Source organism: Lolium perenne, chromosome 7, assembly GCF_019359855.2.
Source record: "Lolium perenne isolate Kyuss_39 chromosome 7, Kyuss_2.0, whole genome shotgun sequence".
NCBI lineage: Eukaryota > Viridiplantae > Streptophyta > Magnoliopsida > Poales > Poaceae > Lolium > Lolium perenne.
This window is the reverse complement of record NC_067250.2, coordinates 8,154,381-8,298,559: the sequence shown is the minus strand read 5'-3', so window position 1 is coordinate 8,298,559 and position 144,179 is coordinate 8,154,381. Positions and strand designations below refer to the sequence as shown.

Here is a 144,179-nt window from a genome sequence, read left to right as displayed (position 1 = left end):
GAGTTATTCCTTCTCCCCCTTCAACGAGTCCCCAAAGTGTCAAAGATTCATAAATACTCTTAGGCATAAGGCAAAATTCAGACATAATATCACAATTGGCATGAAAAGTTTCACCACCAATAACAACTTTAATAGTAGGGTCCCATGTTGAAGGTTCAGAGTTCAATAAAACTTGATCAAGACGGTTACGAACATAACTATAATTTTCTTTCAACCAAGGTGCACTTGTCTCAAGAGTGTTTAATCTATTATAAATGCTAATAAGAGCTGAATCGAAGTTATTAGCTGAACTATGTGATGCAACCAAATTTTTTATGGCATTAAAAGCTTGATCACCGTTGCAATGAAGGAAATCTCCTCCCACTACAGCATCCAAGGCATATCTATAGCGAATCATAAGCCCAAAATAAAAGTTACTAAGGAGCAAACTTAGAGTCATTTGAGGTTCAGCTTTACGATAAGAATAAAAAATTCTGGACCAAGCATCTTTAAAACTCTCCTCATCCCCTTGTTTAAAAGTGAAGACTAATTCCTTAGGTGAAGAAGTAACAGGTGCAGAGCTAGACATGATAACAGAAGTAAAAATGCAAGTAACTAATTTTTTTTGTGTTTTCTAATATGGAGAACAAGACAGTAAATAAAGTAAAACTAGCAACTAATTTTTTGTGTTTTGATATAATGCAGCAAACAAAGCAGTAAATAAAATAAAGCAAAGCAAGACAAAAACAAAGTAAAGAGATTGGAAGTGGAGACTCCCCTTGCAGCGTGTCTTGATCTCCCCGGCAACGGCGCCAGAAATTTGCTTGATGCGTGTAGTTGACACGTCCGTTGGGAACCCCAAGAGGAAGGTGTGATGCGCACAGAGCAAGTTTCCTCGCAAGAAACCAAGGTTTAATCGAACCAGTAGGAGTCAAGAAGCACGTTGAAGGTTGATGGTGGTGGAATGTAGTGCGGCGCAACACCAGGGATTCCGGCGCCAACGTGGAACCTGCACAACACAATCACAGAACTTTGCCCCAACGTAACAGCGAGGTTGTCAATCTCACCGGCTTGCTGTAAACAAAGGATTAGATGTATAGTGTGGATGATGATGGTTGTTTGCAAAGAACAGTAAAGAACAATTGCAGTAGATTGTATTTCAGATGTAAAGAATAGGACTGGGGTCCACAGTTCACTAGCGGTGTCTCTCCCATAAGATAGCAGATGTTGGGTGAACAAATTACAGTTGGGCAATTGACAAATAAAGAAGGCATAACAATGCACATACATATATCATGATGAGTACTATGAGATTTAATCAGGGCATTACGACAAAGTATATAGACCGCCATCCAGCATGCATCTATGCCTAAAAAGTCCACCTTCAGGTTATCATCCGAACCCCCTCCAGTATTAAGTTGTAAACAACAGACAATTGCATTAAGTATGGTGCGTAATGTAATCAACACGAATATCCTTAGACAAAGCATCGATGTTTTATCCCTAGTAGCAACAAAGACATCCACAACCTTAGAACTTTCTCACATCGTCCCATATTTAATGGAGGCATGAACCCACTATCGAGCATAAATACTCCCTCTTGGAGTCACAAGTATCAACTTGGCCAGAGCCTCTACTAGCAACGGAGAGCATGCAAGAACATAAATAACATATATGATAGATTGATAATCAACTTGACATAGTATTCAATATTCATCGGATCCCAACAAACACAACATGAAGGATTACAAATAGATGATCTTGATCATGATAGGCAGCTCACAAGATCTAACATGATAGCACAATGAGGAGAAGACAACCATCTAGCTACTGCTATGGACCCATAGTCCAGGGGTGGACTACTCACACATCGATCCGGAGGCGATCATGGCGATGAAGAGACCTCCGGGAGATGATTCCCCTCTCCGGCAGGGTGCCGGAGGCGATCTCCTGAATCCCCCGAGATGGGATTTGCGGCGGCGGCGTCTCTGGAAGGTTTTCCGTATCGTGGCTCTCGGTACTGGGGGTTTCGTGACGAAGACCTTAAGTAGGCGGAAGGGCAGGTCAAGGGGCGTCACGAGGGGCCCACACAACAGGGCCGCGCGGCCAGGGTCCAGGCCGCGCCGCCCTAGTGTGTCGCCACCTCGTGGCCCCACTTCGTTTCCTCTCCGGTCTTCTGGAAGCTTCGTGCAAAAATAGGACCCTGGGCGTTGATTTCGTCCAATTCCGAGAATATTTCCTTACTAGGATTTCTGAAACCAAAAACAGCAGAAAACAACAACTGGCTCTTCGGCATCTCGTCAATAGGTTAGTGCCGGAAAATGCATAAATATGACATAAAGTGTGTATAAAACATGTGAGTATCATCATAAAAGTAGCATGGAACATAAGAAATTATAGATACGTTTGAGACGTATCAGTTGCTATGCATGTTCGTCTTGTCTGAAGTAAGGACGATTTATCATGATCAAATGGTTTGAGTATGCATATTGTTAGAGAAGAACATTGGGCCGCTAACCGAAGCCATGTATCATGGTGGAAGTTTCAGTTTGGACATTAATCCTCAATCTCTTATGAGAATATTATCTGTTGTTGAATGCTTATGCATTAAAGAGGAGTCCATTATCTGTTTTCTATGTTGTCCCGGTATGGATGTCCTTAGTTGAGATCTATCAAAAACGAGAAATCAAATGCTATCTATCTCCTTGGACCTTTGTACAGACGGCATAGAGGTACCCCTTTGTGACACTTGGTTGAAACATATGTTATGCAATGATAATCCATGTAAATCCAAGCTAATTAGGACAAGGTGCGAGCACTATTGGTATTCTATGCATGAGGCTTGCAACTTATAGGATGTCTTATGCATAACACATATGAATTATTACTGCCGTTGACAAAATTGTTTCTATGGTTTAAAAATAAAATCTCTAGCACAAAAATAGTAATCCATGCTTCCCTCTGCGAAGGGGCCATTCTTTTACTTTATGTTGAGTCAGTTTACCTACTTCTTTCTATCTTAGAAGCAAACACTTGTGTCAACTGTGTGCATTGATTCTTACATGTTTACTTATTGCACTTGTTATATTGCTTTATGTTGACAACTATCCATGAGATATACATGTTACAAGTTGAAAGCAATTGCTGAAACTTAATCATCCTTTGTGTTGCTTCAATACCTTCTACTCTGAATCTTATGCAAGACTTATTGATGCTTGTCTTGAAAGTACTATTCATGAAAAGTCTTTGCTATATGATTCAGTTGTTTAGTCATCATCTTTACCATTGCTTTGAATCACTTCATTCATCTCATATGCTTTACAATAGTATTGATCAAGATCATAGTAGCATGTCACTTTAGAAATTATCATTGTTATCGTTTACCTACTCGAGGGCGAGTAGGAACTAAGCTTGGGGATGCTTGATACGTCTCCAACGTATCTATAATTTCTTATGTTCCATGCTAGTTTTATGATAATACCTACATGTTTTGTTCATACTTTATGATATTTTTATGCGTTTTCTGGAACTAACCTATTAATTAGATGCCGAAGTGCCAGTTCCTGTTTTCTGCTGTTTTTGGTTTCAGAAATCCTACAAAGGAAATATTCTCGGAATTGGACGAAATCAACGCCCACGATCTTATATTTCACGGAAGCTTCCAGAGAGCCAGAGAGGGACCAGAGGGGAGCCCTGGGGGCCCCACCCCACATGGCGGCGCGGCCAAGGGGGGGTGCGCCAGCCTATGGGGGGGCCACCCCTGGCTCCTCCGAGGCCGCCCTTCCGCCTATATATTCTCTCCGCCTCGAAAACCCTAAAAACATAAGCCACGGGACGAGAAAAGTTACGCAGCCGCCGCCATCGCGAAGCCAAGTTCGGGGGACAGAAGTCTCTGTTCCGGCACGCCGCCGGGACGGGGAATTGCCCCCGGAAGGCATCTCCATCGACACCACCGCCATCTTCATCGCCATTGCTGTCTCCTATGATGAGGAGGGAGTAGTTCTCCCTCGAGGCTAAGGGTTCTACCGGTAGCTATGTGGTTAATCTCTCTCTCATGTACCTCAATACAATGATCTCATGAGCTGCCTTACATGATTGAGATCCATATGATGAGCTTTGTATCACTATTAATCTATGTGCTACTCTAGTGATGTTATTAAAGTAGTCTATTCCTCCTTCATGATGTAAAGGTGACGGTGTGTGCATCATGTAGTACTTGGCGTAGGTTATGATTGTAATCTCTTGTAAATTATGGAGTTAACTATTACTATGATAGTATTGATGTGATCTATTCCCCCTTTCATAGCTATTGGTGACGGTGTGTATGCTATGTTAGTACTCGGTCTAAATTGCAATGGTCTATTATGCACTCTAGAGGTTACTTAAATATGAATTCCGAATGTTGTGGAGCTTGTTAACTCCGGCTTGAGGGAGCTCTTGTAGCCCTACACAATGAATGGTGTTTGTTATCAAACAAGAGAGTGTATGTAGCACAAGTGAGGAGAAGTTATTTATTTGTTATGTGATCAATGTTGAGAGTGTCCACTAGTGAAAGTATGATCCCTAGGCCTTGTTTCCAAATACTGCAAACATCGCTTGTTTACTGTTTTACTGCATCTTTACTTCCTGCAATATTACCACCATCTATACCACCTGTGTTTTACTATCTCTTCGCCGAACTAGTGCACCTATACATCTGACAAGTGTATTTGGTGTGTTGGGGACACAAGATACTTATTGTATCTTAATTTCAGGGTTGCTTGACAGGAATATCTTTGACCTCTACCTCCCTGAGTTCGATAAACCTTGGGTGATTCACTTAAGGGAAACTTGCTACTGTTCTACAAACCTCTGCTCTTGGAGGCCCAACACTGTCTACAAGAATAGAAGCACACGTAGACATCACTTTGAAAGCTAAAAATGTTGCAAAATTGTTAGGGCAGATTGCCCCTCTAGCCACTTCCATGTCCAAATCAAGTAGGTTTGCAAATCTCCCACTGAATTGCCGCCTCCAGCAGCTCAATTTCCACCGCCACCGATAAGTTTGTTTCCATCGACGAACAGTTCCTCTCCGTTTCCCACCGGATCTCCGATAAATGAGCTCGACCGCCTTGATGAGCAAGTATGGATGGTCGAGGCCGTCTTCAGTAGGGTAGGTGGTTTAGATGCAACAGGGGTCATACACCCTAGGTAGGTGGTAGGAGAACATAAACTACAGAGGAGGAGAAGGGGGAAGGAACGTGGTAGCGACTGATGGCTCCTGAGTCGCTTGTGGCCTTGAAGATTATGTCACGGAAGGGAGTCGAGCGTGTTTAAATGAGCTTTTTGGGCTCTAGAGAAGTAGGACCGGACATATTTCAAATAAAGAAAATATATTAATATCAGGAAGATATCAAATACACCTAGCCTCCGCAACAACGCAATACCCTAATGATAGTATGGATCCACATGGCCAAAAAAGAGAAAAATAAACTAAGAAATAAAAGTTCCGCTACAGTATTTCGGCCCTAGCAACAACAATACATCCATCACCAAGACAACACATGAACTTCAGTCTCTCCAAAAGCGACGCCTTCAAAAAGGGAACAGTGTACAAGCACCGTTATCTCGCCCGATAAAAGATTTTAGGTTTTCACCCTGAAAGATCAGACTCGGAAATTCACCTGTGTGGAACCCCCATTTTCATACTTTTGCTGCGCAGCCCGGAACGCCAAGCAAGTCCCTCAACATTGCAGAGACTTGAACCTCAATTGCTAGTCCACGAAGCCACCCTTAATGATATTCTCCGCCTCTGACTTCACCATGGACCAAAAGATCACCTAATGGAAAGAAAGAACAGAGCTTCCAGCCGCTCCCTCCAGAACCAAACGGTCAGAATAAAAACAGGGTGCACACGATCGAATACCACCCGATCCAGCAAACTCCACTCAAGAGGTGCACTGTTACATTCGTCGACAGAGCCTTCCGAAACTCAATACTCCGGCCAGATCAAGAAGGAAGGGCCTCAGGCAGGTCTTCGTCTTCTCACAAGATACACCCTAGGACCGTCACCTTTATTCAGGTCGGGCCCCAACGCCGCCGACCATCCCAGGCTAACCGAGGTAACACCGGACACACTAGGCGTAGATCGCGAAGTCCGTAGACCACACGCCCATGCCCGCCCTGCAGTCCAGTCGGCCCTCCACCGTCGACAGCCGAGACCGCGGAGTGGGCAAGGAGAGGAACAACCTAGGGTTTACACCCAATCCAGCCTGTCCCAGCCCGCACCTCTGCCGCCGGCCTGGCACTGTCGAAGGCAACCACCACCACCACACCCGGCACCAGGACGCCACCGAGACCGATGTTCCTCATACGAGCCGCCCGTCGCCGCCCCAACAGCTCGTGAGGGGCCATCCCTGGCGCCCACCAACCCCATACCGCCTTTGTCGGCTAGGCCCGCCACCATCGCGGCTAGGGCCGGTGGAAGTGGTGTCAAGGAGGGTGATATCGGGGCCTTTGCTGGAGACGCGCAAGATCGCCCCAGAGTCGCCCTGGGGAGCGACTCAAGGGGAACGGTTAGGTCGAGGGCAATCAGGAAAATATGAATAAGGAGGAGATTTCTCCGCCGGGCATATAGAGGCATATATAGTATTTCTTTCTTACTTATATACGCGTGTTTGAATTGCTAATATATGTAGATTTTACTGATTAATACCCGACTAATTAAATCATTTAATCAGCTAAATTCCAATTAATCGGTGCACCCAAGTCGATTGAGAGTTAACGATTACCGATTTACTTACAATTGCTATGCACAAATAGCGTCCACGTGGTTTTTATAATATAGCGGTTTTAGAAAGCTAGACTTACATTTCAAAATGGGGTAATAATTTGTTTATGGACGGTTGTTACATCAGTTTCTTCCTTTGAAATAGTAGCATCTCTCGCTTGATGATTAATTAATAGTGCGAAATAAAACTCCAATATGCGATAGTTGAGACGTTATGTCAGAGGATCGACATCACCTAACCAAACCAGAAAGAATCAAAGACTAGACCTCAGCTTGGGATGAATTTCTTGATTTTAAGCAAACTATTTGTCGGCAGAAAAGTTGAGACTAGAGACAAAGAAGAAGAGAAAGAATACAATAAAAAAGTACCAGTAACCGTTCATTTTCAGATGGCGCCAAACTGGCATCTAGAGACAGCAGTGTGCGAAATGCGATGAATCCTTCCGACGAGCTTCTACAGTTGCATCAAATCAAGTTGAAATACTGCCAAAATGGCATCATGTTTTCTTTTGCATAATTGTGTCGATAGTAATTTAACTAATCTCTTTTTCTTATAATGTGTTCGCCATGTGGCTAGTGGGCTCTATTCTAATCGGCGTATATATTCCCCTTGTCCATCGCGCTTAAGCTCCCTCCTCATCGGCCTTTCCCTCGCCACTAAATATTTCCTCTTCTTCATTGTCCAGCCATCCATCCCCAGCTTCTTCTTCTTCTCCGATCCGCCATTGCATCGATACCAGAGCTCGAGCGCAGAAGCTTTTGCGCTTTGCACACGTCGCTTTAGTTTCCCGCCATTGTTGTTCTTGCCTTGGCTTGCCGGGCTCGAGGAACCAAGTCGCCTTTACAGCTCCAAAGCGCGCCAATTAGGAGCTAGGCAGCATGCTGGGAGCGAACCTGAAGGCGAGGAAAAGCGCCGCGGTCGTGGAGCTAGGATCGCTGTCGATGAAGAAGAATAACCACCCTCCTCCGGTACCGCCGCCAGCGGCGGGGAAGGCGGCGGTGTTGCCGGCGGTGGGGAAGGTGGCGGCGGAGGAGGTGTGGGAGGTCCGGCCCGGCGGCATGCTGGTGCAGAAGAGGGTTGCCGGCGACGACGAGGCTGTGCTGGAGGACGTGAAGCCGGTGCGGACCATCCGGGTCAAGGCGAAGCGCAGCGGCGTGACCCACGAGATCTACATCAGCCAGGAGGCGACGTTCGGCGAGCTGAGGAAGCTGGTGGCGGAGCGCGCCGGGGCGCACCCGGAGGACCATAAGGTGCTGTACAAGGGCAAGGAGCAGGACCCCAAGGCGTTCCTCGACATGGCCGGCGTCAAGGACCGCTCCAAGATCGCCGTCGTCGACGACCCCGAGGCCCGCGCTCGGCGCCTCATCGAGGAGCGCCGCCAGGGACACCTCCAGAAGGCCGGCAAGGCCGTCGCGGCCGTCGCCGCCGAGGTCGACAAGATCGCGCCCAAGGTACCACGCACTTACTGCATTGCCAGCCGTGCCGTTCGCCATCCATTAATGAACAGAGCATACAGGAGGAGATGAGTTGACCGGCGATTTTTTCTTTTCTTGGCAGGTGTCGGTGCTGGAGGCGTCGGTGCGGAAGGGGGAGAAAGTGGCGGAGAAGGACGTAGCGACGGTGACGGAGATGCTCATGAATGAGCTGCTCAAGCTCGACGCGGTGGACGCCGGCGGCGACGTGAAGGCGCAGAGGCGGGTCCAGGTGAAGCGGGTGCAGAAGTACGTGGAGACGCTCGACGCCGTGATGGCCAAGAACGCCACCATCCAGCGCAAGTCCGGCGCGAAGAAGCAGGTAGAGCAGCCGGCACCACCGGCAAGGCAGCAGCAGCAGCTACCGCAGTCGCAGCGCCACCGCCAGCACCCGCAGCCGCAGCTGCCGCAGCAGCAGCAGGCGCAAACGACGCGGTGGGAGATGTTTGACCTGCTGTCGTCGCTGCCGACCACGTCGCCGGCCTCCTCAACCACCACCAGCAGCTCAAGCGCGTCGTCCGTCGGCCCGCCGCCGCCCACGAACAAGCTCGACTGGATGCTCTGAGGATCGACCACCACCGCAATCCAAAGCAAATGCAACAGAGGCTTGTGTGCCAAGAATTGCACCCATGTCTCGGCAGAACCCAAGCGGCTCGATGATCAAATTGGGTCAAGCCAAGTATACTCCATGTGCTTAGTCCGGTTGGCCACACATTACCGCCAGTTCAGTCCTAGTTCACCATGTCAGAGATGTGAAAGTATTTTTCATCTTCTTTTTTCCATTCTTCTTCCTCGCCGTCAGCAAATGTTTGATATAAATTCTTTTGTGTGCATACTGTGAGAAAGAAAGAGCTAGAAAGAGAGTCAGTCAGGTCAGGTTGATCAATTAGGGATCAATCAAGCAACAAGTGTATTCGGTTTGGAGGAATAAGTCGAAATTCAGAGTTGTGTCCATGGCTACTTGCATGCACTGAAACCAAAACACACATGAATGTTCTTCAGTTCTTGATAGGGTACTGACGAGGACTGTATAAGAGTACGGATTGTTGTGGATGCAGAGTTTTCCTCTTTTTTTTTCGATGTGTTTTTGCTGTCGCTGCTGTTGCAGTTGTGGTTGTTGTTCGTGTGTTGGTTGGCGCCTATCTGTCAGGTTTTGATTCCTTTCCAGAGCTGAATAATGGAGGGTTGGTGTGCAGTTAAATTCTTTATTGTCGTGGCACATTTAGGAGCCTCTGTCCCATTGCAATATTGCATCCATTCCAACCATCCAATAAACAAAAAACGAATCAACCTAACATGTTCCTCTTAGGCAAAAGAATCTGAAGAAGAGGAAGAAACTTCTGAAGATGCTTAGCTTGTTTGGTGCCATGACAATGTGCTAAAAGTGAGCAGGAATCCTGAGGGAATTTCAGTGCAAGCTCTAGCTACTTAGCATATGTACTCTGATGAATGAAACGAGGTCGTTGCCGTTGCAGTGTCAGTGTGATGAGAGCTTAATTATTTGCATGTTTGTGTATGTACATGTGTTGTAGTACCAGTATTATTCTGGTGGTTGAGTGGGTGATCATGGGATCGATGTGCTTCTCCCCCTCTCTCTCCACTCTCCCTGTCAGCTTTGCTGGCAAGAGAGAGATGTCTTCTAATTGTCACCCATTAGAGCATCCCCACTCGTTGGCGCTCCCCATGCTCAAATCCGGACGAAACAACCGCCGGATTGGACGAAATTAAGTCGTGGGGAGTACCGTATTTCCAGTCGTCCACCCGGAGTTCGGCGGACGTAGTTTAAATTCAAACAAAGCGCCGTCCCGCGCTACAAGTACGGCCAGTTGATCGGCAAAAGGAGCAAAAGGATCAGCCACAGATCGGTGATCGGAGGGAAATTACACGGAGACAGGCTCGTCGGCAGTCCCGGCCGGCACGGCGGTGTCCGACGGACCAGTTTCCTCACACGCCGTGGCCGAAGCGGCAGCGGCGGCCGACGAGGAAGCCGGGCAAAGCGGGACGTCGGCGCACTCAGCCGACGAGGTAGATGGTGAGGAAGCCGAGGTAGGAGCCGGCGGAGACGACGAAGGACTGGCCGGAGTGGCTCGGAGGATGTCGCTGCGGTGGCCCTGGTACCAATTCCTCGTCTCCTCGTCCATCAGTTCCATGTCGCCGCCGCCCATCAGGAACGCCAAGTCTGTGTTCCTCTTCTTCGCCGCCGTCGTCGTCTTCAGCAGGGCGATCCAGACGCCTTGGTTGGCGAGCATCTCCCGCCACGTGCCGTCGAACTTGTCGTTCCTCCCGTCGGCGTGCGACCTCAAGTCGGCCCAGCACTTGTCGATCGACGCCTGCACCCTGTCGGCGGGATTGTCCGTCCGTTTGAGCTCTTTGAGCTTCTTCTGGCCGAGTTCAGGGCGCCCTTCCGCCGCGCAAGCCGCCGGAGCATCGGGGTTGTACTGCTCGGTCTTGCTCTTCGAGAGGGTCGTGCGAGTTTCCTTCCACTTCTCGCAGTTCTCGAGGCGGGCGTAGATGTTGAGGAACTTGAACTGCAGGCCGGTGTCGTCCGTGTACATGTCCAAAGCTCGGCGCAGCTGGGAAAAAAAAAGCACGGCGATACGGGTCAGCTAACGACGATGTACCTCGGTGATGCAGGGTCGACGGAGCATACCTTTTGCTCCAAGTCCTGGTCGCTGATCGGCCGTTTGTCGACCTGCTCCTGTATGCCGTGCCATTTGTTGCACGCCGTCTGCATGATCCCCCAATGGGTGGCCATTGCCTTGTCTCCCCGGTACACGTTCATGTTCGTCTTGTTGAAGTAGGGATCGACGAGTTTGCGTTCCTCGTACGTCTGCCTCACTCGAAGCCAGTATGTGTCGAAGGACTGATTGGCCCCGATTATGCCGTTCGTGGACACGGTCATCCAAGCTTCGGCGAGGCACTCCTCTTCCTTCGGCGTCCATTTGATACGCGGTTCGGCAGGCGGCGAGTCCTTCTTCCTCTTCTTCTTCCCCTTCGACAGGTTGGCGGCGGCTTGTGTTGGCTCTTCTTCTTCCTCGTCTTCTTCTTCGACGGCTTGGCTTCCGTCGGCAACATCCTCCCGATGCTCGTTGCGCGCCGCCACAGCTGCCATCGCCCTCGCCTCCTCTTGCGTGAAGAACCCCGGGCACGCAGCGGCGGCGGCCATGAAGAACCCCGGGCTCGCAGCGGCGGCCATGGAGCCGGAGGTGATCATCTCGTGGATCTCTTCTTCGTTCGGCGCCGCCATCGCACCGAACGGGAGCGGCCCTCGTCGCAGGGCCGGCGAGGTGCCCTCGAACTGGCCGCCGCCGCCGACGTCAAGCTCGGGCAGCGACGGCGTGGACTTGGACGGTTGGACGTAGGCGCCCTCTTGGAACACGGCAGTCGGCGACGACGAGTACTGATACGTCTCCAACGTATCTATAATTTCTGATGTTCCATGCTTGTTTTATGACAATACCGACATGTTTTGTTCACACTTTATGTCATTATTATGCGTTTTCCGGAACTAACCTATTGACGAGATGCCGAAAGGCCAGTTGTTGTTTTCTGCTGTTTTTGGTTCCAGAAAGGCTGTTCGGGCAATATTCACGGAATTGGACGAAATCAACGCCAAACCTCCTATTTTTCCCGGAAGGCTCCAGAACACCGAAGGAGAGTCGGAGGAGAGCCAGGGGGGCCCCACACCATAGGGCCGCGCGGGCCAGACCCTGGCCGCGCCGGCCTAGGGTGAGGCCACCCTGTCAGCCCTCCTGCGCCGCCTCTTCGCCTATAAAACCCCTTTCGACCTAAAAACGCAGTACCAATTGACGAAACTCCGCAAAGACTCAGGCGCCACCACCGTCGCGAAACTCCAATTCGGGGGACAGAACTCTCTGTTCCGGCACCCTGCCGGGACGGGGAATTGCCCCCAGAGCCATCTCCACCGCCGTCTTCACCGCCATCTTCACCGCCATCGCTGCCTCCATGATGAGGAGGGAGTAATCCACCCCCGAGGCTGAGGGCTCCGCTGTAGCTATGTGGTTCATCTCTCTCCCATGTACCTCAATACAATAATCTCATGAGCTGCTTTACATGAATGAGATTCATATGAGTTTTGTATCACTACTATTCTATGTGCTACTCTAGTGATGTTATTAAAGTAGTTTTATTCCTCCTGCACGGTGTAATGGTGACAGTGTGTGCATCCGTGTTAGTACTTGGCATAGGCTATGATTGTAATCTCTTGTAGATTATGAAGTTAACTATTGCTATGATAGTATTGATGTGATCTATGCCTCCTTCATAGTGTGATGGTGACAGTGTGCATGCTATGTTAGTTCTTGGTGTAATTGTGTTGATCTATCTTACACTCTAAGGTTATTTAAATATGAACATTGAATATTGTGGAGCTTGTTAACTCCGGCATTGAGGGTTCGTGTAATCCTACACATTTAGCGGTGTTCATCATCCAACAAAAGAGTGTAGAGTAGTCCTATTATGTGATCATTGTTGAGAGTGTCCACTAGTGAAAGCAAGATCCCTGGGCCTTGCTTCCAAGCATCGAATCTCCGTTTGTTTACTGTTTTACTGCGTTACTACTGCTGCGTTACTACTGCTTGTTTACTGTCCTGGGCAAAGCACTTTTCTGGTGCCGTTGCCACTGCTCATATATATTCATACCACCTGTATTTCACTATCTCTTCGCCAAACTAGTGCACCTATTAGGTGTGTTGGGGACACAAGAGACTTCTTGCTTTGTGGTTGCATGGTTGCATGAGAGGGATATCTTTGACCTCTTCCTCCCTGAGATCGATAAACCTTGGGTGATCCACTTAAGGGAAACTTCCTGCTGTTCTACAAACCTCTGCTCTTGGAGGCCCAACACTGTCTACAAGAATAGAAGCTCCAGTAGACATCAAGCACTTTTCTGGCGCCGTTGCCGGGGAGGAAAGGTAAAATGCACTCATACTCCGGTTCCAGGTAACAGTACTTTTCTGGCGCCGTTGTGTTTGTGCTCGAAGCTATTTCCTTTAGATCCTGCAATTGCATCTTTTTGTTTCTTGTTTTACACTAGTTAGGCATAATGGAATATAACTATGAGCTTCTTAATTTATTTCCTATGCTAAGACATGAATTGTGTGATGCGAAAATTAAAGAACCTATGGAACCTCATTTGCATGCTAGTAGCAATATTATTGGTATGAACGCAATCACTGCTAATGCTATGAATAAGTCTAAGCTTGGGGAAGCTAGTTTCTGTGATCTTTTTGGCTTCCCATCTTTAGGGGAGAAAATTTGTTCTGATAATGCTTTATCTCCCATATGCGATAACTCTAATTGTTGTGGATATACTTCATAGGTATACCATCGACATGGTCCGATTCCGGCAAGCCCGGGTGGCCCACAGATGGTGGTGATGGCATATGGCCCACCGGGCGGCCCAGTTGTTGTTGATCAAGATGGAAGATGTCCAACCCAGGAACAAGGAGCCGGATCTGAACCGCCCTAAGAAGGTAGCCGGATCCGAACCGCCCTACGAAGGTAGCCGGATCCGAACCGCCCTACAGAGGTACCCGGATCCTAACCGCCCTAGGAAGGTAGCCGGATCCGAACCGCCTTACAGAGGTACCCGGATCCGAACCGACCTACAGAGGTACCCGGATCCGAAGAGGTCTATGCCAGGAGTCAGATCCGTGAAGGCCCATGAAGGAAGCCGGATCCGTGGAGGCCCATAAGGAACCCGGATCCAGTACGACGTAGATGGAAGGCGGATCCTTGACGTACACGGCAAGACATTGTACCGTAGTTAGGCAACCTGTAATCCGGCTAGGACTCTCCATGTAAACCCTAGATCCGTGCGCCTATATAAGCCGGATCCCGGGAGCCCTGAGGGGGGATCTCGAGCTAGAGGCGAGACAACCACAACTCATTGTAACAACGCGAAAGCGCCCAGATAATTCCAGACAAGCAGCAGTAGGCCCTGTCATCGTGCAGGTGTTCCGAAGCTGGGTAACTCGCGTACCACCGTCCCGTGTGCACTCCGCCCTATGGCCCCTACTTCTTCTCCCCCTCGTGAGGATCCCTCCTCCGAGGTACCGTCGATTAGGCAACGACAGTTGGCGCCCACCGTGGGGCCAGCGGCGTCTGGAGGCCGGAACCGGGAGGGTTCCACATCATCATCTGCGGAACCGTCGATTTCGACGGAAACACATCGGTAAGTTCCGCACGGACCGCCATCGAGCCGGAGACGAGCTTCGTGGAGATCTGATCCGAGCAGGATCCGCCCGTGGCTGGAACCGCTCTATATCAGGAATTTCCGATGCATGGACCGCTTGTGAGCAGGATACGTCCGCGGAAAAGAATTTGAGCCGGAACCTCCTAAGGATGGATCCGCCTTATAAGTTTTGAAAATCCGTCTTGCAAGCCCAGCGGCAGCGCAGATTTGGAGCTCTAAATCTTCGTGTATCCACATCGGAGCTGACTCATATGTTCAACGGAGAAACGATCGATCTTGTGCGCGTGTACCAGGCTAGGCCGGATCCATCTGGCCAAATACATGCTGCGTGTACGAGTACCAAGCACCACATCGATGATCAATTTGGAGTCTCTAAAAGAAAAAGGGGAAATCATCTTTCGTACTACATCACGTGAAGATCCAGTCTGAAGAGTACACGTACATGCTCCGCAAAATCCATGCAAGCACATGTGCTTCCGACATGGCTACTCCTGCACATAAAGCAAAGAACAATTAAGATTCCGCTATGGCTGGCTATGCCGCCCCGGTGTGTTTTGATTCCGCCATGGTATGACGTTGGTCTGTTTCCGACTCTGTCTAGCTGGCTTTGCCGCTGCGGATTGTTTTGATTCCGCTTGAGCTGGCTTTGCCGCCGCATTTGTTTCCGACCACGTATTGACCGGCTCTGCCGCCGCGGTTCGGTTAGAATCAGTTGCATGACATACATGACATGGACAGAGGCGGAAGGCGTATCCCAAGGCGGAAACGAGCGGGCTTGGTCACTTTTTGCTGGAGCACGTCGCATGAATAAAAAGACAACTACAGCGATTCCACATAGCGGAGAAGCTATGCATGTAATTTGCATCTTCACGTCAAGTGGTTATTGACTGAATAGTGCCTATGCATGCAATTTGCACGCTAGCCGCAATCCATACATGCAAGATGACATTCGATTGATTCCGGCTCCTTGCTATGGCAACAGCTAGCTACAGTCGACCTGTGTATGTTTTCTTGAGAAGAGAAAATGATTGAATGAAGCGGAAAAAGTTGAGGCTTCAACATATGGATCATTGCGTGCATGAATTTCTCGGCCAGGATGTCATACTTTCCGACCGATCGAAGATTCAACGTGTGAGGATTCTGGGTAAAGCAGCTCCGGATCATTACAACTACGCCGATTTTTTCGGCTTTACTTCGCGATGAGATGTCACGGCCAGATTCCAGGACTGTTATGTCCGCACATTTGCTGTGACCGGTTTCATTCCAAGCTTCCGACGTGGAGCTACATTTAAACAGCTAAGTCCCTATTTATATTTAATATTTTAAAATTTTATGATCATGAGATTAAGATTGGTTCACTCATACCCTGAGTCTTTTACCGCTTTCACTGTTGGTCATATCTTTCCCACGATTTGCCTCGCGCTCGTGAGAAACTTTGTACTGTTTTTGCCGCTTAAGGCTCCAGTACGCTGCAAAAATTCCGCTTTCGGGCGTTAGCTTAAGTTTTCTGGCCTACACGTTTTCTGTTGTTTTATGTGTGTATTCCTTAGTAGTGACATCTCGGTACTTAAAACCGGCCTCTGTTTCTGAGGTTCTTGATTGTTTCGCTATTAAGCGCTATCGCCTCAGCAGATGTTCTGTGTTTAAAGTTTGCCGTCTCGCGAAAAGTCAAGCATATAAACCAGAAGAACGGATAAACCAGCACTTGCTTAAAATATATAAATTACATTAACTGTTCAAGATAGTCGAGTTTTTTCCGCCTTGACAGTTTTATGTTATTCAACTGCTGCATAGTTTCAGCTTCAAAACATTTGTTCAAAGGCCGTTTTTGTTCCGCCTTACATTTGTTTGTTGAACATGGTCAAAGAAACAATTTAATACAAATGTGTTTTTGTGTTTATATATCAGGTACATGATGCTTGGACCTTCAACAGTCCTCGAACTAAGGTGTTTTCAAGCAGACCTAGCAATCGCGAGAAGCCCAGGGGAAGCTAGCCGGATCCATATGAGATAAGGTTAGGCGGATCCGTAGCATGCACAGCTGGAAAAGCAACTTGAGTCTTGATTCCGCTATGCTTAGCCGGAACCAACCATCGGGGGCTGCGATTTTGATCTTAAGTGAAAAGTGTGTTTTCTTTCGAGTATTAGTGCTGGAAATTTCCGCCTAGATGCTTGGGATTTACACTATTCCTTGGTCACATATAAAGATAAAGCTACTCTAAGAGCTCCAAGCCGGATTTTCAAGTAAATTCACCTTGGCGCTCGGGGGCTACATCGATGAAGTTCTCTTTGGAGCAACTAACCGAAAAATTTCCACCTTGACGCTTGGGGGCTAAGTTTCTGAGCATCGAGTCTCCTTGGAGCAAGCCGACTCAACGCTCGGGGGCTACATACATATGGTTATGTCAAGAAAAATTTCAAAGATGACGAAAATCTGGCTAACTAGTCGGATCCGCACCTAATTTTTTGGTAGCCAGATCCGCACCTAATTTTTGGTAGTCGGATCCGCACCTTAATTTTTGGTAGTCGGATCCGCACCTCAATTTTCGGTAGCCGGATCCGCACCTAATTTTTTGTTAGTCGGATCCGCACCTATATTTTTGAGTAGTTGGATCCACACCTCTATTTTGGCTAGTCAGATCCGAACCTACATTTGGCTAGTCGGATCCATACCGAAGATTACGTTGGATGGTGTCTCTGAAGAATCTGACCATTGGATCATGAAGTTTCCAGCCAATACTTGGTTGGAGATATGAAGTTTGGAGTCCTTCAAGATTCTCTATTATTCGTTCCAGCCAAAGGATGAAGATACATGCGCAAGCTGAGCTGGACGGAAGGACGGTGAATCTTGGAGAACTCCGGGGGCTACTGTTGTGGATATACTTCATAGGTATACCATCGACATGGTCCGATTCCGGCAAGCCCGGGTGGCCCACAGATGGTGGTGATGGCATATGGCCCACCGGGCGGCCCAGTTGTTGTTGATCAAGATGGAAGATGTCCAACCCAGGAACAAGGAGCCGGATCTGAACCGCCCTAAGAAGGTAGCCGGATCCGAACCGCCCTACGAAGGTAGCCGGATCCGAACCGCCCTACAGAGGTACCCGGATCCTAACCGCCCTAGGAAGGTAGCCGGATCCGAACCGCCTTACAGAGGTACCCGGATCCGAACCGACCTACAGAGGTACCCGGATCCGAAGAGGTCTATGCCAGGAGTCAGATCCGTGAAGGCCCATGAAGGAAGCCGGATCCGTGGAGGCCCATAAGGAACCCGGATCCAGTACGACGTAGATGGAAGGCGGATCCTTGACGTACACGGCAAGACATTGTACCGTAGTTAGGCAACCTATAATCCGGCTAGGACTCTCCATGTAAACCCTAGATCCGTGCGCCTATATAAGCCGGATCCCGGGAGCCCTGAGGGGGGATCTCGAGCTAGAGGCGAGACAACCACAACTCATTGTAACAACGCGAAAGCGCCCAAATAATTCCAGACAAGCAGCAGTAGGCCCTGTCATCGTGCAGGTGTTCCGAAGCTGGGTAACTCGCGTACCACCGTCCCGTGTGCACTCCGCCCTATGGCCCCTACTTCTTCTCCCCCTCATGAGGATCCCTCCTCCGAGATACCGTCGATTAGGCAACGACACTAATGATGCTTCTGATATTTTGAATCCACCTGCTGAAAGTATTCCGTATAAAATACCTATGAAAATTATTGAACGCGTTATGGATAACCGCTATAAAGGGGATGGAACTATCCATCATGGAGATCATTTACTGTTTTTGCATGAATTATGCGGGTTATTCAAGTGTGCAGGTATCTCTATGGATGAAGTGAAGAAGAAGCTATTCTCCGTTTCGCTGTCTGGTAAAGCGGCGCATTGGTATAAATTGTTGGAGAATAGCCATTCTCTTGGTTGAGAGGAAATTGTACCTCTCTTTTATTCTAAATTTTATCCTCCTCATGAAGTGCATATTGATAGGAATTATATTTATAACTTTTATCCTCGTGATGGAGAGAGTATTTCTCAAGCGTGGGGGAGATTAAAGTCACTAATGCTCAAATGTCCCATTCATGAGCTTCCCCGTAATGTTATTGTTAACAATTTTTATGCGAGGCTTTCAGGACAACACAAGGACTATCTGGACGCATGTTCGGAGGGATCTTTCACAAGCAAGGAGGTTGAAGCTAGGTGGGATCTTCTCGATCGGATTGAGGACAACGCTGAAGGATGGGAGAACGACAAAGGTAAAGAGTCAGGTATAAATTATGATTATGAATGCATTGAAGCTTTTATGGATACCGATAAATTTCGAAATATGAGTGCTACTTATGGTCTTGACTCTCAAGTTGCTGCAAATCTTTATAAAGCCTTTGCTTCTCATTTTGAATTGCCTAAAAAGAATTTTGATAAGTATCATGAACCTTTTAAAGATGCTTGCATGAAGAATGAAATTGTTGTTAATTATTGCAATAAGCATGCTCAAACTCCTAAGAATGCTATTTCCTATAAGCATGTTAATTTTTGTGGAATACATAGACCTTGTGGAATTAATCAAATCAAATATGAATATTGTATCCATCATGCTAATGAAAAAACTAGAAAGTGGTTTAGGGCTCTAGATGATCTTGGTAAAAAAGTTTGTGCCCTCTATCCTTTTATTTGTGAAGTTTGCCATGAAGTGGGTCATTTTAATTTTCAATGCTCCTACAATGATAATTTGAACCCAATGAGTGCTGCAAATTTGTATTGTGATGATGAAATTACTCCTAATCAGCATGATGAACTTACTTTATTTTTGGGGTGTGAAGAACTGTCGAGAAAAATCTCTTTGTTACATATGAGTGATCTTGATATTGATGATGTCCTGCATGGGTGTTTTTCTTATTGCATTGATAATAGCCATACAAATGCTAACATACAAAATATTTTAGAAGATGACACCCTGCCAAAATATGATAGGACCGCTGTGTGTTTTCAACTAATTAATGAAAAGGAGGGATCCTCCCAAGTTTCTTGTATTGTTTCTGAAAGTAAATCAGGTTATGCGGACAAGCCACCCTTCAAGCCTCTTCCTCCTAAAGAAGGGAACAAGAAGAAGAAGAAAAAGCGAACGAAGAAGAAGAAGAAGGAGAATAAAAAGAAAGAGGTAACGGCGTATCCCCGCGTGAATGAGATAACGCTAGGTAACCGTAAGTATGTTGCTCCTAATGATTATTGTGATAATGAATCTGAATACGATGATCTTCCTATGCCCTTTACATACATTAGCAATCATGATTTGAATGAGCACACTACTTTTGATATTGCAAATCTCTGGGAAACTAATTCTGAAAATGATGATGATAATAATTGCCATAGTGTCAGTGCTATCCATGCTTCCTCCCATAATGATATAGAAAGCTCAAAGCTTGGGGAAGATGTGTTTGAAAATCCTTTAGCTACTGGTCATTATGTTCTTGATACATCTCCTTCTAATAACAATGATGGTGTGGACACAGATAAACCGACTGTGAAAGATAACTATTCTATTTCTTATGATGACACTGTGCCTCCGACCTTTGATGATTATTATAAAGAATGCTATGATATAGGTTATAACTATCCTTATGAAACTTGTCATAGTCATGATTGGATTACCAAAAACAATTCTTTTAATATGCAACTTGTTTACCATGTTCAAATTCTTGATAATAATCTTGCTCCAATTATTATTAATGAGAATAACTCTTCTTATGCCAAAATTAATGATACTTCTATGCATATGAACCATGATAAGAATGTTTTAAGTGATGGGTATATTGTGGATTTCATCAATGATGCTACTGAAAGTTATTATGAGAGAGGGAAATATGGTTATATGCACCTTAATAATATTAAGTTTCCCCTCTTTATGTTGAGAATCTTGAAGTTACTCGTGTTTTATCCTCTTATGCTTGTCACTTTGTTCTTCATGAATTCATTTGTGTACAAGACTCCTCTTCATAGGAAGCATGTTAGACTTAAATGTGTTTTGGATTTGCTTCTTGATGCTCTCTTTTTGCTCCAAATACTATTTTCTGCGAGTGCAACATTAAAACTGCTGAGCCCATCTTAATGGCTATAAAGAAAGAACTTCTTGGGAGATAACCCATGTGTTATTTTGCTACAGTACTTTGTTTTATATTTGTGTCTTGGAAGTTGTTACTACTGTAGCAACCTCTCCTTATCTTAGTTTTGTGTTTTGTTGTGCCAAGTAAAGTCGTTGATAGCAAGGTTGATACTAGATTTGGATTACTGCACAGAAACAGATTTCTTTGCTGTCACGAATCTGGGCAAAATTCTCTGTAGGTAACTCAGAAAATTATGCCAATTTACGTGAGTGATCCTCAGATATGTACGCAACTTTAATTCAATTTGAGCATTTTCATTTGAGCAAGTCTGGTGCCTCAATAAAATTCGTCTTTACAGACTGTTCTGTTTTGACAGATTCTGCCTTTTATTTCGCATTGCTTCTTTTGCTATGTGGGATGGATTTCTTTGTTCCATTAACTTCCAGTAGCTTTGGGCAATGTCCAGAAGTGTTAAGAATGATTGTGTCACCTCTGAACATGTGAGTTTTTGATTATGCACTAACCCTCTAATGAGTTTGTTTCGAGTTTGGTGTGGAGGAAGTTTTCAAGGGTCAAGAGAGGAGGATGATATACTATGATCAAGGAGAGTGAAAAGTCTAAGCTTGGGGATGCCCCGGTGGTTCATCCCTGCATATTTCAAGAAGACTCAAGCATCTAAGCTTGGGGATGCCCAAGGCATCCCCTTCTTCATCGACAAATTATCAGGTTCCTTCTCTTCAAACTATATTTTTATTCGGTCACATCTTATGTACTTTACTTGGAGCGTCTGTTTGTTTTTGTTTTTGTTTGAATAAATGCTTGTATGGGAGAGAGACACGCTCCGCTGGTTCGTATGAACACATGTGTTCTTAGCTTTTAATGTTCATGGCGAAGGTTGAAACTGCTTCGTTAATTGTTATATGGTTGGAAACGGAAAATGCTACATGTAGTAATTGGTATGATGTCTTGAATAACTTGATACTTGGCAATTGTTGTGCTCGTGTTTAAGCTCTTGCATCATATACTTTGCACCTATTAGTGAAGAAATACATAGAGCTTGTTAAAATTTGGTTTGCATGAGTGGTTTCTCTAGAGTCTAGATATTTTCTAGTGAGGTGTTTGAACAACAAGGAAGACGATGTATAGTCTTATAATGCTTGTAATATGTCTTTTATGTAAGTTTTGATGTACTAGTTCGTGCTTGTGTTTGCTTCAAACAACCTTGCTAGCCTAAAACCTTGTATCGAGAGGGAATACTTCTCATGCATCCAAATCCTTGAGCCAAACAACACTATGCCATTTGTGTCCACCATACCTACCTACTACATGGTATTTCCCGCCATTCCAAAGTAAATTGCTTGAGTGCTACCTTTAAACAATTCAAAATTTATCACCTCTGATTTGTGTCAATGTTTTATAGCTCATGAGGAAGTATGTGGTGTTTATCTTTCAATCTTGTTGGGCAACTTTCACCAATGGACTAGTGGCTTCATCCGCTTATCCAATAATCTTGCAAAAAGAGCTGGCAATGGGATTCCCAGTCCCAAATTAATTAACAAAAATAGACACTCCTCCATGGTATGTGATTGTTGGACGGCACCCGAAGGATTCGGTTAGCCATGGCTTGTGTAAGCAAAGGTTGGGAGGAGTGTCATCATAATAAAACTAAAATAAAAAGGCACTCCTTCATGGTATGAGATTGTTGGCAGGCACCCGAGGATTCGGTTAGCCATGGTTTGTGAAAGAAAGGTTGGAAGGAGTGCCACCCAAAAATAAAATAAAATGGGAGCCCCTCTTTGAAGGTTTGCCTGGCAAGGGGGTTAGAGTACCCGCTACCATTCGTTGACAACAACATACACCTCTCAAAACTTTATTTTTATGCTCTCTTTATGTTTTCAAAATAGAAGCTCTAGCACAAATATAGCAATCGATGCTTTCCTCTTTGAAGGACCATTCTTTTACTTTTATTGTTGAGTCAGTTCACCTATTTCTCTCCATCTCAAGAAGCAAACACTTGTGTGAACTGTGCATTGATTCCTACATATTTGCATATTGCATTTGTTATATTGCTTTGCATTGACAACTATCCATGAGATATACATGTTACAAGTTGAAAGCAACCGCTGAAACTTAATTTTCCATTGTGATGCTTCAATACCTTTACTAAGAATTTATTGCTTTATGAGTAACTCTTATGCAAGACTTATTGATGCTTGTCTTGAAAGTACTATTCATGAAAAGTCTTTGCTATATGATTCAATTGTTTACTCATTGCATTTACATTGTTTCGAATCGCTGCATTCATCTCATATGCTTTACAATAGTATGATTAAGATTATGTTGGTAGCATGTCACCTCAGAAATTATCTTTTATCGTTTACCTACTCGAGGACGAGTAGGAACTAAGCTTGGGGATGCTGATACGTCTCCAACGTATCTATAATTTCTGATGTTCCATGCTTGTTTTATGACAATACCGACATGTTTTGTTCACACTTTATGTCATTATTATGCGTTTTCCGGAACTAACCTATTGACGAGATGCCGAAAGGCCAGTTGTTGTTTTCTGCTGTTTTTGGTTCCAGAAAGGCTGTTCGGGCAATATTCTCGGAATTGGACGAAATCAACGCCAAACCTCCTATTTTTCCCGGAAGGCTCCAGAACACCGAAGGAGAGTCGGAGGAGAGCCAGGGGGCCCCACACCATAGGGCCGCGCGGGCCAGACCCTGGCCGCGCCGGCCTAGGGTGAGGCCACCCTGTCAGCCCTCCTGCGCCGCCTCTTCGCCTATAAAACCCCTTTCGACCTAAAAACGCAGTGCCAATTGATGAAACTCCAGAAAGACTCCAGGGCGCCGCCACCGTCGCGAAACTCCAATTCGGGGACAGAACTCTCGTTTCGACACCCTGCCGGACGGGGAATTGCCCCCGGAGCCATCTCCACCGCCGTCTTCACCGCCATCTTCACCGCCATCGCTGCCTCCATGATGAGGAGGGAGTAATCCACCCCCGAGGCTGAGGGCTCCGCTGTAGCTATGTGGTTCATCTCTCTCCCATGTACCTCAATACAATAATCTCATGAGCTGCTTTACATGATTGAGATTCATATGAGTTTTGTATCACTACTATTCTATGTGCTACTCTAGTGATGTTATTAAAGTAGTTTTATTCCTCCTGCACGGTGTAATGGTGACAGTGTGTGCATCCGTGTTAGTACTTGGCGTAGGCTATGATTGTAATCTCTTGTAGATTATGAAGTTAACTATTGCTATGATAGTATTGATGTGATCTATGCCTCCTTCATAGTGTGATGGTGACAGTGTGCATGCTATGTTAGTTCTTGGTGTAATTGTGTTGATCTATCTTACACTCTAAGGTTATTTAAATATGAACATTGAATATTGTGGAGCTTGTTAACTCCGGCATTGAGGGTTCGTGTAATCCTACACATTTAGCGGTGTTCATCATCCAACAAAAGAGTGTAGAGTAGTCCTATTATGTGATCATTGTTGAGAGTGTCCACTAGTGAAAGCAAGATCCCTGGGCCTTGCTTCCAAGCATCGAATCTCCGTTTGTTTACTATTTTACTGCGTTACTACTGCTGCATTACTACTGCTTGTTTACTGTCCTGGGCAAAGCACTTTTCTGGTGCAGTTGCCACTGCTCATATATATTCATACCACCTGTATTTCACTATCTCTTCGCCGAACTAGTGCACCTATTAGGTATGTTGGGGACACAAGAGACTTCTTACTTTGTGGTTGCAGGGTTGCATGAGAGGGATATCTTTGACCTCTTCCTCCCTGAGATCGATAAATCTTGGGTGATCCACTTAAGGGAAACTTGCTGCTGTTCTACAAACCTCTGCTCTTGGAGGCCCAACACTGTCTACAAGAATAGAAGCTCCAGTAGACATCAAGTACAGCGAAGGGGAGAAAGACAACGGGGAACTGGTTGTACCTTGCGTCGGCCATTGGCAGGGGAACATGCCGCCGCCGCCACCGCCGCTCATGGCCATGCTGATCATCCTCGCTTGTTCGTCCTGGGCCGCCGCCGCCCTCTTGGCGGCGGCTCTTTTCACCCTCTCCACCCTGCCGCTTGTTTCCACCTCGCGCCGTTTCTCGTCCGCCGCCCACTCGGCGTTCGACATGCCCGGCGGCTTCGTCTTCTTCGCCCGCATCTTCCTCGCCGGCGCCTTCGGCGGCATTGTGGTGGACGAGAAGACGAGGAGGAGAGTGGTGGTGGACGAGAAGACGCCGCCGGGAACTGGAGCTGGAAGACGAGGAGAATGGCCAAATTCGGCGGGAGAGAATGGGGATATGCAAGCAAATTGGAGGGAATGGAGATATGCAAGCAAATTGGAGGGAAAATTGACAGGATTTGGTTTTCCAGTCGCCGACTACGCGGGTCCACACGACGTTTCGCGCCAAAATCTTTCGTCCGGAGTCCCCGAGCGCGCCCCAGGGGACCGGGGATGGCGTGGGCTCGCCGGATGGATGAAGGGCCAAATCCGGACGAAAACGAGGAACCGGGGGCGCGACTGGGTCGATTTACGCCGTCCGGATGTAAAAAAGGCTCGCCGGGGGCCTGTTCGGGGGACGAGTGGAGATGCTCTTATATATACCAACAAGGGGTTCAACTTTTTTCTTCTTACTGGTTTTCTAATTAAAGTTTGTGACATACGAATGTACTGCTACTATTGAGCATGCACGGTTGGTGCTGAATAGAGAAGTTGAGGGTGTACGTAGAGAGCTCCTCTCACATGCTTATCAAGCCGTGGCTATACTTTCTATGAAGAGTGATACTTGATGAATGGCGTGTAGCATTGTTAAATGCAATGCTTTTACAAAGGAAATAGTGACAGAACGAACAAAAGGCAGGGATAATTGATGATTAGTTGTACACACAAAAAGTGTTCCTCGAGACCAGACAATCAGCTACAATTCCTCTTACGGAAAGATATGATTTATTGGTTATACATTCTAAGAAAGTGTTCCTCGGACGCCACCTCCTCCGTCCAACGGTGTTAAATGATTGACTTTTGATAAAGAGATTTTGGAGAAAAAATAATTCAATATTATAACAATATCCCTAAGATAGTTCCACGGTACCAAAAGATATTGCAATTTCTTTTAATAAATAAAACATTTCGTGGGTTATGTTATTTGGACGGGAGCTATAGCTATGTTGGACAACTCCCTCCTACCCGTTTGATATCACTTATTAAGAGGGATGATTTCAGCCATTCGACGTGTGCAATGAAAGTTCATTGGGCGTGACAATGAATCACAGAGCTTGCATATAAGCACCCATTTGTACTAAAAAAGACAAGTTGCATCTCACAAATCATAGCACAAGACAAAATTTAATTCATAGCCATGTTCCTTTTTCGAGGCAGATCGAACAATGCAAATAAGGAAATGCTATCGATATTATATGGGAAACGTTGGATGGTGTATGCTACCAGGATCCCACATTTGTAGCCATTAGCACTCTCAAACGTATGTAGTGGCTTGAGCGGCTGAGCCATGCTATCCTTATCCTCCCACGGTTGAGCCATCTGAATAGTCTGAAAGTCTTACATGAGGAGACGAGTATAAGCCATCAAGAGATTGTCGAAGTTGTGAAAGAGGAAATGTGGACACACAAGAAGATGCATCAAGCTCACTGAAAGAGGGATGCAAAGGTAAGAAATAAAATGTTGTGTAAAGACTAAAGACACTAACACAGACTATAACACCCTTATGATTTTTGGTTGTGTAGATGGTATTTCTATTTGTAGGTGGAATATATTTTGAAATTTATTTTTGCCCTTGAGATGGTGGTGGGTGGGTGGGGAGCGACTAGCGGGACAGTGCTCTCTCAGACACATGTGTTGGCGTGTCGCGAGGACCCCCATGGTTTTGAGGCAGGCATGATCTTACTAGGAAGCACACGCACAATGGGCGTCAAGAGAACGTGTAGGACTCAGTCCCGCACCTATTTTTGTTCAAAAAGTGTCTGATAACCTTTGTTTTTCTTTCCGTACGCTTGTTTGTGTTTTTATTTTTCTTGGAAAATTATGAGACATGTCAATTAAAAAGCAACATAACTAAAGAGAGTAGAACGTAGGGGCCACTCAAAAACATGCACTCCCAACTCAGTGAACATAAGGTCAACAAAAAACAAGCATTCATAGAAAAACACAAAACAGGACAACTAGATGTGGTGTGACGAGAGGTAGAACCTGCAAACGTAGTTCAGTCCAAAGCAGTGGTAAAACATTCAGTCCCAAGGTGCAACCAGAAGGTAGGACATACAAATGTAACACAACCTTAAGGAAGTCCAAACTATGTACAAGCATGATTTTTTTTTTTGTATCAAAACATATTTCATTGCATATAATTTTGTGGAACAATAAAAATAAATCATAATTTAGACACCCAACTTTAAAAATATTTTATATTTCGTAATATACAAAAATGGGTCTCAACCATGCCCTCCCAGGAGAAGCCTACCAGAGCGGAACAAGTGATACGTATAGAGGACTCGCTACAAAAGATTGGCTTCCACAGTAACCCACAACTTATTCCGTGTGGAGTCAACTTAAATGTGACATCTGAAGGAGGGTGTTCTTAATTCACAAAAAAAGATATTTGTTTTCAAGGGATGGCGCATTTTTTAAGTGGAATGTCCCATTTCTGTTTATTTAGGGGGTTCCTTTTCTGTTTTTTAGTTTTTTTTTTAGCAGCATCATAGCACTTTATTCATTCAGAATAGAGGATACAATGCGAAGACCATCAGGTGGTTGAACAAACCAAACCTGACGTCCCGAACTAAGAGAAACAACGGAACGAGCTAATCTATGAGCCTCAGTATTTGAAGCCCTATTCTCATGTCTAAACTCAACTACTGACATGGACCTAGCCGTAGCTTTCACCTCATCTATGATCATACTATAATTCCCATCATACTTATTCTTTAAATTGTTTACAACTGATAGACAGTCAGACGCTACTGTGATCCTGTCCACCAACAGATCCTGCGCCAAAGCTAGAGCCTCTCTGCACGCTAGAGCCTCCAAGGTTTCCGGATCCGTAATCCCGTCGATGGTCAGCGACGAAGCTCCTAGAAAGGTGCCCTCCGCATTGCGACAGATCGCTCCAACCGCCCCGCCTGGGGAGGACTTTCGCAGCGCCGCATCCACATTGATCTTTACACAACCTCTGTCCGGCGGAAGCCACCTAGGGTGAGCAGTTTTAGGGGCTGCTACCCGTCTCTCGGCCGGCTTCAGGGCCACCAGATCACGGAGATAATTCTCAACGAAAAGGTGGGTAGACAGAGGGCTTTGGAAAACCTCTTCATGAATCATTTTCCTCCTTGCATACCAGATTGCCCAGAGTGTTACCGCAACCCGGGCAAAATCATCAGCTGACAAGGATTCTGTCATCTCCGCCAGCCACAAGCGAGCTGATGGATTATCATGCATGCATACGTGTTCCGCGATGCTCTCATCGGCGAGTGCCCAAACACACCGGGCCACGGTGCAGTCAATCAGAGAGTGTCGCCAAGAGTCAGCAGCGCCGCACATTCCACATGCGCTAGTCTCTGCCATGTTCCTCCTGCAACGGATATCTCCTGTGGGTATCGATTGGTGCGCAGACGCCAAAGCAAGACGCGGATCTTCGGCGTAACTTTTGCAGCCCATAATCTGCGCCAAGCCTTGCTTTCTCCCGCAGAATCAGAAGGGGCCGACCGGCCCTCCAGCCAATCTTCTCGGCGCCTCTTGGTCTGAACCAGCAGCCTGTACATGGACCGGACAGTGAGAACTCCGTTCTTGTCATAGTGCTAGGCCCACCTATCGTCCATGGTTCGGGTGCTCAGAGGGATAGATCGGATCACCTCGACGTCCATCGGTAGAAACCACTCGGATAGAAGTTCAGTGTTCCACTTCGTCGTCGTGGTATCAATGAAATCCGACACCCGTGTAGGCGGGTCAACTTGCAGACACGCCAAAGGGCGTAGCATATGATCTCGGGGCAGCCAGTTTTGGTTCCAGGCGTGAGTGCCCTCGCCCGTCCCAATTCTCCGGATCAAGCCCTGCTTCATTGCATCTCGCCCTTCGACGAGTATACTTCTTAGATGTTGTTGGGTTATGATATGGCCCATGTTTTTAGGGTAATCAGACGACACTTGACACGGCCCAGTTGAGATCAACAGAATCTTAGCTACAGCTAGGCTGGCTGACGGAGTACCCAGCCAAAATAACCGGCCCATCTGAACTTTCTTCTCCCTCAGAACCTCTGAACCATTCCAAGCTGGGATCGATCGATGGAAACGCGGATCATGGTAGGCAGCGGATGAGATGGATCAAGTTGGACCTGGCCAAGTCCACGACCCGATCTTGGCTCTCACCATGCATGCCGAGCTCCTCCTCGTCTGGCTATCTAGCAACCCGCGCCGCTCCATCGCTCGCCGCCCTTTATATTCCCTCGGTCTGACCGCCGCCTGTTACCACTACTTCACCGTGCGCGCGCCGCGATCGAGGATTTGCTCAGGAGAGGAATCTTTACGACAATGGCCACCGAGGTGCTCGTCGGAGCCGAGCGCCGCGTCCTCATCAGCGGCTACGGCGCCCTCCCCGCGCCGCCGCCTCCCGATAGCCTGCTCGGCCGCCTCGACCAGATCGACCTACGGGTACGTATGATTGTTGTTTACACAATTGTCACACGTGTGCATTGTTGTCGTGTGATGCCCGACCGATCTTGATACGTTCTTGGTAACTGATTGCAGCTGAGGCAGCTGGAGGATCAGCGGTGGCCGTCGTCCGCCGCCGAGGACGTCGACGGTGGGGTCTGCTTCACCGCCACCGCCGACTCCGACTCCCGCAGCGGCGCGACGGCGCGGCACCAGCACAGCAAGTCCATGCCCTCGGCGCTCCAGCCGCAGGAGAAGCAGGCGCACGTCCTGAGGGGCACGCTCATGGACCGCCTCAACCTGCTCGAGTCGCGCATCAGGCAGCTCAGCTGCGAGCTGGACCTGGACGGTGGGAGCGGCAAGCCCGCGTCCCTCGCGCCGCCCGTGGAGGACCGCGCGTGGTCCGAGCCGCCTCTGCCGGAGCCGCGCGGCGACGTCACGGCGTCCATTCGCGCGCACGCCGCGGCGGGAGGCGCCGGGGCTAACTGGAGCGCCGTGCAGATCCTGCAGAGGGGCGCTCGCCAGCTCCACCGCAACAAACCCAACCACCCTGCCAAGGTACGTGAACTCCATCGCATGCATTCTCCAGTACTAACACCGAGAAGAATTGCTTAACGCATATATGCGACTTCTGCGATGGAATTGCAGGTGAAGAAGCTCAAGGAGACCAAGTGCGCGTGCGAGGAGGAGAAGAGGAAGGCGGAGCGAAGCAACAAGGCATCCGCTGGCCGAAGGTGGTTCCCCATCGGGTGCTAATTCGAACAAACTGTTATTCAGGAGCTAGGCTAGCTCTGCATGGTGGACGGATGAACTGGTCTTTGTTGGATCGGCTCTTAATTATTGATTAGAATCTATATGTGTTTCCGTATGTGTTGCTATAATATGTGTTCTCTTCTGTATTTGTTTGTTCTTTTTTGTTCTGAATATATATGTACTAGTCCCGTATGCCTATTGATTTGTAAGTGTGTGTTAGCACTTAGCACTAGTTTATTCAAAGGTGTATTATCACTGTGTAGCTCCTTTTGTGTTTGCCATATGATAAACTTAGATAAAGTGTTCTGTTACCCTGATAAATAATCAGGCATATTTATCTTTTTTTTTCGAAGGGCATGTGCCGAACTTCATTAAGATAGAAAAGGAAAATACATAGTTTGGTTTAAGCACAGCTGAGATAGCCGAAAGGTAAGGTTTAAGCCACAGACACAAAGCAATGCCCCACGCAGGGGTTTTAGCCTAAACAACTGACACACACAAGCACCCTGCAACATCTAAAAAGCAACAATATATCCAGCAACTCTCCAGGCTCGAATGTCTTCAGTAATCAGCTCGAAGATCTTGCTTGCTGTGCTAAAGACTTGCTGAAAGATGCGGCCGTTGCGCTCCTTCCAAAGACTCCAGTGTACAAGGATGACCACCATGTCAAAATCCCTCCGCAGATCTTTGGGAGCCTTCTTCCTCGCTCTCTGCCACCATTCTTTCGTGTTTGTGAAGTTGCTGCTGGGAGGAAAGTCCGCCTTTGTCCAATCTCTAAACTTGCGCCACACCTATGAGAGAACCGCCAATGCACAAATAAGTGAGTAAAGGTCTCGTCGGCGACGCTGCACAAAGGGCAGGTCGCATTGTGAAGCCAGCCGCGTTTCAAAAGGTAGCAGGCATATTTATTTCAATGTCGTTGTTCAAATCTAGCAGCCAAATATGTACGGCGATGATGAATCAGTTAGCGCGTGGGAAAATTAGCCACTGTATAGGAACGCATCCTCCGTCAGTCAGGGCGCCCACAAGCCCACAATTTATGCCAAATAGGGGAAATGGTGAATTTGAATTTTAACATTGGTTCCCTCCATTGTAGAGGGCATTGGCATAGCCAAATATTATGGTATGGGAGCAAGTAGCTGCTCCTGCAGCTAAATTTGTGTTCTCGCTAGCCTCTCTATTTATTATGGGCCATGAAAGAATATTAATTCTTTTAGCAATCTACACACTATGGTAAACTTAGTCATTTGACACTGTAGCTATTTTTTCATTACGTGGCACATTTAGCATTTGACAACACTATGAATGCTCTCATATACTCATCAGTACCCTTGATGACATGGCAGTCCACGAGTAATGTTTGAGTCAGCATATGCTTAGGTAACTCTCTATCCTAGCCCTCCATTGTTTTTTCTGATATGTGACCAAGATTATTATATGTTGCCGACTCAACACTTGTTTCCTATTGGCTCATATAAAGTTACAGTGGAACCCATTAAGATTTCTCTTCATCTCATATATATTTGGACGGACAAGATAGAAAGTTACCTACCTATATCTTAGACCAAATCCATATATGCTCGGCAGTCCACACTCCACACTCCACACTCCACGGTAGACGGTACACAACGAGGATTACATATTCATCACGATTACACGAGCATCCATCCATTCACAAGTTTAAATACAACGAGGTGATGTTTTTTATTTACTTAGAGTAATAAGCTGAATAGCATCGTGTGCACATCCAGCTAACTAACCGTGGAGCTGGTGACGGACCTCGCTGACGCTGCTCACGCTGCCGACCCCGACGGTGACCGGGGCCTGGACACCCACGTCTACGAGCGCGCTTGCCTGCTCCTGGTGGTGGCGGAGGACATCGTGGTTCCCGGTGGCGGTTACACCGGCGGCAGGCGCCGGGACTCCGGCGTGGTCGTGGACGTGGCCAGGGAGGGGGCCAGGGTTGAGGGCGGCAAACGAGATGTACCTCTTTCGGCCGGCAGCGCCGACGACACACAGCGCTAGAAGGAGGACGGTGGCGAGGCGAAGGGAGGAGGAGGAGGAGCGAACCACAGAGGTCGACATGACTGCCTCTATCGATTCGCGTGTGCAGCTCTGGGCAGGGGGCGGCCGTGCTCTCTGAGTCTCTGTAGTCTGTATTTGTAGGAGGGGTTGAGCCGTTGAGGAACCAAGGAGAAGATCAGCTCGATGGGGCTGCACAGTGCAGCAGCTTCATTGAAGATGGCACATGCAGCTGCAGGAAGCTCGCCGTCGTAGGTTCGGCGCGGCGCCGGATGATATCCACTAGCCAGGTTCGGCGGCCGGCACGCTGCAGCTACTTTTTTTTTTTTTTTTGAGAGTTGCACGCTGCAGCTACTTGTGTAGGAGCTTAATTCAATCATGCCAACATGAGGGACTTGCCCACCGCGGCGCCGCGGACAGACTGGGCCGGCCCATTAACAGGTATGGTTTTGTATTTTTTTATTTTAATCTAAAAAATATTAAATCTGTCTAAGAAAAATCAGAAAACACGAAAAAAATTCATGATAATAATTTTTTATCGTTAAAAAAATCATGACTATTCAACATGTCTAGAAAAATGTTCATGTGGTTAGAAAAAAGGTTCCTCACCTAAAAACAATGTTCAAGAGTGCAAAAAATTGTTCACCAGATCCAAATTAACAGTGCTATTGAGATTAACAAAAGCGTTCACAATTTCGATAACATGGGTAAAGAATGTTCGTGGGTTTTAAAAAAATGTTCATAGGTCAGAAAATTGTTCAATAGTAGAAAATATGTATTCATGTATTATCAAAGAAAAAAGAATTAGAAGTAAAAAAATATGAGAAATAAAAAATAAAAGTGAAAAAGAAACATAAACAGAAAAATAAAACAGAACGAACGGTGAGCTAGTCAATGCTACTACTCGTGACAAGTGAGATTAAGTGGCTGCAAAGATGAGTTCACAATGAATGGAATGTGACCTCAATACTGGGCTGATGAGTGGGCCTGGGCAGGGCTATACTCCTTCCGGCAAGTTTTTTCGAGCAAATATTTATCCGTAACTTCTGGCCTTGTTTTTCCGAGCAAATCTTTTTCCAGACTACCGTGGAGCCCAATGTAGCTTCGCATGAGGCATGGATCATTCTAAATGTGGCCCAATTAAAGCTACTGCATATGTTTAATAAATCTTTTAAATATATCTTATTTTCATTTTATTTATAAAATTCAGTTTAATGATGAAATATTTGTTACCGAATATTTCTAAAAGTCTCTTGAATATTTTTTAAACCCAGTGAAAATATTAATCAACTGAACGGAGTCCACGGAAAATTAGTGAGAGCGACAGAGATTGGAAAAGTAGTTGATATTCCCGTTTCAGTTTCTTGGGTGGAGTAGTAGATAGTGAAGGCAAATATAATTGTTGCTCTTAGATTAATTTGATCTCACGTTGGGATTATATAGTACAGGAGACTTAACTGCTAAGGTAAATAGATTACAAATAAGGTAGAACTCTTTGAATCGGTTTGCTCTAGACGTGTCCTAATCATACACGTCTAACACCTCCCCGCAGTCGGAGCGGGAGCACCGCGGCCGTTCAGGCTGGAGCGGAACTCGGTGAAGATAGTCGATGGCAACCCCTTGGTGAAGATATCAGCGTACTGCGAGGATGTGGGAACATGGAGAACACGAACATCTCCAAAGGCTACACGCTCTCGAACAAAATGAAGATCAATCTCCACATGCTTAGTGCGTTGATGTTGAACTGGATTCGTCGAAAGGTAGACGGCGGAGATGTTGTCGCAGTAGACCACAGTAGCTCACTGAAGTGGGCGACGGAGCTCAGAAAGGAGCTGACGTAACCAACATGCTTCAGCGACTGCATTAGCGACTCCACGATATTCTGCCTCCGCACTCGATCGGGAGACAGTTTGTTGGCGCTTAGATGACCAAGAGATCAGATTGTCACCAAGGAAAACCCCATACCCAGAAGTCGACTTGCGAGTATCGGGGCATCCAGCCCAATCGGCATCAGTATAAGCAGTAAGTGATGTTGGTGATGAGCGATGCAGCTACAGGCCATAGTCGACGGTGCCGCGAAGGTACCGGAGAATCCATTTGACCGCATTAAGATGCGGCTCTCGTGGGTCGTGCATGTACAAGCAGACCTGCTGAACGGCATAGGCGACATCCGGGCGGGTGAACGATAGATAATGGAGAGCACCCACCAAGCTCAGATAAGTGGATGGATCAGCGACGGGGGCGCCAGTAGCGCCAAGCTTGGACTGTGTGTCAACCGGAGTGGAGCATGGATTGCACTCAGTCATTCCTGCACGGTCGAGGACGTCGAGGATGTACTGCCGTTGAGAGAGGAACATGCCAGTAGTAGAGCGCGTAGCAGCAACACCAAGAAAATAGTGTAATGCTCCAAGGTCCTTGAGAGAGAACTCGCGCTCTAGAGCTGTGATGGTGTGTCGAAGGAGCTGCTCAGAAGAGGCTGTCAGCACAATATCATCAACATATAACAGCGGGTAAAGTGTCTCTGTGTTGCGTGTGTAGATAAACAGAGAGGGGTCTGCACGGGAGCCAACAAATCCAAGTCGTAGAAGATGGTCGGCGAAGCGGCTATACCAAGCTCGCGGTGCCTGCTTAAGCCCATAGAGAGACTTGTTGAGGCGGCATACATGGTCGGGCTGGGAAGCATCAACGAACCCTGACGGTTGTGCACAATAGACAGTCTCAGCGAGAGTACCATGGAGAAAGGCATTGTTGATGTCGAGCTGATGGACCGGCCAGTCTTGAGCGACGGCAATGTGTAGGGATTCGTAGCATAGAAAACAAAAAATTTCCTACCGCGAGAACGCAATCCAAGCCAAGATGCAATCTAGAAGATGGGAACAACGAGGGGATGAACGAGACTAACCCTTGAAGATTTCCAAAGCCTACGAGAGGAGGCTCTCGTTGCTGCGGTAGACGATCACTTGCCGCTTTCAAAAGCGCGTAGAAGATCTTGACGGTGCCACAATCGGGCAGCACCTCCGTACTCGGTCACACGTACGGTGTTGATGACGACGTCCTTTGATGCGTGCAATTAACACACGTCCGTTGGGAACCCCAAGAGGAAGGTGTGATGCAGACAGTAGCAAGTTTTCCCTCAGAAAGAAACCAAGGTTTATCGAACCAGGAGGAGCCAAGAAGCACGTTGAAGGTTGATGGTGGCGGAATGTAGTGCGGCGCAACACCAGGGATTCCGGCGCCAACGTGGAACCTGCACAACACAATCACAGAACTTTACCCCAACGTAACAGCGAGGTTGTCAATCTCACCGGCTTGCTGTAAACAAAGGATTAGATGTATAGTGTGGATGATGATGTTTGTTTGCGAAGAACAGTAAAGAACAATTGCAGTAGATTGTATTTCAGATGTAAAGAATAGACCGGGGTCCCCAGTTCACTAGCGGTGTCTCTCCCATAAGATAAATAGCATGTTGGGTGAACAAATTACAGTTGGGCAATTGACAAATAAAGAAGGCATAACAATGCACATACAAATATCAAGATGAGTACTATGAGATTTAATCAGGGCATTACGACAAAGTACATAGACCGCCATCCAAAGATGCATCTATGCCTAAAAAGTCCACTTTCGTGTTATCATCCGCACCCGTTCCGGTATTAAGGTGCAAGCACGAGACAATTGCAGTCAGTATGGTGCGTAATGTCATCAACTCAATTAGCCTTAGACAAAGCGTCGATGTGTGATCCCTAGTGGCAACAAAGACATCCACAACCTTAGAACTTTCTCTCACATCGTCCCATTTAATGGAGGCATGAACCCACTATCGAGCATAAATACTCCCTCTTGGAGTCACAAGTATCAACTTGGCCAGAGCCTCTATTAGCAACGGAGAGCATGCAAGAACATAAACAACACATATGATAGATTGATAATCAACTTGACATAGTATTCAATATCCATCGGATCCCAACAAACACAACATGTAGGATTACAAAGAAACGATCTTGATCATGATAGGCAGCTCACAAGATCGAGCATGATAGCACAATTAGGAGAAGACGACCATCTAGCTACTGCTATGGACCCATGGTCCAGGGGTGAACTACTCACACATCAATCCGGAGGCGATCATGGCGACGAAGAGACCTCCGGGAGATGATTCCCCTCTCCGGCAGGGTGCCGGAGGCGATCTCCTGAATCCCCCGAGATGGGATTGGCGGCGGCTGATAACCCACAAGTATAGGGGATCGCAGCAGTCTTCGCGGGTAGTAAAACCCTATTTATTGATTCGACACAAGGGGAGACAAAGAATACTTGAAAGCCTTAACAGCGGAGTTGTCAATTCAGCTGCACCTGGAAACAGACTTGCTCGCAAGAGTTTATCAAGAGTAGGGTCAGCTTTATAGCAGTAGCAGTAGTGAAATAACAACAGTAGAGTAACAGAGACAGCAGTAGTGATTATAGTAAACAGCAGGATTAAAATACTGTAGGCACGGGGACGGATAACGGGCGTTGCATGGATGAGAGAAACTCATGTAACAATCAAGCAGGGCATTTGCAGATAATAATAAAACGGTGTCTAAGTACAAAGCAATCAATAGGCATGTGTTCCAATTATAGTCGTACGTGCTCGCAATGAGAAACTTGCACAACATCTTTTGTCCTACCAGCCGGTGGCAGCCGGGCCTCAAGGGAATCTACTGGATATTAAGGCACTCCTTTTAATAGAGCACCGGAGCAAAGCATTAACACTCTGTGAACACATGTGATCCTCACATCACTACCATCCCCTCCGGTTGTCCCGATTTCTGTCACTTCGGGGCCATTGGTTCCGGACAGCGACATGTGTATACAACTTGCAGGTAAGACCATAAACAATGAATATCATGATGAAATAATAACATGTTCAGATCTGAGATCATGGCACTCGGGCCCTAGTGACAAGCATTAAGCATAACAAGTTGCAACAATATCATCAAAGTACCAATTACGGACACTAGGCACTATGCCCTAACAATCTTACACTATTGCATGACCAATCTCATCCAATCCCTACCATCCCCTTCAGCCTACAGCGGGGGAATTACTCACACATGGATGGGGGAAACATGGCTGGTCGATGGAGAGGCGTCGGTGGTGATGATGGCGATGATCTCCTCCAATTCCCCGTCCCGGCGGAGTGCCAGAACGGAGACTTCTGGCTCCTGAGACGGAGTTTCGCGATGTGGCGGCGTTCTGGAGGGTTTCTCGCGACTTCGACTTCTCTCCGTGCGTTTTTAGGTCGAGGCCGATAAGTAGTCCGAAGGAGGGCGTCGGAGGCCGGCCGAGGGGGCCACACGCTAGGGTCGCGCGCCCCCCTCCTGGGCCGCGCCGCCCTAGGGTGTGGGGCCCTCGGGCCTCCCCCTGACTTGCCCTTCTGGCTCCGTAAGTATTCTGGGAAAATAGGGCCTTCTGTATAAATTCCGAGGTTTTTCCTGAAAGTTGGATTTCTGCACAAAAACGAGACACCAGAACAGTTCTGCTGAAAACAGCGTTAGTCCGTGTTAGTTGCATCCAAAATACACAAATTAGAGGTAAAACAACAACAAAAGTGTTCGGGAAAGTAGATACGTTTTGGACGTATCAACTCCCCCAAGCTTAGCTTATTGCTTGTCCTCAAGCAATTCAGTTAACAACTGAGCGATAAAAGAACTTTCACGAACACATTTGTTCATATGATGTAAATATTCTCATGCTATGGCTAACACTTAGGCAGTTCATAATAAGACACATGCAGATAAGACCATCTAATAGCTATATCAATCATGGAAAGGTACCAACAATTAATAATAAGCATCATGAATCATGTATATAAGCAGGATTGCAATGTTCATAAAAGAGTATGATAGAGTGGTATCTCGCTTGCCCATATTTGATCAGCAAAACATAAATGCTCAGGCACCTCTGAAGTTCATAGAAAGACTAGAAATAGTGATTGTCAAAGATAAAAGCATCAAAGTTATACCACAATCAATCATATTTTGAGACAAGCATATTATACTAAGAATGACAGTTGTGCTCTCAAGAAAGTGCTCAAAGAAAGGATGGAGACACAACATAAAAGTATAAGATTGACCCTTCGCAGAGGGAAGCAGGGATTAACATGCGCTAGAGCTTTTCATTTGTAAAACAGGAGTAAAATTATTTTGAGAGGTGTTTGTTGTTGTCAACGAATGGTAATGGGTACACCAACTACCTCGCCAACCGGACTTTCAAGAGCGGCTCCCATGAAGGACGTTATCTCTACCAGCAAGGTAGATCATCCCTCTTCTCTTTTGTTTACACACGTATTTTAGTTTTATTATGGGTGACACTCCCCCCAACCTTTGCTCGCACAAGCCATGGCTAACCGAATCCTCGGGTGCCGTCCAACAATCACATACCATGGAGGAGTGTCTATTTGCAAAATTAAGTTGCTTACTGATGAATCAGAGCAAAACATGTGAAGAGAATTATTAGTGAAAGTTGATTAATCGGGGCTGGGAACCCCATTGCCAGCTCTTTTTGCAAAATTATTGGATAAGAGGATGTGCCACTAGTCCATATGAAAATCCGTCAAGAGTAAATGACAAGGTTGAAAGTTAAACACCACATACTTCCTCATGAGCTATGAAACATTAACACAAATTGCGAAGCATTTTGAAGGTTTAAAGGTAGCGCATGAGAATTTACTTGGAATGGTTTGAAATGCCATGCATAGGTATTTATGGTGGACACTCTGGGATAACTTGGTTTTCATGTGTTTGGAGGCACGAGCAGCGTTCCCGCTCAGTACAAGTGAAGGCTAGCAAAAGACTAGGGAGCGACAAATCAAGAGAGCAATAACTGTCATAATCATGCTTGCGGCAAAATAAATTAACTGAGGCATAAAAGTGATACAAGAACTCTGAAGCAATGTAAATCATCGAGGCTTAATTGACTTTTGTTCAGTCATATGCATGCGTGAGCATGTGCCAAGTTAATTCAACCGAATTATTCAGAGGAGGATACCACAATATCATACCTATCTATGAATAAAACAATGCAAGCAAACATCCATGACATGCTACTCATATTAATAAATTGGAGCTAAACATGAGAGATGATGAACTACTAGACTTTCTTAAATGACATATACCTCACATGAACCAACTAAGCATGCTCACATGGATGAGTATATGGACAAAAATGAAAACAAATAGAGTTCATACCAGCCTCTCACCACAATCAGATTGTCGTAGATCGTCATTATTGCTTTTTCACTTGTGTAGCTTGGATAATATGAAATGAAAACCACGCTCCAGCCACCGAAGACCATTGAACTCATAATGAACTTTACAAACCAAAGAAGAACAGCAAATATTTTTGGTGTTTTCGAATTTGGAAACAAGAACAAAAGGGAACAAGCAAACAAAGCAAAATCTTTTTGGGTTTTCTTATAGCAAACTAGCAATAGCAAATAAAGCGAAGCAAATGCAAGAAACCAAGATAAACAAGTGGTGAAGAGAAACCACATAAATATTTTTGGTCTTTTTGTGTTTTAAGAAGTAAACAAGCAAAAACAAGAAAATGAAAACTAAAAGAAACGCTGAAAAGCAAGATGGCAGAAATCTGCCAAAACCTGATAGCAGTACAGAAATTGATTTTTACAAAAATCTTCCGTTGCTCAGCTCGAAAAGTGTTCAACTAATGAAAGTTAGATAACAACCTGGGGAACATGCACAAAAATTGGCAGCTCAAAAATAACGTTCTGGCTGTGCGCACGAATTTTTTTGGTAACAGTCCAGAATCTGTTTTCAGGCAGCACTTCCCCAAATATCATCTCCCTCTCATTAGAAAACCACTCAAAGAAACTAAACAAGTATGTACAAGTATCCAGCAACCATAATATGCAAAGAATGAGTGATGCCGGTATACCTCCCCCCAAGCTTAGGCTTTTGACTCTTCTTGATCACATTATATCACCCTTCTCTCTTGACCCTTGAAAACTTCTGCCACACCAAACTTCTCATAAAACTTCATTCGAGGGGTTAGTACTAAAAAACTTTAATTCACTTTACTCCTGTAGTGACACATTGCAAGAACTCAATAAAACATTAGCTACAACTCTCCAAGTCTAGAAAGCCTCACTTAAAGTCTACAAGAGACAATGAAAAAAACAGAGACAGAATCTGTCAAAACAGAACAGCCAGTAAAGACGAATTTTTAAGAGGTACTTCCGTTGCTCAAATCAGAAAACTCATAACTAATGAAAGTTGCGTACATATCTGAGGATCACTCACGTAAATTGGCAGATTTTTCTGAGTTACCTACAGAGAACCCTACCCAGATTCGTGACAGCAAGAAATCTGTTTCTGTGCAGAAATCCAAATCTAGCATCAACCTTCTATTAGAGACTTTATGTGGCACAATAATGCAATAAAGTAAAGATACAAATGTATTGCTACAGTAAGTAAAACAAGTGGAGGAAGAAAGAGATGTTGTTTACCTCCTCTATGCATATAAAAAGTATTTGTTAACAAAGTTGATCAAGTCTTGCCACCAAATAAATTTTACATAGCATAAGAAGAAATAAACCTCAAATCAATCATGTTACCTTGAATTGTATTGATATGGATCCAATCACAAGAGTTTGATATTCTTCTTTAGGCTCATATATTGGACAATCAATAGTTCCCACTTTGATAGTTCTCACATTAGAAATAGTATTAACTCCACATACTTTATCAATCCTCTTGGGGAAATAGACGGTGTGCTCCCTATCATCAACATTGAAAGTAACATTTCCTTTATTGCAATCAATAACAGCCCCTGCGGTGTTAAGAAAAGGTCTCCCAAGAATAATAGACATATTATCATCTTCAGGCATTTCCAACACAACAAAATCAGTTAATATCAAGCAGTTATTAGTAACTTGAACAGGAACATCCTCACATATACCAACAGGAATAGCAGTAGATTTATCAGCCATTTGCAAAGATATATCAGTAGGTATCAACTTATCTAAGTAAAGTCTCTTATAAAGAGAAAAAGGCATAACACTAACACCGGCTCCCAAGTCACATAGAGCAGTTTTAACATAATTATTCTTAATTGAACAAGGAATAGTAGGTATACCTGGGTCGCCCAACTTCTTTGGAACTTTGCCATTGAAAGAGTAATTAGCAAGCATAGTGGAAATTTCCTCATTGGGGATTTTCCTTTTGTTAGTAACAATATCTTTCATATACTTTGAATAAGGAGGCAATTTAATAGCATCAGTCAAAGGGATTTGCAAGAATAAAGGTTTCATCCAATCACAAAATTTATTATAGTGTTCTTCTTCCTTTGATTTTAGTTTCTTAGCAGGAAAAGGCATTTGCTTTTGCACCCATGGTTCCCTTTCATTACCATGTTTATTAGCAATAAAATCTTCTTTAGTATACTTTTTATTTTTATCTTGCTTTTCAGGTTCATCTTCAACTTCTTCTTTATCAGAAACATCATTCTTATCATTACCATTATTATTATCATGTTCATTACCACTTTCAGTTTCAGCATCAGAAATAGAAATACTATTAGGATCATTAACAGGTTCAGAGGATTCTACAACATTTTTATGTTTCTTCTTCTTTTTCTTAGAAGGAGCACTAGGTTCAATGCGTTGAGAATCTTGTTCAATTCTTTTGGGATGCCCTTCAGGATATAGAGGATCCTGGGTAGAGACACCACCTCTAGTTGTTACTTCATAAGCATGTTTCTTTTTAGAATTATTTTGTAATAAGTCATTTTGCACTTTAGTGAGTTGATCAATTTGAGTTTGAACCATTTGAAAATGTTTAACAAGCATCTTAATATCATTGGAGGTTCTCTCCACAATATCATGCAAATTGCTAATAGCTTGAGAATTTTCCATTAGATGATTCTCTACTCTCATATTAAAATTTTCTTGCTTAACAATATAATTATCAAACTCATCTAAGCATTGCGCAGGAGGTTTTGAATACGGATAATCTTCTCTAGTAAAGCGCTGAAGGGAGTTTACCTCAATCATGGATGAAGGGGGAATTATCTCACATATATCTTCTATGGGAGGTAGATTCTTCACATCTTCAGATTTAATACCTTTCTCCTTGAGAGACTTCTTGGCTTCCCTCATATCTTCATCATTCAATTTAATTAAACCCCTCTTCTTCAATATTGGCGTTGGAGTTGGTTCAGGCGTAGTCCAATCATCATGATTCCGGCCTATTTTAGCCAATAATTCTTCAGCTTCGTCTGGAGTTCTTTTCCTGAAAACACAACCAGCACAACTATCCAGGTATGCCCTAGACTCAATGGTTAGTCCACTATAAAATATATCAAGTAGATCATTCTTTTCTAAATCATGTCCAGGTCGAGCTCTGATAAGAGAACAAAATCTTGCCCAAGCCTCAGGCAATTTCTCTTCATCTCCCTGGTCAAATCTATACATTTTCTGTAAAGCAACATGTTGAGCACTAGCAGGAAAGTATTTTCGAAAGAAAACATCACGCAAATCAGTTGGACTTTTAATAGAACCAGGAGGCAAATTATTATACCAAGTTTTAGCATCATCCTTTAATGAGAAAGGAAAAATTTTAGCGACAAAATAAGTACGCATCTTGATATCATCAGAAAACAAACTACTCATAGAAGAAAGTTCAATCATGTGTTCTACAGCACTTTCTTTTTCAGTACCACAAAAGGGTGCTTTCTCTACAATAGCTATATGAGATAGATCAAGAGAAAAATCATAATCTTTATCCTTAATGCATATAGGAGATGTGGCAAATTTAGGATCAGGAGATAACTTATGTCTAACAGTATATTGTGTGAGAAACTTTTTAATTTTACTTGCATCAGCAGTAGCATTGCATCTATTAATTAAATCATCATTAAGCTCCACATAATCTTCATCAGGATCATCACTAGAATAATCAAGTTCAGGTGAATTAACAGGTGTAGTAGCATCAGGAGTTTCAGTATTTTCAATTTGTCTAGACCTAGCAATTGTAGCATCTAGAAAGGATCCCAATGAACCACTATCATCAAGCACAGCAGAAACATTATCAATATCATAAGAGTTTTCAGATTCAGCAGAAGTACCAGCAAGTGAAGCTTGTGGCGGTGAAACAAGTTTATCAATCACAGATGGTGAATCAAGAGCAGCAGAGGTACTCAGAGTTGTACCTTTTCTTGTAGTGGATGGTAATATGGCGACTTTAGGATTGCGAGTTTTACCCATGATGGAGAATTTGCAGCGAACAATATCAATCCAAGTGAACTTCCAAATAAAGCTATGCTCCCCGGCAACGGCGCCAGAAAACGGTCTTGATAACCCACAAGTATAGGGGATTGCAGCAGTCTTCGCGGGTAGTAAAACCCAATTTATTGATTCGACACAAGGGGAGACAAAGAATACTTGAAAGCCTTAACAGCGGAGTTGTCAATTCAGCTGCACCTGGAAACAGACTTGCTCGCAAGAGTTTATCAGTAGTAACAGTTTTATAGCAGTAGCAGTAGTGAAATAACAGCAGCAGAGTAACAGAGACAGCAGTAGTGATTATAGTAAACAGCAGGATTAAAATACTGTAGGCACGGGGACGGATAACGGGCGTTGCATGGATGAGAGAAACTCATGTAACAATCAAGCAGGGCATTTGCAGATAATAATAAAACGGTGTCTAAGTACAAAGCAATCAATAGGCATGTGTTCCAATTATAGTCGTACGTGCTCGCAATGAGAAACTTGCACAACATCTTTTGTCCTACCAGCCGGTGGCAGCCGGGCCTCAAGGGAATCTACTGGATATTAAGGCACTCATTTTAATAGAGCACCGGAGCAAAGCATTAACACTCCGTGAACACATGTGATCCTCACATCACTACCATCCCCTCCGGTTGTCCCGATTTCTGTCATTTCGGGGCCATTGGTTCCGGACAGCGACATGTGTATACAACTTGCAGGTAAGACCATAAACAATGAATATCATGATGAAATAATAACATGTTCAGATCTGAGATCATGGCACTCGGGCCCTAGTGACAAGCATTAAGCATAACAAGTTGCAACAATATCATCAAAGTACCAATTACGGACACTAGGCACTATGCCCTAACAATCTTACACTATTACATGACCAATCTCATCCAATCCCTACCATCCCCTTCAGCCTACAGTGGGGGAATTACTCACACATGGATGGGGGAAACATGGCTGGTCGATGGAGAGGCGTCGGTGATGATGATGGCGATGATCTCCTCCAATTCCCCGTCCCGGTGGAGTGCCAGAACGGAGACTTCTGGCTCCTGAGACGGAGTTTCGCGATGTGGCGGCGTTCTGGAGGGTTTCTCGCGACTTCGACTTCTCTCCGTGTGTTTTTAGGTCGAGGCCGATAAGTAGTCCGAAGGAGGGCGTCGGAGGCCGGCCGAGGGGGCCACACGCTAGGGCCGCGCGCCCCCCTCCTGGGCCGCGCCGCCCTAGGGTGTGAGGCCCTCGGGCCTCCCCCTGACTTGCCCTTCTGGCTCCGTAAGTATTCTGGGAAAATAGGGCCTTCTGTATAAATTCCGAGGTTTTTCCTGAAAGTTGGATTTCTTCACAAAAACGAGACACCAGAACAGTTCTGCTGAAAACAGCGTTAGTCCGTGTTAGTTGCATCCAAAATACACAAATTAGAGGTAAAACAACAACAAAAGTGTTCGGGAAAGTAGATACGTTTTGGACGTATCAGCGGCTGCGTCTCTGGAAGGTTTTCCGTATTGTGGCTCTCGGTACTGGGGGTTTCGTGACATGGATATCCGGGCCTGGTACTCTAGGACAGCCATTGATATGATATTTGGGTCTAAGGTTGTACCAGTAGTTTATTATAATCTTGTTATTAGGAGATAATAATGTAGCCAGGTCATGCTGTGGGCCATCTAGGGTTTTAATAGAGTCCGTTTGACTTGGGCCTGTCCAAGTCGAACTAGGTTAGGCCCAATAAGGGGGCCGGCCGGCCACCTCTCCCTCTCATATAAGGAGATGGCACGGCTAGGGTTTAGAGTAGTCTAGATTGAAATCAGAATTATGTAGAACTTTGAGTTCATACTATCACCGTCCCTATGGGATCAGCGTGCGTGACGGCGTCTAGGACGTTCGTCCGGTTATCCAATAAAGATGTGAGCGTTCTTGAGTCTGTCAAGGGTATTCATATGTGCTTGAGTATCCTCGAATCTGTCGAGGAAGTTCAAGATCTATCGGTCCTATGGATCAACAACAAGGTGCACCATGAAAGGTCGGGCCAACATTCCCTTATCATGTGGTATCAGAGCGCTAGGTTGATCACGGTGCAGATTGGTTTGTTGCTCAGTTGTTTCTGCTCAATTGCTGTGGCTACCATTGGGTACGTCGCCGCCATGCTGTTGGTGAAGATCAAGGAGGAGTAAGTGGGCGGCAGATTCAAGTTCAAGAGGCCTTCGTTCATGCGGAGGTGGTGGCGGCAAGGGAGAGGAAGGAGAAGCGATACCGAAGTTCTGCCACGACAGGAGTTTGCAGGAATTCTCTGCCACGACAGGAAAAATCGTGAGGAAGAAGGTCAGATCCGTCAGGAGACCGGCACTGCCGGCCTTGACACCCCGGCACTGCCGGCCACACCGGCACTGCCGGCCTCAACACCCCGGCACTGCCGGCCTTCCCAAAATTTTGACAGTTTTCTCTGCCGCGGCAGGATTTATGCCAGTTTCTCTGCCGCGACAGGAATTTTCTGCCGTGAGTCTGTTTTTGGCTGTTTCCTGCTGCTGTTGTTGCTGCTGTTGCTTGTTCATCATGGAGTGTATGAAAAATTTTCTTCAAAGGAGGAAGACATTGGTGATCCAAGAGAGTGCGTACTCGGGTGTGTTCAGCTTATTTGGATCCATGGCGGACAGTTGTTTGTTCTGTTTGTTTTGGGTGATATGTATGGTGCACTTCAGTTGCATTTGGGAGGATACTTGTGTCTTCAATCAGGTTGATGGCGTCGAAGACCAAAGGGGCGCCAAGTTCAAGACAAGCTAGTCGAGAGGGAGGATGAGGTGTGGAAGACTGGCGAGGCTTGAGGATGAAGTTCGGTGATGTTCTTATCTGACGCTACCCTTTTTCTAGCAGACCCTCACGCGTTGGGGACAACGCTTCTTGAAGAAGGGGAGAGATGATATGGATATCCGGGCCTGGTACTCTAGGGCAGCCATTGATATGATATTTGGGTCTAAGGTTGTACCAGTAGTTTATTATAATCTTGTTATTAGGAGATAATAATGTAGCCAGGTCATGCTGTGGGCCATCTAGGGTTTTAATAGAGTCCGTTTGACTTGGGCCTGTCCAAGTCGAACTAGGTTAGGCCCAATAAGGGGGCCGGCCGGCCACCTCTCCCTCTCATATAAGGAGATGGCACGGCTAGGGTTTAGAGTAGTCTAGATTGAAATCAAAATTATGTAGAACTTTGAGTTCATACTATCACCGTCCCTATGGGATCAGCGTGCGTGACGGCGTCTAGGACGTTCGTCCGGTTATCCAATAAAGATGTGAGCGTTCTTGAGTCTGTCAAGGGTATTCATATGTGCTTGAGTATCCTCGAATCTGTCGAGGGAGTTCAAGATCTATCGGTCCTATGGATCAACAACAAGGTGCACCATGAAAGGTCGGGCCAACATTCCCTTATCATGTGGTATCAGAGCGCTAGGTTGATCACGGTGCAGATTGGTTTGTTGCTCAGTTGTTTCTGCTCAATTGCTGTGGCTACCATTGGGTACGTCGCCGCCATGCTGTTGGTGAAGATCAAGGAGGAGTAAGTGGGCGGCAGATTCAAGTTCAAGAGGCCTTCGTTCATGCGGAGGTGGTGGCGGCAAGGGAGAGGAAGGAGAAGCGATACCGAAGTTCTGCCACGACAGGAGTTTGCAGGAATTCTCTGCCACGACAGGAAAAATCGTGAGGAAGAAGGTCAGATCCGTCAGGAGACCGGCACTGCCGGCCTTGACACCCCGGCACTGCCGGCCACACCGGCACTGCCGGCCTCAACACCCCGGCACTGCCGGCCTTCCCAAAATTTTGACAGTTTTCTCTGCCGCGGCAGGATTTATGCCAGTTTCTCTGCCGCGACAGGAATTTTCTGCCGTGAGTCTGTTTTTGGCTGTTTCCTGCTGCTGTTGTTGCTGCTGTTGCTTGTTCATCATGGAGTGTATGAAAAATTTTCTTCAAAGGAGGAAGACATTGGTGATCCAAGAGAGTGCGTACTCGGGTGTGTTCAGCTTATTTGGATCCATGGCGGACAGTTGTTTGTTCTGTTTGTTTTGGGTGATATGTATGGTGCACTTCAGTTGCATTTGGGAGGATGCTTGTGTCTTCAATCAGGTTGATGGCGTCGAAGACCAAAGGGGCGCCAAGTTCAAGACAAGCTAGTCGAGAGGGAGGATGAGGTGTGGAAGACTGGCGAGGCTTGAGGATGAAGTTCGGTGATGTTCTTATCTGACGCTACCCTTTTTCTAGCAGACCCTCACGCGTTGGGGACAACGCTTCTTGAAGAAGGGGAGAGATGATATGGATATCCGGGCCTGGTACTCTAGGACAGCCATTGATATGATATTTGGGTCTAAGGTTGTACCAGTAGTTTATTATAATCTTGTTATTAGGAGATAATAATGTAGCCAGGTCATGCTGTGGGCCATCTAGGGTTTTAATAGAGTCCGTTTGACTTGGGCCTGTCCAAGTCGAACTAGGTTAGGCCCAATAAGGGGGCCGGCCGGCCACCTCTCCCTCTCATATAAGGAGATGGCACGGCTAGGGTTTAGAGTAGTCTAGATTGAAATCAGAATTATGTAGAACTTTGAGTTCATACTATCACCGTCCCTATGGGATCGGCGTGCGTGACGGCGTCTAGGACGTTCGTCCGGTTATCCAATAAAGATGTGAGCGTTCTTGAGTCTGTCAAGGGTATTCATATGTGCTTGAGTATCCTCGAATCTGTCGAGGGAGTTCAAGATCTATCGGTCCTATGGATCAACAACAAGGTGCACCGTGAAAGGTCGGGCCAACGTTCCCTTATCATTTCGCGACGGAGGCTTTAAGTAGGCGGAAGGGTAGGTCAGGAGGCGTCACGAGGGACCCACACAACAGGTCGGCGCGGCCAAGGGCCAGGCCGCGCCGCCCTAGCGTGTGGCCGCCTCGTGGCCCCACTTCTTATCCTCTTCGGTCTTCTGGAAGCTTCGTGTGAAAATAGGACCCTGGGCGTTTATTTCGTCCAATTCCGAGAATATTTCCTTACTAGGATTTCTGAAACCAAAAACAGCAGAAAACAGCAACTGGCTCTTCGGCATCTCGTCAATAGGTTAGTGCCAGAAAATGCATAATAACGACATATAATGTATATAAAACATGTGAGTATCATCATAAAAGTAGCATGGAACATAAGAAATTATAGATACGTTTGGGACGTATCAAGCATCCCCAAGCTTAGTTCCTACTCGCCCTCGAGTAGGTAAACGATAACAAAGATAATTTCTGAAGTGACATGCTATCATAATCTTGATCATACTATTGTAAAGCACATGAGATGAATGCAGCGATTCGAAGCAATGATGAAGATAATGAGTAAACAAATGAATCATATAGCAAAGACTTTTCATGAATAATACTTTCAAGACAAGCATCAATAAGACTTGCATAACAGTTAACTCATAAGCAATAAATTCTTAGTAGAAAGCTTTGAAACAACACAAAGGAAGATATAAGTTTCAGCGGTTGCTTTGAACTTCAACATATATATCTCATGGATAATTGTCAACATAAAGCAATATAACAAGTGCAATAAGTAAACATGTAAGAATCAATGCACACAGTTGATACAAGTGTTTGCTTCTGGGATAGAAAGAATAGGCAAACTAACTCAACAATAAAGTAGAAGATAGGCCCTTCGCAGAGGGAAGCATGGATTACTATTTTTGTGCTAGAGCTTTTCATTTTGAAAACAAGAAACAATTTTGTCAACGGTAGTAATAAAGCATATGAGTTATGTATAAGACATCTTATAAGTTGCAAGCCTCATGCATAGTATACTAATAGTGCTCGCACCTTGTCCTAATTAGCTTGGGTTAACACGGATTATCATTGCATAACATATGTTTCAACCAAGTGTCACAAAGGGGTACCTCTATGCCGCCTGTACAAGGGTCTAAGGAGAAAGCTCGCATTGGATTTCTCGCTTTTGATTATTCTCAACTTAGACATCCATACCGGGACAACATAGACAACAGATAATGGACTCCTCTTTTAATGCTTAAGCATTCAACAACAGATAATATTCTCATAAGAGATTGAGGTTTTATGTCCAAACTGAAACTTCCACCATGATTCATGGCTTTAGTTAGCGGCCCAATGTTCTTCTCTAACAATATGCATACTCAAACCATTTGATTGTGAAAACCGCCCTTACTTCAGACAAGACGAACATGCATAGCAACTCACATGATATTCAACAAAGGTAAAAGAGTTGATGGCGTCCCCAGGAAACATGGTTACCGCACAACAAGCAACTTATTAAGAAATAAGACACATAAGTACATATTCTTCACCACGATAGTTTTTAAGCTATTTTGTCCCATGAGCTATATATTGTAAAGGTAAAGAATGGAATTTTAAAGGTAGCACTCAAGTAATGTACTTTGGAATGGCGGAGAAATACCATGTGGTAGGTAGGTATGGTGGACACAAATGGCATGGTTATTGGCTCAAGGATTTGGATGCATGAGAAGAATTCCTCTCGATACAAGGCTAGGCTAGCAAGGTTGTTTGAAGCAAACTCAAGTATAAAAGGTGCAGCAAAGCTTACATATGAACATATTGTAGCTATTATAAGACTTTACATTGTCTCCTTGTTGTTCAAACACCTCAACCAGAAAATATCTAGACTCTAGAGATCAATCATGCAAACCAAATTTTAACATGCTCTATGTAGTTATTCATTAATGGGTACAAGGTACATGATGCAAGAGCTTAAACAAGATCTATATGAGCACAACAATTGCCAAGTATCACATTATTCAAGACATTATACCAATTACCACATGCGGCATTTTCCGTTTCCAACCATATATCAATGAATGAGGTAGTTCAACTTTCGCAATGAACATTAAAGATAAAGCTAAGAACACATGTGTTCATACGAAACAGCGGAGCGTAATATCTCCAATATAAAGGATTGTGGGATCCGACTTTATTCAAACAAAATAAAAACTAAAGCAAACAGACGCTCCAAGCAAAGCACATAAGATGTGACGGAATAAAAATATAGTTTCACTAGAGGAACCTGATAAGTTGTCGATGAAGAAGGGGATGCCTTGGTGTCGTTGCCTATTCGACGGTACCTCAGAGGAGGGATCCTCACGAGGGGGAGAAGAAGTAGGGGCCATAGGGCGGAGTGCACTCGGGACGGTGGTACGCGATTTACCCAGCTTCAGAACACCTGCACGAGGACAGGGCCTACTGCTGCTTGTCTGGAATTATCTGGGCACTTTCGCATTGTTACAATGAGTTGTGGTTGTGCCTCTAGGGCTCCCAGGATCCGGCTTATAAAGACACACGGATCTAGGGTTTACATGGAGAGTCCTAGCCGGATTACAAGTTTGCCTAACTACGGTACAATGTCTTGCCGTGTACGTCAAGGATCCATCCTTCCATCTATGTCGTACCGGATCCGGTCCCTACTGGGCCTTCATGGATCCGGGTTCCTCCAAAGGTCGGTCGGATCCGGCTCCCTGCTCCTGGGCCGGACATCTTCCGTCAAGATCAACAGCAACTGGGCCGCCCGATGGGCCACATGCCTCATCACCATCTGTGGGCCACCCGGGCTTGCCGGATCTAGGCACTGTCGATGGTACACCCATGAAGTATACCCACAACAGTAGCCCCCAGAGTTCTCTGAGTTTCGCCTGCTGTTTCCGACTCGCTAGTCCATCATGGTCTCCGGCTATACTGGTAACGCGGAGAAACTTGAAGAACTCCAACTTTACATTTTCTTCTTTTCCCAACTTTTAGTCGGAAAATGCTCCCATTCTGCGGGACTTCATCCATCGACGATTTGAAATACGTTTCCGGGTTACCCCCTGTTTGCGAATGAAAACCAACTTATTTTCACGCAATTACCCGGAATCTTAAAAGACTCAAAATGGTTCCGCCAATTCTGGCGCCATTTTCGCGCGATTTGTGCGGTAACTTATCTCTAGCCATTTTTACCGTTTGGGGTTTGGGACACGTGTCACGCATCCAACGGTGCGACGCTTGCGTTCCGACCACAGGATGCGGAGCACGAATCTCGTCCCTCCGGCCTATAAATATCTGCCGTCGACCCCTTAATCCTCATTCACCCCCCTTTCTACCTCTCTACGTAGCGCCGCCTCGAGCTTTCTCTCCGCCATGCCGGAATCTCGCCGGAGTCTCGCCGGAGCTGCTTCGCCGCCGCACGAAGTTCGTCCTGTTCTTAACTTCGGCGAGCCACCGCGCAGAAACCTCGTCGCCGGCGACTCCGGCCACCGCGGACTCCATCACGGTGAGTTTTCGAGCTTTACTCTCGCGCCGTAGTCAGTAGGGATGAACGTTAGGTTGACGACACTGGATCCGACTAAGGAATATTTCCGCCAATGTTTTTTCTTCAGATGTCTTCAACGACTCCGCCTCCAACCTCTGAACCAATCCTGGCAACCCCAATCTCCTCCGCCCCTCCACCCTTCGTCCCAGTCAGGCTGGATCCTTCAAAGGATTTCGGCAAGGAGGCTGAAGGGACTTCTGCTAACCCGGAGAAAACCTCCGGGGCGGATCAGGCGGAGCACAAGGCGGAAGAGATCATCGCCAAAAAATCGAAGGCTCGTCAACGAGACTCTGAAGCCAAGGGAAAATGGTGGCCCTGCACCACAACTGAGATGGAGCTGAAGAACCTCGAGGCGGAGGGCTTCCTGCAACCCGGAAGCTGGAGGTCAGTTCCGAACGCCTTAGCTCCAGCTCCGGAGGACAACGAGATAGTGCTGACGAAAGCACTGGTGGAGCGGGGCTTTTCATTTCCGCCTTCGGACTTCTTCCTGGAGATCCTGAAGGTCTATGGGCTCCAGCCCCATAACGTTTCTCTGAACAGCGTGCTTGCGATCAGCAATCACGTCACCCTCTGTGAGGGCCATCTCCGGGTAACTCCCGAGCTCTCCCTGTTCCAATATTACTTTACTGTCAAGAAGGAGAGGATCCGGCAGTCCACCGAGCTAGCAACATGCGGATCCATCACCTTCATGATCCGCCCAGGCCGCGTCTACCCCCACACCGATCGCCACGAATCCGCGCGGTACTGGTCTGGGGGCTTCTTCTACTTGAAGGACGTCTCCGACCCAGCGAGCACAAGGAAGTTGCCACCGTTCAAGAACTGCCCCGCCACTGAGCTTCCAGCATGGTCACACTGCCCCCACCTCTCCGACTCGCCCCAGCTCACACGCGCCGTCAGGCGGATCTGCAAGCTGACGGAAGAGGGGCTGACAGGGAAGGACTTGACCCTTTCCTGGTTCACCAAGCGGATCCAGCCGCTCCAACACAGGGACCAGCTGATGTTCCAGTACACAGGGCGCGATGACCCAATGCGCGCCACAAAAGACAATCTTTCCGCCGACGCCATCGACAAGAGGATCCGGGTCCTCATCAAGATTCCGCGTGAACTTCACGTTCACGTGTGCAACAAAGACATTCACATGAATGGCTCCGGAACCGCGGTACGCCGCCTTGACTTTAGTCCATTGTGTTTCTTCGCATTCAAATTTTTTGTCTAAGTGTTTAACTCTATGCATTAGCTCGAGGCGCTTGAAGAAAGTGAACTCGGAACTCTCCTCCGGATTCCTTCCACTGGCAACACAGATCCAGAAGCTGCATCAGAGGCGGAAGCTCACGAGGCTCCGCGCCCTTCTAAGAGGAAAAGAGCTGCCCCCTCCAGCCCTTCGGCCAAACGTGCCCGCGACGTGCTCAGCATCGTGGCAACTCGCAAGGCGGAGGCGGAGAAAAAGCGCCTCAAGCTCATCGATACCAGCAACCGATCCCAAACGGACATCCAGCAGTTCTTCAGACCTTCCGGGTAAGTGCAAAGTCTTCGAAGGAAAATTCTTCCGCTATCGTGAATCAGCACATACTTAATCGTAATGCTCTTTTCTTTTCGCAACAGAAGTTCCGAAAACCAGCCCCCCAAGGCCCCTAAAGCCCCCAAGAAGAAGACTAAGCCGTCTCCGGCTTCCATACCAGTCACACCAGAAGTCGGAATTCCACCCAAGGCTGCTTCAGCCGCCAAGCCTGATCCTAAGGACGTCATCAACGTTGATGACATCCCTGAAGATCCGATCGCCGAGACTGCACAAGGCGATTCCGGCAAGGGCGCCTCCTCGTCTGTTCCTCCGCCTGAGCAACCCACCGCTACTTCCGCCGAGCCTACGGCCGAACAATACGAGCAGAAAGTGCAGCTGATCCACGCCACTGGCGCATCCCAGACTCCGTCGCTGCAGAAGCTCCCCCTTTCTCAACGTCATGCGGAAATTTCAGCCATGATGGAGAAAGTATGGGGACCTGCGGATACAGAGATGAAGGAGCTCTCCGACCTCGAGAGCGAACTCAAGGTCTTCTTTGCTAAGCATAAGGAGGTGCGCCAGGTAACACTAGCCCCCAAGCATTGGTTCAGACATTTTTTCCGTGTAACATGTGTTACCCGATGCTTCACTCAACATTAATCTTAGACGGAAATTTGAAATTTTCTCGATCCAAAACTCTGAATTCCTCGCCAGCCCCCAGAATTTTGAATTTCCGGCTAAATCCTTTCTGCGTCTCAGAGCACGCGGAAGCTGCACGAAGATCTGCGCGTCCATGTGCTGGAGCAGATGACGGAAATAGAAGGGCTGCGCCAGACTGCTGAGAATAGTCGTCAGGCTGTGCTCCGCCTGGAGACCCGATTGAAGGGTGAGAAATCCGAATTGCTTAAATTCGTACTGTATGAGCAACCATAGTGTATAACTTGTGTGATGTTCTGCTTTCAGAAGAAACTGACAAGCGCCCCACCATCGATGCCTTATCCGCCAAGGTCCAAGTATTGGAGGCGGAGAATGAAACTCTGAAGAACTTCTTGAAAGAGTCCTCCGAGAAGGAAACTAAAGAAAAGAAGGAGCTCTCCGAGAAACATTCCCGCGAGATGGCGGAACTGGCTGACAAACTCCAGAAGAGCCAGCAAAGGGTGACCACCCTGGCGGCCAAGAACAAGAGCCAGGAGACGGAGGCGGAAGCAGTTGACAAGTTGATCTTCCGTAAGGGCCCTTTTTGTTATTGTCTTGACTCCGGCTTCCTCAAAATTTTCTCTGTCCGCGGAAGAAACTGATCTTTTTTACTTTGCAGCGAGCCTTGGCTTTGAGTGGACCAAAGATTCAACCCTCAAAAGGACTGAGGCATATGATGAAGCGCGGAGCTCAATCGAGGACCTCGTCGAAGCATGTCGCGGAATCGCCAAGTCCCTTAACCTGAAGAGAGCCAAGACAACGGTGATTGACCGCATGACGAAACTCATGCGGAACGTGCCGGAGCTTATCAAAGATTGGCAGGAATCTTCATCTCGTGGAGTCGCTGCCCTCGTGCTAGCCACCTGCAAGGCGCACTTCCCCACCATGAGATTTGCAGATGTCGCACGCGGAGTCCCCAAGGATACCGTCATGAGACATCTCCTCGCGGAAGCCATGGGATTTGATCGCCTTTTTGCTGGACGAGTTAACCACTCGTTCTGGTACAACAAATATGATCTTCCCAAGGGCTTCTCCGACCCGGAGGAGGGGGAAGAGGAAGCTGCCGAGGAGGGCGATGAGGAAGGCTCCGGATCAAGTGCTGACCACGACGAGGAAGGCTCCGACTTCGACGACGGTGGCTCAGGCGGTGGCTCGGATGATGGCTCCGCCTACATAGCTTCTGACGAAGAGCAGTCCTCCGAGAACCTGTGAAACAATGAGAATTGATGCATCACTTTTGACCCCGGAGTGGGTTTGTAATGAATAACTTAAATTTTTAAGTAGCTAGGGACGAAAACATGTTATGCGCGGGCGGAGAACACTTATCCTGCTATCCGTTTAGTATTATATGCATGTTTCATTTTTGTGTTGGAAAGCAAGTGCTGACTTCGTTGTTTTTCGGCTTGCCCGCTTGACCTTCCGCGAGCCGGAAGACCTTAGCCGGAAACACTCGCCAGCGGCGACGAAGCCCAATGGCAATCCGTCAATAACCGCGGAAACAAGCCCCCAAGCATAGGTGCCGGAAATCGCTGCTAGGAATCCACGAGTTCGCAACAGATAACAATTTAATCAGAAAACTTAAGCTTACGTCCTAAAGGACGATTTTTGAAAATCACGACTTTTATACACGCCTAGGCGGAAACATCCAGCTATGCGGTTTTAGTCGGAAAAAGCATACACGATCTAAAATGAATAAGTAAAGGAGGTAAAAGACTCAAAGAGTGAACCATAAGCTTTATTTCATTGATCATGTATAACTATTACAGAGTTTGTAACTCGGAAAAAATATGCTAAGTGTAGAAAGGACGTAGCTGTGCGATGTTCCAGGGGCGATCTGTCTCGTCGTAGATGTCATCCGGATCCTCACGCTTGCGTTTCCGGTGCCAATTAGCAGGTCTGTCCTTCAGCTCTCGGAAATCAACAAGGTAGTACGATCCGTTATGAAGCACTTTGCTAACGACGAAGGGACCTTCCCATGGAGACTGCAGCTTATGGTCTTTCACCTGCCGAAGGCGGAGGACCAGGTCTCCTGTCATGAAAGAGCGATTCCGAACTCGACGACTGTGATAACGTCGGAGCTTCTGCTGGTAAATGGCGGAGCGCTGGTCAGCTAAATTCCAAGCTTCCTCGATCAGGTCCACGGATAGCTGTCTGGCCTCGTCAGCTGTTTCTTCATTGAAGGCGGAAACTCGCGACGAATCGTGGATGATGTCGGAGGGAAGCACGGCTTCGGATCCGTATACCAGGAAAAATGGGGTAAACCCTGTTGACCTGTTAGGGGTAGTTCGCAAACTCCACAAGACAACTTCCAACTCGTCAGCCCAAGCTCCAGCTGCTCGTCGCAGCGGTTCTTCAAGGCGTGGCTTAATTCCTGATAATATTAGGCCGTTAGCCCTTTCAACTTGACCATTGGATTGTGGGTGAGCCACACATGCAAGGTCCAGTCGAATCCCTACTGTCTCACAATAATCCTTCAATTCTCCCTGTGCGAAGTTTGTGCCATTATCTGTGATTATGCTGTGTGGGATGCCGAATCTCATCACGAGGCTGCAGACGAATTTTAGTGCCGTAGCACCGTCGGCTTTTCTCACTGGCTTAGCCTCGATCCATTTGCTGAACTTGTCAACAGCGACCATGAGGTATTCAAAACCGCCAGGAGATGATCTTTTTAACTTACCAACCATATCGAGCCCCCAGACCGCAAACGGCCAGGTGATAGGTATGGTCTTCAGCTCTTGGGCTGGAGCGTTTGGTTGAGTAGCGTAGTACTGACAACCTCGGCAGGTCTTGACTATCTTATCAGCATCTTCTTTAGCTGTGAGCCAATAAAAGCCTAGCCGAAAAGCTTTTGCAACGAGTGACCTGGGAGCGGCATGATGCCCGCAATCCCCTGCATGGATCTCTCTGAGGATTTCAATGCCATCTTGATTAGAGACGCATTTCAGAAATACCCCTGTTGCGCTTTGTTTGTAGAGCTGTCCATCAACAATTGTGTCACTACAAAGGAAAACATTTTTTTGACAAATCACTTTCGTCATTTTAAGGCCAGTTTTCGTCAAGCATTACTTCGGGGTGACGAAATTTGATCGTCAAGGGGTTCGTCAAGGAAGCTCCGTCATAAAATATCGGGGGTGACGGTATGCATTTTTTCGTCAACGTCAAATGTTTGATGGTGACGATCTGCAAATTCGTCAACATCGAAGGTTTATTGTTGACAGAAAGGTTTGTCACGAAAAATTGCAAGTTTCGTCAATATCTAAATCTTGGGAAGTTTCTGATTGGTCCAAAAAAAGCATACGTGGCCTTACATGTGGGTCCCATTTGGCTTCTGACAACATGGTCCGACGGCGCTGACATGGTGGGACCCACAAAATATTATGACAAGCTGGACCCTCAATATTCTGACCGGTGGGATCCACAAAATTCAGACAAGTGGGACCAGGTAGTTGCCGACATATGGGTCCCAATAATGCTGAATGGTGGGACCCACAAATTCTGACAAGTGGGACCAGAAATTGGTGCCACGTGGTTTCATTTAATAGTGACGTTGTGACATTTTCCGTCACGTTTTGAATTTGACAAAATTTGAGAGTATTTGAATTATTTGTGAAATTTGGGAAACAAAAAAATGGCGAAATATGAAAAAATAGACAATAAATATCATGCATAAATGGTGGCACAAGAAGTATATATGTCTCTCACAGACCGAAAGATTCATAAGAAAAATTACAATTGGAACACAAAGAAATTAAAAGACCTATGATTAATAATGTTGTAGGACGGTGGTGCAATAGATCAGTTGCCCTGGAATTCAGACATGGATGGTGGCTGGGATGTCCTCAAGAGCAAATTAAGCACGTCATCCGTTTCTCTCTGCCTCTTTTCAAAAGCCAGAGTCTTTTCTTCTTGGGCTTTCTTCAGAGCTTCAAGTTCTTCCTGCTGCTTCTTCCTGATCTCTTCAAATTTGTGATCTTGTTCTTGCAGTCTTGCACTGCATCTCACCGTGGTACCTTTCAGCTGCCTGTATGGAGTTCTGCTCTTGTTCTGCCAGTCTTTGTTGTAGCTCTCGGATGCGTGTAGCTGAGACAGAAGACTTCCTGGAGCTTGTTGCGACGCCCAATCTTGGTAGGAATGTGCTGTTGCAGGTGGTGGATGGGCTTTTCTCGCTCAGAACTAGCTGAACAATTTGCAAATCAGTCAACTCAGGTTCATCTTCATTGCGTGGCGCCGTTTTTTGCCACCATTTTTATCTGCATAAAGATTACAATCATTGCATGGACAACATACAAAAGCTGGATTATATTATATTGTGCTAATATGAAATATTTCTTACATATGCACTTTTTGCTTCAGCACTCATAATGTTATCCTTGTTAGTGTGTGTGATTCTAAAAATTCAATTGGAGAGGTTTCTTCTTCCTGTTAGCTTGTATACCTTGAAAAAATGTAGAATGCACATTACCATTGTACACTGTGTATGATGAAGTATGAACTTGTATGGGGAAATTCAGAACACTTACTAGAAATTCCCAGGTGAGCAACATAGCTTCGAGATCCGGTGGTATGGAACTGTTTCACAACTTCTCTGTTCTTTCCATTTTTACACACACTACCTATGTTCAAGATACATGCATTTTATTTATCCAGATCAGAGAAATGTAAGAATTCAGTAGCTGTTATTGAAAGGAATAACGTTTATGTACCTGGTACTTCTCATCAAACCATCTCTTCACCAGTTCTTTCCAGCTATTCTCTTCTACATGATCTGGCTTCTTCAGATATGCTTGCTCCGGTGTGATATGATGAATTTTCGGACAAAACTCCTTTTTAAGCCTATATCGGAACTGCCGAATACTAACTTGCAGCATATCAGTGCACACATCTTGAGCCACCTCTTCATTTTTGTCCATACCGAACTTTCCCTGCAAAATAGTGATGCATTAATCAGTAGATTCTTAGATAGTTGATCATGTAGCATACTAATTAGGTTAACCAAGATTGTACAGGACTCACCGCTACTGTACTTATAGCATGAGGAATGACATGCTTGAGAGTTTCATCTTTCTTGTACTGTGTCCAGTGTGTTGCAAGCGGCATTTTGGCACGGATGTGAATACCAACCTCACTGCTCAGCTTTCTTGTTGGATATAATCCTTGGGTCTCGACACCAGCAGAGAATTCAATTGGCATCTTATTGCCACCATGTCTTCTTACGTACTCATGTAGTCCATGGCCCATGGTAGGTCTGCGTCCACCTCTCTTTCTCTTACTACCGCCAGATGTTGTCATTGTCTCTGAAATAAGAGATATGAAATGATTCTCTTTTGTATGAAAATATGCGGTACAGTGTTTAGTTTTTACAAACTTTCATACCTTGCGGCTGAAAGTTTACAATTTGATTGTCCTCGGAGATGAGTTGCTGCCTCGGATGTCATGATCTGGTTAGGTGAGGGTGCTCCTTCGGTGTTCGACCGGCGATGGCCGTCGGCTCATCGAGATGACCCGGCTTCGAGTTGATTGTTGCCATTGATCTTGTTGCAATGTTGGATGGTGCAACTTCAGGTCTGGATCGCTTCTTCTGTGCAACTGTTGCAGAAGAAGCAATTATCTGCAAGCAAAGTAGAGGCTACATTAGTAGGAAACATTTAGCATGTACGTATTTGCTATCATAGTTTAGACATAGTTCCACAGACCTGAGCTGAAGTTTTGCCGACAGTGCGCTGATCCTCTTCTGAATGAAGATCATCTTCAGCAGTAGCTATCTCTTCTGGATTCGGTTCGTACGAAGGGTCCTCTTCGACCTCCTTCTCTTCGCAGTCTGTGTCCTTTAGATTGTTACTAGTTCCTATTTGTATCCCACCATACACTAATGAACGTGCAAAACTAGAGAATTCCTGCTGATTTTTGTGGCCAGCTCCAAATCTGTCAGCCAAAACTTTTTCCATGCGTTGTACATTTTCTTGCATTTGTTTCTCCTTGACAAGCTCATATGCCGGCTTGACGGGGTTTTCTGTCTGCGCTGAAATAATCGGAAGAGCAGAGCGTGAACAAAACATAAGAGGGGGCCAATTCCATAGAAAACACCAAATAATTGTCTTTGCAAAATATTGTACAGCAGCAAATGATTGAAAACATAAGAGTCTACGTAAGATGTGTACGAACAAAACATAAGAGGGGGCATATGCCAGGCTAAGGGACATCATGTGCTTTTAGATATCTACTCGTAACAAATAATTTTCAGTGGGATGCAGCCAAGTCCCTCTACTTTTGTTTGAAGTCGTAATTAGGATGCACCATTTCTACCTGATTAATCCCTTGTCTCAGTTACTAATGCACATGCGCACCAAAAGCATCATTGAGGTTACAATATTAGAATCAGAAAAGAATTTAAAAGGAAGTATGTTTTGTGATCACCTAGATATGGGTCAATTGTTTTGTAGTTTGGTTGATAGCCTTTGGACCTGATCAACCTCCTAGATGTAGAGTTAATTGACACATTGATTTGGGAAACACGTGCAAACTAACTAGATCCATGGAAAACAGCAAACAATTGTTCTAGATCAAACTCTGGTTCCCTCTGAAACTGAGGAATAAAAGTCTGAAGCAATGTCGTTGTTCACTGTAGCTCGTCAGGCTGTTTTCGGCAACGGCTGGAATTAGTTCAGTTAAGTGTTTCGGCAAACAATTGTCTACGCAAAAGATTGTACATCAGCGGGATGGCAAAGATTGCATAGCATGGCATGATTGTCTCTGCAATAAAAACGATAAACCCTAGACGTATGATGTCGGGATTGGATCTATCAAATATGCAAGATCTAGATATAGGTCTAACGGGCGAGGTAGACATGTAAAACCGATCTCTCGATCTAACCATCCGAAAAACACAACAACAAGCCGATCACCGACAGATTTACCTCGGGGTTTCTTCGAGCTGGGCGTCTTCTTCGGCGTGTGTGCGCGATTTTCCTTCCCCACGACGTTTCGACGACTGCCGGCCATGGCGACCACCGGCCGGGGAGATAGATGCGAGATGGAAGAACGTCCGGCGAAGACACCGGATCGGGGTGAGCACGAGAGGATGAGGTCGGGGGGGTGGGGAGTTAAGATGCTCGTAAATCATGCGGGAGAGGCACGACGTATATAAGGGAGGGCGAAATATTTGATAGGTGGGGTGCGCGGGAGGAGTGGAGGGAACAAAAAATTTGGACGTTTTGGCAGCCGGCGTACTACAATTTTGGAGGGAACAAGTTTTTGCCGTGAAAGAAAAAATATTACTCTAAAAATGGAACTGTACATGTATATTTTAATTAAAAAATGACAGAAAACGAGTAAAACTCATAATAAATGCTAAATTCAATGTAAAATCATCAGTAACTAGTGGGACTGAGTAAATGTTGTGACATTCATGTGGAAAATTCAAATTTAAATTTTTCATGAGGTTTGGTGTAGTTTGATGTGAATTTACACAAGTGAGGGCATTTTCGGCATAACGGTCGAATCGTCGACCCCGGAAGTTGTAAAACCTTTTGCATGTGAGGTATATGTGAGAACACATCCCACATATACATGTTATTGTTCACACATGTGAGATTTTGTCTGAAAACACTTGTGGAACCTCATGTTGGTTGGGTCGATCCATGTGTGGACCCACATCGATCATGTCGGTGAAGGGCTCTTTTTCAAGCAAGCTGCACTTCAAAGACTCAGATTGAGCTGCAAATTTTTGTGAGTGGTCATGAAGGGTAGGTATGTGTGCCTGAGGAGTTTCAGATTTTTCTGACAATTTTAGGTGTTTGTTGATTTTTTATTAAAAAATGACAGAAAACGAGTAAAACTCATAATAAATGCTAAATTCAATGTAAAATCATCAGTAACTAGTGGGACTGAGTAAATGTTGTGACATTCATGTGGAAAATTCAAATTTAAATTTTTCATGAGGTTTGGTGTAGTTTGATGTGTTGAAGTGATGCCTACTTTGGTATAATTGTGCACTTCGTCCACAAATGAGCATTTGTTTTTTATGTATGTTGAAAAAATGACTAACATGCCATAATTGTTCTGACCTAACCTATAGTCCGAACAAAGGCATGTAGTCAACATTTTGTTGTACATTTGAAGTTGTAAATCATATGGTTTTAAATAATTTTGAAGTGCAACTTTATGATTCAATGTATTTTTCGGTTGTCTTGATGTTTTGCCATTGTGAACTTATTGACAGAGATTACATAATAGCAGTGGGCTCCATTTTTGCATGAGATACTTTGTGTTTGACTTTTGAACTTACAGGATAGCAACCACCATCTACCCCACAGCCTCATTAAATAGCGGTTGTAGGCAGTTACTACTACTTATTGTATTTATAATGCCCCTGGTTGGTTTTGCCTTCTGCCCTCCCTTGTTCATGCGGTGAAGCAAGTCTCCTTCATCTTCTTTCTCTCTCTTTTGTGCTGAAAAACTCTTTTCTCTCTGAAGATTTTCGTTTGTTTTGAGAGGTAGGAAAATATGTTTTTACATGTCACTACTTCACCTCACCTCCTTTTTCTCTGTTTGTTGAAAATCCTTTTTGTCCTCTGAATAATCTTGTTTGTTCAGATCTATGGATATATGTGTATGGTTTCAGATCTATGGATAGATTTCTATGAATATGCCCTACCTACCTGTATTTTTTACTAGCTTTGGTAATTGCTAAATATACACAGGATGAACTGTGTTGTTTGTGGTTCGATGGGCAATCATTGTCAGCAGAGGCGGGAGACTCTCAGTTCATTTCGTTGTTATCTTGGAAGCAGATTTGATGACTTTATGGTATATATCCTTTTTTAGAATGTATCTTTTTTGTTGACAGATTCTAGACTATATCCTTATTTTACGCATTTTTTGTTCTACTGTTTTTTTAGACTGTGCCTCGTTTTGTGAGGAGGCAGTTCAACAACCTTGTTGGTAATATCTTTTTTGTCGTTACATCGGATGAAGTGAAGTACAAATTTCATGTTAAGAAAGGCAGTTCGAAGACACGTGTTTTTGGAAGTGGATACCAAAAATTTCTTCATGACTACGACCTGAAAGTTGGTGAGTATCATGTTTGGGTTTGATAGTGCTCTGAACTGTTTGGGATTTTTGCGAAGGTCTGATGGCACTGAAAAGCATCGTGTCGATGGTAATTCTGTTTTCTCCTTTACCATGTGTTGCCCATTTTTTAATATAACTGATGTTATATCTCCTTTTTTTTATTCTTTTATTAATTTTAAATTTGTATGCAGAAATTCCAAGCATGATTGTCCACACTAAAGGTGTTATGCTTACTACTGCTCAAACATTGAAGAAGGAACAACTTCTCCGTGAGCGTGGTCTTGGTCTTGGTGTTGTTTTTGTGCACACCTTGACGAATACTGATTTGAAGGGCAATGGACTGGTATAATTCTCATTTTCTTTATGTAATCTTAGTTATCCTTTATATCCTTCCCATATATAATTTAATTTTTATTATTCAGCGTATACCGAAGGAAGTTGTTAGGTCCTTGAATATCTCTGAAAGCGGGGAGGCATGTTTTTTTGTTGATGACTATGGCTACCGCCCTCAGGGTGCATACTACACTACTACTGATGGAAGGATGAAGTTCGATTCCTGCTGGTCGGAGTTTACTAAGGAGTATAACTTTGAATCCGGGAATGTTGTTCTCATTCTTTTCAACCAGGGCGGCCGTGGTGGTATTGAAGTTTCAGTTGATATCATATGATATAATCTTTATCATATGATATAATTGTTTTAGTCTTCAATTTGTGTGTGCCCATTGTGTGTTTATGTCATTTCGCTACCCTGGCCGCTCTTGTGTGAAGGGATTGTATAGTGGGATTATGTAGGGGGTACACTTTATGATTGACTATTTGGTCCTGCATTTTTTCTACTGCCAGTTCAATTTTCACTGATTTTAATTGTTCATTTTTTGCAAATTAATATGTACTTCCCTGGGCCTTGGGGAAAACAGAACAAGCCCACTAGGCTGGAAGTTAAGTGTTTTACTTCCCTGGGCCTTGGGGAAAACAGAACAAGCCCACTAGGCTAGAAGTTAAACAACTGGGTATGATTGCCCAGGTTCCAAATAACAAAAGTAGAACATAGTCTTTGAAACATGACATAGTTTAACCATGAACCTCCAGGGGAACAACTAAACATAAACTAAATTTAGTGGAGAACATGAGGGCCAACAGCTGGACCGACGAGCGGGATGAGGCCGATCTGACGTAGTCCACGAGGAACTTGCCAAAGGCAGCATGCTTCGCCTTGCTAGCGAGGCTTGTGCTTACGCTTGCTACCTTTTCCAACTCCCGTCGCGTCTTTGGATCAGACACTCGAGATCGTTCGGGAAAACCCTGCCGCAGAATGGGCAATGTGGCTTTCCGTTACGATGGAAAGGGATCTGGCCGATCTTCGACTTCTTGAGCAAAGCGGCTCTTCGGTCCCGGTCCTCCTTGTCGTTGTCAACGTCCTCAGAGTCTTCCTGCGATTTTGAAAGTAAAGAAGAAGTGAGAGAAGGAAATTAACTGAAATACAATTGAAGCATTAAATATTTTTGTATGAACATTATTAAGAATTAATCATGTAGAATCAACATTTATGATCCAGATCCAACCATACATAATTACTTCACTAATATAAATAACCACCAATTTAAACAGTTGTCACAACTTGTTCATGGGTAGTCCAATCATTATTTCAGTATTATAACTAAGCACCAATTTAAGAGAAAATGGTGATTATAAATTTCATGGATCAGGGATCAAACATTTGTTCCCTGAAGATGTACTGATTCATAAAACAATATGGATTCATGACGTCAATAAGCAGGAATTGAACAAAAATTATGGTCATAAATTACATGCAACTGATAATTCATTTGTTCCCCAAATAAAAATGATGTACACACTATGGTTTCATCGTATAAATAAGCACCAGTTTAAGACAAATGGTGATTATAAAATCCATGTATCAGATCAATTAATAGTACCTATAATATAATTCTTGTAATCATAATCACTCTGGTATGATTCATATTCGGATGAATTTAAGTTTGAAATGCGATGAGCGTAACACTAAGCAGGTATGATTCATCACACAAAAGGAATCATTACAGTTGAATCAAGATGTGCATCAAATATTACAGATCTAGTAACTACAAACCATAAATCAGATGAGCAAGAACCCCAGAATCATCAATTTGTACAAGAAGTCGCAGACAGGGCAAATCAATCTACCCTATGAGCAAACCCTATGGTGAACAGTAAGATCAAGAAAAACAGGGGATCGATCGGAATAGTAGAGTACCTCGCTGCAGTTGTCGGAGGCCTCCTCTTCGAACTCGTCGCACTCTGCAGGGCCATATAGCTCGCGGTACTGCCTGGAGTGGCGGTAGAACGGGTCATTCGGATCGAAGCCCTGGTCATCTGCTTGTGCCGCGGGAGTGAGGACGTCTCCCTTGGCCTCATCAGCGACGGCGACCACGGCCGGTTGGGCGGAGCCCTCCACGGTCACGGCACGGCGAAGAGCGGCTCCAGTTCCGGAAGAAGATCCCGCCTCCGCGACGTCGACTACTACCGGACCATCGCCGTCGCCTCTATCGACGTTGACGACCGCACTCGCCTCCGGCTCGTCTCCGCGAACACGCTTCATCTTCGGGATCTTCGGTGGAAGGGGAGGTCGGTGTTGCGCTGGTGGAGGTGCAAGCAGGGTTTTTCGCCAGAGATTGGGGAATAGAAGTTGCGGGTGGGAGAGACGATGGGGCCGATGGATATACAGTAGATGCTGCCGTTTGGGTTCCTCTGTCTGACGCGTGGGTGTGAAAACGTGGATTGCTGCATGTAGTCAGTCCACTTTCCCATTACTTTGACATGGGTCCCACGCATGACGGATGGGCTGGCACAGAATTTTCAGTATGGGTATTAAAAACTCTAAAATATTTGAAATACGAATTAGTGATCACACATAGCCTCTTCTTGAGTTTAGGGGATGAATTTTTGAAAATTTTCAAACCAAACTGCCAAGATAGCATGCTAGCGTCATTACCCACATGTTGATGCACCCTTATGCCAAATTTCAGTCCATTTCAAGTTAGCTACCTCAAAAAATGGTCAAGAACTGCCCGTTCGAGGTAGACGGGCATAATCTTTCACTACGCACCTCACTTTTGTGAGTGCTTTGGTATTGAAACAAATTTTTTTCTAGTTTGTTATTTTCCATGGAAAGTGTTAGCCACACATTGGCCAATACACAAGGTTTGGAAAGATTTCAACAAATTTTCAATTTTATATGAAAGTTTGAGTGTTTGGTGAAACCTAGGTTGACCTAATTGCACTAAGAGGTTGTCAAACCTTTTTCCAAGTGAAACTTCTGTTGTAGGGTAATGTGGTGACGCCAAATGAGACCAGCACGTGCTCCCAATTTTCCCAATGCCGAAAATGCCCTCACTTGTGTAAATTCACATCAAACTACACCAAACCTCATGAAAAATTTGAATTTGAATTTTCCACATGAATGTCACAACATTTACTCAGTCCCACTAGTTACTGATGATTTTTTGGCGATTTCCCCCTCTTTTCGTCCGAAACCCCATGATCTTTTCGTTTGGTGAGTTTTTGGCGATTTCCCCCTCTTTTCGTCCGAAAACCCCTCGTTCGACACATGTCCACCATGGGGACACCATGCCACCAACTCCAAAAAATCAAAACCCATAGCAACCAAGGTGTCATATCACAATGTGCACAAGGGTGCCAAATCATGCCCCAAATCCATGGTGGTTTGGTCAGTTTTTGGCGATTTCCCCCTCTTTTCGTCCGAAAACCCCTCTTTCGACACATGTCCACCATGGGGACACCAAGCCACCAACTCCAAAAAATCAGAACCCATAGCAACCAAGGTGTCATATCACAATGTGCACAAGGGTGCCAAATCATGCCCCAAATCCATGGTGGTTTGGTCAGTTTTTGGCGATTTCCCCCTCTTTCGACACATGTCCACCATGGGGACACCATGCCACCAACTCCAAAAAATCAAAACCCATAGCAACCAAGGTGTCATATCACAATGTGCACAAGGGTGCCAAATCATGCCCCAAATCCATGGTGGTTTGGTCAGTTTTTGGCGATTTCCCCCTCTTTTCGTCCGAAAACCCCTCTTTCGACACATGTCCACCATGGGGACACCAAGCAACCAACTCCAAAAAATCAGAACCCATAGCAACCAAGGTGTCATATAACAATGTGCACAAGGGTGCCAAATCATGCCCCAAATCGATGGTGGTTTGGTCAGTTTTTGGCGATTTCCCCCTCTTTTCGTCCGAAAAACCCTCTTTCGACACATGTCCACCATGGGGACACCAAGCCACCAACTCCAAAAAATCAGAACCCATAGCAACCAAGGTGTCATATCACAATGTGCACAAGGGTGCCAAATCATGCCCCAAATCCATGGTGGTTTGGTCAGTTTTTGGCGATTTTCCCCTCTTTTCGTCCGAAACCCCTCGCTCGACACATGTCCACCATGGGGACACCATGCCACCAACTCCAAAAAATCAAAACCCATAGCAACCAAGGTGTCATATCACAATGTGCACAAGGGTGCCAAATCATGTCCCAAATCCATGGTGGTTTGGTGAGTTTTTGGCGATTTTCCCCTCTTTTCGTCCGAAAACCCCTCGCTCGACACATGTCCACCATGGGGACAACATGCCACCAACTCCAAAAAATCAAAACCCATAGCAACCAAGGTGTCATATCATAATGTGCACAATGGTGCCAAATCATGCCCCAAATCCATGGTGGTTTGGTGAGTTTTTGGCGATTTCCCCCTCTTTTCGTCCGAAAACCCCTCGTTCGACACATGTCCACCATGGGGACACCATGCCACCAACTCCAAAAAATCAAAACCCATAGCAACCAAGGTGTCATATCACAATGTGCACAAGGGTGCCAAATCATGCCCCAAATCCATGGTGGTTTGGTCAGTTTTTGGTGATTTCCCCCTCTTTTCGTCCGAAAACCCCTCTTTCGACACATGTCCACCATGGGGACACCAAGCCACCAACTCCAAAAAATCAGAACCCATAGCAACCAAGGTGTCATATCACAATGTGCACAAGGGTGCCAAATCATGCCCCAAATCCATGGTGGTTTGGTCAGTTTTTGGCGATTTCCCCCTCTTTTCGTCCGAAAACCCCTCTTTCGACACATGTCCACCATGGGGACACCATGCCACCAACTCCAAAAAATCAAAACCCATAGCAACCAAGGTGTCATATCACAATGTGCACAAGGGTGCCAAATCATGCCCCAAATCCATGGTGGTTTGGTCAGTTTTTGGCGATTTCCCCCTCTTTTCGTCGATTCGACTGTTAGCAAGATCACCTAGGTAGGCCGTGTCTGCTAGCGGTGCGACTTAAACGAGGCACCCGCGGCCGACTTAAATATTAATAAGGAAATTATTATGTCGTAACATCTACATCACACCATTCAAATAAATATGTAGAATAGACTAGTTACGGATCCAGATCAAAACTCCATGTCTACCTTAGCGGTAACACTCCGCGTCGGTCACGTCAAAGCCCTGGTTCGATTCTTCCAAAACACAATTTTTTACTTAATTAAATATGTTCCTGACAAGTGGGTCACGCATGATATATAAAACTAATAACATTTAATAAAGTAACTTAGTATTATTTACCTGCTATGTGGGTCCGTTGTACACGCAAATCACGGTTTTCATACACCACGATCTTTTTGATTTCGTCACCTATTAACAGACACGATGGAAGCCCTTCCGGTTGGGTAATGGGTGACGATTTTTTGTTGACGAAAAATCATACCGTCAAGCATTACCTTAAATGCATGACGGAAGATGAATTCGTCACCTATAAGGACACATCCATGACGGTATGCATTTTTGTCACCAGGGTTTTCGTCAACAAATATCCAATTTCTTGTAGTGTGTACGATCGTGCTCGCCTGATGATCTGTCGCGCGAGGACCTCGTCCTTTGGCAACTTCTGATCGATGAGGTAGTCCAGGAAAGGCTGTGTCCATGCCGGAATGATGATCATCACTTCTCTAGCCGGAGATACTGCCACCTCTGGGTTTTCCGGGTTAGCGCCCTTCACCGAGGGTATCCGGAGATGCTCCAAGAAAATTCCAGGCGGAATTGGCTTCCTGCCGGATCCGAGCTTGGATAGCATATCTGCCGCTGTGTTGTCATCTCGTCTGACGTACTTGACTTCGTATCCGAGGAAATGTTTGGCGATCTCGTCAACTTCATCTCTGTAGGCCGCCATGACTGAGTTTCTGGCGTTCCAGGTTCCGGCTACTTGCTGTGCCACCAGGTCTGAATCTCCGCAACATATAATGTGCTTGATCCCTATTTCCTTGGCGATGCGCAATCCGTGTAGTAGAGCCTCGTATTCCGCCATATTGTTTGTAGCTTCGAAGTGTATCTGCAGGACATACTGCAGTTCTTCTCCGGTAGGGGACTTCAGGGTGACTCCGGCTCCTGAGCCTTGATGCTGTTTGGATCCATCGAAGTGCATAACCCATGTTTCTGGTTCCGGCTCCAGGTTTGCATCCGGAGCTTCTGTCCAATCTGCGACGAAATCTGCCAAGACCTGGGATTTGACCGCGGTCCTGGCTTTGTAGTTGATGTCAAAGGCGGATAATTCAATGCCCCATTTTGTTGTGCGTCCTGTTGCGTCAGCGTTGTTGAGAATCGTTGACAGCGGAGCCCTGCTCACGACTGTTACTGGATGCTCTTGGAAGTAGTGTCTCAGCTTTCTGCTGCCTAGGAAAACTCCGTAGGCCAACTTCTGAAAGTGAGGGTAGCGCTGTTTGGACTCCGTAAGGACTTCGCTAATATAGTATACTGGCCTTTGGACTCCATACTCGTGACCTTCTTCCTATCGTTCCACCACGATGACGAGGCTGATGACCCTGTTGGTAGCTGCCAGGTAAAGGAGCATAGGCTCTGACTCTCCTGGAGCTGCTAGGATAGGTGGGGAGGTGAGCATGTCCTTCAACCCTTGAAGAGTTGCATCTGCTGCCTCGTCCCAGACAAACTTGTCTGTTTTCTTCAATAGCTTGTACAGGGGAAGTGCCTTCTCGCCAAGACGGCTAACAAACCTGCTGATTACTGCGACACAACCAGTGAGCCGTTGCACATCTTTGAGACAAGTTGGCCTTTTTATGCACAAAATTGCCTTTATTTTTTCCGGGTTCACTTCAATGCCCCTGTTAGAGACAATGAAGCCAAGGAGTTTTCCAGCTGGTACGCCAAAGACGCACTTCAGCGGATTCAACATCATCTTGTATCGACGGAGATTCTCAAAGGTTTCTGTGACATCGCTGATCAAATCGGATCCTTTCCGAGTCATGACCGCGATGTCGTCGACGTAGGCGTGTACGTTCCGGCCGATCTGGTCCTTCAAGCACCGCTGCATCGTACGTTGGTAGGTGGCACCTGCGTTTTTCAAGCCAAAGGGCATAGTAACATAGCAGTAAGTGCCAAATGGGGTGATGAATGAGGTCGCCTTTTGGTCAGACTCCTTCATCAGGATCTGATGATACCCGGAGTATGCGTCAAGAAAACACAGAAGTTCCGCCCCCGCCGTCGAATCAATGACTTGGTCAATGCGCGGCAAGGGGAACGGATCCTTCGGGCAATGCTTGTTCACGCCAGAGTAATCGATGCACATTCTTAGTATTTCAGTGTTCTTTTTGGGTACAAGGACTGGATTTGCGACCCAATCAGTATGGATAACTTCTATTACAAAACCTGCCTCTAGTAACTTAGCTAGCTCCATTCCTATGGCGCGGCGCTTCTTATCTCCAAAGCGTCGCATAGCTTGCTTCACCGGTTTAGCCCCCGGATTTATGTTGAGGTAGTGCTCGGCGAGTTCCCTAGGTACTCCGGACATGTCAGAAGGTTGCCATGCGAAGATATCCATGTTAGCGCGGAGGAACTCGACGAGCGCGTCTTCCTATTTGGGGTCCATGTTGGCTCCGACTGAGACTTGCTTGGAATCGTCGCCTTCCTTGAAGTTGACTTTCTTGGTATCTATCGCGGCCTTGAAGGAGTTTTTCTGTTCGGAGATCTGCTTCTTGGTGGTCTGCATTTCAGCCGGATCCACCGCGGCTCTGTAGCCTTTCAGCTCTTCTCCAGATATCACAGACTCTGCGAAGGCGGCTTCGCCCAACTCGCACTCATGAGCCTTTTTGTAGTCTCCGGATACGGTAATCATACCCTTAGGACCCGGAATCTTGAGCTTGTTGTAGATGTAGCACGCTCTCGCGTGGAACTTGTGGTAGGTGGGCCTGCCGAAAATGACGTGGTAGGAGCTCTTGAAGGGCACAACTTCGAACGTGATCTTCTCTTCGCGGAAATTGTGAACATCGCCGAAGGCCACGGGAAGTGTGATGCTGCCGAGGGAATTTGCCTTCTTACCCGGAACTACGCCATGAAACTCAGTGTTGCTGTGCTTGAGCTGTTCCTTGGTGAGGTTCATCCGCTCTAGAGTCTCCAGGTACATGATGTTCAAGCTGGCTCCACCATCCATGAGGCACTTGGAGAAGTCATACCCGTCTATGCGGGGACTTACAACCAAGGCGTAGCATTCTTTTGGCACAATGACAGGGTGATCCTTCCTGTCAAATGTGCACGGGACTTCCGACCACCTGACATACTGCGGTACAGCCGGAACTGTGGCGTTCAGGATCCGGGTAGTTGACTTGGTAGCGCGGACTGTTGGGGTTCCGAGGAAAGTGTGTTAAGCCCCCTGATACGTCTCCGACATATCGATAATTTCTTGTGTTCCATGCCACATTATTGATGTTATCTACATGTTTTATGCACACTTTATGTCATATTCGTGCATTTTCTGGAACTAACCTATTAACAAGATGCCGAAGTGCCAGTTCCTGTTTTCTACTGTTTTTGGTTTCAGAAATCCTAGTAACGAAATATTCTCGGAATCGGACGAAATCAACGCCCAGGTTCCTATTTTGCCCGGAAGCATCTAGAACACCCGAGAGCCACCAGGGAGGGGGCACAGGCCCACCAAACCCTAGGCCGGCGCGGCCAGGGGGGGCCCGCGCCACCCTATGGTGTGGGCACCCCTTCGACCCTCTGGCGCCGCCTCTTCGCCTATTTAAAGCCTCCGTCGCGAAAACCCTGATAAGTTCGACGAAAACCACAGAAACCTTCCAGAGCCGCCGCCATCGCGAAGCCAAGATCTGGGGGACAGGAGTCTCTGTTCCGGCACGCTGCCGGAACGGGGAAGTGCCCCTGGAAGGCTTCTCCATCGACACCGCTGCCATCTCCATCGCCATCTTCATCACCGCTGCTGCTCCCATGAGGAGGGAGTAGTTCTCCATCGAGGCTCGGGGCTGTACCAGTAGCTATGTGGTTCATCTCTCTCCTATGTACCTCAATACAATAATCTCATGAGCTGCTTTACATGATTGAGATTCATATGAGTTTGTATCACAATTTATCTATGTGCTACTCTAGCAAAGTTATTAAAGTAGTTCTATTCCTCCTGCACGTGTGTAAAGGTGACAGTGTGTGCACCGTGTTAGTACTTGGTTTATGCTATGATCATCATCATCCAACAAGAGTGTAGAGTATGCATTTATCTGTTCTGTTATGTGATCAATGTTGAGAGTGTCCACTAGTGAAAGTGTAATCCCTAGGCCTTGTTCCTAAATACTGCTGCGTTACTACTGCTTGTTTACTGTTTCACTATGTTACTACTGCTGCAATACTACCACCATCAACTACACGCCAGCAAGCTATTTTCTGGCACCGTTGCTCTTGCTCATATATATTCATACCACCTGTATTTCACTATCTCTTCTAACTAGTGCACCTATTTGGTGTGTTGGGGACACAAGAGACTTCTTGCTTTGTGGTTGCAGGGTTGCATGAGAGGGATATCTTTGACCTCTTCCTCCCTGAGTTCGATAAACCTTGGGTGATCCACTTAAGGGAAAACTTGCTGCTGTTTTACAAACCTCTGCTCTTGGAGGCCCAACACTGTCTACAGGAAAAGGAGGGGGAAGTAGACATCAAGCTATTTTCTGGCGCCGTTGCCGGGGAGGAAAGGTAAAAGGTACTCACACTCCAGACCTCGGCTACTAAGCTATTTTCCGGCACTGTAAGTACTCGAAGCTATTTCCTTTAGATCCTGCAATTGCAACTTTTTGTTTCTTGTTTACACTAGTTTGGCATAATGGACAACAATGAGCTTTTTATTCTATTTCCTGAGTTAAGACATGGATGGTTTGATCCGAAAATTAAAAAACCCATGGAACATGTTAGTATGAACACTTTGAATACCATTGTTGCTAATGATATGGAAAATTCTAAGCTTGGGGAAGCTGGTTTTGATGAGCATGATCTTTTTAGTCCACCAAGCATTGAGGAGAAAATTTTCTTTGATGATACTTTACCTCCAATTTATGATGATTATAATGATAGTAGTCTTTTGTTGCCACCTACTATGGAGAGTAAATTTTGTTGTGATTATACTATGCCTCTTACACTTGATGAGAATAATAATGATAGCTACTTTGTTGAATTTGCTCCCACTACAACTAATAAAATTGATTATGCCTATATGGAGAGTAATAATTTTATGCATGAGACTCATGATAAGAATGCTTCATTTGATAGTTATATTGTTGAGTTTGCTCATGATGCTACTGAAAGTTATTATGAGAGAGGAAAATATGGTTGTAGAAATTTTCATGTTACTAAAATGCCTCTCTATGTGCTGAAATTTTTGAAGCTACACTTGTTTTATCTTCCTATGCTTGTTACTTTGCTCCTCATGAACTTGTTTATTTACAAGATTCCTATGCATAGGAAGCATGTTAGACTTAAATATGTTTTGGATTTGCTTCTTGATGCTCTCTTTTGCTTCAAATACTATTTCTTGCAAGTGCATCATTAAAACTGCTGAGCCCATCTTAATGACTATAAAGAAAGAACTTCTTGGGAGATAACCCATGTGTTATTTTGCTACAGTACTTTGTTTTTATTTTGTGTCTTGGAAGTTGTTTACTACTGTAGCAACCTCTCCTTATCTTAGTTTTGTGTTTTGTTGTGCCAAGTAAAGCCGTTGATAGAAAAGTAAGTACTAGATTTGGATTACTGCGCAGTTCCAGATTTCTTTGCTGTCACGAATCTGGGTCCACCTCCCTGTAGGTAACTCAGAAAATTAAGCCAATTTACGTGCATGATCCTCAGATATGTACGCAACTTTCATTAAATTTGAGCATTTTCATTTGAGCAAGTCTGGTGCCATTTTAAAATTCGTCAATACGAACTGTTCTGTTTTGACAGATTCTGCCTTTTATTTCGCATTGCCTCTTTTGCTATGTTGAATGAATTTCTTTGATCCACTAATGTCCAGTAGCATTATGAAATGTCCAGAAGTGTTAAGAATGATTGTGTCACCTCTGAATATGTTAATTTTTATTGTGCACTAACCCTCTAATGAGTTGTTTCGAGTTTGGTGTGGAGGAAGTTTTCAAGGATCAAGAGAGGAGGATGATATACTATGATCAAGAAGAGTGAAAGCTCTAAGCTTGGGGATGCCCCGGTGGTTCACCCCTGCATATATCAAGAAGACTCAAGCGTCTAAGCTTGGGGATGCCCAAGGCATCCCCTTCTTCATCGACAACATTATCAGGTTCCTCCCCTGAAACTATATTTTTATTCCATCACATCTTATGTGCTTTTTCTTGGAGCGTCGGTTTGTTTTTGTTTTTGTTTTGTTTGAATAAAATGGATCCTAGCATTCACTTTATGGGAGAGAGACACGCTCCGCTGTAGCATATGGACAAGTATGTCCTTAGTTTCTACTCATAGTATTCATGGCGAAGTTTCTCCTTCGTTAAATTGTTATATGGTTGGAATTGGAAAATGATACATGTAGTAATTGCTATAAATGTCTTGGGTAATGTGATACTTGGCAATTGATGTGCTCATGTTTAAGCTCTTGCATCATATACTTTGCACCCATTAATGAAGAAATACATAGAGCATGCTAAAATTTGGTTTGCATAATTGGTCTCTCTAAGGTCTAGATAATTTCTAGTATTGAGTTTGAACAACAAGGAAGACGGTGTAGAGTCTTATAATGTTTTCAATATGTCTTTTATGTGAGTTTTGCTGCACCGGTTCATCCTTGTGTTTGTTTCAAATAAGCCTTGCTAGCCTAAACCTTGTATCGAGAGGGAATACTTCTCATGCATCCAAAATACTTGAGCCAACCACTATGCCATTTGTGTCCACCATACCTACCTACTACATGGTATTTCTCCGCCATTCCAAAGTAAATTGCTTGAGTGCTACCTTTAAACAATTCAAAATTTATCACCTCTGATTTGTGTCAATGTTTTATAGCTCATGAGGAAGTATGTGGTGTTTATCTTTCAATCTTGTTGGGCAACTTTCACCAATGGACTAGTGGCTTCATCCGCTTATCCAATAATTTTGCAAAAAGAGCTGGCAATGGGATTCCCAGTCCCAAATTAATTAACAAAAATAGACACTCCTCCATGGTATGTGATTGTTGGACGGCACCCGAAGGATTCGGTTAGCCATGGCTTGTGTAAGCAAAGGTTGGGAGGAGTGTCATCATAATAAAACTAAAATAAAAAGGCACTCCTTCATGGTATGAGATTGTTGGCAGGCACCCGAGGATTCGGTTAGCCATGGTTTGTGAAAGAAAGGTTGGAAGGAGTGCCACCCAAAATAAAATAAAATGGGAGCCGCTCTTTGAAGGTTTGTCTGGCAAGGGGGTTAGAGTACCCGCTACCATTCGTTGACAACAACATACACCTCTCAAAACTTTATTTTTATGCTCTCTATATGTTTTTAAAATCAAAGCTCTAGCACAAATATAGCAATCGATGCTTTCCTCTTTGAAGGACCATTCTTTTACTTTCAATGTTGAGTCAGTTCACCTATTTCTCTCCACCTCAAGAAGCAAACACTTGTGTGAACTGTGCATTGATTCCTACATATTTGCTTATTGCACTTATTATATTACTCTGTGTTGACAATATCCATGAGATATACATGTTACGAGTTGAAAGCAACCGCTGAAACTTAATCTTCTTTTGTGTTGCTTCAATGCTTTTACTTTGAATTATTGCTTTATGAGTTAACTCTTATGCAAGACTTATTGATGCTTGTCTTGAAGTACTATTCATGAAAAGTCTTTGCTATATGATTCACTTGGTTACTCATGTCATATACATTGTTTTGATCGCTGCATTCACTACATATGCTTTACAAATAGTATGATCAAGTTTATGATGGCATGTCACTCCAGAAATTATCTGTGTTATCGTTTTACCTGCTCGGGACGAGCAGAACTAAGCTTGGGGATGCTGATACGTCTCCGACGTATCGATAATTTCTTGTGTTCCATGCCACATTATTGATGTTATCTACATGTTTTATGCACACTTTATGTCATATTCGTGCATTTTCTGGAACTAACCTATTCACAAGATCTTTGAAGAGCCGATTCTTTGTTTCTGCTGTTTTTGGTTTCAGAAATCCTAGTAACGAAATATTCTCGAAATCGGACGAAATCAACGCCCAGGTTCCTATTTTGCCCGGAAGCATCCAGAACACCCGAGAGCCACCAGGGAGGGGGCACAGGCCCACCAAACCCTAGGCCGGCGCGGCCAGGGGGGCCCGCGCCACCCTATGGTGTGGGCACCCCTTCGACCCTCTGGCGCCGCCTCTTCGCCTATTTAAAGCCTCCGTCGCGAAAACCCTGATAAGTTCGACGAAAACCACAGAAACCTTCCAGAGCCGCCGCCATCGCGAAGCCAAGATCTGGGGGACAGGAGTCTCTGTTCCGGCACGCTGCCGGAACGGGGAAGTGCCCCCGGAAGGCTTCTCCATCGACACCGCTGCCATCTCCACCGCCATCTTCATCACCGCTGCTGCTCCCATGAGGAGGGAGTAGTTCTCCATCGAGGCTCGGGGCTGTACCGGTAGCTATGTGGTTCATCTCTCTCCTATGTACCTCAATACAATAATCTCATGAGCTGCTTTACATGATTGAGATTCATATGAGTTTGTATCACAATTTATCTATGTGCTACTCTAGCAAAGTTATTAAAGTAGTTCTATTCCTCCTGCACGTGTGTAAAGGTGACAGTGTGTGCACCGTGTTAGTACTTGGTTTATGCTATGATCATGATCTCTTGTAGATTGCGAAGTTAACTATTGCTATGATAATATTGATGTGATCTATGCCTCCTACATATGCATGAAGGTGACAGTGTGCATGCTATGTTAGTACTTGGTTTAGTCTTTTGATCTATCTTACACTATAAGGTTACTAAAATATGAACAAATTGTGGAGCTTGTTAACTCCGGCATTGAGGGTTCGTGTAATCCTACGCAATGCGTTCATCATCCAACAAGAGTGTAGAGTATGCATTTATCTGTTCTGTTATGTGATCAATGTTGAGAGTGTCCACTAGTGAAAGTGTAATCCCTAGGCCTTGTTCCTAAATACTGCTGCGTTACTACTGCTTGTTTCTTGTTTCCTTGTGTTACTACTGCTGCAATACTACCACCATCAACTACACGCCCGACAAGCTATTTTTACGCACCGTTACTCTTTGCTCATATATATTCATACCACCTGTATTTCACTATCTCTTCGCCGAACTAGTGCACCTATTTGGTGTGTTGGGGACACAAGAGACTTCTTGCTTTGTGGTTGCAGGGTTGCATGAGAGGGATATCTTTGACCTCTTCCTCCCTGAGTTCGATAAACCTTGGGTGATCCACTTAAGGGAAAACTTGCTGCTGTTTTACAAACCTCTGCTCTTGGAGGCCCAACAATGTCTACAGGAAAAGGAGGGGGAAGTAGACATCACCCCCACGCTCTTTTTTTCGAATGGGTTGGATTTACCTGCGGACCCCGCCTTGGGATCCGGCGAGTTATCATCTTCATCCATCGCCTCGGAACTGTCCTCCTCCTTGTCTTTGTTCTTGCCCTTGCCTCCTTTGCCGCGTGGGCGGTGCTTCCGGGCTCGCTTGTATCCTGCCTCCGGGTCGCTCTTTAGATCATTGACCCACTTGCAGTTGCGGTTTGTGTGAGTGGACTTCCCTGTAACCAGATCCAGGTGGGCCAGGCAGGGCATGTCTCTGTACTCCTCGTAGGTTTGCGGGGCGCGGGATCTGCCAGCTGTGACCTCAGTGCCATGCTGCTGACCCCTGCCGGCTCCGCCTCCACGGCCGCGTCCTCTTCCGCCTCCTGAACCTCCGCGTTGAAACGCCATGGCGACCATCTCGGATCCGCCACTCTTCTGGTCATCAGGGTTCTTGCGTTTATGGCTGCTGCTGCTGCCGTTATCACGGTTCTTCTTTTGTTGGTGTAGGGGGATTGCTGTAGCTGCAAGATCACCGCCCGCGTCATCATCGGCGGCAGTATGGTCACTGGCGATGGAGATCATTTCATCCAAATTCAGTTTATTTGCATTAGCCAAACAAGTGAGCTTATGCCTCAGCAATCCTCCTCTCTGCAGTCCTCCAATGAAGGCGTACATGGCAGTGGTGTGGTCGACATTTTCGCACTCGTTCCTGCATGCCAACCATCGTGTGAGGAAGTGTCTTGAGGATTCTCCCTTCTTCTGGATACAAGCTTGTAAGTCGCTTGCCGTGGCGGGTCTTTTGTAGGTTCCTCTGAAGTGTTTCTCGAAAGCGGTCTTCGGGTCAAACCAGCAAAAGATGGAGTTCTTCTCGAGGTCGCTGAGCCAGATCCGGGCCGGACCTACAAGGTATAACTGGAGCATGCGGCAGGCGATATTAGGGGTTCCTCCGGCAAAGGTTACTGCATTATAGTAATCCTCAATCCAGGTATCCGGCCTTTCGGTGCCATCATAATGCTTCAGGTTTCCCGGTAGTTTGAGGTTCATCCTTGGCTTTGGTTCCTCTCGAATCATCCTGCCAAAGCACTTCGGACCGATGTAGTCAGTTCTGTATTCGTTGAGGCATTCCCGCGCGTCGCGCGAGCCGTGGCGAGGAGACTGTGAACGAGAGCGAGATCTCCGGCCGCCGCTTCCGCCTCCACCTCCGCCGCCACCGCTAGGTGGTGGTGAGGGAGACCTGCGAGGTGGTCGATCTGACTTCTTGCTTCCGCCTTCAGATTCTCCGCGGCCTTCCCGGTGCTGGCTCCGGCTCCTGCGGCTGCCTTCGTCATGGCGTTGGCTGCCCTGGCCGTTCCGGCTCCGGCGAGGCTCCGGGTCGCGCTCCTCATTCCGACTCCTCCTAGGCTCGGGCTCACGATCGTTGTTCTGGTTCCGGCGAGGTTCCGGCGTGCGCTCCCTGTTTCTGTTTCTTGAGGGCAGCACGTTGTCGCGGATAACAATTCCACCATGCCCCTGGGGCCTGGTGTTTCCGGCTGGACTGCGGCGGCGAGGGGGACGCGGGTAACCATTAGGCGGAGGAGAGGGGTTGCGGTACTTGTCCCGTCCAGAGTACATTGCATCCTTTCCCTTTCTTGGATCTGACGGAGGCGTCCTTGATGGGACGGGGATTGGATTTGGGTGTTCTCTGGCTTTCCTTCTGCGTTCCGAAGAGCCGGTTCGCGATTCGTCATCTCGATGGCGATTGTCGTGGGCGTCCTTCTGCGCAGTGGAGACGCAATGCTCCGGGTTAGATTCCAACTTGCGCGAGGTGTCTGCCTTGCTCTGCTGCATCATTGCTGAAGCGACGAGCGTGCGAACGTAGTCGATATCGATCTCCTTGTTCTTTTTCTTCAAGATTTCTGCAGCCTTCGTCATATTGTCCTTTGGGGTTGCGAACGGCTGCTGCTCCGTTGGAGTTGCGAAGGTGATCCTGCGGGGAGCTATCAACTCATGCCGGACCGTTTCGACCTCATGATGAGCTTCAACGATCTTGTCCTCCCAATGCTTTCGGAGTTCCTTGACCTTTGCCAGTCCTTCGTCCACCTCCTGCTCGCGCTGGATGAAGTCTTCCACAAAAACTGCGGCATGCTTCCTTTCCTCCAGCATGGCGGCTGCAGTGTCCTTAAACTTCTTGGCTGTGGCCAGCAGCTCCAGTCTCTTAGCTTCTAATGCTTCTATGTCTTCGGGAGTGATGGGTTTGTTAAGAATATCCGAGCGATAAACCGCATCCATGCCTGCTTGTGCAACCATCTCTTCAGGCGACAGGAGGTCCTCCGAGGAAGAATCCTTGCGGGGTCGCTCCCGCGACATTGGAGATCCCTGATGGTATGGCTGGGGGTCGGATTGGGTGGCTGCCCCTTCTGATCCATGTTCTCCCAGCGCCGCTACAGTCGCAAGTACCTGCTTTGGCTGGGCGGAGTCAACTTCAGACTGATCACCGTATCCATACTCCTTCACCTTGCGGTCGAACTCTTCAGTGTCCATGGATTGGGTATCTCCAGAAATTGGGCTTAGGTTGCCTAAAATCGACTCTTCCACCGGGGCTCCGCTTTCTCCGACAGCCTCCTGCTGATCCGAAGCAGCGTTGTTTTCCGGGGCCTCGACCTGCTCGGGACCAGCTCCGGCTTCTTGAGGGGCGGTTCCGGCGGTATGGGCCAAGAAGTGCACGAAGTGACACCTTTGCTTCTCTAACACCTGGGAGGCCCAGGCGGATCTGCATTGGTCTTCCACCTTTACTTCCTGCTCAGGGGCGGATTGGGTGGGTTTTGATTTTTTCAGATCTAAGGCGGAATCTTCGCTAGGAAGTTCCAGCGTCTCAGATCGGATCTTTGCGACAGCGTCCAGCTCTGCGGCGGTCGCGTCGGCGTTACTTACCAGTGGGTTTCCGTCGGAATCGACGGTTTCCCCGATGAAGATGTGAATGCCGCCAACTGGGACGATGGAGAGCTTGACGGGGTCGGTTTTAGCCGGAATCCAGCACTCATCCGGAGGGACGATCGGCAGATTTCCGGCGTAAAGGACACGCCCCACGGCGATGGTGTCGTCGAAGCTTCCCACGGCGGAACCCTCCCGGTTCCGGCCTCCAGACGCCGCAGGCCCCACGGTGGGCGCCAACTGTCGTTGCCTATTCGACGGTACCTCAGAGGAGGGATCCTCACGAGGGGGAGAAGAAGTAGGGGCCATAGGGCGGAGTGCACTCGGGACGGTGGTACGCGATTTACCCAGCTTCGGAACACCTGCACGAGGACAGGGCCTACTGCTGCTTATGCGGAATTATGCAGGCGCTTTCGCGTTGTTACAATGAGTTGTGGTTGTGCCTCTAGGGCTCCCAGGATCCGGCTTATAAAGACGCACGGATCTAGGGTTTACATGGAGAGTCCTAGCCGGATTACAAGTTTGCCTAACTACGGTACAATGTCTTGCCATGTACGTCAAGGATCCATCCTTCCATCTATGTCGTACCGGATCCGGGTCCCTACTGGGCTTTCATGGATCCGGGTTCCTCCAAAGGTCGGTCGGATCCGGCTCCCTGCTCCTGGGCCGGACATCTTCCGTCAAGATCAACAGCAACTGGGCCGCCCGATGGGCCACATGCCTCATCACCATCTGTGGGCCACCCGGGCTTGCCGGATCTAGGCACTGTCGATGGTACACCCATGAAGTATACCCACAACACTTGGGCATCCCCAAGCTTAGATGCTTGGGTCTTCTTAAAATATGCAGGGATGAACCACGGGGGCATCCCCAAGCTTAGACTTTTCACTCTTCTTGATCATATTGTATCATCCTCCTCTCTTGATCCTTGAAAACTTCCTCCACACCAAACTCGAAACAAACTCATTAGAGGGTCAGTGCATAATTCATATATTCAGAGGTGACATAATCATTCTTAATACTTTTGGACATTGCACAAAGCTACTGAACGTTAATGGAACAAAGAAATCCATCAAACATAGCAAAACAGGCAATGCGAAATAAAAGGCAGAATCTGTCAAAACAGAACAGTCCGTAAAGACGAATTTTAAAATGGCACCAGAATTGCTCAGATGAAAATGCCCAAATTGAATGAAAGTTGCGTACATATCTGAGGATCACGCACGTAAATTGGCAGATTTTTCTGAGTTACCTACAGAGAATTCTGCCCAGATTCGTGACAGCAAGAAATCTGTTTCTGTGCAGTAATCCAAATCTAGTATTGACTTTACTATCAAAGACTTTACTTGGCACAACAATGCAATAAAATAAAGATAAGGAGAGGTTGCTACAGTAGTAAACAACTTTCAAGACTCAAATATAAAACAAAGTACTGTAGTAAAATCATGGGTTGTCTCCCATAAGCGCTTTTCTTTAACGCCTTTCAGCTAGGCGCAGAAAGTGTGAATCAAGTGTTATCAAGAGATGAAGCATCAACATCATTACCAGGGGTGTTGGGAGTTGCCTCAACAATGCATGTTATCTTATCTATGTAAGTTTCAGAGGCTCCTTTTTCATTACTCTTAGGCTTGCTATTCTCATCAAACAAATTTTCAGGAACAAGCCAACCATAGTTATTTTCTAGAGATTCATGCATTCCTAGGAGCTTACTAGGTATCGGTACTTTAATCTCCCCTCCATCATTAACATTATTAGTGTACCTTATTCTATCCATGTCCATTTTTTCAAGTGTTCTTGCAACATCAGGATAAAAGCCAAGCCTCTTATGCTTAATAAAAACTTTTCTCGCTTCTTTAGCTATATCATCAAATTCTCTAAGAAGGACTTCTAAAACAAAATCTCTCTTTTCTCCCCTTTCCATATCAGAGAGTGTAAGAAACATATGTTGAATTATAGGGTTGAGATTAACAAATTTAGTTTCCAACATGTGCACTAAAGAAGCAGCAGCAATTTCATAAGTAGGAGCAAGTTCTACCAAGTGTCTATCTTCAAAATCTTCAGCGGTACTAACATGAGTGAAGAAATTTTCTATATTATCTCTTCCAATTATAGACCCTCGGCCTACCGGTATGTCTTTTAGAGTGTACTTAGGAGGAAACATGATGAAATAAACAAGAGGTAAATAAAGTAAATGCAAGTAACTAATTTTTTTGTGTTTTTGATATAGAGAGCAAGACAGTAAATAAAGTAAAACTAGCAACTAATTTTTTGTGTGTTTTGTTTTAGTGCAGCAAACAAAGTAGTAAATAAAATAAAGCAAGACAAAAACAAAGTAAAGAGATTGGAAGTGGAGACTCCCCTTGCAGCGTGTCTTGATCTCCCCGGCAACGGCGCCAGAAAAAGAGCTTGATGCGTGCAATTAACACACGTCCGTTGGGAACCCCAAGAGGAAGGTGTGATGCAGACAATAGCAAGTTTTCCCTTAGAAAGAAACCAAGGTTTATCGAACCAGGAGGAGCCAAGAAGCACGTTGAAGGTTGATGGTGGCGGAATGTAGTGCGGCGCAACACCAGGGATTCCGGCGCCAACGTGGAACCTGCACAACACAATCACAGAACTTTGCCCCAACGTAACAGCGAGGTTGTCAATCTCACCGGCTTGCTGTAAACAAAGGATTAGATGTATAGTGTGGATGATGATGTTTGTTTGCGAAGAACAGTAAAGAACAATTGCAGTAGATTGTATTTCAGATGTAAAGAATAGACCGGGGTCCACAGTTCACTAGCGGTGTCTCTCCCATAAGATAAATAGCATGTTGGGTGAACAAATTACAGTTGGGCAATTGACAAATAAAGAAGGCATAACAATGCACATACAAATATCATGATGAGTACTATGAGATTTAATCAGGGCATTACGACAAAGTACATAGACCGCCATCCAGCATGCATCTATGCCTAAAAAGTCCACTTTCAGGTTATCATCCAAACCCCTTCCGGTATTAAGTTGCAAGCAACAGACAATTGCATTAAGTATGGTGCGTAATGTAATCAACACAAATATCCTTAGACAAAGCATCGATGTTTTATCCCTAGTGGCAACAGCACATCCACAACCTTAGAACTTTCTGTCACTGTCCTAGATTTAATGGAGGCATGAACCCACTATCGAGCATAAATACTCCCTCTTGGAGTCACAAGTATCAACTTGGCCAGAGCCTCTACTAGCAACGGAGAGCATGCAAGAACATAAACAACACATATGATAGATTGATAATCAACTTGACATAGTATTCAATATCCATCGGATCCCAACAAACACAACATGTAGGATTACAAAGAAACGATCTTGATCATGATAGGCAGCTCACAAGATCGAGCATGATAGCACAATTAGGAGAAGACGACCATCTAGCTACTGCTATGGACCCATGGTCCAGGGGTGAACTACTCACACATCAATCCGGAGGCGATCATGGCGATGAAGATACCTCCGGGAGATGATTCCCCTCTCCGGCAGGGTGCCGGAGGCGATCTCCTGAATCCCCCGAGATGGGATTGGTGGCGGTTGTGTCTCTGGAAGGTTTTCCGTATCGTGGCTCTCGGTACTGGGGGTTTCGCGACGGAGGCTTTAAGTAGGCGGAAGGGTAGGTCAGGAGGCGTCACGAGGGACCCACACAACAGGCCGGCGCGGCCAAGGGCCAGGCCGCGCCGCCCTAGCGTGTGGCCGCCTCGTGGCCCCACTTCTTATCCTCTTCGGTCTTCTGGAAGCTTCGTGTGAAAATAGGACCATGGGCGTTTATTTCGTCCAATTCTGAGAATATTTCCTTACTAGGATTTCTGAAACCAAAAACAGCAGAAAACAGCAACTGGCTCTTCGGCATCTCGTCAATAGGTTAGTGCCGGAAAATGCATAATAACGACATATAATGTATATAAAACATGTGAGTATCATCATAAAAGTAGCATGGAACATAAGAAATTATATATACGTTTGGGACGTATCATCCTTCTCCCCGTTCCAGCGGGCAACGGAAGTAGTAGATCCTCCTCGGAATCCCGGCAGCACGACGGCGTGGTGGCGGTGGTGGTGGAGAACTCCGGCAGGGCTTCGCCTATGCGCTGCGGGAGTATTATGTGGAGGAGGAGAGGCTAGGGTTTGGGGAGAGGGGTGGCTAGGGTGCCGGCCATGGGCAGCCCTAGGTGGTGCGGCCAAGAGTGGCTGCCCCCCTCTCTCTTCTCCTCATTATATAGGTGGAAATCCCCAAGAGTTGTAGTCCAAGTCTTCGAATAAGACCCCAACAACAAAACCTCCCATAGGTGGGAAACCTACTCAAGGAGGGAGTCCTACCCAAGGTGGGACTCCCACCTTTCCTTTGGGTGGGGTGGCCGGCCACCTATGGTGGAGTCCACCTGGGACTCCACCCTTTAGGGTTTGGCTGGCCATGCAAGGTGGAGTCCCTCCGGGACTCCACTTTCCATGGTGATTTCTTCCGGACTTTTCTAGAACTTTCTAGAACCTGCCATAAATGCACCGGATCATTTCCAAACTTGGAATATGACTTCCTATATATGAATCTTATTCTCCGGACCATTCCGGACCTCCTTGTGATGTCCTGGATCCCATCCGAGACTCCGAACAAAACTTCGAACTCCATTCCTTATTCCATATCTACTTAAACGACATCAAACCTTAAGTGTGTCACCCTACGGTTCGCGAACTATGTAGACATGGTTGAGACCTCTCTCCGACCAATAACCAATAGCGGGATCTGGAGATCCATAATGGCTCCCACATATTCAACGATGACTTAGTGATCGAATGAACCATTCACATACGATACCAATTCCCTTTGTCACGCGATATTTTACTTGTCCGAGGTTTGATCATCGGTATCTCTATACCTTGTTCAACCTCGTCTCCTGACAAGTACTCTTTACTCGTACTGTGGTATGTGGTCTCTTATGAACCATTCATATGCTTGCAAGCTATTTAGATGACATTCCACCGAGAGGGCCCAGAGTATATCTATCCGTCATCGGGATGGACAAATCCCACTATTGATCCATATGCCTCAACTCATACTTTCCGGATACTTAATCCCACCTTTATAACCACCCATTTACGCAGTGGCGTTTGATGTAATCAAAGTACCTTTCCGGTATAAGTGATTTACATGATCTCATGGTCGAAAGGACTAGGTAACTATGTATCGAAAAGCTTATAGCAAATAACTTAATGACGTGATCTTATGCTACGCTTAATTGGGTGTGTCCATTACATCATTCACATAATGACATAACCTTGTTATTAATAACATCCAATGTTCATGATCATGAAACTATGATCATCTATTAATCAACAAGCTAGTTATACAAGAGGCTTACTAGGGACTCCTTGTTGTTCACATAACACACATGTATCAATGTTTCGGTTAATACAATTATAGCATGGTATGTAAACATTATAATAAACACAAAGATATATTATAATAACCATTTTATTATTGCCTCTTGGGCATATCTCCAACAGTCTCCCACTTGCACTAGAGTCAATAATCTAGTTTACATATGTAAAGATATAACACCTTGGCCTTCCGGTGCTTTATCATGTTTTGCTCACGGGAGAAGTTTTAGTCAACGGATCTGACATGCTCAGAAACGTATGTATTTTGCAATTCATTTGCGTCTCAACGCATCACTCATTTTCTAAATGAGTTGGCATTAAATATGTTTGGTCTTCTGGTGGAACCTTAATTCCGCGGTCTGAAATATGTCACTAATATTGTCATACACAATATAGCTTCAAAGTTCTGACACTATCGGAACTACACCAAGTTTTCAAAGAACCTCTTGACTTAACATCCTCAGTCATTGTCAAAACAATGACATATTCTGCCTTTGTTTGTAGAATCTATCACAACATTTAGAACTCATCTAAATCTAGCATAGAAACTTCTAGCTCATTGTGCTACCTTTTAAACAACACTTAGCCTAATTTGAGATTGAAATTTTATTTTTATATGTGACCAAACTAATATCAGTGCAACACCTTACAGCGATTTGTTTGTCATTACTCATACAAAACTATATATCCTTGGTTCTTCTAAAGCACTCAGGGATATTCTTACTGTTTATCCAATGATCATCACATGAATCATTCTGGTATATGCTCCTAACCATTTAGAGCATAGGACATCTGATATTGTACATATTATTCGTGATCTAAAATCACTCATGTGTTTTTACTCATTGAGTGTCAGATACACTCAAGTCTTGTAAAACCTTCACATGAAAAGAACACCTTCTTTATATTGAACTACTTCAATATTCATTCTATGTACTTTTTAACTTAAACTTTTATGTGTTTCAATCTATCTTCATAGATCTTGACACTAAATATGTTTCAGTTCATATCCTTTCATTGAAGTTTAATTCTCAATAAAATCTTTTTAATCAATTATATAATTACATTATTTATAATCAACGATATGTCATCTACATAAAGTATTACAAATATGTCTCAGTGCTCCCATTTAATTTCTTGCAAATGCAAGCCTCTTCATCGTCTCTGATGAAATCATAGCTCTTTGATCATTCCATCCGGTGAAGATTCCAACTCCGCGATACTTACTTCATCCAATTGAAGTTCGTATACCTATCTAGTATTCCACGGACTAGCAAAACAATTGGTTGTATCTTGTATACACCTTTAATACACACTTCTGTTAAGTAATGTATTTTGCCATCCTACTATCATATCTCATGAAAGAAATATGTAGCGACTACTAGAATAATCCACATAGACTATAAGCATTGCTACGGAAGATCTAATCTTATCGTAGTCAACTCTTTGAACTTTGTCGTAAACAACTTTTCGACAAGTCGAGCTTATTCAAGGATATTCCATCCAAGTCCATCAATTTTATAGATCCATTTACTAAAAAAGTATTCATCTATCTTGGATTTCATGGCGTATAGCCATTTTAACGGAGTCAGGGCCCATCATAACTTCTTTGTATGTAGTTGGTTTATCATTATTCAAAAACAATCCTTTGTTCACAAATCATTTATTTGATCACAAAGTAAACCATACCTACAAGGTTCAATAAGTACTTCGATCTCCATGACTATAACATTTTGTAGACATGGGAGCCATGATCGTCGTGGCCGCTTCCGGAACCAATTCCGATGCTGCGCTACTCTGATCATTATGCTCAGGTTCATAAACCTTATCAAGTTCTATTGTCCTCCCACTCAAATACTTTGCTAAAAACAATTTCTTGGAAATAAGTAAGAAACATCGACAAACACTTTTGTCTTTGTCTCCATAGTGGAAAAATTCCCAATCAATTCTGTGGGATAACCAACAAAGACATTCATCCGATTTTGGTTGTAAACTTATTTACTTTATGCTATGCATTCCAAAATTTAAGAAAGGACTATTAGGGTTCATACCCATGCCATAACTCGTATGGTGTCATTTCAACGGATCATGATGATGCTCTATTCAGTGTAAAAGCGGTATTCTCTAAAGCATAATCCACAAAAATATAATGGCATCAATATTTTATCTCATCATTGACCCAACAAGGTTTGGATACATCTCTCGGATACTCCATCATCACTATGATACTCCAAGAAACGTGAGTTGTAGAACAATTTCATAACTCTCTTAGATGTTCGCTAAAAATCTCGTAATCCAAATATTTCCACCATGATCCAATCATAGATATTTCACTTTTCTATTACGATGATTTCCACTTCATGCTGAAATTTATTTGAATCCATTCAAATATTTCAAACTTCTTCCTTATCAAATATATCCACATATATATACTCAATTCATTGTCGGAAGTTTTCATGAAGTAGAAGAATCTCCCACACACAACTATGCCTAGTGAACCACATACATCATCATATATGTTTCCACTAAGTTAGTTGTCCGTTCAACTCTTGGCCTATGAACGGTATTTTAGTCATTCTCTTTAGAAAAGATTTGCAAGCGCCAAACGATTCAAAAATCAAATGACTCCAAAAATCCATTTGCATGGAGTTCCTTCATGCGTTCCTTTCTAACATGACCTAAATGGCGGTTCCACAAATAAGTGGAATTCAAATCATTTGCCTTATGGCATTTTAGCGTCAGTGTTATGTATGTGTGTTTCACCATTAAGATTTATAATAACTTATCCATCGTACATGGAGTAATGTCATAATTTGAACAACTCATTGTTTTCATTTGACCAGAGCAAAATAACAATTATTAAGTTCTTTATTATAAATTCTAAGGGCTAGATAAAATGCCAACGATGAACATAATAACACTTATTTTTGTTCTAGACGTGCATTCCTATCATATTCCTTGTCAGTCACTTAGGCCATTGTATTCTTGTATTGCGTTGTTTTGTATGACACTTCATACCAACCAATATGGTACAAATACCCAAGAATTTCATTGTGTGACCAAACGAGGAATACATCCATAACATGTATATCATTTATATACACCTGAGCTAGACTTTCTAGTCTTTTCTTTTCTTTCTGCCAAAATATCTTTTGTAGTTTCTCTTTTAGCTTTCCTCATTATTTAGAAAACACTTCACCTTCAATAACTTCTAGGTTTGTTGATCAAATACCAATAACCTTGAGGTTCTTACTTTGAAGTTGATCATCATGTGACAAGTGTTCCAGTTTTCACTATTAGTAACTTTGTAATATGATGAACAATTTCACTCATAATTTTATCCATTATATCATGACGACTTTCCGAGACCATGTCTGTACATGCTAGGCTCGTAGAGTTTAATCTCAGTATTCGCATGTGCAAATCTGGCTTGCACCCGTTGTATGCACACGTAGAATCTATAACACCCGATCATCACGTGATGCTACGAAACGACGAGTCTTAGCAACGGTGCATACTAAGGACGATCACTTCATGGATATGCGAATATCGTTAGTGCCCCAATAGTTGGAGGATTGGGACGCCTTGCGTCTTCAACCTTCATACATTCCCATAAAACTTATGAGTTTATGTAGTCTCACCAAATTATATTCTATCATCTTGCAATAAGGTCTTAGATATCACATATATCTCATACCTTGATTATTTCTGAAAACAAAATTTTCAGCTCCTTACTTTTCAAACAGATTTGAACTTCAAGTTTCACGGAGACAAGATAACTTTAGGTACTAATTGAAACCATAGCTCTTTGAATCAACAATGTGAGGTTTACTAAAAGTTTGCAATGGGACTTAATCATTTCTTGATTCTTTAACAATACGGTACTAGTCCTGTAAAGTTTCTTGTCAGATTTTAACAGTATTTCTATCTCAATTACAAAACTAGCGCATGGTAGAAAACGGATGCCAATACTACAAAATTAATTCAAAATACTACTCAGACTATGTTTATGATAATTAGTTCATGTTTTAATCTAATTACTAATGAACTCCCACTTAATACAACATCCCTCATAGTTGTTAAGTGGTACACGATCCATATCCACTACACCAAAACCGATCATCACGTGAGATGATGTAGCTTCAATGGTGAACATCAACATGTTGATCATATCATCCATATGACTCGTGTTCAACCTTTCGGTTTCCATTGTCCCGAGGCCATGTCTGTACATGCTAGGCTCGTCAAGCAAACCCAAGTATTCTGCGTGTGCAAACATGGCTTACACCCGTTGTTTATGAACGTAGAATCTATCACATCCGATCATCACGAGATGCTTCGAAACGACGAACTGTTTCAATGGTGCATACAAGGGGAGAACACTTTATTATCTTGATATTAATGTGAGGGATCATCTTATAATGCTACCGTCGCGTTCTAAGCAAAATAAGATGCATAAAGGATTAACATCACATGCAATTCATATGTGATATGATATGGCCCTTTAGTCTTTGTGCCTTCGATCTTCATCTCCAAAGCACGGACATGATCTCCATCATCAACGGGCATGATCTCCATCATCGTCGGCGTAGCGTCAAGGTCCATGGCGCCGTCTTCATGGTTGTTCACCTCATGTAGCAACTATTACAACTACTTTGAAAACTACTCAACATGAAATTTAAAGACAACCATAAGGCTCCTGCCGGTTGCCACAATACAATAATGATTATCTCATACATATTCATCATCACATTATGGCCATATCACATCACCAAACCCTGCAAAAACAAGTTAGACGTCTCTAATTTGGTTTGCATATTTTACGTGGTTTAGGGTTTTCGAGTGAGATCTAATCTACCTACGAACATGAACCACAACGGTGATACTAGTGTTGTCAATAGAAAGAGTAAATTGAATCTTCACTATGGTGGGAGAGACAGACACCCGCAAAGCCACTTATGCAATACAAGTTGCATGTCGAACGTGGAGCAAGTCTCATGAACGCGGTCATGTAAAGTTATCCCGAGCCGCTTCATCCCACCATGCCACAAAGATGCAAAGTACTCGAACTAAAATCAACAAAGCATCAACGCCCACAAAACAATTGTGTTCTACTCATGCAACCATCTATGCATAGACACGGCTCTGATACCACTGTAGGGATTCGTAGCATAGAAAACAAAAAATTTCCTACCGTGAGAACGCAATCCAAGCCAAGATGCAATCTAGAAGATGGGAGCAACGAGGGGATGAACGAGACTAACCCTTGAAGATTTCCAAAGCCTACGAGAGGAGGCTCTCGTTGCTGCGGTAGACGATCACTTGCCGCTTTCAAAAGCGCGTAGAAGATCTTGACGGTGCCACAATCGGGCAGCACCTCCGTACTCGGTCACACGTACGGTGTTGATGACGACGTCCTTCTCCCCGTTCCAGCGGGCAGCGGAAGTAGTAGATCCTCCTCGGAATCCCGGCAGCACGACGGCGTGGTGGCGGTGGTGGTGGAGAACTCCGGCAGGGCTTCGCCTATGCGCTGCGGGAGTATTATGTGGAGGAGGAGAGGCTAGGGTTTGGGGAAAGGGGGTGGCTAGGGCGCCGGCCATGGGCAGCCCTAGGTGGTGCGGTCAAGAGTGGCTGCCCCCCTCTCTCTTCTCCTCATTATATAGGTGGAAATCCCCAAGAGTTGTAGTCCAAGTCTTCGAATAAGACCCCAACAACAAAACCTCCCATAGGTGGGAAACCTACTCAATGAGGGAGTCCTACCCAAGGTGGGACTCCCACCTTTCCTTTGGGTGGGGTGGCCGGCCACCTATGGTGGAGTCCACCTGGGACTCCACCCTTTAGGGTTTGGCTGGCCATGCAAGGTGGAGTCCCTCCGGGACTCCACTTTCCATGGTGATTTCTTCCGGACTTTTCTAGAACTTTCTAGAACCTGCCATAAATGCACCGGATCATTTCCAAACTTGGAATATGACTTCCTATATATGAATCTTATTCTCCGGACCATTCCGGACCTCCTCGTGATGTCCTGGATCCCATCCGAGACTCCGAACAAAACTTCGAACTCCATTCCTTATTCCATATCTACTTAAACGACATCAAACCTTAAGTGTGTCACCCTACGGTTCGCGAACTATGTAGACATGGTTGAGACCTCTCTCCGACCAATAACCAATAGCGGGATCTGGAGATCCATAATGGCTCCCACATATTCAACGATGACTTAGTGATCGAATGAACCATTCACATACGATACCAATTCCCTTTGTCACGCGATATTTTACTTGTCCGAGGTTTGATCATCGGTATCTCTATACCTTGTTCAACCTCGTCTCCTGACAAGTACTCTTTACTCGTACCGTGGTATGTGGTCTCTTATGAACCATTCATATGCTTGCAAGCTATTTAGACGATATTCCACCGAGAGGGCCTAGAGTATATCTATCCGTCATCGGGATGGACAAATCCCACTATTGATCCATATGCCTCAACTCATACTTTCCGGATACTTAATCCCACCTTTATAACCACCCATTTACGCAGTGGCGTTTGATGTAATCAAAGTACCTTTCCGGTATAAGTGATTTACATGATCTCATGGTCGAAAGGACTAGGTAACTATGTATCGAAAAGCTTATAGCAAATAACTTAATGACGTGATCTTATGCTACGCTTAATTGGGTGTGTCCATTACATCATTCACATAATGACATAACCTTGTTATTAATAACATCCAATGTTCATGATCATGAAACTATGATCATCTATTAATCAACAAGCTAGTTATACAAGAGGCTTACTAGGGACTCCTTGTTGTTCACATAACACACATGTATCAATGTTTCGGTTAATACAATTATAGCATGGTATGTAAACATTATCATAAACACAAAGATATATTATAATAACCATTTGATTATTGCCTCTTGGGCATATCTCCAACACAATGGACAAAACTATCCTAACAATTGTCGGCTTGACGACCAGACTGAAAGTCTCACCGTAGTCGACACCGGCGTGTTGGGTGAAGCCCCGGAGCACCCAACATGCTTTGTACCGGTCTAAGGAGCCATCTGGTTTGAGCTTATGACGAAATATCCATTTGCCAGAAACAATATTAGATCCAGGTGGTCTAGGCACAAGATCCCATGTCCGATTGTTTTGCAGGGCTGTAAATTCATCGACCATTGCAACATGCCATTGAGGATCCTTCAGAGCACCACGGTAGCTTTTCAGAAGCAGACTAAGAACATCAACATGCAGATTAAGGCGATCAACAGGTCGAGACATACCACGTTTGCCACGAGTGTACATATTGTGAGTATTCTCGGCAAGGGGAGGGCCAACCGGAGCCAGTACCACGGGAGGAGGGGGAGGTGGAGGTGGGTTAGGCGGAGGCGTGGGTGGCTGGGGTTAGGCTGAGGTATGGGTGGCTGGGGTGGAGGGTTTGGGAGGATGGGTGGCAGCTCATCGAGGAAGGAGAAATCAATGGGAGTAGGTGGTGTGGATATTTTGGAGAAAGGAAATGAATTTTCATCGAAGACAACATGACGGGAGATGATAATTTTGTGTGTGGAGAGGTCGAGGCAGCGGTAGCCGCGGTGAGAAGAGGAGTATCCGAGGAAGACACAGGCGATCGTGCGAGGAGCGAGTTTGTGAGCTGTGGTAGCGGAGAGGTTAGGGTAACAAAGACATCCGAAAACCCGAAGTTGGTCGAGAGGAAGAGGGAGTCCATAGAAAACCTCGTGTGGGGTGCGGTGCTGAAGGGTTTTAGTGGGGTGAAGGTTAAGTGGAAGTGTTAAGAGCTTCGACCCAATATATTGGAGGCATGCATGCTTGGAAAAGAAGTGATCTAACCATGTTGTTTGTAGAGCGAATGACACGCTCGACTTTACCGTTTTGGGGGGATGTGTATGGGCAAGACATGCGTAGAGTGGCACCAAGGGACATGAGAAATGTGCGGGCAGCAGTATTGTCAAATTCACGACCATTGTCACACTGTAGGGATTGAATTGTTGTATGAAACTGAGTGGATACATAGGCGAAGAAGTTTTTGAGTGTTGGGAAAGTTTCAGATTTCATGCGTAAGGGAAAAGTCCAAAGGTAATGAGTGAAATCATCTAACACAACTAGGCAGTATTTGTAACCGGATACACTAGGAAGAGGGGAAGTCCACAAATCGAAATGGATTAGTTGAAAAGGTCGAGTAGTGTGAGTAGATGATGAATCAAAAGGTAGACGCACATGTTTCCCTAGTTGACAAGCATGACATAACTGATTATCGGTAGCATTTTTATTACAAGGAAAAGAAAAAGCACTTGCTAGGTGCGACAAAGCTTGACTACTAAGATGTCCTAGATGACGATGCCACATGGTTGCTAATGATGTGATGGTGGAGAGTGCGTGCACAGTGGAGGCCGGCAACCAGAGGGGGTAGAGGTCACCGAACTATTGCACCTGATGATCTCGTTCTTGGTGCGGAAGTCCTTCACAGAGAGACCAAACGGATCAAACTCAACAGATAGAAGATTATCAGTTGTGAATTTACGAACAGAAATAAGATTTTTAATTAGGTCAGGTGTAACTAAGACATCGTTAAGAGAGAACGAATGGGTAGGAGATGAAAGAGTGGTATGACCGATGTGGGTTGTGGGAATAGTTTGGCCATTGCCGACGATGACATGTGGGTAAGGAGAGTGAGAGGTGAGGATGTGAGAGAGGTTACCCTGATTGCCGGTCATGTGAGCGGAGGCGCCTGAGTCCATGAACCACTCATTCGAGGATGGTGGTGTCAGGGACATGGTGTTGAAAGCCTGCATGAGTTGGGCTTGGTCGAAGGATGGCGGTGGTGCGGTTGGATTGTATGTGGATGCAGGTGGCGGGGCGGACGGCGTCGCTCCTGGCGTCCATGGTATAGCTGCTCCCGGTGGCCATGGCATAGGTGATGTAGAGCCATAGGGCCATGGAGGCGGCGCTGATAGCATGGCATGATGAGCCTGAGGCGGGCCAAGAGGAGGTGGCCGTGGCGGTGGTCCTGGCCACATCTGGATTGACCCAGCCCAAGGGTTCTGCATCGACGGCCAGGGAGCATGCGGTCCCTTCCCGGATGTGTTGGGGGTGCCGCCGCGTTGTTGGGGAGACGCGGAGTGGACGTAACGGCACCGTGCGCCAAAGCGACAGTTTCCAAAGCGCTGGAAGTTGCGGCAGACTTCCGGGCGCCGCGGAGGTCCCATATTTTCGGCAGGGCCACGCGGTGGTGGAGGTGTGGGGGCTCCGCGCGCGACGAAGGCAGACGGGGTTAAGGATGACTCGGACTGCTGCTGCAACGTGAGCTCCTCGAGTAGTAGAGATGAGCGGATGTCGAGAAACGGCGGAAGGGGACGCTGTTTCAGGAGCAATGTGCGCATGTACGCAAGCCGAGGTCCGAGACCGCGAAGCGTGTTCTGGACTAGGCGTTTGTCGGTGATGGTCGTGCCCAGCGCACTGAGCTCGTCGGCGAGAACCTTCTGCTTGCGGTAGTAATCAACCATGGTCAGGGAGCCCTGTTGGAGACCGTGGAACTCTTGCTCGAGGTAGGAGGAGCGGGTGTCCGCGTTGTCGTGGTAGATGTTGGAGAGGCGCGTCCACAAGGCGTGTGCAGGCAGTGGCGTCGTGGTGTCAACGATCATGGCGAGAAGCTCGGGCGCGACGGCGCTGTTGAGCCATGACAGGACGATGGCGTCGTTGCGGACCCACTGTGGCGGGGGGTTCGTGGGGTAGGCATCCTCGAGGGCGTACTTCTCAACAGCGTCGGAGAACATGCCGCGCCATTGGAGGTAGTTGGAGGTTGAAAGCTTGAGGGTGACCGGCACGACGGCACGGATGCTGGGGAGTGCGGCCGCGAGCGTCCAGAGAGCGGCCTTGGCGGTGGCCTCGGCGGCAGCGGCCGCGAGATCAGCGGCGGAGGGCTCTGACGGCGCCATAGGAGAGGATCAAGAAAACCCTAATCTGATACCATGAAGGCAAATATAATTGTACGATGACATTATATGGGCAAGAGCTTTACTTGTACGTCACGGACTACTTTTCTCTCCGTTCAATAGTGAGTTGCCTGATAGATATCCTTCTTTGCTTCTTATCTCTTATCCATCGCTGCGCGCCTTGCTATTCTTTTTTATATATCATATCATTTGTTTCATTCTCAATGGTTGGCCAGAGGCCAGGATGCTTTAGTTTATCGGATCGATCGCTGTGGTCAAGTGCGCTGGTCTCTTTCCCAAGTCGCAGGGGTACGGATACCAGAAGTAGATCCAGCAGGAGGTGGTAGCCATTCTTATTGAGAAAGATAAAGAAAGCCGCTTCGTTCCCTTGTTTACTGAACTCTTTGAGCTGGAGCTTTGGACTCTACGAGGTATTGGGTGCTTGCCCTATTGAGAGTATCTTACAGCTCTTAGATTAATTTGATCCCACGTTGGGATTATACAGTACAGGAGACTTAACTGCTAAGGTAAATAGATTACAAATAAGGTAGAACTCTTTGAGTCGGTTTGCTCTAGACGTGTCCTAATCATACACGTCTAACAGATAGGATCAATATCGTCTGACGAATCTCCATCTCCATGTACTAAAACTCATATGATTCGGTTCACTCAATGTGATCTTCTCTAGAAAGGAGTCCAAACTAAACTTGCAAGTGCATCAAGTATTATCTCCCTTGGCCAAATCAGTTCAGAGTTCAGACATGATCACTATCAAGCTCCATCTCCATATACTAAAATTTTGTGCTATGCTTCGGCACACCCTATGCAATCTTAACGCCCAAATCAGATAAAACTTCGCATGGTCACAATAGAAACCCACACCTCACAACAAGCATCATTACATAGTACTGGCTACTTGCCACTCGCTATCTCGGTGGTCTTATTAATTCATGGCGGCGGTGACACACTGACGAAGATGAAGAGTACCGAGAGCATATATATTGCACAAGAATCACTTCTTGGGTGGGGGAGTGAGCGCCGCCTTGAGCTTCTGCACGGTGGGTACGTCAGTCTTGAACGACTTGGCAAGAACCGCATCGTCGATGCCAGTGCCGAACACGGTGACGGGCACGGACACGGTGCCTGCGGCGGCACTGCCGAAAGCTGAGAGCGCGACGGCGGGGCTTTGCCCCGGGTTGTACTGGTAGTGCACCAAGCCCTTGGGGAACACGAACATGTCGCCCTCGGCGAGGTCCTGCGTGTACAGCTTGCCGGTAGTGTCGATGAAGCCGACGCAGAGCGTGCCATTGAGGACGAGCAGCAGCTCCGCGGCACGTGGGTGGGTGTGCGGCGGGTTGACGGACTCGGAGGGGAACTTGAGCATGGCGTACGACACGCTCTGCCCGTTCAGAGCCGGAAACTCCATCATGGTGGCCTTGGTCACCGTGAAGTTCTGCAACGCTGGTGACGGCATCGGCATGGTCATGTTCATGGCAGCACGGAAGCCGGTGTAGGTGAAGAAGTCGCCGGTGATGTTCATCGGCGGCATGCCGACCATCGACGCCGGCACGATGAAGTCGGTAAGAATGTCTGGGTCGCCGGCTACGGCGGCCAGCGGCGCCGAGACCAGTGCAACAACCACCAGCACCAAGGAGTAGCAGTTGTTGGACGCCATTGAATTTAGCTGTTGGTAAGAGAGATTGATGGATGCAGACTGTGGTTGTGAGATGTGGTGAAGACCTTGCGGTGTTATTTATACAGATAAGAAGCAACCGCATATTGTGGTGAAGGGTTTGAGAAATCGAGGCCGATGTACGAACATTCTAGGACTGCAGGCTGTAACCAGCTAGTGCTAACTGCACACATCTGAGGAAGGATTAACTGGACGATGTTATGCAAATCTTGGTGTCTCAGCGTATAAGCATATTGTGGGGCACACAAGAATATACCTGAATGCAGCACAAAAAAATTGTTGACATCATTTGGTAAAAAAAAAAGGTGTTTGTTGTGCCTCACTCTCTAAGATCACAACTCAATCCGATATGTCTAACCTTTCACCAAATATGCGGCGACGAGGAACTTGCTTGGTGATTCAGCATTCGTATCAGTGCCATGCAGGTGGAGATCTTACCTTTACCTTTTAAGGTGAAAATCTAATTACAGTCTCGGCTCTCTGCGGTGGTAGAGGGAGAGCTTCGCCAGGGAGAGCTTCGCCTGGTTCTGCAGCAGCTCCACATCACCCAACTCCGGGAGGGGCCGGACCTTCGGAGTATTGCCTCTCCTGCTGCTCCGCGTTTCAGCTCCAGTGAGGCGTATCGGCTTCTCTCGCCTGTCCACCCCCGAGATGTTTCAGCCTGCCGTTCGTGGGCTCTGCGCCTCCCCGCGAAACTGAGGATCTTCGCCTACCTCACTGACATCGACCGGCTGAGTACTCGAGCCAACCTGTTCTACAAAAGTTGTGCGGCTTGCCTGGAGGTTGAGACCCGTAGGCACCTCTTCTTCAACTGCTACCTTGCGAGGGAGACTTGGACCTGCTTACTTGTTCGGACCCCCCTGGGCTCCTTCTCTATATGGGAGCTTCCGGCCCTCTCACCATTCCTACCCCGATTTGGCACACCGGTGTGGTTGCCGTCCTGTGGGGCCTTTGGAAGGCCCGGAACGATCTGGTATTTAATGCCAAATCTGCTACATCGGCCATGGTGCTCAGGAGGGTGTGTGACGACCTCGCCCTTTGGAGATGGATGTACCGGCTAGATGATAGGGCACCTTTTGACCGACTCCGGTCTTTTTTCCTCACATATATTCAGTGATGTATTTAGCGTTGTACTCTCTCTTCCCCCTCCTTGTTTTTCCCCTGTTGTACATGTAGACCGGCTTCGTAGCCTTTTTGAGTTATGGAATAACAAGCGGTGGGGTGTCCCCCCCCCCCCCCCCGTCATCCTCGAAAAAGGTGAAAATCTAAGGTCTTGCTGTCGAGGGTGCTCCTCGGCAATGCCCTCCGATAGGGGCTTAGGGTTGATGGAATCCTGCAGGCTGACACGAGACATCGGTACACAGACAAGCGGGGAGAGCGATTTACCCAGGTTCGGGGCCCTCGATGAGGTAAAACCCTTACGTCCTACCTGTCTGTTCTTTGATTATGATGAAAACAGGTTACAATGGGGTGCCGAATAGTTCGGCTGTGATCTCGTCGAGATGGCTGATTGCTAGGGTAACCTAGTTCTAAGCTTCTGCTAGCTAAGATTGCTCAGATTGATTGTCCCCCTCGATAGCCCCTCTCCTGGCCTTTATATAGGTGGCCGGGTCTCGAGAGGTCTAATCGAGTACGAGTAGGTTTACAGTAGATCTATCTCTAATCTTTCCTTGTTCGGCTTCTTCCGTGTCTTGTACTTCAAGTAATCTTCCGCCGCACCGTCCTAGTGGCCCATCTTGCCATCGGGTACCTTCATGGGCCTCCAGCTGGACCGTATAGGGTAGAGCAACATTGGTTACCCGAAGGGTAATGCCCACGTCAGTAGCCCCCCGAGTGTCTAGCCGAACATAGTTCGGGTAGAGACTGAAGCATGTCTTCTTCCGAAGTCCTTCTCCTTGATCATTTTTGCTTTCCTCCTGTCTTCTATAGGGTGCGCGTCAGCGCTCCCGATGGGAGTAGCCCCCGAGTCTAGGTACAGATGCTTGCAATCTGTGCGTAGGCTCAAGTTGTACCACTCGAACATCTTCTTCTGCCGAAGTCTTTCCTGCAAGTCATTGTAGACCATCCGATATATTTTCTTTATGCAAGGGATAACGAATAACGTGCCCAACTTTTGTTGGTTAACTGCCGATGGCAAAACAACGTTATCCTACACAGAATCAAATCCCCGGGCATGATCCTGGAGTGCGAAAAAAGTTCTATCGGGTGCGCGTCCAACGCTCCCGATGGGAGTAGCCCCCGAGTCTAGGTGCGGATGCTCGCAATCCGTGCGTAGACTCAAGTTGATCAGCCGATACTTTCTTATCTCTTCGTATGCAATCATTCCTCATGACGTCATTGATGACATTTTTCTGACACCTCGATTCTGATTGATAAGACGCGATCTGCCGGCCATTTTTTCGAGCAATTCCTGCTCCTCTTCCACGATTAACGAGGCACCTCCTCGATTTCCACAACCATTAACTGGAGAAAAGTCCCACTAGCAGTACGAGGCTTTCCTTAAGTTTCCCAAGAGATAAAAATCCCTAATCTCTTCCTTCATTCATCCCTTCGTTGTTCTTCCTCTTCTCCCGTTCACAACTGCTCGCGCCGCCACCACTGCTTTTCAGTTTTTCCCGGATCTTGCGATGGTGAAGAAGAAGAACCCTAGCGCCGCCGCCAGCTCTACGAGCGGAGGCGCCGCCGCCAAATCTTCCTTGATTCCTCCGAAGGAGGGCGCCCCAAGCGCTCCTCCCCCAGCTCCGGCGCCGCCGGCGCCACCAGGCTCAATGGCCAGGCCCGGAGATTGGATAGCTTCGACCATCACTAGGCGTGACGAGAAGAGATCCCGAAGCCTGGGATTGATCTCCTCCGATGAGGGGAATGTGATCTTTCCAGGTGCGATTTCCCGGCCTAATCCCCCTGCTGGTTTTACCGTGATGTTCTTATCGTTCTTATATCGAGGTCTTTCGCTTCCCGTTCACGAATTCCTCCTCCATCTCTTGCGAACTTACGAAATCCAACTATGGCAACTCACTCCCAACTCAATCCTCCACGTTGCTGTGTTTATCACCCTCTGCGAAGCATATCTGGGCGTTGAGCCTCATTTTGGGTTGTGGAAAAAGATCTTCTATGTGAAGAGATACAGCAGTAGTAACGGATCTTTTGTCACTGGAGGAGTGGGATTTGTAGCTCGTTCGGATGTCAACTATTTCAATTTCCCAATGAGAGAGTCCGTGCAAGGGTGGAGATTGAAGTGGTTTTACGCCAAGGATTCCTTGTCACCCGAATCTCAGCTTCCTCGCTTTGTCGATGTCCTTGAAGCCAAGCCTAAGAATTCCTGGAAAATATTCTCTCTCCCGACGAGAAAGCAGCAGCCGATGAATTATTTGCTAGATTTCTTCGGATCAAAGAAGCTGATGGCCAAACCATGGTCGGCACTGAGGTAGCGGCAGTGTTTCTGAAACATCGAGTCCAACCAGTTATGGCTAGAATTCGCCCAATGTGGTTGTATTCGGGTCCGAAAGATGAGACCAGAATTAACGCTGCCGAACTGTCGGAAAAAGAACTGCTCGATGAAGTCCGTCGCCTCACTTTCTTCAGCCAAGAGGACTTGATCCCATTGATGTATCCGTATACTCCCTTTGATGCCGATCATCCACCACCAGAGGTAACTTCCCTTCTCAAATTCTTATTGTGCTACTATTTTCCTAGTCGACATAATTACTGTTGTTCTCATCTGTCTTTTCTTCGACAGACCCTCGTAGCCTCCGGGGACTTGCATAACTCGCCAAATGATATTTCCGAGGGAAGAGGCTCTTCAGAACCTGTTGACTTTCATACTGTCGAGCATACAAGCCCAACAAGCGATCATGATGACCCGATAGATTCTGAAACCGCTCATACCAAACTCCCTCCATCAGCCGATGACACTTGCGACACAGAGGGATCAGTGCGCGATGATGACGCTGATCATGATGCCTTTGTTAATGCAGCTGCGGAGGAGACTAGGGCCCCGCCAACGAAGAGATCAATCGGCGGTTTTGCCGACGAAGACGATCTTCTTGACATGTAAGTGTTTTTCCTCCTTTTTACTATATTCAGCTCCTTGGTCTTCTCGCATTTTTCTCATACTTTGGACGATTAAATCCTTCTTGTAGTGACGACGCTTTCACTGAGCCTCCGCCTAAGAGGGTCAGGTCTGATGCTGTTTCGCCGGCCGCCGCAGCTTCCGAAGCTTCAGCTCCTAAAGCGGCTCCCGCGGCGCAAGCATCGACTGCCTCCTCCCTTTCCAAAGGGAAAGATGCACCTGCTGCCACCACAGCTCCTCCTTCTGTAAGTCCTTCTCAAGTATAACAGGAATCTTTTGGAATGTGTCTTGCCTAATGATCTTTGTAAAACATTCCCTTTCTTCAAGGATCTACGAGGTGTGATATCCTCTTTAGAAGCCTTCGCCTCTCAGTTTACCTCTCTGGAGGCGGATAAAGTTCGACTGCAGGAGGAAGCTAAGTCTTCCTCTTCAAAGTTAGACGGCGCCATCAAAAAGGCTGCCATAGCTCGCCAGGAGGTCGACTCCCTAAAAGATGAGCTGAGCAAGCTGAAAGAGAGGCTGAAGGAGGAGGAAGCTCGAGCAGCAGAAAAGGATGAACTCCTTCGTCAATCTGCCTTGGCTCTACTTGGTAAGCTTTTTCATACATCTCTTGTAGATTATTACTTTTTATGGATCCATTTCTTCATCAATGATTTCCTCCAATTGAATTTCTTGCAGAAGCCGCCAGCATCCCTGCTACTGCCTTGGACAAAGTTCCGAGCAATTCCCCGGCAAATGGTGTGTCGATGGTTCTTGCCACCCACCAGCTTACCCGGGAGCTTCTTGACAAGGGAAAGGGCGCTCTGGAGCGGATGCATTCGATGATATTCCCCAAGATCAAGCAGGAGAAGACTCTGGGGCAGCTGATTGATGCCTTCGCAGTCGACACCAAGGAAGTTATTGAGGTATTCAAGCGTACCTCGCGTACCTATGGTGCCCTCCTTGCCTTCCAACTTATGATGGGTTACGGCTTTAAGGCTGACATCGAAGAAATGACTAAGGAGCTGCCGAAAGAGAAATATGGGTGATTTGTCGACTTAAGGGCCTTTACAGTGTCTGCCCGTACTTGTGCTCGCCAGCTCCTTGAACTAGTTTCGTCAGGAAAGGCATCGGCTGGCCCCAGCCTGTCGACTCAGACTCAGGCTCCTTGACTGTTGTAACAATGTTACCCTTGGGCTAGTATAAAACATTATTCTGTTGCGAGAACTTAAGTTTGTAATGAACACTGTGCTGGCAATGTTGCCAGCACACTTTTGTCATAATATCTTCACTTATATTTCTCCTGATAGAAATTGCTTGTACTTCTCCCGATGGGAGTTACGTTGGATGCTTAATTTGACCATATCCATCATCCTTTTAACGCTGTTGCCTGCAGGTTTTCCCGGTGCCCTCGTTTGTTGATGACTCTTCGGGCGTTCTTCCCGAAGGTGATCGGGTCCAACGGATGAAGGATCGGATCACCCAGATGGAAAAGGACCTGCGCAACACTTATGCCTTAGCTGCAATTGTCAACAAGAAGAGCGAGATTGCAGCCGACGTGGAGCGGTACGCTCTTACTGAGCTACATAAAGCTACCGAGAGCTTGAACTGTGAGTTCCTTGATCTCTGCGCCCTTTTGTCGATAGCGTCTTAGCTGATCCTTTGTTTGTTTCTGTGCCAGTCATAGCTCTGAACCGTGCAGAAGAGAACAAACGGATTCACGAGCGTGTGAATGCATTAACCCAGCTGTCCTCAGCCGAAGAGATTTTCTGGCGGGAGCACTCGAAGGCTTCGGCTGTCGCGCTATTTCAGGATCGGGTTCAGCAGGTCCACCACTTTTTTGACAAGTGCTACAAAGCTATGAGGGTGGTTTGGAAGACAATGTTCCCTTTGAACGCAGTTCCCCCAACGCTACTTGCTTTGATGTCTGAATTTGGTAATGCCAAGAAGATCCGAGATTTGGTACGTGCGCAAGTTTTTGCAGGGGCCAGGTTCACACTTGCCCTTGTACTTGCCCGTTATCCTTCGGCAGGTTTGCTGTCGATTGCCAACACGACTGGAGACTTGGAGGCACTGTATCCGAAGGTATTGTTGCCTGCCAACATAATTGTCGACAGACTCGAGGAGGAGTCAAAGGTACCTGAAGAAAGAGGAACTCCGCAAGGGTGATTTCAGGGATTTAATGTTTGTTTTGTAAATAGATAATTTGGCTACTTTATCCAAGTGTTTGGATTATGTAATGATGCCTTCTCATTCGGTAGATACATGCATATGTACTTTTACCATGTTATTGCCGTTGGCAAGTTTTGACTTGAGCGAATCTTAGTTGCTCGTTTGAATGTATGTATATTGGTTGGTTAGCAAATCATTTGAGTGATCAGCTCGTGTTGCAGGTTTTGCTAAACCTGTTGTATGCACAACTTTGCTTTTAACCGTTTTAAATTTCGACAGGCACTCCCGAATATTTCGGGTGTAGTGGTTCTGCCGATGAGCCCGTTGTTCCTTGATATTTCCATAAGTAAAATATCGAACGTGGGTTGTTGTTTATATGTATTTTCAAACTCTTGCTATTTACGGCACTCGTAGAGGCATCTATAGCGGAGGGAAAGGTGAACGTCTTTTAGCACTCGTAGAGGCTTTTTGAAGCGCGATCTTCTGCCCCGTACTATGTTTGCATAGTGATGGGGCTTAGAAGTTTGTAGTTACTGCAATGCTTAACAAGAAATTGAAGCTTTAAGTTCTTATTTAATAAGGTAAGCACGAGGCTAGAGGGCGAAAAAAGGAAGGCCCTGTTTAAAATAAAGGAAAAAGGAAAATAAAGGCTAGTAAATTGCTTAAGCAAGGAAGGGGTTCTTCTCTTCTTCTGGCTTCTTCACCGCGTTAGTGGTTGCTGCAGCGTTGCTGGTTTCATCAGGGGTTTGGGCGGTGGTTGCCATTGTCTTGCTATCTCCTAAGCCTTCTGTGCCATCAACTGCCGAACCCTTTGCTGCCGAGGCTTCTGCTGCCGAAGCTTCTGCTGTCGAAGCTTTAAGGGCGAGAGCGGCTGGCTTCTTCTTGGTTTCCCTGCCATCTTTTTCTTCCTTGATTTCTCGTAATGACAGCTTGGGCGGAGGGTCGACGATTTCTTGTTGTGGCCCGAACTTTGCAGCAATCCTCTGAAAGTCGCGATCACAATTGTCCGAACGTGAAAAACTTCCATAGACTGTGATGTTCGTCCCGTTGTTCCCAGGCATTTTCAGCTTGAGGTATGCATAATGTGGCACAGCCATGAACTTGGCATACGCTGGTCTCCCGAGTATAGCGTGATACTGTGACTCCCAGTTCACCACTTCAAACTCGATCTTTTCCTTCCTGAAATTGTCGGCTCTGCCGAAGATAACATTCAGGTAGACTTTGCCAAGAGAGTGGCCCGGTGCGGTTGGAAGGATCCCATGGAAGCAGGTGTCTGTTTCTTCCAGCATCCTCATGGTGATCCCCATACTTCTGATTGTGTCGACGAATATCAGGTTTAGTCCGCTTCCACCGTCCATGAAGATTTTACTCATCTTGAACCCCCCAATTTGTGCTTCTACTACCAAGGCAGCGTGTCCTGGTTTTGGTATGGTCGTCGGGTGATCTGCTCGACTGAACGTAATGTTCTGAGAAGACCACTCGACATACTCGGGGATGTTTGCCATGATGCTTTCTGCCAGGTTGATCTCTCGGGTGAGCTTTTTCATCTCCCTTTTCGAAACACCTGTCCTGTGGATCATGCTCATCTGCCCACGTGGTGGTGGGAATGCCTCGTTGGGTTGATGAGGTTGAGCCTGTTGGACTTGATGCTGCGGTGGAGGTGGGGGTGGCGGTGGTAGCTGTTGCTGGCCTGACTGCTGGATGAGTTTGTGCATGTCTAGGAACTGCCGACAGTCCCTGAGCAGGTGACTCGACTTTGTTTTGCCGTCCTTGGAATCGACATATGAATGCAAGTAACAGGGGGCGTTGATCTGCTCAGCGTAGGGTAATTCAGGAGTCCTCTGCTGTCGTGGTTTATAGCTGCCACGGTTCCCAGAGTTGTTCCGATTGTCGTCGTGTCGATCATCTCGATCGTCCTGTCGATCGGAATATCCTGCAGCTACCAGATTGTTATCATCATAGTTGCGGTTCTTCCTTCTTTTGTGACGATCCCTTCGGCCGCCCGAGTCGTGCTTCGGCTGGTCATCGTCTTCGTCGTCACTGCGCTGTCGTGGCCTTCGTACATTGTCCTTGCCATCAGCCCACTGTTGGCGATTTCCATTAACTTGGTTATAGTTTTTGGCTTTTTGCGCCCAAGTTCTTCTATGTAGCTCTCCCGCTGAACGCCATCGCTGAAAGTGTCGATTGCTCTGTCGACAGATACATCTTTGGCAGCGTTCAGGAGTTTTGTGAATCTCCCGATGTATGAACGCATCGACTCCTTCTGCTTCTGTCGGCAATTCCGCAACTCTTCGATCCCAACGGGCCTCTTGTATGTTGCCTGGAAATTGGCAACGAAGGCATCTACTAGGTCGTCCCATGATTTAACGGAACCTTTCGGCAGCCCCCTTAGCCAGGCTCGCGCTGAATCCTTCAAGTAGAGTTGTAAGCATTGCATTGCTGCTATCTGGTTTCCTTTGTGCAGGATCACAGTCTGCAGGTAGTCGTCTATCCAGGATCTTGGTTCTTGCTGCCCATCGTACTTGGCAGCGTCGGTAGGGGTAGGCTTAAACTTTTTGGGCGGCATCGTTTCGCGGATCTTGTAACTTAGACAGTCGGCTCCCCTGAGCTCGCCGTCGTACTGCTGATCTTCATCCGAAGAATCGTTGTCGTTGTCCTTCCTAGCGGCGCGTCGTCGCCTTGCTTTGTCGATCTTGCTCTGGGTAATTTCGTCCCGAGCATCTCTCGCATGATGTTTCGACCCACTGCCTTGTACAGTTGTCTTTTCCTTTGGCGGGACTAGGTTGTTCCCCAATATCGCGAGACTCTCCAGGGCACCTTGATGAGCTTGAGCCATGGATCCTTCGGGGCGCTGGTTGATGAGGTATGCGGCGAGGTTGGCCGTTGCTCCTGCAACGGTTTTCGGTCGTGGCATGCCGGCGGTATCCATAGTCATAAAGGATTTGGTCAGATTCGACGTTATTTCTCTGGCGTCATCTTCCGAAAGCCTGGATAGTCTCGACCGGTGCTTGCCTGTTCCCTGAGTGTTTCGGGAGGCACTCCCTTGCGAGCCCCTTCGTCGTTCGCTGGATCGATCTGCCGCAGATAGGCGTCTCTCGAGGGTGGCTTGCTCTTTCGACAGGTGCTCCCGGTTTTTCTCTAGTATAGAGCGATAAGCATTGAGGGTTCCAACCGAAGTTCCTGCGGGGAGCGGTGTGTTGTTGAGTACTGCTGCCCTTGCTGCTGCCCACTCCTCATCCGCGATGGTGTAATCGCTATCGCGGTTGCTGGCACTGTTTTCAAAACTTGCCCTTCTACTGGAACGGGGAGTATGGTCCTCGTCTCCTCTGCGCCTTGTGTTTCCCGTGTTATTGGCGACATAAACCTGATGGTGTGTCGTTCTTCGGGTGGTTCCCTGGATGATGCTATCGATAATGTCCTCTCCCGATGAATACTGGGCGTTGCAGATGAACGGCGTGTCGCTCGATCCCAGCCCGTGCCTGGTGTCGCAGTTCAGGCAGTAGTACGAAGTTAATTCCGAAGATGTGGGATCATCAGACCCTACCGACATGGAGGACACCGAGCGGGGAGTCGAGGGCACGGGTGAGCACGTCGATCCCGTCAGACCAGCCGATAGGTCGAGTGACGATGGCGCGCTTGAACTCGTCGATCCGGAAGTGGGGGATTCCAGCAATTGAAGGATTCCTTCTGTGTTGACGTTGTAGTGGACGCTGCCGAAGGTCATCTCCATGTTCCCTTGTAGATCTGAAAAGTTCGAGCGGGAGGAATCGCTGTGTGGAGTAAACTCGTAGGAGCCGAATCGAATCGGGCTTCCTAGGGTTGGTGATGATGGTGTCGACAAAGTTGCTGATGAAGTTGCCGGCGAAGCCGCCGGTGTTATGATTGGATCTGCTGATGACCGATCTTGTGCCGACAGGGTTCCCACAGACGGCGCCAATTGTCGAGGGTGCTCCTCGGCAATGCCCTCCGATAGGGGCTTAGGGTTGATGGAATCCTGCAGGCTGACACGAGACATCGGTACACAGACAAGCGGGGAGAGCGATTTACCCAGGTTCGGGGCCCTCGATGAGGTAAAACCCTTACATCCTGCCTGTCTGTTCTTTGATTATGATGAAAACAGGTTACAATGGGGTGCCGAATAGTTCGGCTGTGATCTCGTCGAGATGGCTGATTGCTAGGGTAACCTAGTTCTAAGCTTCTGCTGGCTAAGATTGCTCAGATTGATTGTCCCCCTCGATAGCCCCTCTCCTGGCCTTTATATAGGTGGCCGGGTCTCGAGAGGTCTAATCGAGTACGAGTAGGTTTACAGTAGATCTATCTCTAATCTTTCCTTGTTCGGCTTCTTCCGTGTCTTGTACTTCAAGTAATCTTCCGCCGCACCGTCCTAGTGGCCCATCTTGCCATCGGGTACCTTCATGGGCCTCCAGCTGGACCGTATAGGGTAGAGCAACATTGGTTACCCGAAGGGTAATGCCCACGTCACTTGCCTTAATTGGTTGTGCTTGGAAATGTTTTTGTTTAACGCATTGTTCGAGAACGGGGACTTTCTTAACGGTGAAAACCTAAAATGTTTAATTGGGCGACTACCGACGTCGCCTCATGCGGCTTTCAGCATGTCGGTTGCCTCGTTGGACGCTGCAAGTTAGCCTTTCGCTAGGATGGTGAGGTTGCTCTATCGACACCGACATCCATGTCTCCCGCAAGGTAGCCAACTGTTGCTGAAGTGGTTGGTTCGGTTTCTACTTCACCTCTGTCGACCAGACCGCTTTTTCTTCGACGAGCACTCGTGCTGATATGGGCGCGTTCATGCGACGTACACCCCCCCCCCCCCCCCACACACACACACCACCACCATATCTGATTTTGCTGATGGGTCACTCCTACTCGTCACAGTGGGAGGTTCAGGACGTGGGCAGACAGAGCTACCACGGAGGATGAGGATTCCTTGAAGAAAGCAATGCGCCGCAAAGCGACACTTAACTTGGATTTGCATGGTATATATGGTCTCGGCTTCTAAATCTTTTCTGGCTTTTTCATCACCATCTATTTCTTCTAAGATTAATAATGTTGGTATTAAATTGGGTAGTAATAAAAATCAGATTGATGTTTGACATAGTCTTGGGACATATGGAATTTGAACGTCTTATGGTTATTACTAAAGCTTCAACTGTGTTGGATACCACCTATCTAGATGAAGAGGAAGCGAATGCCACAGGAGATGGCCACCTTATCTCTTATCTAGTTTGAATTGTCCCAACCTGGTTTGGATGAGGATGGGCTTTGCTCATTGTATGAGTTAAAAGCAGCCCGCCGGAAGTCCAAATCTTCCTCTAACAAGAAGGCGCCAACACAGTCAATTTTTTTCAAATCTCCTATTGATTTCCAATGAATGGTATGTTTGTAAATAGCAGAGGTCTTAGTGACTTGGCTAACCATTTGCACTTTACTGATTGTATTAGGGATCATAATTTAGATTTTTGGGCTATTTTTGAAACATGTAGATGAGAATTCTCGCAAAGTATTTTGAACCGTATTTTGGGAGGCATAGACTTCACGTGGTTTTCTTGTCCGTCTCGTGGAATCTAGGGGCATACTACTCGATGTCAGGACAGATACCGTGGATGCGTTGGCTAGTCCAATGGGGAGTTTCATATAAAACTCCATATATGTAACAAAGATGACAACTTCACATGGAGTTTTGCCGTCGTGTATGGTGCTGCCCAGGAGGATTCCAATGCCACTTTTCTTCGTGAAGTGGTTAACTTAGCAAAAAATAGCCCATACCCTATTCTCATTGGGGGATTTCAATTTCTTCGGTTTCCATGCGAGAAGAGCACAGGCAAGTTTGACAATCATTGGCCCTTTTTATTCAATGCGGTCATTGGCAGCTTGGATTTAAGAGATGTTTGAATTGTCGGAAAGCGGTTTACTTGGCAAAATAGCCTCCCTGGACCTACATACGAACAACTAGATCGTATACTAATGGATATCGATTGGGAATCCAAATTTCCTATGGTGTCCGTACGGACTCTAGAACCTATTGAAGGTTTATCAAGCCATGATCCCATCTTGTTGACCATTGGATTGCCTAGAGAACCATGTGCTCGCCGTTTCAAGATCAAACTTGGATGGTTACACCAGGAAGGTTTTCAGGACATGATCAAAAAAGGTTTGGGTAAAACCTTTTGTTGATGATACTCCAATACAGAGGTGGAATAAAATGCATGTAGTTAGAAAAGAAAAGCAACGTCTTTCATTTATTATAGATGACCTCAAGGCTATAGCATAAGTTGGTCCGCTGTCCATGCAAGTAATTGAGCTAGAAAAGCTAATCAAGGCAAAATTTCTGAGAGAGGAGTAGCTCAAATGGTATCAACGTTCTAAAGTCCAATTCATTCTTGAAGGGGATTCGAATACAAGGTCCGGTATTGCCAATGGCAGACACAGGAAGACACTTATTTTTATTCTCTAGTTTAGGATGAGAGTACAATTGAAGGCCATGGCAAACTAAAGTCGTATATCACTAATCACTACAAAGGTTTGTTCGGCGCAACTAAGGAAGGTAACACACCTGCATATGCGTCTGAACAGATGATATACCCTAGGTTCCAGACGAGAAAAATTGCTTACTTACGACACCTTATACTGAGGAAGAAGTAAAAAAAGTCGTTTCCAAATGGAACACAATAAAGCCCTTGGTCCTGATGACTTCCTTGTTGAGTTCTATCAGAATTTCTGGGATGTCATCAAGTTTGACCTTCTAGATTTGTCCAGCTTCCTTCATAGCGGACAACTAGAATTGTTCAGCCTAAATTTTTGTGAAATATTTAATAATATAAGGTTAATGAAGCAGAAACGATCCAACAATATCAGCCTCTCTTTCCTCTTAATGTTAGCTTTAAATTTCAACGAAGTAGGCTAAACTCGGTGGTTGACCATGCGATTTGTCCTTCTCATAGTACTTTTATTCAAGGACGTAACATCTTCGGTGGGGTGGTTATACTTCATAAAACAGTTCACGAACTAGATCATAAAAAGTTGAATGGAGTGAACTTAAAAATTGGTTTTGAAAAATCCTATGATCAGGTTAAATGGTTCTTCCTTCAGAAGACGTGGCTTACACCCACCGTATACGAATGCCGATATGTCTAGCACCCTATCGTCGTGTCTGCTTCATAACGGAGTGCTTTCTTGGTGGTGCACACTAAGGGAGAACACTATATTGATCTTTAATTAAGGGATCATCTTATAATGCTACCATCGAATATCTACTTAATCAAAAAATACAAGCAATATATAATATAAAGTAATAACATCATTTGAAATTAGCAATGTGACAATGGTATGGTTGTCGCACCTTGATCTCCAACGAGCGCTCCTGTACGTCACTAAGGTCCATGGCGCCTCCATGTCGGTAGCTTCGAACAATTCATAAAACTTACCTATGACCATACCATATCATGTGCCCTCTGTAAAACAAAGGTAGAAGGGAAAATTCCTTTTTGATCCCGAGCACAGATGCTCTCGCTATGTGTCACGCTGAGATTCGCGGACCATGTTGTATTCCATGTTGTATGCCATTTTCCAGTACAATAATCGCAGCTAACATGGCCCACACATCTGCCACGAATAAATGCGATGGATGGCGTTTTCTCCTATTGGCACAGTTTGACGCACGGACTAGGGCTGGTAGCGGCACCGTCCTGTGCCGGCTCTGCCGCATCCATTATTATTGCTTCTATCCAGATTCATCCTCTACCACCACCCATCTTCTTCCTTGAGCTTTCTTTTTGCCCTGCATCTCTAGTGGCAGGAGGAAGGCGAAAGTGTTGCTGGGTCAGCTTGACGTGCCAGTAGCGCCGGGCCAGCCGCTCGCCACTGCGGCACCTTCAGGCTCGAGTGATAGTCCAACTGCTCACCGTCGGCCACTACCATGTCGACCTCATCTTCCAGCACACAATCGAAACCCATGCAGCAGATCCGCCCTCTAGTGCCGTGCCCGGCGTGCGATTCTACATGTGCTGCCAATACAGTGTAAGGATTGATTCCACCGACGCTAGCCAGATCTCATGCAGTCATGCTCTGCATTTTTTTTTCTTACTTCGTCTCTCATCGTAATCCTTGAATTTAGGACGGCGGCTGCCCGTTCTTCAAGTGGCAGGACATTTACGGGACGACCTACAACACCATCAGCAGCTCGTCCATGCAGCGGCAGTAGCACCCAGCCGATGTAACCACAATCGGGGATCAGCCATTCAGCTGCACCCTCCACAGGCAGCTCCCGCCACTCTGAAGGTCCTGGAGGGGCATCCTGTCCAGGCCGCACCGCCGGCCGCCGCAGGCCGCGCAAATGATCATCAGGCCTCTGTTGCGCCTCCTCCAGGACCGGTCCTCCGCCTAGTCGGTTTAGTCGGCTAACATGGCGTTCATTACTATGATGATTTCTGTACTACCGGCACAGAGAAAAACCACATATGTACCTCCAGAACAGAGTAACCGTCGTCGGATGTCCTCTCCCACGTCCGTCAATCCCTGTGGGACCATACCTAGTCGTACACTACACGTATTGAACTGTTCCACCTAAATCTGGGCGCTGTACCTGACACTGCCAGGCCTGGTAGCACACATCCCACGACAATATGGACGGTCCAAGAAACGAGTTCATCTCAGCCCGGGACTAGAAACACCTCTTCCAGGTAGAAGCCTCTACTTTTATATTTTGCATGTTTTAATTGGCTTTTAGGATTGCCGCGGAAGAAACTATCATTACCTACGGACTTTAGAAAATTCAAGCCGAGATTCCAGCAGCACGACAACGTGCGTATGGTGGAGAGGTCTCACCATGGATGTGTGTTCCAAACACACACACGTGAGGGAGAGAGGGGAGAAGGCAAAAGCCAATGGGGTGAATGAGGTGTCGGGGCTCCTCTCTTTATATAGGAGGGAGGGAGATGAGGTGGGGCCACTAAGGGCCCCCCATGCGCCGCTAGCCCTCCATAGGGTTAGGGTTTGGGGCCACCATCCACCATGGGCCGTCGGCCCACCCTTCCCCTTGGGGGGTTTGGTCGGGCCCCTCATGGGCTGCCCAATTTCGGCCTATTTAGGGATTTACCTATTTTTTTAATATTTAATTCAACCAATTAGATAATAAAACATATTGTTAAGTCTCCGAACAATTCATAGACCCCGGAACCTAAAAATTCATATTATTAAGTCTCTGAACTATTCCGATACCTCTCTGGAAGAATTCTGATGTCCTCTCTTATTTTTCCAACGATCCTGAATTATTTCTAAATGTCGTATAACCTTAAGTGTGCCACCTACGGGTTCGGAAATGCGCAGACATGATCGATACATTTCTCAGATCAATGACAATGAGGGGGTTCTAGAAAACCATAACGATCCCTATGCTTTCCACGAATTATTTTTATCGCTTGAGCCTCAACGTCGAGTCTTATTCCCTGTTTGAGACTTGATCTTAGGTATCCTCTATACCTAGTTCAATCTCGTTACCGACAAACATATTCAACTCGTTCCCGTGATAATATCCTCGTGACCTAGTCACACGCTTGCAAGGTACGTAGATATAATATCACTGACTGGGCCCCGAGTATCTATTCGTCATGCGGATGGAAAAAAATCCTGCTATTGACACATACGCCTCAACCTATCCCTTGGAAATACCTGAGTAGCACCTTTATGACCACCCTGTTACGATGTGGTGGTTGATGATGTCTAAGAAACCACTGGTGGCATTCATTAGATATGGCCTCACGGTCTAAGGATTAGGTTACAAAATTTATTTTAATTAGTCTCGCAATAATGCTGAACTTTGTGACTGAATCACATTGCAATAATTTATATGGGTGTGAGTCCATCATATCATTCATCCAATGACAAGAATCCATTTTTAATTGATGATGTTATCCATGATCAGAAAACCTTGATCATCTATTAATCAATGGACTATTTACTAGGGACAGTGTTTTGTTTACACACCACACATGCATTAATGTTTTCGCTTAATACAGTTACGTCGTGGCATAAAACTTATTTTGAACATTACAGACAAGACAATAAAAAATCTTTATTTATTTACCTCTAGGGCACATATTCAACAATTGGCTCCAAACGGATCCAGATCGGAGCTACCCGAGGGTCCTCGTCGGAGAGCCCGACGCTATGGAGGGGGCCTCGGCTCGGCCAAATTGGGTTGCCGGCTGGGGCAGCTTGCTAGGTGCCAACTGGCAAGGAACGGGGAATGGAGGCCGGTGGTGAGGTTGGAGATGGAGACGGTGGGTTGGTCAGGGAGAATGTGTGAGAGAAATAATGGACAGGGAGGGGGCGAACAACTTTGTCACTATAGGGGCAAGAATTGTACAATATCAAGGTTGTTGACGTAAAATGATAGACACGAATCTTGGAGAAGTCCTAACCGTTGGATAAGAGAGGGACACCCACACCATTGTAGAACAATTGCGTTGCTAGAACTACACACGCGAAAATTGGGCGGATGAAAAAGCAGCCATTGGTAGATGGGTCGCCATTGAGATCTAATTAAATATCAGTCGCATGAGGCTTAGGCGCGTCCTTATTAAACTAGTAATTGTGCATGCGCAATGCACGTGTAATCTTAGGTGATAAATATCATCACGTGTTAATGCCTTATTGGAAGGAAATCCATCAAAGTACCAGATGCAGCCCATTCTCACAACAACTACCAAACAACAAAATTTAGTCTTATACATGCAAACCTGAAGGCAAGATTAGCCCGTGCTATGTGAAGTTATGAACATGAAGCAGGCATAAGTTTCAACGAACCGAGTACATGTGTCCATAGATGCAAAATTTCAGAAAGTTTAGTACGCAACTGAATAGGTTGTCCGATAAATATAAGAAAAATTCAGTACAACCACGTACGTGTAATATAGGAGATATATCAACAATCCAGGGAAGTATAATAGCATTAAAAAATTGTAACTTCAAAGTAACAAAATCATCAAACCACGGAAAATAAACATTGTTTCAGCACACATGATACTTGAAGCCTGTATTAAACAGGCCATCCCTAAACGAAGATAGAGCATTCTACTTTTTATTTATTATTATTATTTTGAACTCTCGAGCTAATCTAGCTCATCCATCATAGTCGATCTCTTTACGCCCTGGGTCATGTAACCAAATAGATCCTTTACAGAGGAACGATTAGATCCACCATTATTAAGCTTTGATGTCTTAGATGGAGGTTCTTCAGTGACATCGATCTGACCCTCATATATGTCCCTTCTGTATAAGACCAATTTTTTCACGTGCTCCCGGATTGATGTCTCAGCACGGACGTGTTGCCTAACACCTAAAACATAACAAAAGAAATATTTAGACACTATAGAAAACATATTAATAAAAACTTGGTGTGTTTGTAATCCTTGCCTTCGAGAACATTAAACCGAGAGCATTTTGCGCATGGCCCAAATGTGACAGTGGTGGCACTGGTGTTATCAAGAGACTCTGAAAAAATAATCAATAAAGTCAACATATCTGGATTTAATATTTAAATTTGAGTACATAAGTTATTAGCTTACTTGATTGATGAACAACCTCCATGTTGGAGGCCACAACAACTACATTGTTCTGTTCTGCAGATAACAGCTGATCGCCGAGTAGATAAGCAAACTCACCAAAAAAACGCAGGAAGATTGTGTTGTGTCCGCTATCAACTATAGCGATCTCCCTCATGCCGCTAGGGGCACAAAAATCAGCCTCAGCTGGGCCGACATACGTCACGACGCCGGAAACATCTAAGAATAATTTACAATTAGTAAGCCTCAATAGTAAAGATTTGTGGAAGACATGAAACTTGACACCCAATCAATATATGTAATCATGTATAAATTTATATTTCCTAATTAACCATATGTCTTTAATTTAAACAAGAATACCAATGATAGTTCCGTTTGGGAGATCGAACACTTCGGACATATTGTTCCAAGTATATATGGTTAATTAGGAAACACATGTACCTTATCGTGGCGTGGCAGAAAATTAAAGACGTAGTTTGAAAAAAAATGTGAACCACCAGAGGGGGGCATGAGGACCATTGCTATATAGATGTAATGATTTGTAACGGCTTGAAAAGACAATATTCCCACTAAGTAAATCATGTTTTGATCTATAAAAAGATATATACAATACTAACAACGTAGATGAAAACAAAATACTGATTAGCAAACCTACATAACTCCATCTACCAATTCGGACTACTTATTAATACTTTGTTATTCAAAACCAAGTGATATCAAACCTGGCGAGTGTGCCGTCCAACGGGGTTGTCGAAGAGGTGGCTTGGCAGCGTCGGAAACCTAGACACCGGCCAAGTGGTCCATGAGGTAAGGGAAATGACTTGTGAGTTGGCTCTGGCTGCATATGGAGGGGATTATATAGTCAGCATGGCAAATTAAATCACTCTGATTGAGTCAACATGAGGATCACTCTAATTGATATGGAGCAATAAGGAATGGGATGATTTCTAGAAGAAAATAAATACATAATCATAAAAGGTGATTGATATCACACCCAATAGAAAATGCAACTAAAAATAGAAGGGTGGGATATCATCCATTTTCATCACAACAGAAAATCAATCGGAATATGCTCAATTAATATTACATCCATATAATCATGGAAGGGCACTCTAATTGATATGGAGCAAAAAACGTAATGGGATGATCCCTAGAAGGAAACGAATACAAAGTCATTAAATGTGATTGATAGCGCACCCGACAAAAAATGCTACTAATGGAAGGGCGGGATATCATCCATTTTCATCACAAAAGAAAAAAATCAATCGGAATATGCTCAATTAATATTAGATCCATACAATCAGATGAGAACATATGATACTTGCTATATCAATGCCAAACTAACTATGAACATTTTGATCTGCTATGAAGCTGGCTCACGCCTTTGTTGCAAACATAAAATGATTCCCTGTATTACATGGAAGTATGAATAAACAACACGAAAATGAACTGAACTTTCTGAATCTGAATCAATGCATGTTGGAGCATTCCACTGATCTAGAATGTAGAACAACACCAAAAAAAAGATGAAAAATACGCATTGCCGGATACAGTGATTGTGCTGCTCGTGGATAGGCAACTTTAGAGGATACGTTATACATTAACATGCTGCTAAAAAACTTCATTTTCTTGATCCAGTGAACCAAGGGAAAATATTGCATCAGAGCATCAGAAAGTAGTTGGCAATGAATTCTGAAAACAGACCTTGATTTTGCAGTCTCCAATTCGTTTGCAGGTATGCAGCGTTTGTTCTGGCGCCGTGTGGGTGCGTGTCTTCTGAAAACAAAGGATGGAGTGCCAGATTCTGGAACTGAAAACACGGGCCCGTGTTCTGAAAACTAAAACAACAGACTGTAAAAAGACATGAAACTGGGGCGTTAGTTTCTCGTAAGAATTGTTATTGGGTATGCTGGGCAGTGGTCAAGCAAACAACAAACTGGATTATGGATCGTTTGTCACAGGAAACAGGATCGATTTGCTTTGGGTTAGAACTCGTGGTGATGAACTGAAACTAACGAAACTGAAGAACTGTCATCCACCACGGTAACAACAATCAGAGATGTCGATGATGTCGACCAGGAGACCAAGGGGCGGCCGGCCGGCAAGACAGCAGTGCAGGGGATGTGATGTCGGAAGGCGATGCAGAGAAGCCGGGCGGGCTCGCGCATGGCGGCGGCAGGATCAATTGAGGGGCGGAGGCAGACAGAGCTGGGTCGACAGGCAAAGGGCAAAGGGCGACGGGCGACGTGGGATTGTGCAGCGGCGGCGGCGCCCGCGCTTGTGAGGGACGACGCTGGCGGCGCTGTAGGTGAGGGGCGACGCTGGATGGCTGGCGGCGCAACGTCGGCCCGAGCGACGGGACGGTGCGGCCTGAGCGACAGGCGTTGTTTGAGGGACTAGGGCTGGATGATTAGCGGGGAGTTGTCAGCCTGGGCTGTTTTAGCGCTAATTATGGTGAAGATTTGGAGCGTTAGATGTCCATCTGATGGCCGTGTTCCGTTGGTTCTGCCTCCTCTGTGCTTTTTTATATTGGTATAGATAATCGTGTCAAGTTATCTAAATCTTGAGATTTGGTTATACATAAAACAAGTTACCCTAAAATATTGTATTTTCTTTAAAAATCACTCCGGAACCCTAAGCTATATAGTATATATTTGATTCACATGATACAAAAAACTTAGGAACGTGAACACAGGATTACAATTGCATGCTCACTACAGTTCTAGATGGATTTATATGAACTAAAAATTGTTTAATTTCATCACATGAAAACAAAAAAAAACTCTTAAAAAGAGGCATAAGATGATGTTAGATTTCAGAAAGAATTGCTTAGAAAAAGTTCCTACTACAAATCAAACAAACATCGGGGGGAAATTTTCTATACGATTAAATTCTACAACTTTTTTATACAAATACTTTAAATCAGACGTGCGGTAGTTGGAATTTTCTATTGTTTGCTCAATCCTCTCCTCTTCGAATGATTGTCATTTTTTATAGCAGAATCATTGTCTTGTAGATTCTTGGTAATCTTGTTATTTGATCTGATGCACGCATGCATGCGTGCCCAATTATATTCACCATCGATCGTCCAGCACCAACAACCACAAGGTCCAGTAATAGGCAGGTGCGGCCGCAGAATTGCTTAAACTTGGCATGGTAGAGGAGCCCCCAAATATAGCGCAGAGGAGCGGTGGGGGCTTAAACTTGGCATGCTCCATGCATGCATAACCCGCCCATTTCTCCCTCCCCCTCAAGTCTCCCCCGCCCCCTTCCCTCTCCCTCCTCCGATTGGCTCCGCCCAACCAGAGAGAGGGCGAGAGGGCGCCACCCTCAGCTTGCTCCGCCACCATCGTCTGCCGCCATAAACGAAATCAAAGAGCAGCAACGATCTCCACATTGCCCGGCGGTGCACGTCGAGGCAGCGGTGGCGGCGACCACGACTACGTAGTAGACGGTAGAGCACGCAGCTGCGTTGCGGCAGCATAGACACAAGTAGATACCCATTCAAGATGGTGCGCCGCGGGGCGCTCCCGCTGGCGCTGCTGGCCGCGCTAGCGGCGCTCACGGCCGTGTCGGGGCAGGGGCGGCCGGTCACGGACAACGGCGCCGGCAACCCGTCGACGCTGCCGTCCAAGTTCACGCCCAAGGACGCCTTCTACGTCGACTGCGGCGGCACGGCCGACGTGGACACCAAGGACGGCAAGGCGTTCAAGACCGACGCGCAGTCCAACCAGCTGCTCGCCGCCAAGGACGCCATCAAGGTCGCCGACGACAAGGCCGACGTGCCGTCGCCCGTGTACCGCACCGCGCGGATCTTCAAGGAGGAGGCCGTGTACAGCTTCCCGCTCACCGTGCCCGGCTGGCACTTCATCAGGCTATACTTCTTCCCTCTCAAGAATGGGGACTTCGACCTCTCGAAGGCCACCTTCTCCGTGGAAACCGACACCAACGTCCTGCTCCACAGCTTCACGGCCGACGCTAAGCCGGTCATGAAGGAGTACCTCGTGAACGCCACGGAGAACAAGCTCGACCTCAAGTTCACCCCGATGACAAGCTCGGCGGCGTTCATCAACGCCATCGAGGTGGTCAACGCCCCCGACGAGCTCATCACCGACACGGCCCTCACGGTCTCGCCGCTCGCCGAGACGAGCGGGCTCTCGGAGGCGGCGTACCAGATGGTGTACCGTCTCAACGTCGGTGGCCCGTCCATCGGCCCCGTGAACGACACGCTGGGGCGGCAATGGGACAACGACGGGCCGTACGTGCAGCCCAAGGACGCGGCGCAGGACGTGTCGGTGCCGCCGAGCACGATCAAGTACCCGGACACGTACCCGGCGTCCAAACTCATCGCGCCGACGCTGGTGTACGCGAGCGCCGCCCATATGGCCGAGTCCGGCGTCCAGAACGCCAACTTCAACGTCACGTGGAAGATGGGCGTGGACCCGGCGTTCGGCTACTTCGTCCGCCTCTTCTTTGCCGACATCATCAGCAAGTCCACCAACGACCTCTACTTCAACGTGTACATCAACGGGCGCAAGGCCATCTCCGGCCTCGACCTCTCCACCATCACCGGTGAGCTGGCGGCGCCCTACTACAAAGACTTCGTGGTGAACTCGTCCATCGGCACAGACCAGCTGAGCATCCAGATCGGGCCGATGGGGGAGGACACGGGCCGCATCGACGCGCTGCTCAACGGCGTGGAGGTTCTCAAGATGAGCAACTCGGTGGGCAGCCTCGACGGCGAGTTCGGAGTGGACGGCCGGACGGCCGACGACGGCAGCGGCACCCGCAAGGTGGTTGCCGCCGTCGGGTTCGCCATGATGTTTGGCGCCTTCGCCGGGCTGGGCGCCATGGTGATGAAGTGGTACAAGCGTCCCCAGGACTGGGAGCGCCGCAACAGCTTCTCGTCGTGGCTGCTACCGATCCACACGGGGCAGTCCTTCGCCAACGGCAAGGGGTCCAAGAGCGGCTACACCTTCTCATCCACCACGGGGCTCGGCCGCTTCTTCTCCTTCGCGGAGATGCAGGAGGCGACCAAGAATTTCGACGACAGCGCCATCATCGGCGTGGGCGGGTTCGGGAACGTGTACGTCGGGGTGATCGACGACGGCACCAAGGTGGCCATCAAGCGCGGGAACCCGCAGTCGGAGCAGGGCATCAACGAGTTCAACACGGAGATCCAGATGCTGTCCAAGCTCCGGCACCGGCACCTGGTCTCCCTCATCGGCTACTGCGACGAGAACGAGGAGATGATCCTGGTGTACGAGTACATGCACAACGGGCCCTTCCGCGACCACGTCTACGGTGGCAGCGCCGACCTGCCGCCACTCTCGTGGAAGCAGAGGCTGGAGATCTGCATCGGCGCCGCCAGGGGTCTCCACTATCTCCACACCGGCACGGCGCAGGGGATCATCCACCGGGACGTCAAGACCACCAACATCCTCCTCGACGAGAACTTCGTGGCCAAGGTCGCCGACTTCGGCCTCTCCAAGGACGGGCCCGGCATGAACCAGCTCCACGTCAGCACCGCCGTCAAGGGAAGCTTCGGGTACCTGGACCCGGAGTACTTCCGGTGCCAGCAGCTGACGGACAAGTCCGACGTCTACTCCTTCGGCGTCGTGCTCCTCGAGACGCTGTGCGCGCGGGCGCCCATCGACCCGCAGCTGCCGCGGGAGCAGGTCAGCCTCGCCGAGTGGGGCATGCAGTGGAAGCGCAAGGGGCTCATCGAGAAGATCATGGACCCCAAGCTCGCCGGCAAGGTCAACCCGGAGTCGCTCGCCAAGTTCGCCGAGACCGCCGAGAAGTGCCTCGCCGAGTTCGGCAGCGACCGTATCTCCATGGGCGACGTGCTCTGGAACCTCGAGTACGCGCTGCAGATGCAGGAGGCCAATCCGCCCGAGGGCGCTGCGGACGGCACCGACGGGGATGACCCGGACGCATCCATTGTCACCACCTCGTCGGCCAGCACCGGCGTCCACACCGTGCCCGACGCCTCCACCACCTCCGCCAACGAACTCTTCGCGCAGCTCGCCGACATGAAGGGGCGGTGATCGAGCCATCCATGCGTCACCATCGCGCGCCCATCAGCTGCGACTCTCAGCGCCACCTTAATTAGTTCAACCTTCTGCTGCGCGAGTTAATTCCCATCCCATGGTGAAAGGGAAGGAATCAAGGATCCGATCAAAATCGACAACCAAACGAGAGGCCCATCAAACGAAGAGTATATGTTTGTACGTCTGTTAATCGCGTTTACTGGTGCAGAAAATCCCATGTAAATGTATACCTCAATGTATGTAATCATGGTGTTAAATACACTTGTCTCACAATGCATTTCCTTAGCAGCTCCATCGGGGACTAATTGTACATTAGATATCATGCACACTAATCCACGAATAGATTTATTTGAAGGAATCCCCAAATCATTCTTGTCATCGATCAAGTGGCACGTATTTCCAAATTCACCAACTATACATATCATCGCTGATTCGGTGTATATCATCATTCATCGGTGATTCGGTGTATATGTGTACTCTAGTTCCTCCATTCCATAATTTTTGTCTTAGTTTTAGTTTAATTTTGAACTAAGAACGGATAGAGTACTTAAACTTTTGAAACTTGAATGTGGTCATTGTTAGATGTATATATCTGTATATTGTAGTTTCCCCATATGTTAGGGGGCTTTCTGCATATGTGCACCTGTACATGTACTATATATTGTGGCCTTTGGCCCCCTGGTAATACAACACACATATTTCCCTAACAGTCATTAGTGATCGGTACCAAAAAAATGGTTCAACGTCCATACCAAGTTCCAAATTTTGAAACTTATGCACGGCAATTTTTGAGCTTGTGATTCTTGGACTGTTTGCAAATGATAATCACTTATTACAAAGATAAAGACAACTAGATGAGTAAGTTTCCATGGCATACCTATATGTGTGGGGTTTTTTCTAACACTTTGAAGGACCGATTTCCACAACGTGATAAAAAAAATGGGTGCCGGTGGACTTATTTTCATATTTCCGCAAAGTATGCATTCCGCCTTTATTTATTTTTTATTTTATTTTTTTGAAAGGGAGGCAAAAGCTTTGCCCCATTCATTAATTAAGAAGAAGGTGCCGAGTTTTTAGGAGAAAACCGGGCGAAAACCATAACAACATGACCAAGCCCACATAAACCACACCCACACACACAACCAAGCCTAACAAGGATCCCAACAACAGGGCCGCACCGACAATAGTCAACACAAAGAACCACATGGCGACACGAATGAACTCCAGCACGACACTTCAACACCGCGTCGATAAGGACATGCTATGACATTGGGGGCACCCATCAATCAACTGCGGATGCAGGAAAGGTAGCAGCCAAGGTGGCGAGAAAATCGCAAACCTCTCTAGCGACGACACTGCCGGACACTGTTGCCGGCAAGCCTGACTTAGCAATCCCAACATCAAAAGGAACCACATGCCTCACTTCCTCGACGGAAGGAGGCATAACCTCACCACCACCCAACTCTAGGAGCTCAGGCACCACAGATGAATCCCCACACAACTCATGAAGCTCAGGCGTGATCTCAACCACCGATGACTTCTGCTCCTCGAAGCTAAGTGGAAGCGAAGCCTTCATGGAGGCGAGCTCCTGCCCACCAGAAGAGCATGCCTCCGTCGGCTCCAAAGAAACACCAGCATGTGCCAACAACATCTTGAGACTTGCAACCTCTTCACGAAGGGGGCGAGACGCCTCCTCGACGCGGTTAGCAACCAACTGATCGAGCTCCAAGCGCAGCAAAGCAAACTGGCACTGGAGGTGAGAGTCGAAACAACGATTGCTGTTGAACTCCTCGCAACAACTTGGAGAAGGCCTTGGAGGCGATGATGTAGGCGACGACGAGTGGCACACGACCTCGGCCCAGCTCCTGGATGCCGAGTGACGACGTGGTTGTGCTGGCGGAGAGCGGCTCGGCTGGCAAGGAGCACATGCCTCCGGAGGACGTGCACGAGCGTCCGGGGAGCGAGAACGAGCGGCGGGGAAGCGCGCACGGCAGAATCGCTCCCGATGACCAGGACGACGACAGCGGATGCACCTGAAGGGCGCACGGCAAGAGCTGACCTGGTGGTCACGCTCGAGGCACCGAAAGCATCTTCCCCGAGCCCAACGCTTGAAGGCGAGGCTACGCTCGAGGCCCTCCTTTCGAAGCAAAGACGATGGCTCGTGGCTCGGGCGGCCGCCTCGACCCACCTGCACCCAGCCATCATTGTCACCAAGAGCACCAGCAAAAGCTGAGAAGCCGCCGCAGGGCTTCGCAGGCACCTCCTCAACATGTACCGAGCCAGCCAACGGCGACCGCGGAGCTAATTCTTCATCGTTATCGTCTTCGTCGGAGTCCAAAGAAGCAACCCAAAGCAAGCTCGGAGCGGGCAGCGCAACAGCAACGGGCACCTCGGCAGCGCCGCCCAAGGCAACTGGCGACAATGACAAGGAGCCGAGCCCCTCGACCAACACAGCAGGGTCGCTGGGCAGAGAGGAGCTGCTGGTAGCTAGCGGCGTCATCGGGGCGAGCTCCTCGTCGGAGCCATCATCCTCGTCATCTTCAACAGAACTCAGAGAACCATCCCAGAGCATGCCGACATCAGCAGTGAGAGCTGCGACAAGGGCAGCTGCAGCTGGACGAGAAGGAGCCTGATGTAGAGTGACCGACGACAGAGGCGCGCGGGGACAGGTAGCCTCGCCATCGGGAGAAGAACCGACCGGTGCAGGCATAGGCGCTGCAGGCTCCAAGGATGATGACGGTGGAGGCAGGCCAGAGGCGACATCTGCAAGCGCAGCGGCGGCGCTGAGCGTCGGGCCTGGAGTGGTCACCGCCGCAGGCCTGGAGACGGCCGTGCCCAAGACCACCATGCCTCCATTCTCCTTGCGAAATCTCCCTGCAGGAGGCAGCCGCGACGAGCGACGGGGGGTCGAGCTCATGGAGGTGGTGCTGGTCGAGGCGGAGCGACGACGCGGCCCGCGACGGACGCGGAGTCGCCGGAGGTTGCAGCGAAGCTTGCCGGGGAGATGGAGCTCGGCAACCCCGGACGCAGGCTTCGGAGACTGGACTGGGAGGTGGGGAGAGAGAGGGTGTGTAGGGGAACCCGGATCTGGCCGCAACAAGGGCGGAGGTGGCCGGAGTAGACAGATCAGCGCGGCGGCGGCGGCGCACCTACCTGGGGACGGCCGCGGTCGCGAGACATGTTTTTTTCCCTTGCTCGCACTGCTGGCAACGCTCCTCCGCCTTTATTTATGGAGAATGTAGCTAATAGATGATTGTAAAATAAAGGAAGACTAGATAACACTAGGTAATTGCTCCCGAAATCCAGTACCTCATTTGTCATCGGTAACATTGTGACCTAGCAACCACAACTTTGAGCCCTCCTCCGCCACTAAAACCCCTCGACATTAATGCGGGCCATTGTCCATCATGCCGGAGGAAGAAGTCATAGGATTAAGTTTCACCTATGAATAATTGAATGCCCCTTGCTTGATGAATGGTGTCATATTTTTGGTTTTGAAGATAACAAAGACCCGTAGATACTTTTCATGACTAGAGTGTTTGAGACATGGTCCCAAAAGCAGTATAGAAGAATATCCTTCTATTCGCTGTTTATTTTATCTTTCTATCTAACACTTCCAAAGCATGTGGAGATTTACCAGATTCAATGAAGATGAGATGATGATCCTCTCAGAGACCGTTAATGCAAACCGAGCATGACTTCAAACCTAGAAGATATACTCCTACTTTATCTTCACAACCAGTCACATCAATACCACGGGAAGATCACGTATGGGGGATTGATCAGTATGCTAGGCTACACGTTAAGAATAGCAAAATTGACTCTATTTTGTATTCCTAGCATCCTACACTTGGCGCATACAACTACTACCACGACCTATCGCCACTCGAGAATGGAGTCATGCGCTGTCATGAGCATGAGAAGAACTGGAGGCCGATGCTTACACGTTATCATTTTCATTTATAGTACATGGTTGTTTTCTTTTATAAATAATACTATAAAAAGTACGGTTTTCCCCTCTTTTTTTAGTTTCAGTTTGGTGGCATTTGCAGTCTTGTTGTACGGAGTATTTCAGAACGGAGGGAGTATGTTTATAGCTAAGATGATCTAGCCGGGCATGAAGAGGAAAATGTCCAAGAGGAAGGAGCGTCAAAGTTCATCGTCGTCAGCTACGCTAATATGACCCATTTTGGATACTTGTTACCAATGTCGAGGACGCAGTCATATTAGCATTGCGCGACTTTCTTACTTAGCTTTAGATTTTGTTAAGTAGTGTAAGTTTTATTTGCCTTGTAAATTTATACTAAATCCGTCCAAAATATAACTTACTTAGTAGTATTTTAAAACTGAGGAAATAATTTAGTTCTATTCCGTCACGTCACTGTCAAACCAAACAGAATTACTTCGTATTTGTCGTATCCACTAAAGCCGGGTGCAGAAATATCACGGCAGGGCAGGAGAAGAATCTCATGCGTATGCATCTGGAGGATGATAGCTAGCAACGGCCGAGGGATAACTAATTTCCTCCTCATTCGGGTGTGCTTCCTCGCGAAGGATCGATCGATGTGCTAGATCTTTGTACCTATGGCCAACTGCACACATAATCGGCAAAACGCGTGACTTGGCCGTGTTGACATCTACGATCGCTAAAGCCTGGACCTGGAGGGCTGGAGTGCACACTCAATCGCAACACAGGTGGTCATTTCTGGACGCTCATAGTATTTCTTATCAAAACTACACGAAAAATTAATGGTAACATGTGTTTTTCAAAGGAAAGCGCAAGCCTCTGCAGCCTTTAAAATTCGAATAACTAACTTTTTTCAAAATAACAATCTCATTTGGAAAATAGGATTTTGTTTTAATAAAGTGGGTAAAAAAAGTATCCTAATGCTGATTCACTTGCATCTCAATAAATAAGTACTTTATGAATAAGTCCCGCGATTAAATAGCGTATATGATACTAGAGCAAAACCATTATCATGAGACTAACTTTTTTCAGGAGCCAACATATCACCTCGAAAGCCATTAACCTCCCCATAAAATGGCATTCACCTAAGGCGCCTGAAATATGTTCTGTAACCCATCTTTTCCTTCCATGCCTCTTGACTATTCCTCCCAATTGGTTTCCCTAAGTGAACCTCCTATATCTTGTTTTATTTGTTCGTTTTTAAAGGTTTTTCTCAATACCTTGCATCGTTTGTCTGCGCGTTGCAGCGGATCCTTTTAGAAAATTATTACTGGGCAATATAAATGTTGAAATATCATATATAGATAAGATGGCATAACCTGAAAGGTTACAGATATAGTGTTCAACTAAGGATAATATAGTGTAGACAAAATAATGGTTTAGCAAGCTATATAGAAGTAAGAATTGGAAAAAAAATCAATACAGCTGATATTGATTAGAGCAATATATTTTATACCAATTTGATACATTGTAGACAACATGCTGAAATCAAGTGTAAGCTACATAAGGGTAGGTAGAACGTGAACCCAAAGATGCACCGCTGAGTTTATTTTTTACAATCAAGTCATGGTTTCTTATTTTAGTACATCACCTTCTCATTACTTTTATAGATTAAATCTCATGTCATCGTTCAGATATTCTGAAAGTGAACCAAAACAAACATGAGTATTGAGTTATTATTTAACAAAATTGCATATATAGAAGAGGAAACACAATGAATAATAAGTGACCAGGCCAATAGTTGCAGCTTTTCCAAGATGGACAATTGATCAATAGATGTACAAACCGGTCGGTAGCTGATAGAAGCTATATGGACCTGGATGTGAGCAACACAACAGAGACTATTAGAAGCAAAGCACAGCTGAACATCTGTGAAGTAGAAGACGAACAAACAGTTTTTTTTCTATATTGCATGAACATGTCAGTGTGTAACTACGTTTAACTTTATCATCGCCAGTTCACCATATGCTCCCTGCAAAAAGAATCAATTACAATAGATCAAATTAAGAGGATCTCCTAATTATAAAACCAAAATCAAGTGCCAAGCTAGTCCAAGATATCATATTAAAAAACTAAGCACAATCTCAGCAGAAAAATCAATTCTGCTATAGATCTTGCAATTGGGCTACACCAAAAATGAAGTCAATCTAGACATCAATGAATCGATGTCAGAAACTTTTGGATGAGCTCACGAAGGGTTGGGATTTGGCAACCAAGTATGGTGCGAGCTGGTGGCAACCTGACGGTACGGCAGCGGCTGGCAGTGTGTGAATAACAGGGATATAATTCAAATTTAGATTTGGATTAATAAGCAGACATGAAGATCAAGAAATAGCAACAGAAAAAATCATATGAAAGGACAAATGACCAAGAAATATGGCGGCTCTTTCATCCAAGTTGTCTAACACATGAGGTTACCATAAGCCATATTCATGGGGGAGAAGATGGGAGGGAGTGGCTCGCCTGTGCCGCCAGCATGAGTTGTACAGCGGACGCCGGCCGACCGGACGCCAATCCGTAATGGAGGCTCTGAAAGAATTGGTTCGGAGCAAGGCGCGGGCCATTTAAATATGGAGAAGCTGCATGAACTTCTCATATACCTCCATAAAATTCCATTTTTCGTAGTAATTGTTTTATGCTTGTTGGGAGAGGAAGCTACTGCGTCGCCGCGGAGAGGAAAGGTTCGGTGGTTGTAGTGCCGCTCTAGCGTCAACGATATTGTGCGTCATAATAACTCATGAGAAACTGAAACATCAATGCGACGATTATTTTGATTCATGAGCATATATAGCAATGAGCTGTAAGTGGGCTAGAATAATAAGCTACATGTGGGCCAGTCCGTACAATTTGATTAATACTACAAAGAAGCGCAGGAACAGATGTAACGCTCTTCACGGAAAAAAAAAAAAAAAATAATTGATGACATGGTCTCACAAAATTTATTGGCAAGACTGATGATGTGGCAGTCTAGGATTGGTTGTAGATACTGATGATGTGGATACCTTGCATGTGCAGGAAAATGGGATCAACTATTAAGAATAGAAAGATTAAAAGTCGGGCTTTATAGCCTTTTATCTAAAAGGTGAACCTTGTAACTGTTATCACCAGAATTTGACCGAGTCAGAGGTGGGCCGCGATCAAGATGGGCTTGAAGGATATACATGGAAGAAATTCATGAATCGGCCTTTATATGCAAAGTTTGGGCTAGTTTGCCCGTGTATCTGTAATATAGTAGGATACGTGTCGGTTAGTTAGAGTTTGGCTCGTGCACGGTTGGGATTATTCCCACGTTAGAAAGTCTACGGACTATAAATATGTATCTAGGGTTTATGAAATAAACAACAATCACGTTCACCACAAACCAATCTAGGCGCATCGCCAACTCCCTTGTCTCGAGGGTTTCTTCCGGGTAAGCATCATGCTGCCTGATGGCGTGTATTTCACACGTTCGTTGGGCAACCCCAAGAGGAAGGTATGATGCGCACAGCAGCAAGTTTTCCCTCAGAAAGAAACCAAGGTTTATCGAACCAGGAGGAGCCAAGAAGCACGTTGAAGGTTGATGGCGGCGGGATGTAGTGCGGCGCAACACCAGGGATTCCGGCGCCAACGTGGAACCTGCACAACACAACCAAAGTACTTTGCCCCAACGAAACAGTGAGGTTGTCAATCTCACCGGCTTGCTGTAACAAAGGATTAACCGTATTGTGTGGAAGATGATTGTTTGCAGAAAACAAGAGAGAACAAGTATTGCAGTAGATTGTATTTCAGTAAAGAGAATTGGACCGGGGTCCACAGTTCACTAGAGGTGTCTCTCCCATAAGACGAACAGCATGTTGGGTGAACAAATTACAGTTGGGCAATTGACAAATAAAGAAAGCATGACAATGCACATACATATCATGATGAGTATAGTGAGATTTAATTGGGCATTACGACAAAGTACATAGACCGCCATCCAACTGCATCTATGCCTAAAAAGTCCACCTTCAGGTTATCATCCGAACCCCCTCCAGTATTAAGTTGCAAAGCAACAGACAATTGCATTAAGTATGGTGCGTAATGTAATCAACAACTACATCCTTAGACATAGCATCAATGTTTTATCCCTAGTGGCAACAGCACAACACAACCTTAGAACTTTCATCACATCGTCCCGTGTTAATGCAGGCATGAACCCACTATCGAGCATAAGTACTCCCTCTTGGAGTTACAAGCATCTACTTGGCCAGAGCATCTACTAGTAACGGAAAGCATGCAAGATCATAAACAACACATAAGCATAACTTTGATAATCAACATAACAAGTATTCTCTATTCATCGGATCCCAACAAACGCAACATATAGAATTACAGATAGATGATCTTGATCATGATAGGCAGCTCACAAGATCCGACAATGATAGCACAATGGGGAGAAGACAACCATCTAGCTACTGCTATGGACCCATAGTCCAGGGGTAGACTACTCACACATCACACCGGAGGCGACCATGGCGGCGTAGAGTCCTCCGGGAGATGATTCCCCTCTCCGGCAGGGTGCCGGAGGCGATCTCCTGGATCCCCCGAGATGGGATCGGCGGCGGCGGCGTCTCTGGAAGGTTTTCCGTATCGTGGTTCTCGGTACTGGGGGTTTCGTCACGGAGGCTATTTGTAGGCGGAAGGGCAGGTCAAGAGGCGGCACGGGGGCCCCACACCACAGGGCCGCGCCGCCCTAGGGTGTGGCCCCCTCGTCGCCCCTCTTCGTCTCTCCTTCGGACTTCTGGAAGCTTCGTGGAAAAATAGGCCCCTGGGCTTTGATTTCGTCCAATTCCGAGAATATTTCCTTACTAGGATTTCTGAAACCAAAAACAGCGTAAAACAAAGAATCGGCACTTCGGCATCTTGTTAATAGGTTAGTTCCAGAAAATGCACGAATATGACATAAAGTGTGCATAAAACATGTAGATAACATCAATAATGTGGCATGGAACATAAGAAATTATCGATACGTCGGAGACGTATCAGCATCCCCAAGCTTAGTTCTGCTCGTCCCGAGCAGGTAAAACGATAACACAGATAATTTCTGGAGTGACATGCCATCATAACCTTGATCATACTATTTGTAAAGCATATGTAGTGAATGCAGCGATCAAAACAATGTATATGACATGAGTAAACAAGTGAATCATATAGCAAAGACTTTTCATGAATAGCACTTCAAGACAAGCATCAATAAGTCTTGCATAAGAGTTAACTCATAAAGCAATAATTCAAAGTAAAGGTATTGAAGCAACTCAAAAGAAGATTAAGTTTCAGCGGTTGCTTTCAACTTGTAACATGTATATCCCATGGATATTGTCAACATAGAGTAATATAATAAATGCAATAAGCAAGTATGTAGGAATCAATGCACGGTTCACACAAATGTTTGCTTCTTGAGGTGGAGAGAAATAGGTGAACTGACTCAACATTGAAAGTAAAAGAATGGTCCTCCATAGAGGAAAAAGCATCGATTGCTATATTTGTGCTAGAGCTTTGATTTTGAAAACATGAAACAATTTTGTCAACGGTAGTAATAAAGCATATGCATCATGTAAATTATATCTTATAAGTTGCAAGCCTCATGCATAGTGTACTAATAGTGCCCGCACCTTGTCCTAATTAGCTTGGACTACCTGGATTATCACCGCAATACATATGCTTTAACCAAGTATCACAAAGGGGTACCTCTATGCCGCCTGTACAAAGGTCTAAGGAGAAAGCTCGCATTGGATTTCTCGCTATTGATTATTCTCAACTTAGACATCCATACCGGGACAACATAGACAACAGATAATGGACTCCTCTTTTAATGCTTTAAGCATTCAACAACAATTAATTCTTTTCTCATTAGAGATTTGAGGATTGTTGTCCAAAACTGAAACTTCCACCATGGAACATGGCTTCGGTTAGCGGCCCGATGTTCTTCTCTCACAATATGCATGCTCAAACCATTCAACTCAGTGTAGATCGCCCTTACTTCAGACAAGACGAACATGCATAGCAACTCACATGAAATTCAACAATGAACAGTTGATGGCGTCCCCAGTAAACATGGTTATCGCACAACAAGCAACTTAATAAGAGATAAAGTGCATAATTACATATTCAATACCACAATAGTTTTTAAGCTATTTGTCCCATGAGCTATATATTGCATAGGTGAATGATGGAGTTTTAAAGGTAGCACTCAAGCAATTTACTTTGGAATGGCTGGAAAATACCATGTAGCATAGGTAGGTATGGTGGACACAAATGGCATAGTGGTTGGCTCAAGTATTTTGGATGCATGAGAAGTATTCCCTCTCGATACAATGTTTAGGCTAGCAAGGCTTATTTGAAACAAACACAAGGATGAACCGGTGCAGCAAAACTCACATAAAAGACATATTGAAAACATTATAAGACTCTACACCGTCTTCCTTGTTGTTCAAACTCAATACTAGAAATTATCTAGACCTTAGAGAAACCAAATATGCAAACCAAATTTTAGCATGCTCTATGTATTTCTTCATTAATGGGTGCAAAGCATATGATGCAAGAGCTTAAACATGAGCACAACAATTGCCAAGTATCACATTACCCAAGACATTTATAGCAATTACTACATGTATCATTTTCCAATTCCAACCATATAACAATTTAACGAAGAAGAAACTTCGCCATGAATACTATGAGTAGAAACCAAGGACATACTTGTCCATATGCTACAGCGGAGCGTGTCTCTCTCCCATAAAGTGAATGCTAGGATCCATTTTATTCAAACAAAACAAAAACAAAAACAAACCGACGCTCCAAGAAAAAGCACATAAGATGTGATGGAATAAAAATATAGTTTCGGGGAGGAACACGATAATGTTGTCGATGAAGAAGGGGATGCCTTGGGCATCCCCAAGCTTAGACGCTTGAGTCTTCTTGATATATGCAGGGGTGAACCACCGGGTGCATCCCCAAGCTTAGAGCTTTCACTCTCCTTGATCATGTTGCATCATACTCCTCTCTTGATCCTTGAAAACTTCCTCCACACCAAACTCGAAACAACTCATTAGAGGGTTAGTGCACATTATAAATTGACATATTCAGAGGTGACACAATCATTCTTAACACTTCTGGACATTGCATAATGCTACTGGACATTAGTGGATCAAAGAAATTCATCCAACATAGCGAAAGAGGCAATGCGAAATAAAAGGCAGAATCTGTCAAAACAGAACAGTTCATATTGACGAATTTTAAAATGGCACCAGACTTGCTCAGATGAAAATGCTCAAATTGAATGAAAGTTGCATACATATCTGAGGATCATGCACGTAAATTGGCTTAATTTTCTGAGCTACCTACAGGGAGGTGGACCCAGATTCGTGACAGCAAAGAAATCTGGAACTGTGCAGTAATCCAAATCTAGTACTTACTTTTCTATCAACGGCTTAACTTGGCACAACAAAACACAAAACTAAGATAAGGAGAGGTTGCTACAGTAGTAAACAACTTCCAAGACACAAAATAAAAACAAAGTACTGTAGGTAAAAACATGGGTTGTCTCCCATAAGCGCTTTTCTTTAACGCCTTTCAGCTAGGCGCAGAAAGTGTGCATCAAGTATTATCGAGAGATGAAGTGTCAACATCATAATTTGTTCTCATAATAGAGTCAAAAGGTACCTTCATTCTCTTTCTAGGGAAGTGTTCCATACCTTTCTTGAGAGGAAATTGATATTTTATATTACCTTCCTTCATATCAATGGTAGCACCAACAGTTCGAAGAAAAGGTCTTCCCAATATAATGGGACAAGATGCATTGCATTCAATATCCAAGACAACAAAATCAACGGGAACAAGATTATTGTTAACGGTAATGCGAACATTATCAACTTTACCCAAAGGTTTCTTTGTAGAATGATCAGCAAGATTAACATCCAAATAACAATTTTTCAGCGGTGGCAAGTCAAGCATATTATAAATTTTCTTAGGCATAACAGAAATACTTGCACCAAGATCACATAAAGCATTACAATCAAAATCTTTAACCTTCATCTTAATGAGGGGCTCCCAACCATCCTCTAGCTTTTTAGGAATAGAGGCTTCACGCTCTAGTTTCTCTTCTCTAGCTTTTATGAGAGCATTTGTAATATGATGCGTGAAAGCCAAATTTATAGCACTAGCATTAGGACTTTTAGCAAGTTTTTGCAAGAACTTTATAACTTCAGAGATGTGGCAATCATCAAAATTCAAACCATTATAATCTAAAGCAATGGGATCATCATCCCCAATGTTGGAAAAAATTTCAGCAGCTTTATCACGAGCGTTTAATGAGCTTTAGCAATTTCAGGCAGTTTTTCGCGCTTTGCATTAGAAGTGGAAACATTGCTAACACCAATTCTTTTATTAGTATGAGTAGAAGGTGCAGCAACATGTGTAGCATTAGCATTACTAGTGGTGGTAATAGTCCAAACTTTAGCTATATTCTTCTCTTTAGCTAGTTTTTCATTTTCTTCTCTATCCCACCTAGCACGCAGCTCAGCCATTAATCTTATATTCTCATTAATTCTAACTTGAATGGCATTTGCTGTAGTAACAATCTTATTATGATGATTTTCATTAGGCAAAACTTTCGATTTCAAAAGATCAACATCAGCAGCAAGACTATCGACTTTAGAAGCAAGTATATCAATTTTCCCAAGCTTTTCTTCAACAGATTTGTTAAAAGCAGTTTGTGTACTAATAAATTCTTTAAGCATGGCTTCAAGTCCAGGGGGTGAACTCCTATTATTGTTGTAAGAATTTCCATAAGAATTACCATAGCCGTTGCCATTATTATAAGGATATGGCCTATAGTTGTTACTAGAATTGTTCCGGTAAGCATTGTTGTTGAAATTATTATTTTTAATGAAGTTTACATCAACATGTTCTTCTTGTGCAACCAATGAAGCTAATGGAACATTATTAGGATCAATATTAGTCCTATCATTCACAAGCATAGACATAATAGCATCAATCTTATCACTCAAGGAAGAGGTTTCTTCGACAGAATTTACCTTCTTACCTTGTGGAGCTCTTTCCGTGTGCCATTCAGAGTAGTTGATCATCATATTATCAAGAAGCTTTGTTGCTTCACCAAGAGTGATGGACATAAAGGTACCTCCAGCAGCTGAATCCAATAAATTCCGTGAAGAAAAATTTAGTCCTGCATAGAAGGTTTGGATGATCATCCAAGTAGTCAGTCCATGAGTTGGGAAATTTTTAACCAGAGATTTCATTCTTTCCCAAGCTTGAGCAACATGTTCAGTATCTAATTGTTTAAAATTTATTATGCTACTCCTCAAAGATATAATTTTAGCAGGGGGATAATATCTACCAATAAAAGCATCCTTGCATTTAGTCCATGAATCAATACTATTCTTAGGCAGAGATAGCAACCAATCTTTAGCTCTTCCTCTTAATGAGAAAGGGAACAATTTTAGTTTAATAATATCACCATCTACATCTTTATATTTTTGCATTTCACATAGTTCAACAAAATTATTAAGATGGGCAGCGACATCATCAGAACTAATTCCAGAAAATTGATCTTTCATGACAAGATTCGATAAAGCAGGTTTAATTTCAAAGAATTCTGTTGTAGTAGCAGGTGGAGCAATAGGTGTGCATAAGAAATCATTATTATTTGTGGTTGTGAAGTCACACAACTTAGTGTTTTCAGCGTTGGCCATTTTAGCAACAGTAAATAAAACAAACTAGATAAAGTAAATGCAAGTAAACTAATTTTTTTGTGTTTTCGATATAGCAAACAAGATAGCAAGTAAAGTAAAACTAGCAACTAATTTTTTTCTATTTTGATTTAGTGCAGCAAACAAAGTAGTAAATAAAACTAAGCAAGACAAAAACAAAGTAAAGAGATTGAGAAGTGGAGACTCCCCTTGCAGCGTGTCTTGATCTCCCCGGCAACGGCGCCAGAAAATATGCTTGATGGCGTGTATTTCACACGTTCGTTGGGCAACCCCAAGAGGAAGGTATGATGCGCACAGCAGCAAGTTTTCCTCGAGAAAGAAACCAAGGTTTATCGAACCAGGAGGAGCCAAGAAGCACGTTGAAGGTTGATGGCGGCGGGATGTAGTGCGGCGCAACACCAGGGATTCCGGCGCCAACGTGGAACCTGCACAACACAACCAAAGTACTTTGCCCCAACGAAACAGTGAGGTTGTCAATCTCACCGGCTTGCTGTAACAAAGGATTAACCGTATTGTGTGGAAGATGATTGTTTGCAGAAAACAGTAGAACAAGTATTGCAGTAGATTGTATTTCAGTAAAGAGAATTGGACCGGGGTCCACAGTTCACTAGAGGTGTCTCTCCCATAAGACGAACAGCATGTTGGGTGAACAAATTACAGTTGGGCAATTGACAAATAAAGAAAGCATGACAATGCACATACATATCATGATGAGTATAGTGAGATTTAATTGGGCATTACGACAAAGTACATAGACCGCCATCCAACTGCATCTATGCCTAAAAAGTCCACCTTCAGGTTATCATCCGAACCCCCTCCAGTATTAAGTTGCAAAGCAACAGACAATTGCATTAAGTATGGTGCGTAATGTAATCAACAACTACATCCTTAGACATAGCATCAATGTTTTATCCCTAGTGGCAACAGCACAACACAACCTTAGAACTTTAAATCACTTTTGTCCCGGTGTTAATGCGAGGCATGAACCCACTATCGAGCATAAGTACTCCCTCTTGGAGTTACAAGCATCTACTTGGCCAGAGCATCTACTAGTAACGGAAAGCATGCAAGATCATAAACAACACATAAGCATAACTTTGATAATCAACATAACAAGTATTCTCTATTCATCGGATCCCAACAAACGCAACATATAGAATTACAGATAGATGATCTTGATCATGATAGGCAGCTCACAAGATCCGACAATGATAGCACAATGGGGAGAAGACAACCATCTAGCTACTGCTATGGACCCATAGTCCAGGGGTAGACTACTCACACATCACACCGGAGGCGACCATGGCGGCGTAGAGTCCTCCGGCAGATGATTCCCCTCTCCGGCAGGGTGCCGGAGGCGATCTCCTGGATCCCCCGAGATGGGATCGGCGGCGGCGGCGTCTGCGGAAGGTTTTCCGTATCGTGGTTCTCGTCATCGGGGGTTTCGTCACGGAGGCTATTTGTAGGCGGAAGGGCAGGTCAAGAGGCCGCACGGGGGCCCCACACCCGAGGGCCCCGCGGCCAAGGGGGGGGCCGCGCCGCCCGAGGGGGTGGCCCCCTCGTCGCCCCTCTTCGTCTCTCCTTCGGACGTCGGGAAGCTTCGTGGAAAAATAGGCCCCTGGGCTTTGATTTCGTCCAATTCCGAGAAGATGTCCGTACTAGGATTTCTGAAACCAAAAACAGCAGAAAACAACGAAGCGGCACTTCGGCATCTTGTTAATAGGTTAGTTCCAGAAAATGCACGAATATGACATAAAGTGTGCATAAAACATGTAGATAACATCAATAATGTGGCATGGAACATAAGAAATTATCGATACGTCAGAGACGTATCACTGCCTAGATCGCATCTTGCGATCTAGGCAGTACAAGTTTATTCGTTGTTCATGCGTTGCTCGTACTGAAGCATTTTTGATGACGAGCAACGTAGTTATCTTAGATGTGTTAGGGTTAGCATTGTTCTTCGTATCGTATGCTATCGTCGTGCAACCCTTAGACATCTAGCCGCCCTTACGCCTATCTTAGGCGTAGGGGCGGCACCCCGCTTGATCATTATTTAGTAGATCCGATCCGTTATGGTTGCTCCTTGTTCTTCAAGGATTAGTTTAATATCCGCATAGTTAGGCCTTACAAAGGGTTGAAGGATCCAGCGGCGCGCAGGGTGTAGTTTGCTAGCCCTAGACAGGATGTTCCGGGGATCAACTTCGTGTTGGTTTTTAGGCCTTGTCTAGAATCGGCTTACGATTACCGTGCGCGGCCGCGAGGCTCAATCACGAGTAGGATGTTCCGATTATGCGGTGAAAACCCTAAATCGTCGTAGATCGTTTTAGCTTTATCTTGATCAAGCAGGACCACCATATATTCGTACACCTCGTGCGAATCATGGGTGGATCGGCTCTTTGAGCCGATTCACAGGACAACCTGAGAGCCGATCGAGGCTCGTATTTAATGTTTACGTGTATGCCATGCAGGAAACTAAGCGAGGCATCTCCATCACCTTCCTGACCAGGTATAGGTCAGGTGGCACGCCCTTGCACCAGCATCGGACGTGCGTGCCGGAGTCTTTGCGGGCCGTCGCTTGGAGGGACCAGGGCCAGCCGCAGCCCTAAGTTGTTCCCGGCTCTCCTGTGTTGCCCGTCGCTGCTCGCCGGTGGGTTTCTGACCGCAACACATTCCGGCACGCCCGGTGGGACAATCTTCGACATCAACCACATCGCCATCTACATCTGAGATGGCGGACGGCACCCCCGTCACGTACGAGGATCTGACCGAGGAGCTCAAGAAGAAGTATGACGAGGATAAAGCGATCCTCGAAGCCGACCTCATCGGCTCCTTTCACAGAACCCGCTCACATGGCATCAGGTGGAAAGGGTTCTCACCTGAAGGCGCGCTCGATGGAGTGGACCTGTCCGCCCCGTCCGAAGAACGCACCAGGTCCCTGCGTCAGGAGATTAACTTCATGGTAGCTCACTCGCTGCACCGCCATTCTGAGAGCCTGGTGAACACTTTGGAGCGTGTCGCTCTTCGGATGATCCAGGAAATCATGAGGCATCAGTACTCTCCGTCAGGACCAGCTCTCGGGACTTACCAAGGAGAGATGCCACTCCAATCCCGTCCACCGCTGCCATTCACGTTGACAACACCAGAAGTGCCGAATTCGCCGGCATACGCCGTCGACATGGTGGAATGCACATACCCTGGGAGGTACCAGCCAAGATTCTCGTTCAACATCAACATGGTAGAGTGATGACCCACAAGTATAGGGGGTGTATCGTAGTATTTTCGATAAGTAAGAATGTCGATCCCAACGAGGAGCAGAAGGTGTTGACAAGCAGTTTCGATGAAGGATTCACTGTAAATTCTCACAGACAAGTATTCAGGGGGTTTTGATGTAACAGTTGAATAAAGTACGAGTAAGTAAAGTGCGAGAGTAACAATTGCAGCGAGTGGCCCAATCCTTTTTAGCACAAAGGACAAGCCGGTTTGTTTACTTATAATGACCAAACGTTCTCGAGGACACACGGGATTTTAGTCTAGTGCTTTCGCTACATACGGCTAAATAATCTTCATTGTTATGATAAGTGTTGTGTGGGTGAACCTATGCTAATGCACCGCCCTTCCTAGGACTAATACATACTTGTGATTATACCCCTTGCAAGCATCCGCAACTACAAGAAAGTAATTAAGAATAAATCTAACCACAGCCTTAAACTCTGAGATCCTGCTATCCCTCCTGCATCGATATACCAACGGGGGTTTAGGTTTCAGTCACTCCGGCAACCCCGCAATTGGCAAACGAATACAAGATGCATTCCCCTAGGCCCATAAATGGTGAAGTGTCATGTAGTCGACGTTCACATGACACCACTAGAAGAATAACACCACAACTTAAATATCATACCATTGAATATTACTCAACCATAGTTCACTACTAACATTTAGACTTCACCCATGTCCTCAAGAACTAAACGAACTACTCACGAGACATCATATGGAACATGATCAGAGGTGATATGATGATGAATAACAATCTGAACATAAACTTGGTTCAATGGTTTCACTCAATAGCATCAACAACAAGTAGAGATCGATACCGGAAGAGTTTCCCCTATCAAACAATCAAGATCAAACCCAAATTGCTACGGCGGTGACGATGTCCAGCGGTGGAGACGGCGGTGATGATGGTGGAGATGATGATGATGATGGTGATGGAGATGATGTCCAGCTCGATGACGGTGACGATGGCGTCGATTTCCCCCTCCGGGAGGGAATTTCCCCGGCGGATTCCTGCCCGCCGGAGAGCTCTTTTCTCTCTGGTGTTCTCCGCCCCGCAGAGGCGGCTGTAACTCTTCGCGAGGTACCCTCTGTGGCTTAGGTTTTCGGGACGAAGGGTTTCGCGAAGAAAAGGAGGCGAAAGGGGCTGTGGGGCCCCCACACCACAAGGTGGCGCGGCCAGGCCATGGGCCGCGCCGGCCTGTGGTGCAGCCCCACCTTGGGCCTTCTCAGCTCCTCCCCTTCGGCTTCCTTCGTCATCTTGAAAAATAGGATTTTTGGTATAATTTCCTTCCACAGTTGATCTTCCAAAATATTGCGTTACGACGGTGCTTTTTCCCGGCGAGAATCCTGGCTCCGGTGCTTAACCCTCCAATAATGATGAAACATGCAAAATAGATGAAATAACATAAGTATTGTGTCCCAATATGAAATATATCAATGAATAACAGCAAATTATGATATAAAATAGTGATGCAAATTGGACGTATCAACTCCCCCCAAGCTTAGACTTCGCTTGTCCCCAAGCGAACCGAACTCGATAACGGGACCACATGTTTATGGAGTGAAGAGTCGATAAATAAAATACGGACAAGAAGCATCATATTCATTCACACAAGACATTCTAGTAAACAACTTCCTCATATAATTCAACTTGAAACAAGTATAAGGTAATCACAAATAAAGGTGCATAAGAAATCATAGTTGGTGATGGCAAACTTCGTTCTTGGTCAGAGAACAATTAACAGATTATACTTATCTCATTGAGCAGTGTTCTCATGTTAAAGTTTATATGGGACAACTTGCATACTCAATCATAGTGGTCTCCTCATGATCATTGATAACTTGCAAAGCTATATTCATTCAGATAAAACTTGTACTAAACAAGGAAGAATAAAAGACATGATAAAGCAAATCACAATATAATGGTTTGATCACAACTACTCAAATGCTTGCTTGAGATGGAGGGAAATAGGTTTACTGACTCAACATAAAGTAAAAGACAGGCCCTTCGCAGAGGGAAGCAGGGATTAAATCATGTGCTAGAGCTTTTTCAGTTTTGAAATCATATAGAGATAATAAAAGTAACATTTTGAGAGGTGTTTGTTGTTGTCAACGACTGGTAGTGGGTACTCTAACCCCCTTGCCAGACAAACCTTCAAAGAGCGGCTCCCATATTATTTTCATTTTACGTGGCACTCCTTCCAACCTTTCTTTCACAAACCATGGCTAACCGAATCCTCGGGTGCCTGCCAACAATCTCATACCATGAAGGAGTGCCTTTTTATTTTAGTTTTATTATGATGATGACACTCCCCCCAACCTTTGCTTACACAAGCCATGGCTAACCGAATCCTTCGGGTGCCGTCCATCAATCACATACCATGGAGGAGTGTCTATTTAGTTTAGTTAATTTGGGACTGGGAATCCCATTGCCAGCTCTTTTTGCAAAATTATTGGATAAGTGGATGAGACCACTAGTCCATTGGTGAAAGTTGCCCAACAAGATTGAAAGATAAAACACCACATACTTCATCATGAGCTATAAAACATTGACACAAATAAGAGATACTAAGTTTTGAATTGTTTAAAGGTAGCACATGAAGTATTTACTTGGAATGGCAGAAAATACCATGTAGTAGGTAGATATGGTGGACATAATGAAGGAGATATGCCCTAGAGGCAATAATAAAGTGGTTATTATTTATATCTTTATGTTTATGATAAATGTTTATATATCATGCTATAATTGTATTAACCGAAACATTAGTACATGTGTGATATGTAGACAAACAAGAAGTCCCTAGTATGCCTCTTAAACTAGCTTGTTGATTAATGGATGATTAGTTTCATAATCATGAACATTGGATGTTATTAATAACAAGGTTATGTCATTGTATGAATGATGTAATGGACACACCCAATTAAGCGTAGCATAAGATCTCGTCATTAAGTTATTTGCTATAAGCTTTCGATACATAGTTACCTAGTCCTTATGACCATGAGATCATGTAAATCACTTATACCGGAAAGGTACTTTGATTACACCAAACACCACTGCGTAAATGGGTGGTTATAAAGGTGGGATTAAGTATCCGGAAAGTATGAGTTGAGGCATATGGATCAACAGTGGGATTTGTCCATCCCGATGATGGGTAGATATACTCTGGGCCCTCTCGGTGGAATGTCGTCTAATGTCTTGCAAGCATATGAATGAGTTCATAAGAGACCACATACCACGGTACGAGTAAAGAGTACTTGTCAGGAGACGAGGTTGAACAAGGTATAGAGTGATACCGAAGATCAAACCTCGGACAAGTAAAATATCGCGAGACAAAGGGAATTGGTATTGTATGTGAATGGTTCATTCGATCACTAAAGTCATCGTTGAATATGTGGGAGCCATTATGGATCTCCAGATCCCGCTATTGGTTATTGGTCGGAGTGAGTACTCAACCATGTCCGCATAGTTCACGAACCGTAGGGTGACACACTTAAAGTTGGATGTTGAAATGGTAGTACTTGAATATGGAATGGAGTTCGAATATTTGTTCGGAGTCCCGGATGAGATCCCGGACATCACGAGGAGTTCCGGAATGGTCCGGAGAATAAGATTCATATATAGGATGTCATTTTATGTGAAATAAAATGTCGCGGAAGGTTCTATGGAAGGTTCTAGAAAAGTCCAGAAGAAACCACCAAGGAAGGTGGAGTCCACATGGGACTCCACCTCCATGGCCGGCCAACCCTAGTGGGGGAGGAGTCCCAAGTGGAGTCCCCCTTAGGGGGCCGGCCACCCCCCCATATGGGAGGTGGAACTCCCACCTTTGGTGGGAGTCCTAGCTTGGCTAGGTTTCCCCCTCTTATGGAAGGTTTTTGGTTCGGGTCTTATTCGAAGACTTGGACACCAACACTTGGGGATCCACCTATATAATGAGGGGCCAAGGGAGGGGGCCGGCCACCCCAAGACCACAAGCTGGCCGCCCCCTTTGAAGTGGCCGGCCACCCCCTCCCAAACCCTAGCCGCCCCCCTCTCCTCCATATCTCCCGCGTAGCTTAGCGAAGCTCCGCCGGACTTCTCCACCGCCACCGACACCACGCCGTCGTGCTGTCGGATTCAAGAGGAGCTACTACTTCCGCTGCCCGCTGGAACGGGAGGTGGACGTCGTCTTCATCAACAACCGAACGTGTGACCGAGTACGGAGGTGCTGCCCATTCGTGGCGCCGGAACCGATCGTGATCAAGATCTTCTACGCGCTTTTGCAAGCGGCAAGTGATCGTCTACCCAGCAACAAGAGCCTCCTCTTGTAGGCTTTGGAATCTCTTCAAGGGTGAGACTCGATACCCCCTCGTTGCTACCGTCTTCTAGATTGCATCTTGACTTGGATTGCGTGTTCGCGGTAGGAAATTTTTTGTTTTCTATGCAACGTTATCCTACAGTGGTATCAGAGCCGTGTCTATGCATAGATGGTTGCACGAGTAGAACACAATGGTTTGTGGGCGTTGATGCTCTTGTTATCTTTAGTTTGAGTACTTTGCATCTTTGTGGCATAGTGGGATGAAGCGGCTCGGACTAACTTTACATGACCGCGTTCATGAGACTTGTTCCTCGTTCGACATGCAAATTGTATTGCATAAGAGGCTTTGCGGGTGTCTGTCTCTCCTACTATAGTGGAGATTCAATTTACTCTTCTATTGAAAACATTAGTATCAACGTTGTGGTTCATGTTCGTAGGTAGATTAGATCTCTCTCGAAAACCCTAAACCACGTAAAATATGCAAACCAAATTAGAGACGTCTAACTTGTTTTTGCAGGGTTTGGTGATGTGATATGGCCATAATGTGATGATGAATATGTATGAGATGATCATTATTGTATTGTGGCAACCGGCAGGAGCCTTATGGTTGTCTTTAAATTTCATGTTGAGTAGTATTTCAAAGTAGTTGTAATAGTTGCTGCATGGAGGACAATCATGAAGACGGCGCCATTGACCTTGACGCTACGCCGACGATGATGGAGATCATGCCCGAAGATGATGGAGATCATGTCCGTGCTTTGGAGATGAAGATCAAAAGGCACAAAGACAAAAGGGCCATATCATATCACATATGAACTGCATGTGATGTTAATCCTTTTTATGCATCTTATTTTGCTTAGATCGCGACGGTAGCATTATAAGATGATCCCTCACTAAAATCTCAAGATAATAAAGTGTTCATCCTTAGTAGCACCGTTACCAAGTCTTGTCGTTTCGAAGCATCTCGTGATGATCGGGTGTGATAGATTCAATAAGTACATACAACGGGTGCAAGACAGTTTTGCACATGCGGATACTAAGGTGGCCTTGACGAGCCTAGCATGTCTGAGACATGGTCTCGGAACACGTGATACCGAAAGGTAGAGCATGAATCATATGGTTGATATGATGAACACTTTGAGTGTTCGCCATTGAAATCACACCTTTTCTCGTGATGATCGGGTTTAGGTGCGGTGGATTTGGTTCGTGTGATCACTAAGACAATGCGAGGGATATTGTTTTGAGTGGGAGTTCACTTAGATTTTTAATTATGTTGAATTAAAATTTGAACTCAATTTGTCATAAACTTAGTCTAAACTTTTGTAAATATATGTTGTAGAGATGGCGTCCCCAA

General features: G+C 45.9%; 5 protein-coding genes and 2 long non-coding RNA genes across 7 annotated transcripts; 4 read left to right on the top strand and 3 right to left on the bottom strand.

Annotated features, from left to right (window-relative positions):
- Positions 1 to 7,360: 7,360 nt before the first annotated feature.
- Positions 7,361 to 9,175, top strand: LOC127311525 (BAG family molecular chaperone regulator 2). Its single transcript, XM_051341959.2, has 2 exons — positions 7,361 to 8,200; positions 8,307 to 9,175. Exons 1-2 carry the CDS (start codon positions 7,628 to 7,630, stop codon positions 8,784 to 8,786), a joined length of 1,053 nt encoding a protein of 350 aa, XP_051197919.1. The 5' UTR covers positions 7,361 to 7,627; the 3' UTR covers positions 8,787 to 9,175.
- Positions 9,176 to 29,011: 19,836 nt separating this feature from the next.
- On the top strand, positions 29,012 to 30,306 carry LOC127311526 (uncharacterized). Its single transcript, XM_051341960.2, has 3 exons — positions 29,012 to 29,205; positions 29,302 to 29,763; positions 29,854 to 30,306. The coding sequence occupies exons 1-3, from the start codon at positions 29,086 to 29,088 to the stop codon at positions 29,959 to 29,961; spliced, it is 690 nt and encodes a 229-aa protein (XP_051197920.1). The 5' UTR covers positions 29,012 to 29,085; the 3' UTR covers positions 29,962 to 30,306.
- Positions 30,307 to 94,418: 64,112 nt separating this feature from the next.
- LOC139833494 (uncharacterized) lies at positions 94,419 to 96,002 on the bottom strand. The gene has a single exon (XM_071823792.1). It carries the CDS (start codon positions 96,000 to 96,002, stop codon positions 94,419 to 94,421), a length of 1,584 nt encoding a protein of 527 aa, XP_071679893.1.
- Positions 96,003 to 96,842: 840 nt separating this feature from the next.
- Positions 96,843 to 97,702, bottom strand: LOC127313820 (germin-like protein 9-3). Its single transcript, XM_051344284.2, has one exon. The coding sequence runs from the start codon at positions 97,672 to 97,674 to the stop codon at positions 97,012 to 97,014; it is 663 nt and encodes a 220-aa protein (XP_051200244.1). The 5' UTR covers positions 97,675 to 97,702; the 3' UTR covers positions 96,843 to 97,011.
- A 13,889-nt stretch (positions 97,703 to 111,591) lies between these two features.
- LOC127313821 (uncharacterized) lies at positions 111,592 to 112,474 on the top strand. Its single transcript, XR_007859212.1, has 2 exons — positions 111,592 to 111,946; positions 112,044 to 112,474. It is a non-coding gene; the product is annotated as an uncharacterized lncRNA (long non-coding RNA).
- A 2,867-nt stretch (positions 112,475 to 115,341) lies between these two features.
- LOC127313822 (uncharacterized) lies at positions 115,342 to 117,858 on the bottom strand. Its single transcript, XR_011749535.1, has 4 exons — positions 117,196 to 117,858; positions 116,214 to 116,329; positions 115,495 to 115,710; positions 115,342 to 115,420 (listed from the first exon to the last, which is right to left on the bottom strand). It is a non-coding gene; the product is annotated as an uncharacterized lncRNA (long non-coding RNA).
- An 862-nt stretch (positions 117,859 to 118,720) lies between these two features.
- LOC127311527 (probable receptor-like protein kinase At4g39110) lies at positions 118,721 to 121,836 on the top strand. Its single transcript, XM_051341961.2, has one exon. It carries the CDS (start codon positions 119,001 to 119,003, stop codon positions 121,539 to 121,541), a length of 2,541 nt encoding a protein of 846 aa, XP_051197921.1. The 5' UTR covers positions 118,721 to 119,000; the 3' UTR covers positions 121,542 to 121,836.
- The last annotated feature ends 22,343 nt before the right edge of the window (positions 121,837 to 144,179 follow it).

Bases quoted from the DNA above. Each gene is read 5' to 3' on its own strand.
- LOC127311526 (XM_051341960.2), top strand. From the start codon at position 29,086: ATGGCCACCGAGGTGCTCGTCGGAGCCGAGCGCCGCGTCCTCATCAGC. The intron at 29,206-29,301 runs GTACGTATGATT...AACTGATTGCAG, and splicing joins TCGACCAGATCGACCTACGG to CTGAGGCAGCTGGAGGATCA. The intron at 29,764-29,853 runs GTACGTGAACTC...ATGGAATTGCAG, and splicing joins AACCCAACCACCCTGCCAAG to GTGAAGAAGCTCAAGGAGAC.
- LOC127311525 (XM_051341959.2), top strand. From the start codon at position 7,628: ATGCTGGGAGCGAACCTGAAGGCGAGGAAAAGCGCCGCGGTCGTGGAG. The intron at 8,201-8,306 runs GTACCACGCACT...TTTTCTTGGCAG, and splicing joins TCGACAAGATCGCGCCCAAG to GTGTCGGTGCTGGAGGCGTC.
- LOC139833494 (XM_071823792.1), bottom strand. From the start codon at position 96,002: ATGGCGCCGTCAGAGCCCTCCGCCGCTGATCTCGCGGCCGCTGCCGCC.
- LOC127313820 (XM_051344284.2), bottom strand. From the start codon at position 97,674: ATGGCGTCCAACAACTGCTACTCCTTGGTGCTGGTGGTTGTTGCACTG.
- LOC127311527 (XM_051341961.2), top strand. From the start codon at position 119,001: ATGGTGCGCCGCGGGGCGCTCCCGCTGGCGCTGCTGGCCGCGCTAGCG.